Below are 144,179 nucleotides of genomic sequence, written 5' to 3'. Positions count from 1 at the left end.
AGAAGGTAAAGATGGTCATTTCCAAGGTCGTGATTGCCATTTATAAGGTAAAGATCGTCATTTCCAAGGTCGTGATTGCCATTTAGAAGGTAAAGATCGTCATTTCCAAGGTCGTGATTTCCATTTAGAAGGTAAAGATCGTCATTTCCAAGGTCGTGATTGCCATTTAGAAGGAAAAGATCGCAATTTCCAGGGTCGTGATTGCCATTTAGAAGGTAAAGATGGTCATTTCCAAGGTCGTGATTGCCATTTATAAGGTAAAGATCGTCATTTCCAAGGTCGTGATTGCCGTTTAGAAGGTAAAGATCGTCATTTCCAAGGTCGTGATTGCCATTTAGAAGGTAAAGATCGCCCTTTCCAGGGTCGTGATTGCCATTTAGAAGGTAAAGATGGTCATTTCCAAGGTCGTGATTGCCATTTATAAGGTAAAGATCGTCATTTCCAAGGTCGTGATTGCCATTTTTAAGGTAAAGATCGTCATTTCCAAGGTCGTGATTGCCGTTTAGAAGGTAAAGATCGTCATTTCCAAGGTCGTGATTTCCATTTAGAAGGTAAAGATCGTCATTTCCAAGGTCGTGATTGCCATTTATAAGGTAAAGATCGCCCTTTCCAGGGTCGTGATTGCCATTTAGAAGGTAAAGATGGTCATTTCCAAGGTCGTGATTGCCATTTATAAGGTAAAGATCGTCATTTCCAAGGTCGTTATTGCCGTTTAGAAGGTAAAGATCGTTATTTCCAAGGTCGTGATTGCCATTTAGAAGGTAAAGATCGTAATTTCCAAGGTCGTGATTGCCGTTTAGAAGGTAAAGATCGTCATTTCCAAGGTCGTGATTGCCATTTAGAAGGTAAAGATGGTCATTTCCAAGGTCGTGATTGCCATTTAGAAGGTAAAGATCGTCATTTCCAAGGTCGTGATTGCCATTTAGAAGGTAAAGATCGTCATTTCCAAGGTCGTGATTGCCATTTAGAAGGTAAAGATCGTCATTTCCAAGGTCGTGATTGCCATTTAGAAGGTAAAGATCCACATTTCCAAGGTCGTGATTGCCATTTAGAAGGTAAAGATGGTCATTTCCAAGGTCGTGATTGCCATTTAGAAGGTAAAGATCGTCATTTCCAAGGTCGTGATTGCCATTTAGAAGGTAAAGATCGTCATTTCCAAGGTCGTGATTGCCATTTAGAAGGTAAAGATCGTCATTTCCAAGGTAAAGATCGTCATTTCCAAGGTCGTGATTGCCATTTAGAAGGTAAAGATGGTCATTTCCAAGGTCGTGATTGCCATTTAGAAGGTAAAGATCGTCATTTCCAAGGTCGTGATTGCCATTTAGAAGGTAAAGATGGTCATTTCCAAGGTCGTGATTGCCATTTAGAAGGTAAAGATCGTCATTTCCAAGGTCGTGATTGCCATTTAGAAGGTAAAGATCGTCATTTCCAAGGTCGTGATTGCCATTTAGAAGGTAAAGATCGTCATTTCCAAGGTCGTGATTGCCATTTAGAAGGTAAAGATCGTCATTTCCAAGGTCGTGATTGCCATTTAGAAGGTAAAGATGGTCATTTCCAAGGTCGTGATTGCCATTTAGAAGGTAAAGATCGTCATTTCCAAGGTCGTGATTGCCATTTAGAAGGTAAATATCGTCATTTCCAAGGTCGTGATTGCCATTTAGAAGGTAAAGATCGTCATTTCCAAGGTCGTGATTGCCATTTAGAAGGTAAAGATCGTCATTTCCAAGGTCGTGATTGCCATTTAGAAGGTAAAGATCGTCATTTCCAAGGTCGTGATTTCCATTTAGAAGGTAAAGATCGTCATTTCCAAGGTCGTGATTGCCATTTAGAAGGTAAAGATCGCCCTTTCCAGGGTCGTGATTGCCATTTAGAAGGTAAAGATGGTCATTTCCAAGGTCGTGATTGCCATTTAGAAGGTAAAGATCGTCATTTCCAAGGTCGTGATTGCCATTTAGAAGGTAAAGATCGTAATTTCCAAGGTCGTGATTGCCATTTAGAAGGTAAAGATCGTCATTTCCAAGGTCGTGATTGCCATTTAGAAGGTAAAGATCGTCATTTCCAAGGTCGTGATTGCCATTTAAAAGGTAAAGATCGCCCTTTCCAAGGTCGTGATTGCCATTTAGAAGGTAAAGATGGTCATTTCCAAGGTCGTGATTGCCATTTAAAAGGTAAAGATGGTCATTTCCAAGGTCGTGATTGCCATTTAGAAGGTAAAGATCGTCATTTCCAAGGTCGTGATTGCCATTTAGAAGTTAAAGATCGTCATTTCCAAGGTCGTGATTGCCGTTTAGAAGGTAAAGATCGCCCTTTCCAGGGTCGTGATTGCCATTTAGAAGGTAAAGATGGTCCTTTCCAAGGTCGTGATTGCCATTTATAAGGTAAATATCGTCATTTCCAAGGTCGTGATTGCCATTTATAAGGTAAATATCGTCATTTCCAAGGTCGTGATTGCCATTTAGAAGGTAAAGGTCGTCATTTCCAAGGTCGTGATTGCCATTTAGAAGGTAAAGATCGTCATTTCCAAGGTCGTGATTGCCATTTAAAAGGTAAAGATCGCCCTTTCCAAGGTCGTGATTGCCATTTAGAAGGTAAAGATCGTCATTTCCAAGGTCGTGATTGCCGTTTAGAAGGTTAAGATCGCCCTTTCCAAGGTCGTGATTGCCATTTAGAAGGTAAAGATGGTCATTTCCAAGGTCGTGATTGCCTTTTAAAAAGTAAAGATCGCCCTTTCCAAGGTCGTGATTGCCATTTAGAAAGTAAAGATGGTCATTTCCAAGGTCGTGATTGCCATTTAGAAGATAAAGATGGTCATTTCCAAGGTCGTGATTGCCATTTATAAGGTAAATATCGTCATTTCCAAGGTCGTGATTGCCATTTAGAAGATAAAGATGGTCATTTCCAAGGTCGTGATTGCCATTTATAAGGTAAAGATCATCATTTCCAAGGTCGTGATTGCCATTTAGAAGATAAAGATCGTCATTTCCAAGGTCGTGATTGCCATTTAGAAGGTAAAGATCGTCATTTCCAAGGTCGTGATTGCCAATTAGAAGGTAAAGATCGTCATTTCCAAGTTCGTGATTGCCATTTAGAAGGTAAAGATCGTCATTTCCAAGGTCGTGATTGCCATTTAGAAGGTAAAGATCGTCATTTCCAAGGTCGTGATTGCCATTTAGAAGGTAAAGATCGTCATTTCCAAGGTCGTGATTGCCATTTAAAAGGTAAAGATCGCCCTTTCCAAGGTCGTGATTGCCATTTAGAAGGTAAAGATGGTCATTTCCAAGGTCGTGATTGCCATTTAAAAGGTAAAGATGGTCATTTCCAAGGTCGTGATTGCCATTTAAAAGGTAAAGATCGTCATTTCCAAGGTCGTGATTGCCATTTAGAAGGTAAAGATGGTCATTTCCAAGGTCGTGATTGCCATTTAGAAGATAAAGATCGCCCTTTCCAAGGTCGTGATTGCCATTTAGAAGGTAAAGATGGTCATTTCCAAGGTCGTGATTGCCATTTAAAAGGTAAAGATGGTCATTTCCAAGGTCGTGATTGCCATTTAGAAGGTAAAGATCGTCATTTCCAAGGTCGTGATTGCCATTTAGAAGGTAAAGATCGTCATTTCCAAGGTCTTGATTGCCATTTAAAAGGTAAAGATCGTCATTTCCAAGGTCATGATTGCCATTTAGAAGGTAAAGATGGTCATTTCCAAGGTCGTGATTGCCATTTAGAAGTTAAAGATCGTCATTTCCAAGGTCGTGATTGCCGTTTAGAAGGTAAAGATCGCCCTTTCCAGGGTCGTGATTGCCATTTAGAAGGTAAAGATGGTCATTTCCAAGGTCGTGATTGCCATTTATAAGGTAAATATCGTCATTTCCAAGGTCGTGATTGCCATTTATAAGGTAAATATCGTCATTTCCAAGGTCGTGATTGCCATTTAGAAGGTAAAGGTCGTCATTTCCAAGGTCGTGATTGCCATTTAGAAGGTAAAGATCGTCATTTCCAAGGTCGTGATTGCCATTTAAAAGGTAAAGATCGCCCTTTCCAAGGTCGTGATTGCCATTTAGAAGGTTAAGATCGCCCTTTCCAAGGTCGTGATTGCCATTTAGAAGGTAAAGATGGTCATTTCCAAGGTCGTGATTGCCTTTTAAAAAGTAAAGATCGCCCTTTCCAAGGTCGTGATTGCCATTTAGAAAGTAAAGATGGTCATTTCCAAGGTCGTGATTGCCATTTAGAAGATAAAGATGGTCATTTCCAAGGTCGTGATTGCCATTTATAAGGTAAATATCGTCATTTCCAAGGTCGTGATTGCCATTTAGAAGATAAAGATGGTCATTTCCAAGGTCGTGATTGCCATTTATAAGGTAAAGATCATCATTTCCAAGGTCGTGATTGCCATTTAGAAGATAAAGATCGTCATTTCCAAGGTCGTGATTGCCATTTAGAAGGTAAAGATCGTCATTTCCAAGGTCGTGATTGCCATTTAGAAGGTAAAGATCGTCATTTCCAAGGTCGTGATTGCCATTTAGAAGGTAAAGATCGTCATTTCCAAGGTCGTGATTGCCATTTAGAAGGTAAAGATCGTCATTTCCAAGGTCGTGATTGCCATTTAGAAGGTAAAGATCGTCATTTCCAAGGTCGTGATTGCCATTTAAAAGGTAAAGATCGCCCTTTCCAAGGTCGTGATTGCCATTTAGAAGGTAAAGATGGTCATTTCCAAGGTCGTGATTGCCATTTAAAAGGTAAAGATGGTCATTTCCAAGGTCGTGATTGCCATTTAAAAGGTAAAGATCGTCATTTCCAAGGTCGTGATTGCCATTTAGAAGGTAAAGATGGTCATTTCCAAGGTCGTGATTGCCATTTAGAAGATAAAGATGGTCATTTCCAAGGTCGTGATTGCCATTTAGAAGGTAAAGATGGTCATTTCCAAGGTCGTGATTGCCATTAAGAAGGTAAAGATGGTCATTTCCAAGGTCGTGATTGCCATTTAGAAGGTAAAGATGGTCATTTCCAAGGTCGTGATTGCCATTTAAAAAGTAAAGATCGCCCTTTCCAAGGTCGTGATTGCCATTTAGAAAGTAAAGATGGTCATTTCCAAGGTCGTGATTTCCATTTAGAAGATAAAGATGGTCATTTCCAAGGTCGTGATTGCCATTTAGAAGATAAAGATGGTCATTTCCAAGGTCGTGATTGCCGTTTAGAAGGTTAAGATCGCCCTTTCCAAGGTCGTGATTGCCATTTAGAAGGTAAAGATCGCCCTTTCCAAGGTCGTGATTGCCATTTAGAAGGTAAAGATGGTCATTTCCAAGGTCGTGATTGCCATTTAGAAGATAAAGATGGTCATTTCCAAGGTCGTGATTGCCGTTTAGAAGGTAAAGATCGCCCTTTCCAGGGTCGTGATTGCCATTTAGAAGGTAAAGATGGTCATTTCCAAGGTCGTGATTGCCATTTATAAGGTAAATATCGTCATTTCCAAGGTCGTGATTGCCATTTAGAAGGTAAAGGTCGTCATTTCCAAGGTCGTGATTGCCATTTAGAAGGTAAAGATCGTCATTTCCAAGGTCGTGATTGCCATTTAAAAGGTAAAGATCGCCCTTTCCAAGGTCGTGATTGCCATTTAGAAGGTTAAGATCGCCCTTTCCAAGGTCGTGATTGCCATTTAGAAGGTAAAGATGGTCATTTCCAAGGTCGTGATTGCCTTTTAAAAAGTAAAGATCGCCCTTTCCAAGGTCGTGATTGCCATTTAGAAAGTAAAGATGGTCATTTCCAAGGTCGTGATTGCCATTTAGAAGATAAAGATGGTCATTTCCAAGGTCGTGATTGCCATTTATAAGGTAAATATCGTCATTTCCAAGGTCGTGATTGCCATTTAGAAGATAAAGATGGTCATTTCCAAGGTCGTGATTGCCATTTATAAGGTAAAGATCATCATTTCCAAGGTCGTGATTGCCATTTAGAAGATAAAGATCGTCATTTCCAAGGTCGTGATTGCCATTTAGAAGGTAAAGATCGTCATTTCCAAGGTCGTGATTGCCATTTAGAAGGTAAAGATCGTCATTTCCAAGGTCGTGATTGCCATTTAGAAGGTAAAGATCGTCATTTCCAAGGTCGTGATTGCCATTTAAAAGGTAAAGATCGCCCTTTCCAAGGTCGTGATTGCCATTTAGAAGGTAAAGATCGTCATTTCCAAGGTCGTGATTGCCATTTAGAAGGTAAAGATCGTCATTTCCAAGGTCGTGATTGCCATTTAAAAGGTAAAGATCGCCCTTTCCAAGGTCGTGATTGCCATTTAGAAGGTAAAGATGGTCATTTCCAAGGTCGTGATTGCCATTTAAAAGGTAAAGATGGTCATTTCCAAGGTCGTGATTGCCATTTAAAAGGTAAAGATCGTCATTTCCAAGGTCGTGATTGCCATTTAGAAGGTAAAGATGGTCATTTCCAAGGTCGTGATTGCCATTTAGAAGATAAAGATGGTCATTTCCAAGGTCGTGATTGCCATTTAGAAGGTAAAGATGGTCATTTCCAAGGTCGTGATTGCCATTAAGAAGGTAAAGATGGTCATTTCCAAGGTCGTGATTGCCATTTAGAAGGTAAAGATGGTCATTTCCAAGGTAGTGATTGCCATTTAAAAAGTAAAGATCGCCCTTTCCAAGGTCGTGATTGCCATTTAGAAAGTAAAGATGGTCATTTCCAAGGTCGTGATTTCCATTTAGAAGATAAAGATGGTCATTTCCAAGGTCGTGATTGCCATTTAGAAGGTAAAGATCGTCATTTCCAAGGTCGTGATTGCCATTTAGAAGGTAAAGATCGTCATTTCCAAGGTCGTGATTGCCATTTAGAAGGTAAAGATCGTCATTTCCAAGGTCGTGATTGCCATTTAGAAGGTAAAGATCGTCATTTCCAAGGTCGTGATTGCCATTTAGAAGGTAAAGATCGTCATTTCCAAGGTCGTGATTGCCATTTAGAAGGTAAAGATCGTCATTTCCAAGGTCGTGATTGCCATTTAGAAGGTAAAGATCGTCATTTCCAAGGTCGTGATTGCCATTTAGAAGGTAAAGATCGTCATTTCCAAGGTCGTGATTGCCATTTAGAAGGTAAAGATCGTCATTTCCAAGGTCGTGATTGCCATTTAGAAGGTAAAGATCGTCATTTCCAAGGTCGTGATTGCCATTTAGAAGGTAAAGATCGTCATTTCCAAGGTCGTGATTGCCATTTAAAAGGTAAAGATCGCCCTTTCCAAGGTCGTGATTGCCATTTAGAAGGTAAAGATGGTCATTTCCAAGGTCGTGATTGCCATTTAAAAGGTAAAGATGGTCATTTCCAAGGTCGTGATTGCCATTTAAAAGGTAAAGATCGTCATTTCCAAGGTCGTGATTGCCATTTAGAAGGTAAAGATGGTCATTTCCAAGGTCGTGATTGCCATTTAGAAGATAAAGATGGTCATTTCCAAGGTCGTGATTGCCATTTAGAAGGTAAAGATGGTCATTTCCAAGGTCGTGATTGCCATTAAGAAGGTAAAGATGGTCATTTCCAAGGTCGTGATTGCCATTTAGAAGGTAAAGATGGTCATTTCCAAGGTAGTGATTGCCATTTAAAAAGTAAAGATCGCCCTTTCCAAGGTCGTGATTGCCATTTAGAAAGTAAAGATGGTCATTTCCAAGGTCGTGATTTCCATTTAGAAGATAAAGATGGTCATTTCCAAGGTCGTGATTGCCATTTAGAAGATAAAGATGGTCATTTCCAAGGTCGTGATTGCCGTTTAGAAGGTTAAGATCGCCCTTTCCAAGGTCGTGATTGCCATTTAGAAGGTAAAGATCGCCCTTTCCAAGGTCGTGATTGCCATTTAGAAGGTAAAGATGGTCATTTCCAAGGTCGTGATTGCCATTTAGAAGATAAAGATGGTCATTTCCAAGGTCGTGATTGCCATTTAGAAGGTAAAGATGGTCATTTCCAAGGTCGTGATTGCCATTTAGAAGGTAAAGATGGTCATTTCCAAGGTCGTGATTGCCATTTAGAAGGTAAAGATGGTCATTTCCAAGGTCGTGATAGCCATTTAAAAAGTTAAGATCGCCCTTTCCAAGGTCGTGATTGCCATTTAGAAGATAAAGATGGTCATTTCCAAGGTCGTGATTGCCATTTAGAAGGTAAAGATGGTCATTTCCAAGGTCGTGATTGCCATTTAGAAGGTAAAGATGGTCATTTCCAAGGTCGTGATTGCCATTTAGAAGGTAAAGATGGTCATTTCCAAGGTCGTGATAGCCATTTAAAAAGTTAAGATCGCCCTTTCCAAGGTCGTGATTGCCATTTAGAAGATAAAGATGGTCATTTCCAAGGTCGTGATTGCCATTTAGAAGGTAAAGATGGTCATTTCCAAGGTCGTGATTGCCATTTAGAAGGTAAAGATGGTCATTTCCAAGGTCGTGATTGCCATTTAGAAGGTAAAGATGGTCATTTCCAAGGTCGTGATAGCCATTTAAAAAGTTAAGATCGCCCTTTCCAAGGTCGTGATTGCCATTTAGAAGATAAAGATGGTCATTTCCAAGGTCGTGATTGCCATTTAGAAGGTAAAGATGGTCATTTCCAAGGTCGTGATTGCCATTTAGAAGGTAAAGATGGTCATTTCCAAGGTCGTGATTGCCATTTAGAAGGTAAAGATGGTCATTTCCAAGGTCGTGATAGCCATTTAAAAAGTTAAGATCGCCCTTTCCAAGGTCGTGATTGCCATTTAGAAGATAAAGATGGTCATTTCCAAGGTCGTGATTGCCATTTAGAAGGTAAAGATGGTCATTTCCAAGGTCGTGATTGCCATTTAGAAGGTAAAGATGGTCATTTCCAAGGTCGTGATTGCCATTTAGAAGGTAAAGATGGTCATTTCCAAGGTCGTGATAGCCATTTAAAAAGTTAAGATCGCCCTTTCCAAGGTCGTGATTGCCATTTAGAAGATAAAGATGGTCATTTCCAAGGTCGTGATTTCCATTTAGAAGATAAAGATGGTCATTTCCAAGGTCGTGATTGCCATTTAGAAGATAAAGATGGTCATTTCCAAGGTCGTGATTGCCATTTATAAGGTAAATATCGTCATTTCCAAGGTCGTGATTGCCATTTAGAAGGTAAAGATGGTCATTCCCAAGGTGGAGACTGTCATTTATTAAAAGATGAGCCATGTGGACACCCCTGTACTAAACAGTACAATTTGCCAAAAGGCCGTAAAATAATTTGAAAAATAACTTTGATAAACAGTTTAAGTTCAGTAAAGCGAGAAAAAGTGGTACTTTGGGGCTGTTCACAAATTACGTAACGTGGTAGGGGGGGGAGGGGGTTTGTGCAAGCGTTACGAATTGTTACGTGGGGGGGGGGAGGGTTCACTAAAATGTTACGTAACACATCTTATTTTTCATATCGTAGAATAAAATTTTCATCACTTTCTGAAAAAGTCGCAATAGACCCATAACAAAAGAGGGGCCGCAGACGAGGCTTAAATGAGACCTCTGGACGGAACATCCTGTTTGTGACGTTTTAAACCACGTGACCGCCATTGAAATATACAGGCGGAAGTAAGGAAACGGATGGTCCGTCCAAATGCTGGGTGGCCAGGTAAACATTTTAATTTTCGGCCCTCCCAAATTTCATCATGGGTCTATTATTAAAAACATAAGCATTTTCATTGGTTTACCCACGTTTAAAAGAATTTCAAATGACCTTGATCTACAGTTTCGCCTTTTTTCAAACGCTCGGGATGGACAAAGGTGCGAGAACGAATAGTAAAATTTAGTACCTGGTCTTATTGTACTTTATTACCAGCATATTAGTTGTTTCGTACTATAATAATATAAGGGGGGGGGTTGATATTTGTTATGTAATTTAAGAAGAGGGGTCTTTCCATTTGTTACGAAGGGGAGGGGGGGGGGAGTCCAAAAAGTGGTTTTTCTGCGTTACGTAATTTGTGAACAGCCCCTTTCGACATATCGCGTCAAAAGTCTGATACAAAATGATCCGTTAAAATCTTATTATCTGAACATAAGACTCATTGTAGGTCTGCGGTATAATTTCTTTAAAAACAACCCATTTTACTGATTGAGAAAAGTAATAATAATAATAATAATCAGCTAGGAACCACGCGTTGACCGACTCAAAAACCTACAACGAACGCCAGGCGAGGGAAAACTATTCGATTCTTATCAAAAGAAGTTGTACAATGGAATTTTTCGCATGGTCGCAATATTAAATTTTTAAAATATTTTAAAAGATTTGAAACTTTATGGATAAAAGAAATTATAGAACAATGAATAATGCTTACCCTGTCAGGAAAAGTAATTCATTTAATTTCTAGTTTAATATATTTGGATCTGTTGATCACGGATCGTCGTTTCCAAACCAGGGTTGGACATAAGGATATTTGTTTTTGTAGTCAGCCTGACTTGTGAGCCTCCTATCTTAATTTATATTAGTAGACAATGACTAGTGGGCGTAAAAATTGGGGTATTAAATCAAGAAGGACAGCTAACATTTTGCTTTACCCGTCAGAGTTAAATGACTAGTTAAAAATATATGATAATATCATCAAATGACGCTTAATTGGAGATCGAGATTCTTAATCAGAACTTGTCTGAGGTGCAGTGGACTCTAAGGGCTCTTGATTTTCTACAAGCTCTTCAAGCACGTTGAGATTATGTTTTAAATAAAATGAAATTGATGAAAGATGAATTTATGATACGCCATGTTCACCATTATTTACGAATATTTCGACAAATATTTCACTAGTCAATTTGCAAATGTATCTCCCTCGTTGGGAAGCATGCACGGGTAACTTAGGCAACGATAGAAGAGTATATTGGTAAGATACCAACCATTTTCCCCGTGACTTTGTAGCACCAAGCTCTTTTTCATTCGGCAATTAATATTTGAATAGCCTGAACAAACTTATCGGGATCGCTTGAACTTGATATAAAATATTGTATTTATATATTCATATTATTTTTTGTCTGATTTGATTCTGCGTAACGTTTTTCTCGGTTTGGCGGGGTGTTTTTACGTCCATCGCCTTATCATACATATATAGGGCGTTGAAAACCTTCGTTTGAATTGTAAATGACCCTTTGACCCCCTTATTCGCCGATCGAAGCGCCTGTTGTATTAAGTAGCTCCGCCCAGGGCTGGGAAGTATGGCAAACCGGCGTCGTTTCGTCCCGCCTTTGACTGCGCTGAGAATAAACCAAAGTTTCTCTCTAGACAAAGACACTTTTCGGAAAGTGCAGCCATTCAAAATTCCATGAATTTATATGGACGATCAAATAGGCACGCGCAGTTCCGTATCCTCCGAAATGTCACGCAAAAAAAGATTTCGGGTTTATTTTCTATCGGTCTGCCTTTAATTTGCTTTTCATTGCGTCCTATTTCTGAATGGGAGTTAAACGCGGCCATAGACAATGCATTGAAAAACAGTTTATAAATCCACGAAGTACATACTTACAAGATAGCGCCAACAGTCTGAAACTTAGACATTTTGAGTTAGATAAAACCACAATAATATAAATTGTCAGGTTTCTTTATTTTCCAAATTTTTCATGAGTTTATCTTTGGTTAACAGTCTTTTCGTAAAACTATAAATAATTTACTTATATTAAAGGGGAATTGTCACAAAAACCAAAATTTACGAGGTTTTTTAACAGAATGTCCCCGAAATTTTATAGTTCTTGGGAAAGTATTTAAAAAGTTACGCTACTTTTCCCGCAACCTACATCAAACGGTTCCAAAATTTCAGAAATCGCGGTTGAACCTACGTGCAGCGTCAAAAGAATGAAGCGGCAAAAATTTTAGAAAGGACGGCGTGTAAGGCATTTTAAAACCACGCTAACCATGGACAGTAAATTAAGAGGACAGTTTTCGATACCCTTCCACAGTGCATTTTATTTCTCCCCGCGTATCAATCAGCTCGAGTGACTCCGAGGGAGTCTTGCAAGGTCGTTTGTACCACGTGATCTTAAAATTGCACAATGGCAATCTAATGCGGTTGATATTGTTACGTAATTTTTTGCGCTTTATATTTTAGTAATTTTTAATTTGGGTTTTTTAATTGAATAAAAACTATCAACTTATATTTAGTATATCATATTTAATCTATAAAAACGGGAAAAATACCTTTTGGTGTAAAAATGTACTTCGTGTTTACCTTTTTCTTTTTTCGAACAGTATCGTCCACTCTTAGCGAGACTTGTTTTTTTTAAATAACCTTGGCCGACTCCCTTAGTGTGATTGGTTTACGGGGGCTAAAAACCAGGCTTTTTACCGATCCTCTAAAATCTACTATCCATGCGCTAACCTACAATCTACGAGTATAACTCGGTTGAAAAGCCAAGGAGAATGTTGTAGCAGACGACAGTTCCGACCGAAAAACGATAAAACCGGGGAAAATATATTTTGTTGACGAGATGGCGCTGCAGGTAGGTTCAACCAAGCGATACTGAGATTCTCGAGTCGGGGGATAAAACACGTAATTTGGTTGCTAATAATAAATCAAATACTGGAAATATTAATATGAAATTTTGTGTATAACCCTCTATCCATTTAAATGGCTTTTAAGCAATTTTTGGGTGGTGGAAATTCCCTTTAAGGGAAAACGACATCATTCTCTCTAATAGCGTTTTCCATTGGGAACCTCCGAGTGTGATCCGGATTTGTTGAATGACGTCACTGCTCTCTGTTGGAGGCGCTCGGAACATTCGCCCTGGTAGCTCCCAATGAAATACGAAACTTTTTCGGAGCACTCTTTTGTTTCCCTCCAACTCTTGAGTTGGGGCAGCCGGGAGCACTCCGGGAGCACTCCGGGAGGGAGTACCTTGGTCAATGGAGTTGCCCCTTTTTTCCCAATGGAATACGATTTTGATTTTGGAGCACTCCGGGAGTGCTCGGAGGTTCCCAATGGAAAACGCTATTAGTGTAAATCAATACATTCTTTGTAAAACAGCAATCAATATTTTGAAGTCGATTTTTGGTAAAAATGTTTAAATTAGCGCCATCTTGTAACTGAACAAAAATGTATGAATATCGAACCTCTAAGTACGTTGCTCCTAATGTTTGTTTCCCTGTAAGCAATTTGAGAATCGGTTTCTAGGTACTTCCACACCGTCCGAATGCAAGTATTAGAAACTTGAGCAAAGCCTTTGATAATGCTAATTCTGCGAATCAGTTAAGTAATCACTTTAGGACAGTCAAAGTTTGTACACCGATTTCGGCTCAGTGATCAGCCACACGGTGTCTGCGTAATCTTGGTCACACTGTCACTAGACCATAAAGCCCAGTTTAAGTTCGTTTGAAGGCGGGTTTTGGCCCTTTAAATTGGTATTATAATAATAATAATAATAATAATAATTTATTGATGACATTTTTTTTAAAAATAGAGCTAATACCCAAGGCACCACCTTCGACCACATAACTTACATAAGTAATGTTGCTTGTTCGTGATCAAGTAACAGGTGGCCGGGTTACAACGAGTAGGAGGGTGGTGGCAAGCCCTTCATGCCACGCGAGCCAATCGTCAGCTCCCTACACCTACTATTACCGTTAACTTCAGCAAGTTTTTAGGGTAAGGGGAAACCGAAGATCTCGGGGGGAAACCCCTTTAACCAGTGGGGAGATAACTTACAAACTCTACGCAGAAGGAGTGGTTCTGGATTTTCACCCAGTGCCACTAGTTTGGAGAAAACCCGGCTCCTATTGCTGCGAGGCGAAAGTGCTAATTACTCCGCCACCCCACTCAACTCAAATACTCGATGAAAACAATTGATACTCGATAACCGACTCGATTGCCTAAAAGCACTAATCGCGATGACATTATTTGTTACATTTTGTTTTAACCTATATATCTTCATCTCCACCCGATTCCACATAAACTATAGCTCGTGCGTGGAGAGGGACTACAATTCATTAGCAAGCTTTAACCATTTGAGACAACATAGTAAATGAGACGGTCATATTAATTTTATAAACCAACCTAACAAAGCAAAATAAAAAATTAAAATAAGACAGCGCAAAGAAACTTAAAGCATTTTCTATTTTATTTTGATTGTTTAAGTATTTTAAGACTTCCTAAAAATCTAAAAATATATATAAATAATGGTACCCATACTTTTTAAGCCATTTCGATATCCTATTTTTAAATAAATTTAAATTTTTACGGTCCTTACTTTCATTATCAAGGATGTTATAAAGTTTGGGACCGTAATACGCTGGGTTTTTGAATCATAATGAATGTTAAACATATAATCCATCTCTGGTTTAAAATTTTGCGTCAATTCGTCTTTTCAGTTAACATTATCACTGGAGGATATTCTTCTGCTAAGCAGTCGATTCGTTGTTAAGAAACACACAGCGAATATTAAACATCGCTACGTGGATCATGTAAAATGAAAAAGTTTGAGCAAGTGCAGCCACAATTCTTTGTCCATGTATTCACTGCTTTTATTTGGGACCCTTACCAGTTTGAAGTCGCTTTTTAGCATGTTTCCGTAACGAATAAAGAGAGGTAAATGTATCTTGGACGTAGTCCAAAGCCTATTAAGACAATGTGGGTTCATGCTGGTAAGCCGAGTGGTAAGCATATTAAATTATTTTGCTATGACCATTAATACGGAAGAACTGAAATGATTGAACGGAATCGTTGAAGTTCCTGATGGCTGGCCGATCTTGTTTCGTGAACTTGGTTTTTTGCCCTTTGGGATTAGGTCTAATACCGATACCTTGATAAATAATTGGGAGGCTGATTAAAGAGACGAACCTAAGTGTATAAAGTATTTACCCAACTACTATACTTTACAAACTCCTACCTAAGCTTTATTAACACGAGGACAGTCTAATTAAGAAACTCGCATCTAGTCATTACGTGTTTATATAGACTCTTAATTATGCCCTTTTTCAGCCAAGGCAGAGCCATCTAACTGATGACACTAAGCCCTTACTTCGTGTACCTAGGTCATTTTTGTCAATAACTTAGCTAACAATTGTCGACTATTAACTAACTATTAATAATTAGTTGATTGGCTAAAGACATGATCTACCTTGCCTACCAAGGCGTCCCAACATTTTTAAAAATAGCAAAAACATTTGGAGGTTAACTTAAAATTCTACCAAATGTTATTACAGATAGCGTAGAAATTTAACTTTTTTATGGAGAATTACAATAAGTAGTAAGCTTTAGGAATTAAACTGACTAAATATATCATTTATTTCCGGGTAATGAATCGTTTCATAACGTAAACTCTTAAGATCTAGTCCTTATTTAGGTCCAAATTTAATTTCGACTAGTTTGCAAAAACGTTACAATTCTTCAAAAATTACTCGTATAGTCTCTACTACTACAAAATGTATTGCGTTGATTATTATTTGAATTTAGTTTTGAAGTGTATGACAATTATTTCATTGATAAAACAGCCATAATTCAAAACTGGACCAAGAAAAGCGTTTGTGTCGAAGGCTAAATTTGAAATAATCATCTGTAGTCTGAAATATTCGAGGTTAAAATCATTATGTCAATTGATTAAGTGGAATATATTTGATTGACGTACTTAATATTAAATATTAGTGGCGTCAAGTGAAACCTACGTTTCTTAAATGATGCGACTGATATTGAAGAGTCGAGTCGTAGAGCAAACATTATATACCACCCGGCCAAGTACCTGGCGCTAGTTCCGGGCTCGTAGGCCCTCTTAACATATTGGTTAATCTGTCAGTGCAGTTAGGACTGGAGACTAGAGACCAGCAACAAACACAGCACCCTACACAAGGAGAACGTAACACGTCAAAAGTCGTGCATTTTCTTGCGTACAGTTTCGATTGGTTAAACGCTTTAGCGCCTGCTGCCGTCGGAAAGGGGAAATTTGGAAATTTTCTCCCCCCTTTCCGTAAAACCTTCAGCGTAAAGGCTTGTCTAATGAAATTTGTACACAACACTGCGTTAGCGTGTTTAAAGGCTAGCTGCGTACTTCTTGTGTTTGTTGCTCCTATAGGTGGCACTGACGAGGAGACGACCCGTGGTGGTTCTCACCGATTTTGTTCAAAGTTGGGGGATTGTTAGACCTAGATGTAACATGAAACCCGTTGAAGGGAAAAGTTACGCTGGGCTTCCGTTTTGCCATGGCAACCAAAAATGTTTTTGACAACATAAAATGAGAAAAAGTCTATGTAAAATAACATGCGAAAATTACAAATTCTAAGGGTCCCCCCTGTGCAAAACTCCAATAATTCAAAAAAAACTATTTTTATAAAAATTGTAAATTTTACATTTTTTGATTACTTTGGACAAATAGGGGGGAATAAAAACCATTTTGGAGGAACTCGAGCTAATTTGAAAAAAAAAAGGTCGAAATTTTAGGTATAATACCAAATATTTGTAAAACTTATGCCGTGATAACTGCCGTATATTTTTGCCGATAAATCTTAAAATTTCTACATTACATTATCTGAACGATGTAAACAGATTTTTAGATTTCGATAGAAAAACGACGCCATTTTATAAAATGGCGGATATACAAATATAAATCATGGTGCAATAAGTTAGGTAATTTGTATCCGATTAACCTGAGATTTTCTACGTTACATTATCTGCCCGAATGAATTCGTACTATAGATTTTTTTAGAAATCCGACACCATTTTGGAAAATGGCGGATATCAATAATACTCATCGTGCGATAAGTTCCGTAAATATTCGTCGATTAATCAGAAATTTTCTACGTTTCATTATCTGCCCGAGTTAATTAGACCTATGGGTTTTTCAATAATAATCCGACGCCATTTTGAAATATGGTGGATATAAATATAACTTATGATGCGATAACTGCCGAAATTATTTGTCGATTTACGTGAAATTTTCTACATTACATTATCTGACCGAATAAATAAGCCCCTTTACACTGTGATAGAAATCTGGTGCCATTTTACAAAATGGCAGATATCATAATGCGATAACTGCCGAAATTATTTGTCCAATTACTTGAAATTTTCTACTTTACATTACCTATTAAAGATAATTAATCCTATTAATTGTATTAAAATTCGAGGCCATTTTGTAAAATGGTGTATGTCAAAATGTCTCACGGTTATATAGGTTCCGTAATTATTTGACGATAAATGTGAATTTTTCTGTTTCATTAAATGATCGAATAAATAAGTCCTTTCTATTTTGAAAGAATTCCGAAGCCGTTTTACAAAATGGCGCATGTCTGAGAAGTTTCGTAATTATTCGCCAACTATTCAGAAATTTTCTATTTCTGACCGAGTAAATTAGTCCTATTTCTTTTGAGAAATATACGCCGTTTTTCAAAATATCGATGTATCTTTTGGTGCGATAAATTCCGTATTGTTATTGTTATAAACAAAAATATAGGAAACTTCATATATAATGTGTAAATTTTAATACATTTCCACAAAATCAAATAATATTGGGTAAGTTCTTATATCATTGGTTTAATCAAAAATAATATATATGAGATTTCCTATAATTGGACAAATAATTTCGGCAGTTATCGCATTATGATATCTGCCATTTTGTAAAATGGCGCCAGATTTCTATCACAGTGTAAAGGGGCTTATTTATTCGGTCAGATAATGTATTGTAGAAAATTTCACGTAAATCGACAAATAATTTCGGCAGTTATCGCATTATGATATCTGCCATTTTGTAAAATGGCGCCGGATTTCTATCACAGTGTAAAGGGGCTTATTTATTCGGTCAGATAGTGTAATGTAGAAAATTTCACGTAAATCGGCAAATAATTTCGGCAGTTATCGCATCATAAGTTATATTTATATCCACCATATTTCAAAATGGCGTCGGATTATTATTGGAAAACCCATAGGTCTAATTAACTCGGGCAGATAATGAAACGTAGAAAATTTCTGGTTAATCGACGAATATTTACGGAACTTATCGCACGATGAGTATTATTGATATCCGCCATTTTCCAAAATGGTGTCGGATTTCTAAAAAAATCTATAGTACGAATTCATTCGGGCAGATAATGTAACGTAGAAAATCTCAGGTTAATCGGATACAAATTACCTAACTTATTGCACCATGATTTATATTTGTATATCCGCCATTTTATAAAATGGCGTCGTTTTTCTATCGAAATCTAAAAATCTGTTGACATCGTTCAGATAATGTAATGTAGAAATTTTAAGATTTATCTGCAAAAATATATGGCAGTTATCACGGCATAAGTTTTACAAATATTTGGTATTATACCTAAAATTTCGACCTTTTTTCAAATTAGCTCGAGTTCATCCAAAATGGTTTTTATTCCCCCCTATTTGTCCAATGTAATCAAAAAATGTAAAATTTACAATTTTTTTTTAAATAATTTTTTTTTGAATTATTGGAGTTTTGTAATTTTCGCATGTTATTTTACATAGACTTTTTCTCATTTTATGTTGTCAAAAACATTTTTGGTTGCCATGACAAAACGGAAGCCCAGCGTAACTTTTCCCTTCAACGGGTTTCAAGTTACATCTAGGTCTAACAATCCCCCAACTTTGAACAAAATCGGTGAGAACCACCTCGGGTCGTCTCCTCGTGAGTGAAAACTCGGAACAATTATTTCCGTGTTGAGTTTGCAAGTTCTCTTTCCCCACTGGTTAAAGGTGTTTTCCCTCGAGTTCTTAGGTTTCCCCTTCCATAAAACCGTGATGGGGTTAACTTTTATAGTAAGTGCAACGAACGGTGCCCTCGCGTGGCATGAAGAGCTCGGCACCACCCTCCTACGCATTGTAACCCCGCCACCTGTTTAAAAATGCATGATGACTTGAGCCTAAGTTGGTGCCATGCGTATTAGGTTAGCTGATTATTTTTATTATTTTAGACTGGAGACTCGAGACAAAATCTTGTACACGTATGATGGTCATGATTTATAAAAATCCGTATGATTAAATAATGTGAGAGGCTCACTTGAATTCTCTTAAGAAAATGCTTCATCCGAAATTCAGATATTATTCCTTTAGGGTTACGAAAAATGAAAAATACGCGAAAGAAACGTTGAAATATTCAGCGTATCTTACAACAACCGCGATACCAAATCTGCTTGTTTTAAAACGAAAACCCGAAGCTTTAAAATTCTCAATTGAAACTTAAATATTTAAATATCTAAATTCCAACGCGACGGAGAAGAATCAGGTATAGTTTTCCGGAAAAGGTGGTCTCGAATCCAATAATAAACAAAAGGACTTTCATTTCTGAGGCGAATTCCACTTTCTTCCCGAGGGATAATTTATTCTACCACAACGCGTCCTGCCTTCGAACGCCAAATGATCGATAGTCATATATTATCTCGAGAGAGACTCTTCTTACTTCGAAACTGCGTTAGGATTCCTCCGCGTATAAGTATCGACTTTGACCAAAAGTTCGTTAGGTTAGTAAGCTCCCATAATCATAACTAGATGATCAAATTTATTAATCACGATGAAATAATTTTAATCAGGATTTAATAGCTAAATCAGGATTCAATAATTTAAAAAAATTACAATTAAATTAAGATTAATTAATTTAAATACATATTAAACGATATAAATTTAGATTAAATAATTTACTTTAAGATTAAATGATAACAGTGAGTGCAGGGAGCTCTTGTATTGCGTGGCTTGAAGGCATGCCACCACCCTGCTACCCAGTTTAGCCCGGCCTGTGTGGTTCCTTGGGTATTAGTCTAGCTGATTAATACTATTATAATTTACTTTAGGAGGAAATAATTTACTTTAGGAGGAAATAATTTACTTTAGGAGGAAATAATTTACTTTAGGAGGAAATAATTTACTTTAGGAGGAAATCATTTACTTTAGGAGGAAATCATTTACTTTAGGAGGAAATCATTTACTTTAGGAGGAAATCATTTACTTTAGGAGGAAATAATTTATTTTAGGAGGAAAAAATTTACTTTAGGAGGAAATAATTTACTTTAGGAGGAAATAATTTACTTTAGGAGGAAATAATTTACTTTAGGAGGAAATAATTTACTTTAGGAGGAAATAATTTACTTTAGGAGGAAATAATTTACTTTAGGAGGAAATAATTTACTTTAGGAGGAAATAATTTACTTTAGGAGGAAATAATTTACTTTAGGAGGAAATAATTTACTTTAGGAGGAAATACTTTACTTTAGGAGGAAATACTTTACTTTAGGAGGAAATACTTTACTTTAGGAGGAAATACTTTACTTTAGGAGGAAATACTTTACTTTAGGAGGAAATACTTTAATTTAGGAGGAAATACTTTACTTTAGGCAGACTGAGGCGAGACCGCTTTGATACCATCTAATTCGACTTCTTATTTTTAGGTTGGTACCTTTGAATTTTTCCATTTTCTAATTTCTACCTTTGTTGTGTACGCCAAGGTCTGCCTGCAGCGCCTCTTAGAGATTAGCTATCATGACCTTGAGGTCAACTAGATCAAATTACTCACTAATGACTGACAATCCGATAGTAAACAATGAACCCCCCTCTCAAACCCGAGCCATTTTGGATGAAATAAGAATAAGTAGGGAGTCCTTAAAATCCCAAATAGATTTGGTGACCAAGAAAATAGATAGCTTCACCATAACTTCTAAAGAGAACGGGGAAAAGATTACGATTCTAGATAGTAGGCAAACTAATCTAGAAACCACAATTAATAAAATGGAGAACATTTTGCAAGAAATTCCGGGAATCAAATTTCAACTCGGAGAGATCGACGACAAAATATATAAAACTAGAATAGAAACTGAGAAAAAGATCGACCAAAATCGAATGCTAATAGACAATGTAGATGTAACTTTAAGACGTAATAATATAGTTTTTAAAGTTATTCCAGATTCAGACACCGAAAATAGAGAACTACTAGTTCATAAGGTCCGTGATATTTTGTATAAAAATTTAAATTTAGAAAAGGGGATCTCTTAAAATCAGGTCTACCGTAAAGGTCCCTTCAAAGCAAATAATAAAAGTCGTTATACTTAAAGTCATAAGCCTATAACCTCTAAGTTTGAAACGAGCATAGCGCCATTTATACCACCACTGGACGGGCGAAAAAGAAGATATCAGACGATAGTATCGGCACCTAGCTGGTAGAGATAAATTGAAGCGGCTTCCTTCCCCCTTTCTCTCTCTTACCAAAGCAGCTGGCATCATGCATTGCGGGACGCGTTACGTTTCTCTTTTCCGCCACCGGGTGGATTTAGCGCTGTACTTTCGCCAGTCGTTTGCTTGAACCAACACTGCCTTTCGATTCAAACTTAGGGTTGATAGGCTTAAATGTTAAAGTGGAATCATATGATACAAAAATGTCAATTCTTAAAAAATTTAACAATTTAAAGGGTACCTCTATTTATATTGAACACGACTATACCTCTATTCAATCTTTAGCTCGCTGTCACCTAAGAACCTTCGCTAAGAGCAAATATCCATTAAAAATGAAATGGCTATCGACCAACTCAATTAAAATAGAAAACGATACCTACAAATATGATTATCTATCAGCTAAAATTATTCAAATCGGATTTGTTTTTGTACAACTATAGTAAATTTTTTCTCATCTTAATGGTAAGAATTGTATATTGCAATATTAGAAGTGCCTCAGCAAATCTGTTTAATTTACGACGTTAGTTGGCAATTCTCTTTCTGAGGAGGTAGATGTGTATGCCTTATGTGAAATGGGGTTTAATCATGACTATGGTGACTTTTTAGAAAATTATAACTTTTCTGGTAAAGGTCGGCCAAAGGGTTTGGGTGGTGGTGTCGGGCAGAATCTAAATTTTGAAGTGTTAGAAAAATCTATAATAAATAATGAAGTAATTGAATCCTATGCCATAAAAATTGGAAATACTTGCTTATGTATAATATATAGACCAGATATTAGGTTTTTTTTTTTATTCAAGGAAGAAAGGGCCGATTTAAGTCTGAGAAGACCGCGAGCCCGGCGAAACACCATCTGATTAATCAGGGCGAGATATGTGTAACGGCCACGCCAACGGGGGGATACGTGGGGACAGGGGTGGGGACACCCGTGGCGGAAGTATTCCGACCACCCGTTGGGGAATGGTAGTCGTCCTCACACGACCATCCACAAACTCTGCCTCCCGGACGCCTGGGATTACAGGAGTGAGCCACTACTCCCGGCAGATATTAGTTTTAAACGTTTTCTTAAAGAATATGAAAATATTCTAAAAAAACATGGGCCACCTAAACGATAAAAAAATTATCTTTGGTGACTTTAATATAAACCTGCTAGAAAAAACCTCCGAAACAGAGCTCCTATCTGACCTGCATATTAGTCTAGGGTTAAAACAATTTGTCAATCTCCCAACACGTGTTACACAGACAACGAGTACACTAATTGATCACTGTTACGCGAATATAAACATTGACGTAAAGGTTCATACAGACTGGTCGATTACTGATCACTACGCACTCTCAATTACCTGTAAGGATTCCCCAGTAAATAAAACGGCGAGAATGTGCAGAGACTTCAGCCAAAGAAACATCAACAACTTTCTAACAGCGCCGAGCAAAACGGATTGGAAGGACATCTATGATTTTAGGGACTTAGACGGGGCCTTTGACTTTTTTCTAAACCACTTCTTAAGCCTACACAATAAATACTACCCGTTTAGGAAAATAAAAACTTACAAACAAGCAAGCCTTTGGTTAACTCCGGAAATTCTAAAACAAATTAAGGACAAGAACAAGCAAAAAAAAAATATATTCTAAGAACCCAACGGAGAATAATCTTAAAAAATTTAAAAATGCCAGAAACCATTGTAATCACATTACAAGAAACGCCAGAAATCACTATTTTCGCACCAAATTGAACGGCGATAAGGGAAATATCAAAGATGTTTGGAAAACGGTAAATAACTTATTAAATCGTAAAAAAAACATAAAAAAATATAGATATAGATCCTACCGTTCTTAATGACTTCTTTAACTATCGAACCCCTGCTGAGTCAAATATAGATAATAACGACAACTCTTTCAAAAATATAAAAAACGTACCAAATTCCCTGTTTCTCCTAAATGTTTCTGATAAAGAAGTTGAACAGCTAATTCACAACCTGCGTACAAATTTGACGATATCTCCCCTAAAATCCTAAAACTTGCGGCTGAACATATTAAAATTCCGTTGGCATACTTAATTAATCTATCCTTTAAACTCGGGCTTTATCCGAGCACCCTAAAGCAGACTATAATAGTACCTATATACAAACACGGAGATAAAACTCTACCTAATAGTTACCGACCAATCGCTTTGCTTTCTGCTCTGGCAAAATTTTTGAAAATGCTTTCTACTCGCGTCTTAATAGCTTCTGTACAAAATATAAAATTATAAATGACAAACAATTTGGCTTTAGAGCAAATAGTAATGTTGAGGTAGCAATTAACTGTGTCTATAAAAAAATAATTAACAATCTTGATCAAGGTAACTACGCTATAGGTGCTTTCCAGTAGCGGCGACAGCAATAGGTCGGCGTAGGCCTGGGCCTACTTGAAATTTTGGTAAGGGCCTCCAAAAGTCGTCTTAAGGGGCCTCCCAAATTTAATATATGGGCTTCCAAATTATTTAATATAAAAAATTAATTTCATTGATTCAATCGCGATTTAATTGATTCAATCGCGATTTAATTGATTCAATCGCGATTTAATTGATTCAATCACGATTTAATTGATTCAATCACGATTTAATTGATTCAATCACGATTTAATTATCTCAATCATGCTTTATTTAATCTAAATTTACGAATTCATCATTTTCAAATTGTGATTTCACATGAACTTAAAGTTCTTCTCATATCTTTTGGTTGAAACAAAAAATTGTAAAGGTGAAACATTGACTTTCAAATGCCTCAAATATAAACAAGTAAATCTTGCTGAATTTCGTATACGTATTGTTCGATACTGTCTGTTTAACAAAAAGGTTTCTTTTGAATCGTATCAATGCAATTACAGTCTCTTTTAGGAATGCCTATATCTAATCGCTATTTTAGGCTGCGCAATTTGAAGAAAAATCAATTTTGAGAAAGGGCACGTTGCACGTAAATGCTTTTCGTATCTCTATCGGGAGCTTTTGCTAACAAGCTTATTATATTAGGTAATTTCCCAAATATAAATAATTCATGAACTGTTCTTGTTAGACTTTGATCAATTTGGTTTTTTTTTAAAGATCAAATCATTCGATATTCGATATTGCCTTCAATCCTCGTCAATAAGTTTCAAAGTAGAAGTGGTGTATGAAATAAAACCAAACTTACCGATATTTGGGGATAATACCGCGATTATTTTGTATCGCGTATTTATTTTTTATGGGTTAATAATATTCAAACTACGAAAATCATAAAATATAATTGCAGGCCCTTTATTTAGGTTTATAATATTAATATAATTGTAAATATTTTACTCGGTGGTAACCTATTTTCATTCATTGTGTCACAAAAGTCAGCGGTGTTTTTTTTGGTACACAAATGGGAGACTTAAATGAAACTCATCTAGTTTTAAATAAAAACAATACAGTGCTATGATTCAAAATCTATTTTCCTCAAATTTCAAATTTTGACGTCACATAGACATGGTCATTGGCTAAAAAGAAAATCTTGTTTGTTTCTCTAAACTAATCAGTACTAATCCCAAATATTATTTTCTATTTAAATTTTGACGTCTCAAAGCTTGGACAGGGGTCATTTGATTAATATATTTTATGACATAGAACTCTGTCTTCAAAGGCAAATTATATTGTGACCCGTTGAATACAATTCGGTTTCAATTTGAAAAGCGTTCCCGTCTAGATTTTCAGTTCAATTTCCATTGATTTGACAACTCCGAACATATTTACAAATCGTTGGGTAATTTAGTGTGTAAAAGCTTTTTAAAAGTTGAAATGATTAAGAAACCTGAACTCGTTTGGTGTCCTTCTTCCCGGCTGCTGCCAACGCTGCGTCGTCGCAAATAATATCCATTAGGCCTTGGCTATTCTACTTTACAATTAACAAAAATCAATTGATTTATCTGAGTTAGTCAAATGACTAGTCGAAGCCTAAAGAATAAATAATGTAAATAAAGGTTTTATCTAAAATGTTTGAAACCATATTTACAATTAAGGTAACAAAAAGTGAACTGACGATTGGTATTAATTTAAGTTTAATTGGTATCTAAGATATCAAATGAAGTCTCTTTTGGCCATTTGATTAATACCGTATTAAAATTTGTAATTAAAATCTCGAAGTGTTCTGTGCGAAATTTTTTCAGAAATTTCCATTAATAATTAGCTATGTTAATACTCATGGCACTACAATTCACTCACCACAGCGATGGCCTCAGGCAAATGGGATAATTGAACGACAGATACCGCTCAGTAGCCACGCTCAAAAGAAACCTTCACCATCTGACATATACCAAAACTAATATGATACAACTAGTAGGCCTAGCCAAAATCTCCCACAAAGACCACGAATCCAACCAATTCCAGGAGAAAATTCAGGAGCTGGAAGCCATCAAAGAAACAGTACACCTGAAATACAACAAAACACTAACAGAAGAATTAAGTTACGTCTCAATATTAAGCCACCAGTTGGTTTTATGAAATATTAAATTGCACTAATTGGTCCCCATTTCACGATTTATTCTAATTTTCCTTTTTACCTCTTGCAAAGGGAGGATTGTAATGGTCTATCTGTTTATTTATATATATTTGTATACCACAAAATTAAAATATTTAAAAAGCACTCGTTATATTTAAGATTTGAAAGATGGCAGTCAATTATAAATTTCGTTCAACAAAACTAATAAATCGAGTATTTCATTTTAACGAAAGAGAATAAACCACCTTTGACCCAAGTCATATAGGGGCTTTAAATGCCATTAATTTAGGTGTCCGGGTTACAAGGGTGGTGGCAAGCCCTTCATGCCACCTAGGAGCAACAAACACAAGGAGAACGCAGCTAGCCTTTAAACACGCTAACGCAGTGTTGTGTACAAATTTCATTCGACGAGCCTTTACGCTGAAAGCTTTACTGAAAGGCGGAAGTTAAATTCCGAATTTTCCCCTTCCGACGGCAGCAGGCGCTAAAGCGTCTAACCAATGAAAAATGTACGCAAGAAAATGCACGACTTTTGACGGGTTGCGTTCTCCTTGTGTAGGGTGCTGTATTTGTTGCTCCTAGGTGCCAACAGCTCCCTACACTCACTATTACCATTTACCTCTACAAACTCGAGGGAAAACTCATTTTACCAGTGGGGAGATTACTTGCAAATTCAAAGCAGATGGTGCCCTGGTTCTCTTACTGCGAGGCGAAAGTTGCAACAACTCCAATTAGAACCACGACTGAAAACAAAACGATCATGGTGATAAAAACTCAATGACCTTAAATAACACAAGTCAAGGTTATCCGAAATAGTGTGTCTTCCCTAAGAAATGTGAATATCATTCAGCCAAGTAGTTTTCGAAAATTCCTAATATATTTTTAATTTAATTTACTGAATTTTAAAGTGCTATACTATATAATTTTCATCTACGAATAGAAACCATTAAAACTTTAAACTAAATTTACTTAAACCATAATGCTTTAAAACTTGTATTAATAATTATAAGGTAACTATCGCCTTAACCAATATATAAATATGCCTAAATCTTACATTAGGTCAAGAATGAATGTAATTCTGCTGTCGAGAGAATTACTACGTTGAGACATCGGGTCTAATTTTCCCCCGCGTGTGCCGGAAGACGTCAGTTTAAGGGAACCAATTAGATACCGGGCTGATTTGATTGCGTTTAATGGGTGGAGCATACTAGCAGACTGTGACCTCGATTGGCCAAAAGCCTCTGATAATCGTCTCAAGATAATAATTTCCCTAAGTATAAATAAACATATTCTTAGTTAGGCATTTAAATAAATTTTACAAACACGTTTTTTTTTCTTAGCAAGTTTTTTATTTTTTTGTAACAATGAGCAAAAAATCCTTCAGTGGACCTGTATTTCTTTTACTCGTTTATATATTATATCTTTTTATTCATTTAATTCTTTTTTGAACGCAAATTTAAATTTATATATATATATTTTCTTTTTTTGGTCGTATTATTTTGACGTTATATATGATTTATAGACACCTTTGTTGAACTGTTTCGTAGTTTCATTTTTGGTTAAAATAGTTCTTCACATAGTTTAGTTTATTGTTTGTTTTTGGTTTCAATTCATATCTTTTCCACCTGAGGTTTTTAAAAAATCAGATATTGATCACGGCGCGATCAACCGACTCTAGATTAATAATGAACGATCATCAAAAAAATCTGTTCAAAGCGGAAACATTCTCGTATATAAACATCGGCAAAAATAGAAATATCAATTCAATTGAAAATTCCTTTCGAAGATCTCCTATTGAAAATTCCATATTATTTTTTTAACAATTCGTTCTTACATAACTGCATTGAAATTCATTACAACGTTAAATAAAAATAAAACAACTTTAATGGAAAAAAGTTAAATATTTGTAGTTTGTACTACGATAAAACATTTATAGAATTTTAGATACATTTCAGACAAGGAAACTTGGTTTATAATAGAATTTTTGATGCGCTAAGCTTTAAAAAAATAACTCAAGGTATAAATAATACTCATTTTTAGGTTATGGGACGCGCGTTTTCAAACTATATTAAAACTATAAAATTTAACTTTTTTTCGCAGTTAGATATAATTATTTTGTAAAAGATAACTTTTTACTAGTTTCGTAACAACGGAGGTATTTTATTTAAAACCATAAAAATTGTTCCTTTTTTTAGGTTAATAGTTCCAGTAAAATCCGCTTTGGTAATCGAGGCGCTGCGTAACTAACAGCCAAACATTAAAAAATAAATTCGACCTAGTTGCGAATAAAATTCATTTTTCTACATAACTTGGGAAAAAGGAAAACCAAATTTAAAATATCTTCTGTTTTTCATTTTGTGGTTTTGTAATCATTTTTTATCGTAAGTTCATTTCGTGAAGGATAATATAGTAGAAAAGTATTTGTTTTTTAGCCACACATTTTTCATCTCTTCGTTAGCTTTTAATTGTCATTGTAGAGTCTATATTTCGTTTTACATGTACAATAATATTTCTTCGTTCGCTTTTTCACCGTTAGATGTCTCTATATACAAAAATCTAAAAACAAATGGTGTACAAAGTCAAAAAAAATCATGCTTCAACCTAATTAATTTTTTATGATTAAACGAAGTGGGCTTATATTTAGCAATAAGTAATTACTCCAAATAAAGTCGATAAAGTAAAAAACTTTGGCAAAAAAAGGGGTCGTTCGTAAAGATATCGTGAAATTTAAGTGTCCTGTTTACAGAATTTGTTACGGCCAGAAGTGGATTATATATCTCTTTCAAAATAAGTATCCATCTATAAGCCCAAAAAGCGAAAAATTATCCTTCGTAGGTTCGACTAAAATACCCAAAACTATATATACCATGTGTTATCAAGAATATATGCATTTATACTTACAAGGAGAGTACCCGAGGTGTTTATTGCCGATTATAAGATATGAAATTTCCCAAAAGGACAAGTTGCACTACCCATTCGATTTGCCATGGCAACCGAAATTTTTTTTGACCACTTAAAACAAAAAATCTCCATTTCAAAAAAAGCTTGCAATTTTTTCGGTTTCACTAGGTACCTCCTACGATTTTTTTTTTAAATTTTAAAATCACGATTTGGGTAATTGGGAAGGTAAATTGGAACATTTTGGGGGTAAAATTGTAACACCTTTTGGGTAAAATATGGAGAAAAAAAACTTATTTTTGTTCAGTTGGAACCCGCGATAGTGCATGTTTCAATCGAGAATAAATTGATGGATACTTATCTGTACATTTAATATACTTCTGATTCTGCTAAATAGCTCACTGTACCAAATTTGAAGGAAGCCACTTTAATGACTACAATATTTTTTTCTGATTGATAAATTTATCATTCCCATCAAAACAACTTTGTTCCAATAACTATAAACAGAAATATATAATATTTATTTCAGAGCTAAGTTACGAAATAAATATGCAATTGGCTAGAAATATAGATGACTGTTTTAAGAAATATTATTGATAGCCAATATTTAGAGGGACTATCAGTAACAGCGAATTGACAATAATTTGGAAGAGCAGTGGAAGGAAATCTTGTTACATGACAAAGATTGAGTTGGCTCTCCTTATCATTACTCCAAAGTATCTCTTCCCAGAGAAATATTTACAAAGTCACTCAAGAGATATCAAGAACGTATTTAAGCTATTGAGAACGTCTGGTCCACCCGTCAAATTTAAATTAACACAGTAACGCCATATGCCGGGAAACGTTTTTCCAAACGCGACATTTGGTAGTCTAAATACAATTTACCTATTTATGATGAATTAAAAAATTTAATTGTTAAATTCAGCATTAAAGGGAATATAAACTTCTTTATGGAAGACCCCTAACAATTTGAGCAAGAATTAACTAACTAGCACCAGAAATATCTTGGGTCCAAACCCAATAACTGCGGTTCTATAACCATTAATACTAAACTAATAGTTCAATTTCAATTTTCCTTGGCCTTCTATGAACGTTGACAAAAAATAAAGAACACGTTACGACTGGCTACTAGATGGCGCTGTGCAATTGCGAAAACGTATCGTTTTCCTTAGTAGATCCTGCAAACGAGTGTAGAAGGCAAATTCGTAAGTTCTCAGTAGCCTAAATAGGTTCTGGCATAGTATATTTTTGTTCTGAAGTATTTTGCTTAGCTCACTTTTGTTACTAAAAATTTATTTCATAAAATATAGATTAAAATAAATTCGAGTGAACCCTTGGCTACGAATGAAGAGCGACGGGGGAATTACTTCGCGAACGACCCCTGATTATATTATAAAGCCATTTTGAAACAAAAGTTTAAAAAGTTCGTGCGAAGAATCTAAAAATGATCAGGACGAAAAGAAGATAAAAGCGGGACTTGAAAAAGATAAAACCAAATTATCTTTTCATTTAGGATAACGCAATTTATAAAACGAGCATTTTTAAGAGAAAGCCAAAAAGATACTTACAAGGCATTTTTATCTTCCAATTTCCGTCAATCCTCTCTCTCTACCATAAACTCTTCTTTCATTTTGGTGAAGCCGGACACACGACGATGTCCAAAAATGTCCGCTAGTCCTTCGAGGCCCCTCCCTCCCTTTTATTATATACACAGTCGCCAAATTGAACGGCCAAGTTATTTATTGTATTTTTTGTCGAGTTTTTTTTTCTGTTACTTTTTCTTAACTTTTTTTCAACACAATTTCGTGTATCTCCCACATTTCACCGTAGATGGCGCCTCTCGCGTTTTTGGTCATTTACTCCTCAATGTCCACGAGGAAGATTTTTTTATTTTGTTCTTTTTGCAGGTTGACCACTCTTTTTTTTTCCAAATTATTTTTTTTAACGTTTCGGTTCTGTAAATTGGATTTGGTCCTGGTAAGAACGTTTTTTAAACACGGTGTATAGTATAGTTTTATATGTATTTTTTATATTTTCCAACGTTGGTGTCGCCATCTACGCGGTATAAATGGAAAAATGTTAAAAGGTTTTTTTGTTTAACGGGGGTATATTTTTGCGCATGCGCGTGTCGTCAAAACGTTTATTGTATTTTATATTTTTCTCGATTTTTCTTATTTTTTACAGTTATTCAGGATAGTTGTTTTTCTTGGTTTTTTTTTAAGTTCTTCTTTTTACCGGAAGATGGAGCTGTCTGGCTTTCGACGTCAGGAAAACGATTGAACAGTCGCCGCTTTCCATAGCTGTATCAGAATGATTTGCGAGCACCATAAAAACGCCGTTGAGAAGGATTTCGTCTTGGCGGCCCCGGATGGGCTCACATCGTGTTGCATGGCTGCCGGTTTCTCCCCTTTTTAAAATGAAGCGAAAAGAGTTGGAAATAAGGGAAATAAACGACGGATCTTACACTTTGAAAAGTTGGAAAAAAATCATCATCACTAGACCTGCAGCTGGGTTGAAATATTTAGATGGGGTTTTTTTTGACCAATGTGGGACATTTTTAGGACCACAATAATAAAAAAAGAGTTTCTGCCTAGTTTAAATTTCGGTGACGCTAGCGACATACAGCGGCGATAAAACGCTACAAAAGGGCCAATTTTTCTTCCACTCGTTCTAGTCATTTTCATGGCCTTAATAAATGAACCACGCTAAAAAGCGAACGATTCCGAAAGTCAGTGGATGAAAAATTTCCTTCTCTCTATCTTGCCCCTTACGTCGTCTGTCCTTAAACAAGGGATAAAAGGGGAACAGACGACGGAACGGACGACAGTATGGCGTAGCGGAAGTGAGTCTTCACGAGACAGGGAGAACGATATTTTCACATACTTATTTTCGCCAACGAATAAAATTGGAGTGCAAAATGAAATTGACAATAGGCTTCTAGTTAGATTTTACTAACGTAGATGGCATTATCTGCGTGTACCATTATTATTACCTATGATTATCTTCGTATTTTTTGGTAGGTTAAATTTTGTCTTACTAAAGGTCGTTTGCTTTGGTAAATTGTACGTTTAGCGCTTTGATATACTTTTAGGCAGATTTTCGTCTGGATGTGGCTGACGGTTTTTTTTGACGTCACTATGTTAACTTATCAAACAAATACGTGAGAGGGGAGCGCGCGCAGAGGGGATTTTTTTCTCTCGTACGCGGGGCCAAGCCGTCAGAGTGATCTTACTATAAGCGATACGGCAGGATAAACATTCCAAGTAGAAGTATGGATTACTGCTTTTAGTCATTTACTTATGAACTCTCGAACTTTCGATTCGCAGTTTTCATAAATGGTAGCCCAATTTCGCGTAGGAATAAGGATACAGTACCACAAAGGAAATTATTAATTATCATAATAATTTCAAGAGGAATTAACCTATTCGACGCGTTTAAACGAACGGGGTTTAATTGAACGGTTAAGCTTGCTCTAGAAACCGAACAGTTCGTACTCTTTTTACAAAGTCCAGAAATGGAAAACCTCTGTTTCCAACATAGCTGCTTGGTTTCTCCACTTTAAATAATATCGAAAAAGGGTTGGAAATAAGAAAGATAAATGCGAAATCGCAAAAGGAAAGTTATTGTTACTGTCGCCGCTCGGAAATGGCGAAAAATGTCCCCCCGTTTCGAAATTTACAGCCAGGCGTAAAAATGACTCACCATCGCGATATTTTTTCATTCGTCCGTTTATTTGCATCTCTTTTCTCGCGTTCCCGACGGAACAAACTGAAAGATTCGGTATTTTCTGTTTTCGTCAGTCTCGCCGCACCGTTTTCCTACATTTTCCAGACTCATTTGCATTAGCCGCGACGCCGAGCGAAAATTAAATTACTTTCTCCTTCTTCCCGCCGAAATAAAAACGTCGAAGTGTATTGTCTTTTAATCCATATACTTTTTTAAATTTTAGGGATCTCGTGTTTTTAATTACTCAAAATCATCTCATTTGAATACTCAGTTTTTTTAATACTTTCCTTTACTTTACTTAATTATAATCGAATTTCAGCGTTATCTGCAACGAGTTATGTGTTCTTCTGATCCTGCCAAACATTTGAAGAATTCCATCCAGCAATCAATACGTTTCTCTTAGGCTTGCTGGTCACGCGATAGTTATAAATACAATGACTAACTTGTTACTTATTTCAGTCATCGTGTGTTCAAAACGAGATGAGAAGGTACTTGTTGTACCTGATCCTCGTTTGGGAAGCAACACGAAGAAGGATCGACGGTTCTATTTGTGAAGTAAATCAGAGTACACGAATACGAAAAAACAGTACGAAAGTAATTGGACGATACTACAGCTTTTATAGGGCTGCAGTACATACTTACAGATTCATTGTCGTGTATCTTGCTTTATTAAAAAATACAACCATTGATATTAACTGTTTTATAAGTCATTAGTGAACGGCTTTGCATTAACTAGCATTGAAAACCATTTCAATGTTAGTTAATACAGTGTAGTAGCCTCATAAAAGCTTATTATTATAATAAAGTAGAATACATGACAACAAAATGGTAAGCGTGGACTGTAGTGCAATGGTCTTTTTACCATCGTCCTATAATTTTGGCGTATTTCGTGTACTCTGGTTTATAGCAGAAATATTGGGAATATGCTTAAACGTCATATTTACACGCCGAACCCTCTTCGCGTTGTTTCACAAAAACAGCCAGCTTTCTACCGTTACACTGTGATTTAAAATGTGAAATAAATTCGACACTTCTACTAGTGTGGGCCAGCCAACTTCTTAGCAGGGTTATTCAACTTCCAAGAGGTCCGATAGTTTGCCAATAATAGATTCGCTCCGACGCTCGTCTTAAATAATTATAATTTTCTTTTGCCCACCGTGGGGGGAGGAAGGTATTTTCTTGTTAACAGCCCTCTATTGTAGATAAACACATCAGAAAAAATTGTGGAGTCGATTAATTATTAAAAAAAATTATTTATTTACTATACTAGAAATAATAGTGTTGTAAGTCGGAAAATTTTCTGATAAATGACCGAGGCCTTTTTTCCAGACAATTTTCCGTATTTTTCCGAATAAAAATAAAAAAGGTTTCATTCCATGAGTAGTCTAATATATTGTATGCAAATTTAAATAAAGCGGCATTTTCGCCTCATATTTTCGAATCTAATCTAAACCTCTAGACTAGTTTAAACTGATTAACAATGTAACACTATTAATGTTTTGTAGTATGTTTACTGATATTAGACAAATTATATCGATAAAAAGTTAAAAACCCTTAAAAAGTAATTTATGTTTCAATATTTTATTTTTCCGCGTTTTATTTTTCCGGAAAATTAACAACTCTAAGAAATAATACATATTTTCAGTAAATATTTATTTAACATTCTGGCTATCTTTACTTTGTAATTAACAAAGTTAAGAAAAACGTTATCTAGATAGCGCCATACGAAAGCCTCCGAAATGTAGCCTCCTAAAGTTGAATAACTCTGATCAGAGGCATCATTAACTACGGCTTTGGGAAAATTAAAACTCTTTTCGAAGTAGAAAATAAAGCTTTCTTCGACAAAATGTTAATGAATTTTTGAATAGGAATATTAAATTGACTTTGCAAAATCTGCGATTCCTTTTTGAAGGGAATTATTTTCGTATTTGAGCTGGAAATCGTCCATTAATTCGTATTAATTACCTTCAAGTTAACCTGGCAGTCGAAACCGTCACTACCGATTTTTCTATTTCCGTATTTCATTAAATTTTCCGGTTATTTCTGTCGCCCACAGTCCACTAGATAGCGTGCTGAGCTAACAAAAACAAGCATTAAACCCACGTTCACATGTTGTGCAATACACAAAGGATCCAGCGTCTAGTTCTGAGATATATAACATTTTCTTGCTATTTTGCGGTATACCTGGGTACATTAAGAAATGAAAAGTGATTGAACGATACTAAAACAGTGTATAAAGCTCACTGTATTGTTACTTTAACCTAGGAGCAACAAACACAGCACCCCACACAAGGAGAACGCAACCGGTGAAAAGTCGTGGATTTACTTGTGTACAATTTTTATTGGTTAGACGCTTTAGCGCCTGTTGCCGTCGGAAGGGGGAAATTCATAAATTGTCTTCCCCCGCCTGTAAAACGTTTAGCGTAAAGGCTCGTCCAATGAAATTTGTACACAACACTGCTTTAGCGTGTTTAAAGGCTAGCAGCGTCCTCTTTGTGTTTGTTGCTCCTAGCTTTAACTATGTATGGTTAACTTAACTATAGTATTTAATCTAGTAGTAAGAGACGATAATTAACAATGTTACTTGCTTTTATGATAGCCGCTTGGCAAGTGCGAGATCATCCTTTTTTAGTGTATACATAACCCGAGAAAACATATAAACAAGATGCTGGGAGAGTGGCGTCACCTAGTGACAACGACTTGTACTAACAATACACTCGTAGGACCGTGAATTCCGCTCTAGTTATTTAAAGCTCTTGTGAACTACTCTAACAAACTAGCATTGAAACAGTTTTTAATAGCTATTGGGCTTGGTAAAGAGCTGCGTTTAAAATAAGCAATTGAAAATAGTTTCAAAGCCAATTCGACTAGTATTCGTCCAAGGTTAGTAGAGGTATTCGTCAAGGTGACCTACTATAATATTTTGCTACAGTGGGGTACACGACCAAGCACGTATATAAGGGGGGGTAGGGGGTTTAACCCCCCCCCCCTTAGGACTTGATTCCTTTCTTACGAAAGGAGCGCAACATTAAATGTATTAAAAAACTTCGTTTGATACACGTGCGGAAATGTCATTGTCACTCGTCCCGAGTCTAGCCAGTACTTGAAATATGCGTTATTGCTAACGAAAAATTTCGCGCTCGATGCGCTCGCGATTTCATCTGGTTGTGTTATAACCCGCCCCCCCCCCCCCCTTAGACTTTCTATATCTACGTGCTTGTACACGACGATGATATTGTAAGCATGGACTGCGGTTCTATAAGCTAAGCCTTGTATTAGTTTCATCCAATCACATTTCTAACCCTGCAAAAATAGCGAGAAAATACTTCCATCGAAAGCACCTGCTAAACCTTTTTCAAGTTGTTTCCTAACCAGCACAGCCGAACCTGGTGTACAAGTATCTTCGCAACTCGTTTTGATCACATAATAGACGGGTTAAGCCTAAAACGCGTAGGGGGAACTTTTAGCATTGTAGACGTACCTTTGTGTGTACAGCCTGCACCTTCTACAAGTTCCCTCTACACGTTTTCTGGTGCTGACTTAGCCTCTCTAATGACTCAAACCGATAAATAACTAGTTTTGACAGTGGCTTGAGTAAATCTGATAAATCTGAGTGAAAGTCGAGTGACTTCCGTATCTCGTGATTGTAGATACGGCTAACCTTATATTGGAATTTTCAAGCCCAATTTTCGGAATCCCTGTGATACTAGTTAAATTTCAAACGCTGGTGTAAAATCCGTATTACAATGATCAAGTACTATAACTGGCAGACTTGTGCTAGAAAAAAGGCTATTCAGAATTCTTATTCACGACAGTTGTGTTGTGGACAATACTACTGCAGAAATATTCATAACCTGACCTAATCCGAAACTCCCTTACAATTTTAGTGTTCTAAACTAGTTTTTTTCCCGCGCTAGTATACCCTACAAACTCGCTTTGAAGAATCCATAAAAACCTGCCAAAAGGTTGAGTCTTTAAATATGTTTATCCTTTTTATTATAATTTTCATTATGCCCTTTTGAGAATATCGCGACTAACATAACACAAAAATCTATTAACGGAGAAGCGGCCAAAATCGTGGCACTTCATTGCAAACATTCCGTTTATTCCCTAGACCCACTTTTCATTTTTTCCGCTCCGTCGTTGTACCGCCGCGCCGGTATACCGTATATCCTCGATTCGGCGAAAACACGGAGAAAATTACTTCCACAGCTTTGATTTTAACGAGAGTATTCTCTCCTAGTAAAAACAATAATATAAAAAAGGGACCGAGGCTTATTCAAATTGAAGCGCTCATCGCGAATCGTGGAAAATGGCGCTATCTTTTCAACGCAGTACTTTTAATCTTTCAAACCCACATGGGGAAACCCGCGGGCTCGTAAACTAAAAATAAAGGTAGCCCCATTTTGGGTTTTCAGGCTCTCCCGTTTTAGCAATAATTATTCGCCCTCCCCCGTTCTTTCACTCCCCGAAAAATTTCCGATGAAGCTAAAAAGCGTAAAAAAATCCTGAAAGCTTATCCCGGTTCGTTTGAAGCGTTAGCGATTATGTAGGTAATGCTAAACCAACGACGGAGTATAAAAAGAATTTGGACGAAATTAAATATCGCCGGCTTTCAGCGAGAGAAAAGCGGCGGTACTTCTGGGGAAGCGTTTTTAATTTTTAAAAGACTTTGAGGGAAGTGGCTGCCAGAATTTCGCCAGAATGGAGGGAAAGCAGCCTCTTATAAAACCATAAATTTCCGCTCCATTCCGCCGCATCAAATGCTCTTTAACGCGCCACACGAGCCCAGTGTCACCAGACGGAAACTTTGTTTAAACAATGGACAGGCCGCCCGCCTGAAATCGCCTTTTACCTATTGTATTTCATGCAAATTTTAGTCGAGGAATGGCTTTTGTTCAACGGTCGTAGCGTGCTTTTGCGTAGTATAACAAAATGTTGGAATGGAACAGGCTGGCCGAGCAGATAATGCTATATCTCTGACATCGAAACCTCATCTATGTAACGTGGGACATAAGAAGTCGATTAAAATTTGCAGTTTATATAGAGCCACGTAGCGACGATAAGGTCACAAAATCCTAACTTTTCGTCTGCTAAGCTGAAGATATCCTATTATAAAACACTAAGCGTCTGCTTAGCGTATGAAAATCCTGGTACTAACTGAAAAGATTAATTTCAGTTCAGTTCAGTTCAGTTCAAATATTTAATTCCGTGAAGTTTAATTATTTATTATATTATAATATAATGAGTTTGATTGGTTATATTGAAACTCAATCAAGCAAAAAAAAAGAATTATATTATATTTTATCAACTACAGCTACGACATGCACCGATTTAGTATCTTCCCACTCAGCATCGTCGTAAGCGGAACCTAGCTAAAAATGTTATATACCATAGTTACGCAAATCAAGCTAGAATCCAGTATAAATTAAAGAGGGCGGTACAGTCTAAGCGCCTATCTCTTTTGGAAAAGGTCATTAAATGGCTGATAACCCAAACCAGGGGTGTAAGTAGAGAAAGTGGTGTTTCAGTGGTATCAAAAGCATATAATAATTGTGATAGCCTATACCATGGGTATTTCAGTCGTATACAAAATGTATTCGGAAGAGCCGAGACTATGTGTGCAGTTCTCTATTCGTCTCCTGATTTGTATATTGTAAGGATTACAACGGGTAGTTCACGGAAAAAGCACAAAAAGCAATTTTATACCAAAAATAATAGTTAAATACAACAGCTCCAAATGTGTATTTTGACTATTCTAACATGTAAATAAATGTTAAATAAGGACTTATTTATTGCAAAGTCGTAAAAGCCCCTAAATGCGTAGCCACCACTGTATCATAAGTGTATAATATTGTTACATAAGTGTGACACTTCCTATTCTTCACGGGCTTCGTCGCCGTTTTGCGTCCGCTTTCTAACGCGTCACACGTAGCCTTTGACAGCGCCTCGCTAGGGGGAGATTTTCTTCTTGTAATGACGTAACTCCGTTATTAGCGCTCAGTAAAATATTCCCCAAAGTGACAAACATCAGCTAGGCTTATTCCAAAGTCCCAAGGCAGTAGGCACCACCATAGGCCTAGGTCATCAAGTGGCTTTTAAAGCCATTAATTCAGGTGACCGGGTTACAATGCGTAGGAAGGTGGTGGAAAACCCTTCACGCCACGCGAGCCAACAGCCCCCTACGCTAACTATTACCGTTAACCTTAACAAGTTTTTATGGAACGGAAACAGAAGAACTCGGGGGAAACCCCTTAAACCAGTGGGGAGAGAACTTTCAAACAATGGGACAATAGTATAGACTTATGGTAATATGTAATATCATAAGTAACATAATAAGAATAAGTATGACAATTACCGAGATTTACAACCAAACGGATTTTCATAGTTATTGCGTAATCAAGATGTTTTCTCAGCACAGAGCCTTCTAGAGTCTAAAATACGCGAGACTTCCACTAAGCCGAATATCTGGTTTCCTATAGATAGGCGGAATATTAGGCTAAAATGATAAAAATTAAAAAAGTTTTTCTCGGCGCCACGAGTTCATGTTTTGTATCACTCGTGATTCTCACTCGGGCTTCAAAACAAAGCCAAAGCCCCTCGCGACTCCAGAACGTGCTCTCCGATATTAGGCTTAAATTTTTATCAAAAAGTAGTCATCCAAAACTGTAAGTCGCGAGTCCAAGTCGCAGCTTGAAGCGAGTATCAGTGCCGAAAAAAGGTTCGGTTACAAAATTAGCATTAAAGCAATATTAAGTGTTATACTTATTGTTATTATGTTACTTATGGTAATATTTATTATGAATTGTGAGAGTGAATATTGTTACCATTTAAGACGTGCACGCTGATCCTGGTGGCGTCGGCGTTGGAAGGTCCGCACGTGTAGTTTCCGGAATCGGCCGGTTGAACGCGCGGAATGAAGAGGCGAGACAGGGTGGTGTCGTCGCCCGCTTTTTGAATGGTGATGTCTCCTCGCGACGAGTCGTAGTTGATCATTCGCTCGTCGTGGTACCAGAAGATGAAGACCGGCGGCTCGGGGCTGTCTCGGATGACGCAGGTTAAATTTATGGCGCTGCCCGTCTTGACGTACAGGTCCGGACTCCCTTGGATATTAGCTTTAGGAACTGCGGACACACAGACACGTTGCATCGTCAAATGGAGGATATTTATTCTCGAATACGGGATGCGGAATGTTAGCCGTTACTAAGCTCAACTCAAAAATATTTATGAATGTTCGTATATTCACTTACGAGGAACCACCTATGGACCGCAGCATTGCAAAGGATGATAAAATTATCGAATAAGTAGATTAGTCCATTATGAAAAGGGATAAAAAAAGCTAAACCCTGAACAAATTTGAAGAAATTTAAAAACTTAGAAATAGCTCGTACCGATAGGTCTTCGAGCAAACAAAAAGACTAAATAGGTCTTCGAGTGAAAAACTAAATTAAATTAAATAAAATAGCCAGAAATTCAACGGTAGACCGGTTTCGTCCGATTTGGGACTCGTCAGTAACGTGCGGGAAATCTGGCTCGCGACTATAACACCGAAAAGAGAAACTAAGCCTAAACATTCGGCTTTCCGTTGCTACGCAACGCGTTTTGAAATTTTTAATGTTTAGGCTTAGTTTTTCTTTTCGTTGTTATAGTCGCGAGCCAGATTTCCCGCACGTTACTGACGAGTCCCAAATAGGACGAAACCGGTCTACCGTTGGAATTTATGGCTATTTTATTTTATTTAATTTAATTTAGTTTTTCACTCGAAGACCTATTTGGTCTTTTTGTTTGCTCGAAGACCTATCGGTACGAGCTATTAGTAAGTTTTTAATTTTCTTCAAATTTGTTCAGGGATTAGCTTTTTTTATCCCTTTTCATAATGGACTAATCTACTTATTAGCAAATTTTATCATCTATTCGCTAACGAAACGAGTCTAGGTGGCGCTGCGGGAGTCATACTCTTCCGCGGTAGCACCCATGATTCAGAGAGTAAACTGTCTAAATCCAGGAGTGGTAATTGGTCTCAGTATATTTCATCCATCATAATAAAGAAATTGCGTACCATATAAAGTTTTTACGTTACTGGCTGCCAAACGCTAATAGCGTCTGCTTTTACGCCATCTATCTAGTTTTCGACGGCAACCGAAAGAGGGCGTCAAAAGTATTCAGTGGAAATGTACTAAAATATAATTTTATAACAATATGGGCATTTTCTATCTATGGTATACGTGATCGACTTAGGGCTGCCAATTGGAGGGTAAAGCAAAACACGTAATTTCAACGGCCAAAGTACGAAATATTCCCCCAAAATATGGAAAGAAGACATTAGGGCTGTACGAGTACTCGAACTCGACCTCGAATAAGTAATTGGAAAATACTCGTTAATTAGGGAGTACCAAAATAGCGCATATTCTGGTACCCGATAACTCAAATAAGCTGCTCTATGTAATCGTCGAGTATTTGTTTTTTTTTCTATCCTCGTTACTTCAAAGCCAAAGAGGGTTTTTTACAACTTTTTGGGGGGCAATAAACGGTACCTACAAAGTTGTAGAAACTGTAGTTCATTTAAATTAAAGGAATATTTTTCAGCATTGAAAGTTACTTTAAACTATTTTTAAATATAATTTCCTAATTTCTTGATTAAAACCAGCTCCTAATAACCCTACTCGTTAAAAATATTACTCGGCTTTTTTTTAGTTACTCGACTCGAATAAGAGAAAGTTTCCCGTTAATCAAGTACTCAATTACTCGACTCAAATACTTTATGAAAAAAAAATGATACTCGATAACCGACTCTATTGCCTAAAACCACTAATCGCACAGCCCTAGAAGACATTGAAAATAGAGAAAGTGCACGGTCATCTTGAAAACGCACTATTTTCGGCGGCGTTGGCTTAAATCCAAAAGCATTTAAGAATAGCAAAATTCCATTTCATTTTCTCCCATATTTTGTAATTGGTTCTTTTATTTAAATGACTTAAGCCTTATAGAAATTGTCGACTGCTTAACCAATTGCGTAACCTAATTAGTTGGAAAAAAAACCCTTCTATTAAAAATTGATTGTAAAATAATGTCTTTGATGTTATAGGTTTGTAGACCATTGGACCGAAATCCCATTCGTCCGAATGTACCATTCAACCGAATTCCAATCGACTGAAAACCTGAACTAACCTAACCTAACCTAACCCAACCTGAACTAACCTACCCGAAGTGAAAACGAACCAGATTTAAATTTCCCATTCAACTGAATCCCGCCATGTTGGGCTATAAACGAAAATACTTTTCGGTTCAATGGGATTCGGTCGAACGGGATTCAGTTCAATGGTATACAACCATGTTATAGTAGTCTTTCTATAAGAGCTTGTTAGAAGAACTCTGTTCTGAAATGTAGAAGTGGTTGGGTAATGACAATTGACGTCATTGACTTCTAGCTATTGGCCTACTCATCCTCTCGGAGACTATAGTCTGTCCGCCGTTTGATTTAAACTTGGCTCTGAATAGCGTGGGAAGCATCTTCAGCTAACCACGCCATTAAGAATTCCCTCCTTTACTCTGGACATGATTCATCGCAGAAGAAGCTTGGAAATCTTAGACTCTCTATAGTCTTTGGCTCGAATCTATCGCGAGGAGCTGGCATTGCTAAGTAAATTATGGTAATGCATTCGCCTAATTATTTATTCTCGGCCTTATCTATGGAAGATTAACGACGGTTCGTCTCGAGGGACGATCCATTCCGAGGTTATGGCGCTGAGAGAGATGCCACGCTCTTAGCGGCGACTTACTCTTCTACAGACGCCCGGTTTGTACAGGGTTCTGCAATGTCTCCCTTTAAACTAGTCCAAGGACTAGACCGTTAATCCTACGGACATTTTTACTTCCAAATTGAATTTGTTTCGAAAGTTATAGTTTGTGGGGGTTGAACGGCTGGGCAAAAATTCCCTTTGTCATATCTTACGAAGACTTACTTCCTCTACGTCATAACGTCGTCTGTTCCGTCGTCTTCTCTTTAGCTTGGGAGAGTGGGTGAGATGATGTGACGTAGGGGAAGTCAATCATCGCCAGATAAGCTAATTAAACGTATAGATGGTGTGGATGGCCGTTAATTGGTTTTTAATGTGATGGCTTTTTCAAATAACTTTAATCAGATCATTAAAACACCCGTCGTAAATGTGTTAGGGAAAATTGAAGGAGTTTAGACGTAGTTTTATCGTGTACAATCTAATCTCCCTACAAGTTATCCCTACAATTTTTCAAGAGGGTGTCTTCACCTGTTCATTACGAGTGTTAAACGAAGATTCCAGGTGAAACCCTATGCAAATGTAGTTTGTAGTTAACATTTCTCCGTTTTGAGCATTTCGATAAAGATATGAGCGTTTAGTTTTTTGGGACAGATTTCTGATTAACCATTTACTTATCTGTGAAAACATTTTAAAAACAATTATTTAAAATAGGTGTTATATTTCTACAACCCGTTACACTTTTGAAATTGATTTTATTATATGAATTAAATAAAAGTCAAAGTTTTTGCTACCCAATTGTCCTTATTTCGCTTGCATTGGATAGTATTTATATCAACCCAACTATTCAATAGAGTGTTAAGCTGAGGGATGTCTTACCCCATCTAGTGGCAGGTGGCAGTACTAAATCCACAGGGTTTTGCCTTAATTAGAAAAACAAATTCTTTGTAAAATTAACCTTATCTACCCTTTTTTGATGACCTTTCAATTAAATTTCATTTAAAAAACCAACTGAAGAGTACTCACATTTCTAATGGTCCAAAAGTTTGTTTTAAAACTACGTTAAAGCGAAAGTATATAATATCACTCTTACGAGATAAGTTCCCATCTTAGATATATAAATGTACCTTCGCAGGTTAACATTTATTAATTTATTTATTTATTTATTTATTGCACCAGAAATGACAAGCAAGAGCTTAGAGACAACGAAAATCTATACATGTATTATATGGGGAAAGCCCCGTGAAAATATATTCAGCGGTTGATTTGTAATTAATGTTTAAAGTTTGTAGTTCACTTCACACCGCGACCGCAACGCCCTCTTCCGAAACTTTGACGAACAATAAACCGCGTCTGTAACCATGAGGACTTGGTAACCAAGTGATATAGTTCATGAAAACCGCGCGCGAGGCACAGTATTAAACAGGTCAAATTCAAACGCCGGTGTTCACCCTTTAAGCTACGCAAATTTGTTTTTGCTTCTTCCGCTGAGTGGCGCTGCGGGTAGGGGTCCAAAGTTATTCCAATTAAAATAAAATTTCAAGAGTTTTTTAACGATTTGCATTGAAATGGAAATAACTATTTTTGAACAATAGGGACTGGGCAGCATTACGTCACGCCGTAACTTTGACTATGGCCGTCATGCTGGTATGTTTTTCATTTCAAATCGGAAAAAGAGTTAGTGACGTATTATCTACGTAATGTTGCCAAATTCCTATCAAACGTACTTGGTAGTTTAACGTAAGTGTTTTTTAATCTTAATTAGGCTTCAGTCAACTTTAAAAAATAAAATAAGCTTAGTGCTTCCCCACAACGGCAGCACGGTTATGGCGCATTAACAGTGTAGAGAATTGGATACTTTTCTCGTCAGAGATATTATATACTTGTGGTGATACATGAAAATTTTCTTTCGAACAATTGAGCCAATTGACGTTTTTCCGGGTTGCGACTTCGCAAGCTCCCTGTACCTATCCTATCATATCTACTAGTCTGTCTGTTAGGCCTTGGATGAGTGAATAATAAGCCTTGGTTATAGGGCGACGCGTCTTGATGGTAATGGGCTAGTAAACGAGCGGGATCTTACCTAGCACCGTCAGATTAACAAAGAGGCTGATGAGTGGGTGGCTGTTGACTTGGCACTCGTAGGAGCCGGCATCTCCCAAATTGGTCAGCCGTATCTGAAGCATCCAGTCTTGGGTCACCTCGTTGTGCACCGCTTGGAATCGCTCGTCCGTCGTGTACGTTGCCAAACCGACCGTTAAGACGTGGAAGTCCTTACGCCGGATCCAAGACACCTGCGACCAGAAAGACGCGAAAAACAACCGTTTACCATTATTTTCGAGACGCTTTAGTGGCTTATTTCGGGGAAGGTGATTTGGACTCTTTTACAGCGTTCCTCCCTGCGCCTAAAGGGGTGTGGGATTTAGTGCTAGCGCCACAAAGAACCTATTTAGATTACTGAGAACGGACGAGACTACAACTAAATTTGCAGTGCAACCAGCCAACCTTTCCAGAAATGGACTAATTTACATAGTCAGACGCACCACGAAACACTTAATGACTTTATTGATAGGTACTGCTCTCATAAGATATGTTAATTTACCTTATTGAGATCAAGAACGTACTCAGTGTGCTGAGAACGTACGACTTGAAACGCTTAATACTGCGGTAGGCCTGGTTTAAGTACTGAACAATATAATGGTCCTACAAGACCCGCAATTGCTCCCTGGATAATAAAGACGATCGAGAACGTGATAATAACAGCTAAACGTAACCTAACGAGGACAATATTTACCTCGACTATAGCCCCTCCCCCCCCCTAATGTTGAGTAGCGCCATCTTCAGCACAGTCGAGGTAAATATTGTCGTCATTAAACTTGAATTTTAGGGGCGTGTTTTTAAATATTTTCCTTGGCACGATAATTGAGAATCTATCAACTAGCTGTTTTGATATTTATAAAGAATGAAAATATTTTCTAAACTGAAATAATCAACGTCTGCTTATAAGACTGTCGCGAAACTAGTGGAAAATGTCTTACATCCCCGATAAAGTGGCTAAATTAATTCTAAAAAATAATTTTTCTTAACTAATTTAATTATTACAACCGATGGAATTTGGGAAAATGGGGAGTTTCTGTTTGAGATAAATTCTAGTACTTAGACAAGTACGGTCTTAGTAACTTAAATACGTTCTTGTTGATATATTTAGGTATTGAGCTCAACTCCACATGGGCGTTACAACTCCACTTAAGCTTCTGGGAACAGCTGAGGATTTTACTCGCTTCGTTGACTGAGTTACTGACAGATTAGGTAGGTACCGATTATTACTGGGGAAAAAACCCGTTTTGTCTCAAAATCGAAGATATAAATGTTCGCAAACGTAAAATATTCTGGAAAATTTTCGAATAAGTACAGAGAGGGATTCTTTTCAATTAATATAAATTTTATTTACTTCTGGTAATATTAAGTTTTATTTAAATATAATAATTATTATTATTCAATAATTCGAAATATTACTTTGACAAAGCTCGGCTGAAAAGTAAACCAGCGGGTGGAGGAAATGTTTCAGTTATCATTACCTGGCGGAATAAAAAAATGTTCTTATACAGAACATTCTATATATGAAAATCGTCTCCTACGATTGGTTTTGAAGGTAATTAGCGCCAGTCACCTTAGTTCTGGTAAACCTGGTGGTGGAAATGTCAAATTAGATGTTCCACCAGAAATATTATATTTCCACTTCTATTGGTTGGTCTGTAGTTTCAGTAATATCTAACGCATGCGCAGTTAGGCGAAAAAGCAGACCAGGATGGTACTTGAACTTCATACCTAAGCGTGACCTTGGTGACCCATGACGTTCCTTTATTGTGAAAAGTAAATAATGGTTTTTAAAACCGATAGATGGCGGTGATTGAAGCTAGCTTTTGTATTTAGCGACATGTTAGCCGGCCCAACTTGTTCGGCCTTGGTTTGATGTATGAGTTTCGGTAAATCCGGGGTCTTTGAATCCAGAGAGGGCCGGGGTTGCGGGGCCGGACGCATTCTTAACTCGGGGTCTAAGCCACCTCAACAAAAGGTCAGGATGACGGGTCACTTGATCGTACATTTGATGATCTCACGGCGCGCCGTGTTGCGAGTCTCGGTTTGTCGCGGACGTTTCCACGCGTCAAACTGCATTTCGCGCAAACGGGCGATCTCGAGATGGGAGTTTAAATCGATTTTGTTTTGTGGCTCTTTACGAAACGATGCGATCTTTAATAGATTTGGTCGGCTATACTTTCGATTGCTTCGTTTTTACCCCAAAAAGCGAATTTCACTTTGTACGGTACCCATTGTAATTTATTTTTAAAATTTAGGCTGTTAGTCGATACTAATTTAGTTTTTAAACTTTAAACTGTTTGTCGATCCAAATTTCCTTTTTAAACTTTAGTTTGTTAGTCGATCCTAATTTAGTTTTTAAACTTTAGACTGTTAGTCGATACTAATATAGTTTTTAAACTTTAGTCTGTTAGTCGATACTAATTTAGTTTTTTAAGCTTAGTCTGTTAGTCGATACTGATTTAGTTTTTTAAGCTTAGTCTGTTTGTCGATACTGATTTAGATTATAAACTATAGTCTGTAAGTCAATATAATTTAGTTTTTAAACGTTAGTCTGTTAGTCGATACTAATTTAGTTTTTTTAAGCTTAGTCTGTTAGTCGATACTGATTTAGTTTTTTAAGCTTAGTCTGTTAGTCGATACTAATTTAGTTTATAAACTTTAGTCTGTTAGTCAATATAATTTAGTTTTTAAACGTTAGTCTGTTAGTCGATACTAATTTAGGCTTCAAACTTCAGTCTGTTAGTCGATACTAATTTAGTTTTTAAACTTTAGTCTGTTAGTCGATACTAATTTAGTTTTTTTAAGCTTAGTCTGTTAGTCGATACTGATTTAGTTTTTTAAGCTTAGTCTGTTAGTCGATACTGATTTAGTTTTTAAACTTTAGTCTGTTAGTCGATACTAATTTAATTTTTAAGCTTAGTCTGTTAGTCGATACTAATAAAGTTTCCTAAATTTAGTCTGTTAGTTGATACTAATTTACTTATTTAGTTTTCTAAATTTAGTCTGTTAGTTGATACTAATTTACTTATTTAGTTTTCTAAATTTAGTCTGTTAGTTGACACTAATTTAGTTTTCAAAATTTAGTCTGTTAGTTGACACTAATTTAGATCTCTAAACTTAGTCTGTTAGTTGACACTAATTTAGATCTCTAAACTTAGTCTGTTAGTTGACACTAATTTAGTTTTCAAAATTTAGTCTGTTAGTTGACACTTATTTTAGTTTTCTAAATTTAGTCTGTTAGTTGACACTAATTTAGTGTTCTAAATTTAGTCTGTTAGTTGACACTAATTTAGATCTCTAAACTTAGTCTGTTAGTTGACACTAATTTAGTTTTCTAAATTTAGTCTGTTAGTTGACACTAATTTAGATCTCTAAACTTAGTCTGTTAGTTGACACTAATTTAGTTTTCTATATTTAGTCTGTTAGTTGACACTAATTTAGTTTTCTAAATTTAGTCTGTTAGTTGGCACTAATTTAGATCTCTAAACTTAGTCTGTTAGTTGACACTAATTTAGTTTTCTAAATTTAGTATGTTAGTTGACACTAATTTAGATCTCTAAACTTAGTCTGTTAGTTGACACTAATTTAGTTTTCAAAATTTAGTCTGTTAGTTGACACTCATTTAGTTTTCAAAATTTAGTCTGTTAGTTGACACTAATTTAGTTTTCTAAATTTAGTCCGTTAGTTGACACTAATTTAGTTTTCTAAATTTAGTCTGTTGGTTGATACAATTTTAGTTTTGAGGTCAATTGTATTAGCTGTATACACCCATTTCAGTCTACATAAGACCTCTAATTGTTTCTATTTCGATCTGATCCATTCATTAATCTGTTTGATTCGCAATAAGCTAAATTATTGAAGTCCAAGAGTACACGAAACGAATAAGTCAGAAATAAATCCGAAACGATTGATCGATTCAACACAGGCAATGTTTAGACAATTAAGTAACTATAGTCAGTTGCAGGCTAAGAAAGACAAAATATATAGTACATTCGGCGTAAGGATACCTCAGACCAGTTCCGGCCAGTCGACCGCGCGTAATTTAAATTTGACCACTTTACGGTCAATTTCAAATTTCGTGAGTTTCATCATTTTTTCGCGCCATCTAGGAACCGAAATTGGAATCTATTTTTTAATTTCATGTTGTCATGAGTTTAATTACTGAATGCAGCTAAAGAAAATTCGATAATTGAAGCTCCAAATATTTTAAATAGCCCAAGAGGTTACTATAAAAAGCATGATAAAGGTTTATTGTTAACAAGTAAAGAGAAAAATATAATTTTTTAACGTCTATAGCTCATTAAGGCAACGTTACCCCCAAGAAAGCGTGGTAACTATTTTAAAAGAAACTGCCGATTTAACTGGTAAGACGTAGAAATAAATTTACAAAATTAAATAATTATACCTACTATTTTAAATTTAAGAATGATAGGAATGCCCTATCTTTTAAATTTGCTCGCCACCACAATTATGAAATTAAAAAATAAAGATTCCAATTTCGGTCTCTAGATGGCGCCAAAAGACGACAAAAAGAGCAAAATTCGAATTTGACCGTAAAATGGCCAAATTCAAATTTCGCGCCGTGGAATGACCGGAAACGGTCTGAGGCATCCTTGCGCCGATTGTACTATATATTTTGTCTTTCTTAGCCTGCAACTCACTATAGTATGACTAAATTGTTTAGCTTAGTTCGAATCGATTATAATAATAATAGGTTTTAAAATATCTAGTTCTAAATGATTATTAGATTGAACGTTAATTAATCTAAATTACTTGGTTACTTAGTAAATTTAATAATAAGTCTAAAATACTTAACGATGACAAAAAACCTTATTAAATAAAAAAATTAAATTTCAGTAAACGTTAATAAGACAAAATTACTTAGTTTAGTCAAACAATGTTTATTAGACCCACTATGTAACTTTTAATCAATTTCATTCCTCATAAAACCATGGACTATTTAGTCTTATTAACGTTTTCTGAATAAGCTAATTTATTTATTTTTATGAATGTTTTTTTTTCTTGGCTAAGCTATGCAATTAGTATTATGAATGTTGTTTGGCTAAGCTATGTAATTTAGTCTTATGAATGTTTTTTGACTAAACTGTAATTTAGGATTATTGATGTTTTTGTCTAAGCTATATGATTTATCTGATTGATGTTTTTTGAGTAAACTATATAATATAATATTATTGATGTGTTTGACTAAGCTACATAAATTAGTCTTATTGATGTTTTTCGACTAAACTATGTAATTTAGTCTTATTAATGTTTTTGACTACGCAATGTAATTTAATTGGTCATTAGGTGGTTCTATGTTAACTGAAAAGGATAATTAAGTCAAACAATCGTGTAAACGTTTTTCTCGTGCGATTTTTGGGTAGATTGAAATAATGATGCAAATCTCAATCCATAAATCGATTAGGATTTTTTTCGTGACTGATTCGATTCCTTCTTCAATTCAAAGTGACCAGAAAAGAAAACATCGTCGAGCAGATGTTTCAGTTTCTGCGAAGTCGATTCTAATCATTTCGAGCGAAGCCACTAATGGTGGGTTATAGGCGTTGCATTATCACGACATCACGCGATATTTCAACCTCATGAGAGCGAAAAAACATAGTATTTAAATATATAATAGAATGGGTAGTAATCTTTTATTAATAGTCGACAATTAATTAATTTTCTTCGCGAATAAAGCAACCGAGAAAAAAATCTCATTACTTTGTGATGTTCTTAAATTGACAAGCAAAATGTTTTTTTCTTTTAGGAAAAACGAAGTTAACATAACGTGGTATACGCCTTCTATTACGGAAAAATGGAAGTTCAGAATCCTATTATTGTAAGTAATAGGTCAAGTAACGTCGGAAATTTTAGTCTCAAGTATGGCTTAAACGAAATTTAATGGAAAACTAAATGAGCATTCGTTCCAGGGTAGATATAAAAAGAATAGCGACACTGGGTCAGTGTAAAGTTAGCTTAAGTTAACTTATTGCTCAAATGTAGTGGTGAAGGGTAGTTAAAGGTAGTGTGTTAGTAGGATAACGATATCATGGATGCCCTTATTTGGGGTATCTGAAGGTCCCTTAATGGTGGTATAAAGCTATTGCACTGATAGAAGTTAGCTAAAGTAGCCGTATTGGTGAAAATAGTTAATAGTGAAGATTAGCTAGAGGACCTGTAAAGGTGAAAGTTAGCTAAAGAAGCAATATTGGTGAAGATTAGCAGGCTAAAGAAGCATTATTGGTTAAGATTAGCTAAAGAAGCAATATTGGTGAAGATTAGCTAAAGAAGCAATATTGGTGAAGATTAGCTAAAGAAGCAATATTGGTGAAGATTAGCTAAAGCAGACATATTTTTGAAGATTAGCTAAAGAAGTAATATTGGTGAAGATTAGCTAAAGGATCCGTTTAGGTGAGGGTTAGCTAAAGAAGTAATATTGGTGAAGATTAGCTAAAGAAGCAATAATGGTGAAGATTAGCTACAGAAACAATAATGGTGAAGATTAGCAAAAGAAGCAATAATGGTGAAGATTAGCTAAAGAACCAATATTGGTGAAGATTAGCAAAAGAAGCAATATTGGTGAAGATTAGCTAAAGGATCCGTTTAGGTGATGGTTAGCTAAAGAAGTAATATTGGTGAAGATTAGCTAAAGAAGTAATATTGGTGAAGATTAGCTAAAGAAGCAATATTGGCGAAAATTAGCTAGAGGACCCGTATAGGTGAGCGTTAGCTACAGAGGCCGTATTAATTGGTGAACGTTGGCTAAAGTGGCTGTATCGGTGAAGGCTAGAACAAAAAAAGTGTAATTCGTCACGCCTGACGCATCTTCGATAACTTTTCCTGGTGACAGCAGGCTAATATTTATATATTTTTGCTATTTCCATTTTGTAATTTCATTCAATTTAATTTTTTTGGAGCTTATAAGGTCTATAACGGTTTTCTTCCGAACCAATAACTCTCATTTTGTTGACGAATAAATGTGTTTTTTTTTTCACATTTAAAAGGTAGATTCTGAGCTCAGGCACGCAAGCTTTAATAATAAATCTAACCCGCTTCTCAAATATTTAAATGTAATAAAAACCATTTCGTTCAACCCAAATAAATTTAGTCTAGTCGTTATACTACTGCACCTCAAAAAATGAATTATATATATAGAAAAATATTTTACGGTCTCAGCTCACGCAGGCTGGCGCCAATCCATAACCATCGTATAAAATGATGGATATTTTTGTGACCTTAGATGTAATACAAAGACATATTTTTTTTTACTTATTGTTTTATTAGAATACGCCTATTACTTTTTTTTAAATCTTTGTAATTTAAAAATAAAATATATATTTTTATTTTTAACGAGGACCTAAAAAGTAAAAGCGCTACAACGATTAACCAGGAAGTATTAAAACACAGCTCCTGGACATACAAGGTACTCTTTATATGGTCCTTACCGCTGGTGTTTAAAACGGTACCTGAAATAAGTGCTATTTTCAACAGGGCAAAAACTGTCCAGTGTGACAGTCAGGGTGAAAAAAAAAAGGGTTAAGCCTAATTGAGATTTATTTGCTGCAGCTCTCGTAGTCGCTTTGATGTTGCCCTAGCCCAGTGGCGGATACAGAAAAAACTCAAGGGCGCTAATAACAAATCATCAAGTCACATGGCGGGGTCGCGCCCTCCTCTTGCTTGGTGCTGGGCCGCCCACGTCAAGGGGGGGGAGGCGCCCCCCGCATGTATCCGCCACTGCCCTAGCCTCAACGAAAAAATTGCCTCTATCAAAAAATGATTGTCGAACCTAGTTAATTTGCTTTCAGCGATTTCCCTTTGGCTAAAGCCATAGAAATAGAAATGAGACTAAAACCACTGCGCTATCCGGTAACCTCAAGGAAACGGACAAGTTAGAAGGCTGCCATGAGAGTGGAATCGCTACTAATCCACGCAGAATTGCGTCCTCTATTAAAAAGAATTTAAACTTCAAATATTTTAAAATAGATTGCGTGCTCCCACAAGGAATACGGGCGATTCCACTCTCATGGAAGCCTTCTAACCCGTACATCTCACCACAATCTAACCGTGCTTCTAGTCTCATTTCTATTTATATGGCTAAAGCGCGAATTTATTTATTTAACCTTCTATCGGTTAGCTCCTTGCCCTAAGAAAATCAGCTAAGTATTTCATTGGATCCCTAAAGCTTACGTATTGCGACGCTATTGAAGCACACGCCGGTGACGTACTTTCTTCTCACCCTCTCATCCCGTTTAAAAACTAGGCCATCATGCCCACGGATCGTTTCAACATAGTCATTCTCCATAAGTATAAATTAATTCATTCTCGTTTTTCGTTCATACGTAGGGCAACACATTTTAATTTTAAATCCATGCTTTGAAAATTAAGAGCAGACTGGAGGCCTATGTATGATATTAAGACAAAACAGCGCTGCCAGATCGTGAAAATTGAATTCTAATACCAGTGTCAGCGTTGCCAGACGTACGATAATTATCGCACAGTGCGATAATTTAATCAAAATTATTAGGGCGTACTATAATTTTCATGGCGTACGATATCGTACCATTATTTCGATAATTCTGCCTCAACGTACTATAATGTACGATAATCATTAGATTTTTTTAAAAACCTACGAACGATTTATATTTTATTATTAATTTATATAACTTTTCTACTTAAAAATGAATGATATACATTTTCTGTACGCGTAGTCCAGAGTGTAAGTTTATTACTCCTAACTATTACCGCATTTTTTAAAACATTTTTAAACATATTAAGTTCAGTTAATAATGATAATAGACATTTTGTTTATTTCCCTGAAATAAAACTCCTGTAGTGCTTTAAAAATCATCTAAATTCAACGCATTTATGTATGAATTAAAATTTATTGCCAAAAAGAAATGTACGATAATTTTCTAGGAAAATCGATAATTTTTTAGCCTAGATACGATAATTTCAGATTTTCGATCTGGCAACGCCTGTGTCCAGATGAGTGGCAGCGCCAGCAACTTACAGTCAGGACTGCCTACAGAAGTTGCCTACAACCATTTAAAGTAAGGGGGCTACCAAAGGTTCCAATAAAGGGCTTCCAAATTCAAAATGATACCAAACTACGAAATTAATAGATTTTGAATAACTTGTTTAACTCTCTTCCTGCTCTCTGCTTATAGCGGAGCTGTAAGCCGCACTTTAGTTGTTTTGTTTCATTGTTGAGTACAGCAGGGTTCACGAAGGCGCAATACGCTGTTTGGACAAAAATAAAGCTACACTCCATTTTGGGCATACTATTTTGGTTTTGTAATTGCAATGATAAAATTATAACACCGACGAGCTAATGAACGCATTTCGTCATCTTGTAAATTGGGGTCTACGACCCATACACGTATCTCCAAAAATTATCGGGCCTGTAATTTTAATAATATTTGTGAGAGATGAAACATTTTACTAACGTTTAAAATATGTTCGGAGTTTTAACAGAATTTTCCGCTAAACTTTTATATCGAATATAGCGTACTTATCTATATAACACGCCATTTAAATTATCGTATTGCTAAAAATTTGGCTATAACGATAATTATAACGAACGTCTAGCAACTGACGAAAAAATAAACAGCATTTTCATTTGCAGCCGTCTCCTATTTTATGTTACTAGCCAGCTTTACATAACGAACGGACACCTAATATGTGGTTTAACTAGCAACGAGTAGTTCTATATGCGGTACTAAATAGAAAGCCTTATAACATTAATCCAAATTCATCCAATAAATAAAACAGCAATTACTTAAGAACTTTGATTGGGAAACTAAGGTAGGCAAATAGGCGTGCAATTTAGTATTATAATAAGAAACAAGGCTTGGGTTTAATTAAACAAGAACACATACATTATGTCAATATAACTGGAGAGGGGTGGGAGCTGTGGGAAATATTAATGTTTTTCTTCGGGGAGGTGTAGCTGTTGATACGAGACGCGTAAATGTAAATGAAACTAGCAAAAGACTATACTATAGCGTTAAAGGAGTCGTGTCACGCGAGCTACTTCATTGCTCACCAAACATGCACGTAAAAATCACAACTTCTACAACACGTTGACACTTTTTTCGAGACCCGTCGAGGATACAGCTGCACTCGCGATTTTTTTTTATACAAGAATCTGCGTGTACAACCTTTCATCCATTTTGTATTAAATAGGCTTTAGTTATTGATTTAACGTCGAGCGCGCCAGACCGATACGATACGTGTGTTTATTACGCGGGTCGTTTTTAATGTTGAAGGGCGGGTTTTCGCGCGCTTTTAGTATTTCACTTAGTAAGCCTTGCTTTGGGGGCGTTGTTGATAACAGGCCTCGAAATATTTTTAAAAGTGAATATATTTATTTTCAATCTGCTAGTTTGTGGTGAGTACGAAGACTTGTTTGGGGGCGTTGTTCATAACCGGCCTCGAAATATTTTTAAAAGCGAATATATTTATTTTTAATCTGCTAGTTTATGGTGAGTACGAAGACTTGCTCTCGTTAAAAAGCTCAAAGTCAATAGAACATTATAGGAATAGGATGAAAATAAAGTAGAACAAAAATAGCACCTATGGTAGATTTTAGTAGACACACCGGGGAGTAGGAGTGTGCTACAGCCGGACTGAAGACGAGGTTTGTTTTTTAATAATTCCTTTAGATTTCCATTTTGCTCTCTTGTGAAAAGTCTGTTTTTGCTTCTGCTAATATTTGAAATTTATTTAACAATGACTGTTTAAATTGAAGAGATATTCCGTTTTAATTTACAATTATAGATTCCTTGCTCTAGTTTGAAGAATGTAAATTGCGCCGCTTGAAGCTAAAGAGGGATGCGAGGTCAATAGGTTAGCTCTTTACACATTTTAAATATACTCTGCTCGAACGTTTTACTGACAAGTCGAGTGGGTATTTTCAAAGGGATTTGTTTTTATTATTGTGGGTGGGTATTGGTAGCTTTTTGGTATGGAGTTCCCACCTCTTTTTCCAATTAATTTAAATATCGTCTCGTTTTATTAAGGTCAGGACTTACGAAGTTATTAAATTAGCAGATGGTTACGCACGGATGGTGTCGAAACCCGGACCTAAACTTTCCTAAAATGGAAATAGAGCTCGCACATGTCTCCGAAAACCTACAGTAATAAATTCATAACCTTAAAACTTTTCAGACTTTTTTTGCAAGGGCGTGGTTTCTATTTCTAGGTGGCGTTGATTAAGTGGAACACACATACGGAACTGACCGTTTTGTCTCCGAGGCTCCTGACGATGCAGTGCAGGTAAACGGTCTGTCCCTGTTGTCCCGTGACGTTTCTGGGCGTGGCCGGGTCAAAGGTCGGCTGCTCGTAGTGCAGGTTCAAAAGACTGCTGAAGGCCGCCGAGGATGACCCCGCGAAGTTGGAGGATGAGGACAGGAAGGCCGAGGACGACCCCGAGTGACCGCTGCCGGAGCTGAAGGGCGCGGGGGCCCTGAACCTCGAGGACAGTTCTCCTCGATGGGAAGACCCGGAGTACGGAAGAAAACTACAACGTGGCCACGGACAAACAAGGAAGGAAGAAAAATTACATTTTGAGACTGTTGTTACGGGCCCTCGATACGCGATGGCGCCACCCAACACTAACTAGGAGACATCCCGAGGTGTTTATCCTCGATTTTTTTCATGTACCTCCATGTACCTTGAAAACTCCTAAAGGGAAAAGTTTCAACGGACATTCGTTTTGCCATGCCAACCAAAAATTTTTTTCACTACTCAAGTTTAAACTTTCTCTACGTAAAATAGCAATGTGGAAAAATCACGAATTGTAAACCCATATGATTTGACCGAAATTTTATTGATATTACCCATTTTTATCGATTTAACCCAATTTTATCAATTTTATCAATTTTACCCAATTTTATCAATTTTACCCAATTGTTTTGGCAAAATTTAAATTTTTTAATTTTTTGAAAATGTTAAAAAGCCGTGATTTCCCCATGCTATTTTACTTAGAGAAAGTTTGATCTTGACTTGTGAAAAATATTTTTGGCTGGCATGGCAAAACTAATGGCCATTGAAACTTTTCAAGCCGCTTTCAAGGTACATGAAGGTCTACTTAACCCTCGAGTTTGAAAAATCGGGGATAAATACCCAGGATGTCGCCTTGTAAGGGAACCTCTGCCTTTGTTTCAGGTGGCACCTAGGAGCAACAAACACAGCACCCTACACAAGGAGAACGCAACCCGTCAAAAGTCGTGGATTTTCTGGTGTACAGTTTTCATTGGTTAGACGCTTTAGCCCCTGCTGCCGTCGGAAGGGGAAAATTCGGGAAATTGTCTTTCCCCTTTCCGTAAAACATTCAGTGTAAAAGGAAATTTGTACACAACACTGCGTTTTTTTTTTGAGATACACACACATCGGTGTCGACCCGAGGCCTTAGACACCAGCACACACACAATAACTGATTAATCAGGGCGAGATATGTGTAACGGCCACGCCAACGGGGGATACGTGGGGACAGGGGTGGGGACACCCTTGGCGGAAGTATTCCGACCACCCGTTAGGGGATTGGTGGTCGTCCTCACACGGCCAACCACAAACTCTGCCTCCCGGACGCCTGGGATTACAGGAGTGAGCCACTACTCCTGGCTCACAACACTGCGTTAGCGTGTTTAAAGGCTAGCTGCGTTCTCCTTGTGTAGGGTGCTGTGTTTGTTGCTCCTAGATGGAACCACCGCGCATCGAGAGAGCGTAATAGTAACCTTCACAGAACCTAATTTCGAATTTGATAACTTTTCTGAACTTGCTTATTTAGCTTCTATTTTTAACCATAGAAAGTGTATAATTTCAGGAAACTTTAATAGGCTAGTGACCAGTGAAGAAAGCTTAGACTACGGGTAGCGGTGTGAAAAAAACTATTACAAAACCCAGGTGCCGTTGGTGGAAACTTTTAGCTTTTACGCACTTCTTTACTCATTAAATTTTCACGGTAAAACATAAGCCATCTCGAGAAGGGACATTTTCATTACAACTATAATAAGTGCTCTTTATTATCACTCCGTAGCTTTGGCCATTACCGCCATTTTGGTAGGGCATAGGAATTAGCATTGGGGGCGTGGTCTGAAATGATCTTGTTACTACCCTAGTGTTATTATACTAGTGGTGTTTAGCACTCAATTGCCTTTTCTCGGGGCTCACGGCCAATATGTGGCAAATATAAGTCACATATTTAAAAATTATAGGATATTTATAGGAGTAACGAACCAATTTGTTAGGAGATTTATAGGAGTAAAATACCAATTTATAGGATATTTTATAGGGATGAAATACCATTTTAAAGAAGATTTTTTAGGGTTAAAAAACCAGTTAATTCTATATTTATTGGAGTCAAATAATAATTTACAGGAGATTTATAGGAATCGCAGGGTTAAAATAGACGATGTGATATGTATTATAGGATAAAAAGTGTAATGATAGGTGTTATAGGATAACAAGTTAAACAATAGGATTTTATAAGACCATCTCTAAATTATATAAATAAGTTGTAAATATAGGATAAAAAGAGTAATTATGGGATTTAAATAGGAACATCTCAAAATTATAGGAAGTATAGGATAAAAATCGAAATATAGGTTTTTATTGGATTTTCTAAAGTTATGGAAATATTTAGGAAGTATGGGGTAAAAGTGGAATTATAGGATTTTATAGGAAATTATAGAAAGTAGGAAAATATTGGAAGTATAAAATAAAAGTGGAATTATAGGATTTTATAGGACCTAAAATTATGGGAAAATTTGGAAGTATGGGGTAACAGTGAAATTATAGGATTTTGTAGAAAAATATAGGAAATAATGGATAAAAGTGGAATTACATGATATTGTAGGAAAATATAGGAAGTATTGGATGAAAGAGAAATTATAGGATTTTGTAGGGTAATATGGGAAGTAGAGGATTTAATAGGACACGATCTAAAAATTAGAGGAAAATATACGAAGTATAGGAAGCCCTGTATTATCTAACTTTGTGACCCATAACGCCGTAGTGATAAATCCTAAAGGCTCGCAATAATTCATCGTAGCTTAGGTTCGCTATCTCCTTTGGTAAATGTCGCGAAGTAAGTTATTCGAAATTGGGATTTGGGGGTGGGGGGTGTAAGTGTTACTTGGATTGGCCGCTGTGGCTGCTCCATTGATTCGACTGACGCTGGTTCTGCTGTAACCTCTGATTGGAATAGACGGAATTGGTGGATTGATCCCGGCGATGGCTGGATGTGGCCACGGCCGCCTGAGGGCGCTGAGAGCGGTTGCCGGACACGCTTTTCACGTAATCGAGCGACGTGGCCGTTCTGCCGGAACCTGCGGGAGACGGAATTAGGGTTTAAGGGCTCTTCCGTACCTGCCCCCCCCCCCCCCGCCGTGTCCATTAATGGTACAGATTAATTCCTATATTCGCTCAAAATTCGCCTAATGAGTTGAACCGCCAAATGACTGCCAATGCCGCTACTACGCTCTGTTTGGCGAATCTGCCTTTACGAGGTAGCGTTGCTCTAATCGCGCTCTAAACGCTCGGAATGCTGTAAACGATTTTTCACCTTTCGCCTCGGGTTATCGATTTTAAACAAAATTGGGGACTTTTCCCCCGATTTATTTTTAGAACCGGTTTAAAAATGGGTCTCTACGTTTGATTTATTGGCGGTTTGCTAATGCAATCACCCCAATTTTAATTATCGAGTTTTTGTGGGTTAAAATATTAACTATAATTAGCTGTTAGTTAAATACGATTATGTTGAAGTGACGTTATTTATCACTAGCAAGAATGCGTGAATTTATACTTGGGGAGAGTGACAACGCGTCATGGTCCCGGGAAGCCAGCACGCGCCGGAAGATGTCGCTTTTAGGGCACCATGAGATACCGAGTTTATTTGATTTGACGATTAAGGTAATACTCAACTAAAGACTTTAAAAATTGTCGTTATAGTACTTTGCCATGAAATTGCCCTTATAGTACTTTATCATGAAATTGCCCTTACAGTACTTTGCCATGAAATTGTCCTTGTAGTACTTTATCATGAAATTGCCCTTACAGTACTTTGCCATGAAATTATCCTTGTAGTACTTTATCATGAAATTGCCCTTACAGTACTTTGTCATTAAATTGTCCTTAAATGAAATTGCCATTATAGTACTTTGTCATGAAATTGTCCTTAATTGAATTGCCCTTACAGTACTTTGTCATGAAATTGTCCTTAAATGAAATTTCCCTTACAGTACTTTGTCATTAAATTGTACCTAAATGAAATTGCCTTTATAGTACTTTGTCATGAAATTGCCTTTATAGTACTTTTCATGAAATTGATAGTAGTTTGTCGGAAATAACATTTAGAGTACTTTGTCTCAAATAACCTTTACAGTAATTTTCGTCAGAAATTACATTTAGAGTATCTAACGTCACACATAACTTTTAGTGTAAGATAAAACACTTAACGTCACAAATAACCTTTACAGTAATTTTCGTCAGAAATTACATTTAGAGTATCTAACGTCACACATAACTTTTAGTGTAAGATAAAATACTTAACGTCACAAATAACCCTTAGGTAATTTTATATTAGAAATAACCTTTAAAGTACTTTACGTATCAAATAACCCTTAGATTCTTTTACGTAGAAAATAACCTTTAGAGTACTTCACGTAACAAATACTTTTTAGAATATTTTATGTCAGAAATTACCTTTAGAGTACCTAACGTCATAAGTAACCCTTACAGTGCGTTACGTCATAAGTAACCCTTGTATAATTTTACGTTAAAAATAACCTTTAAGAGTACTTTACGTAACAAAAAATCCTTCGAGCACTTTACATCAGAAATAACATTAAGAATATTTTATGTCACCAATAACCTTTATAATAATAATAATAGTGGTTTATTTCGTGTAAATAAACAGTACACAAAGGAATGACCGACAAGTATTTACACGCGTAAGAGAAAAGAACTTAGTACTATCATACTTCTTTTAGGGTTTAAAATTAAAAGGGGAAACTATGTACAAAAATTAAAATACTGAAAAAATTACTATAATAAATTTAGAGCATTCAAACAGATCTTTTTGTTCTCGAACTAACCCAGATATTCACCAAATTTACTAAAATTATCTATGATACGACTCATTTGCTATAACATAATTATGTTTGGTTTAAATGGTATACATTTTTAATCCTAGTTTTTATTGGGAACGATTTGTTTAAACAAATAAATACAATCAATGTTGTTATTGATTAATTTTTTCAAAAAATTTATGTCACTAACGAGGAGACTACCCGAGGTGATAATCGCCGATTTTGTTGAAACTAGGTGGATACGTAGACCTTATGGTAACAAAAAATTTCACCAAGGGAAAAGTTGCAATGGGCATTAGTTTTGCCATGGCAACCGAAAATGTTTTTGACAACACAGTATGTATATTTTCCCATTGAAAATGACATGGGAATCTGAGCACTTCTAAATAATAAAAATAATAATTATAATTAAAATTATTAATTTTGATCAAATTCAAACAACTAAATTATATTTTATTAATTTTGATAAAATTCATTTATTACCGTCGATTTGGCGATTAGTTGGTAAATACAACATTTTATTTTTATATTTCGCTTTTCTCCATTTTTACCGATTCTGATTTAATTTGATCAAATTGACCAAAATTCATCAAAATATCATAAAATTAATTTCATTTGTCAATTTTGATCTATTTTTTTTTGTTTTGAAAATTTTCACATGGGGGACCCTTAGAAGCGCTCAGATTCCCATGTTATTTTCAATGAGAAAATATACGTACTGTGTTATCAAAAACATTTTCGGTTGCCATGGCGAAACTAATGTCCATTGCAACTTTTCCCTGGGTGAAATTTCATGTTGCCATAAGGTCTACATACCCACCTAGTTTCAACAAAATCGGTGATTATCACTTCGGGTTGTCTCCTAGTAAGACTAAATGATATTAAAAAATGGCACTTGTAGTAAACCGTGATCCAAATCGTACAAGACATTGGCGCGTCACAGTCAATCACGGCTCCCCTCCTCGCCTCCGATTTCCATCTCAATGGGTCGGCAACAAAATTAATGGCTTTCTGGATAATCCGCTTTAGGTTCATCCTTTCCGGGAGATAGTGGCGCTTTGTTTTTTCAGAGCTCCCTAAAAATCCATTTCTCTCTCTCAACAAACGTAAAATCGTCAAGAATCAGATTTGGGTCGAGCGTCGGAAAAAGATGCCTTTTAAACTCCTATAAATCTGAAGTTCCCCGGGAAATTCAATTTGGAGCGCAGCTTCGAAGCCTTAACGAGGAAACGAATGTATCAAGCCAGAGAAGGGACCGAAAAAACGCGAAAACCTTCCTTCCGATTCTCTGGTCCCTCCTAATTTCCTCTCTTTCTAGATACGTTAAAACGCTTATAATTGAAACTTAATGGCAAAACAAGAAATCGATATTAACCGGCTAACGGATGGGGAAGTGCCGGGGTCAGTGGCGTACGCGGAAATTCATCAACGGGGGGGGGGGGGGGGACTAATCGCTCTCCGTAGCTTGTATCTTTGACTGTATTTAGATGATTACTTAACTAATTACAGTTTGAACAATATCAAACACCGTAGCTCAGTTTTATATGTCTGAAATCGATGTACCGATTTTTTTGGCCGAGTAGGTGGTCCCACTATTTAAATATTCAGAAACAGGTAGCCAACTAAAATAAAAGGTATTACAAATTTGGAAATCCAAAAAAACTGTCAAACCCCCGAAAAGTCCGAAAGCGCCCATGTTCCAAAACATACATTCGATATCGGTTTAACCGACCCAACCTTCAAAAACTTTCCGTGAGGTTCTTGGTGATGTTTCGCACTACATTTCGTAATGTAACGCGTTGTCACGGGAATGTTCCGTGCTATTTACGTGATTTTTCGCATTATCTTAATATATCTCACTATTTCCGTAATGGTTCGCGTTATCTTGGTAATATATCCCACTGTTTTCGTGGTTTTTCGCGTTATCTTGGTAATATATCCCACTTTTTTCCTGATCTTTCGAGTTATTATGGTAAAGTTTCGCGCTATTTTTGTGATGTTTTGCTTTGTCTTGGTGAAGTTTCGCGCTATTTTTGTGATGTTTTGCTTTGTCTTGGTGAAGTTTCGCGCTATTTTTGTGATGTTTTGCTTTGTCTTGGTGAAGTTTCGCGCTCTTTTTGTGATGTTTTGCTCTGTCTTGGGAAAGTTTCGCGCTATTTTTGTGATGTTTTGCTTTGTCTTGGTGAAGTTTCGCGCTATTTTTGTGATGTTTTGCTTTGTCTTGGTGAAGTTTCGCGCTATTTTTGTGATGTTTTGCTTTGTCTTGGTGAAGTTTCGCGCTATTTTTGTGATGTTTTGCTTTGTCTTGGTGAAGTTTCGCGCTATTTTTGTGATGTTTTGCTCTGTCTTGGGGAAGTTTCGCGCTATTTTTGTGATGTTTTGCTTTGTCTTGGGGAAGTTTCGCGCTATTTTTGTGATGTTTTGCTTTGTCTTGGTGAAGTTTCGCGCTATTTTTGTGATGTTTTGCTTTGTCTTGGTGAAGTTTCGCGCTATTTTTGTGATGTTTTGCTTTGTCTTGGTGAAGTTTCGCGCTATTTTTGTGATGTTTTGCTTTGTCTTGGTGAAGTTTCGCGCTATTTTTGTGATGTTTTGCTTTGTCTTGGTGAAGTTTCGCGCTATTTTTGTGATGTTTTGCTTTGTCTTGGTGAAGTTTCGCGCTATTTTTGTGATGTTTTGCTTTGTCTTGGTGAAGTTTCGAGCTCTTTTTGTGATGTTTTGCTCTGTCTTGGGGAAGTTTCGCGCTATTTTTGTGATGTTTTGCTTTGTCTTGGTGAAGTTTCGCGCTATTTTTGTGATGTTTTGCTTTGTCTTGGTGAAGTTTCGCGCTATTTTTGTGATGTTTTGCTTTGTCTTGGTGAAGTTTCGCGCTATTTTTGTGATGTTTTGCTTTGTCTTGGTGAAGTTTCGCGCTATTTTTGTGATGTTTTGCTTTGTCTTGGTGAAGTTTCGCGCTATTTTTGTGATGTTTTGCTTTGTCTTGGTGAAGTTTCGCGCTATTTTTGTGATGTTTTGCTTTGTCTTGGTGAAGTTTCGCGCTATTTTTGTGATGTTTTGCTTTGTCTTGGTGAAGTTTCGCGCTCTTTTTGTGATGTTTTGCTCTGTCTTGGGGAAGTTTCGCGCTATTTTCGTGATGTTTCGCATCGTCTTGGTAATGTTCCACGCTATTTTCGTGATGTTTCGCATCGTCTTGGTAATGTTCCACGTTATTTTCGTGATGTTTTGCTTTGTTATGGTAAAGTTTCTTGCTACCTTGATACTTACATTATTCACGTCACGACCCATATTTTTAATTTTTATCACCGATAGATGCCGTTTTCTATTATTGTCAGCTTCCGCATTTTTTGACGGGTCTAAACCAGAGTAAAGTATCTTGACGAATTATGTGTCATTTATCAGGCACGATTGTATGCATTTGTCATAAAGTAACGTTTTGCTGGGCGAAGTTAAAACCAGCCCTAAGGAGATGCGTCGATACAGAGAATATCGAACCAAATGGATTGCAGATGGCTTCCTAGTCTAATTCCGTGCTGCCAGATCGTGAACATGAAATTTCTCTTTCATGGCGTTAAAATTTCCCATTTTGGGACCAAACATTTTCTAGTTTAATAAAACCCGACAAATATTAATGTTTACATAAATAATTACGCAAGTAACCCCGATCAAAGTGGTTTTTATTGTTCTCAAAATAAATATCCCTGTTTAGAAGATAAAACGCCATCTGCATTATAAATATCGTGAAAACTCGTAACAACTCCTTCCGCGTTGACTTTGCAAGTTTTCTCCCCACTGGTTTAAGGGGTTTTCTCCCGAGCTCTTTGATTTCCCCTTTCCATAAAAACTTGTGGAGGTTAACGGTAATAGATAGTGTAGGGAGCTGTTGGCTCGCGTGGCATGAAGGGCTGGCCACCAACCTCCTACGCATTGTTTAATGGCTTTAAAAGTCGCTCGATGACTTAGGGTATTAGCCAGCTGATATACTCATAATTTATCTTTAATATTGTTTGATTTTTCAGTTTAGTTACATAAAAAGTTGCTAAACTTGGTGTATTTATTTATTCAAATTTAAACAATTTTTTTAGAACTTGATTTTCGAGTTTTAAATCTTTCTAGAAATGGGAAACTTTTCCTGGATTTGGCATCACTGTGACTCTAATTTGGTAACCGACCAACCGAATTTTTTCCCTCCAGTGACGGTGAATGACCTCGACTTGGCTTCGAGGGGGAACCAAAAGAGAGAGAGAGAGAGATGTGGTTTTTTTTTACTCCGAGCCCCTGACGTCATCTTCGAAACTACCTCTACTCTTTTTCGGCATTGCCCTAAATTTCCCAGCTAAGCGAACAATATCCACTCAGTGTCTGTCCAGCACCTAGCGACTATAATATAATTTTATTATAAAAAGTTGAGAATATTTCCCGAAATTGTTGAAAATTGAAAATTAAATTTTCCCCTTTTCGCTTTTAATATAACTTGGAAATAGCTTTTGTAGTTTCAAAAAATAATGGAGCCGATCGAGGCAAATTCTTGTAAATATTTTTGTATATTAAGATTAAGTTTCGTTCAGATTGTCTGGAAATTCCACGGCTTAGCGTCACTGATACCGCGTGTTATAAGTACTTTTACGCAACTCGCGTTAAAAAGAAGCTTTAATTTTAGCGCTCCAAAATGGGATCCTTTCATCGAGGTACAAAATGTTAATCTCGCCACGGTACTTGCGCGGGAATTCTCATTATAAGACTCCCAAACTTTCGCGTAATTTTTAAATTATATCTTCTCGTAGTTCGAGTCATATTACTTTGGTATGCCCCTAAAAGTTTACTCGTTGAGGCGAGAAATTTTATCCTTTTTTTTTCTGGTACCGTAGTACAGACGACGAAAATTATTTCACAATAAAGACGCTAGATGGTGCTAAAGTATTTTTTAAAGGGGACGTCCTCTGTTGTTCTTTTTTCGCGTTTGCAATTTTTTCCGCTCCGTTTTCATTATTTTCGTGGCCAAAGTCGTTAAAAATTCTTCGCCGATGTCGTCGTACTAAGGTACTGGCTCACTCGGTAGAGTTGATCGAATGTAGAGGGCGCCCTAATACGACGGTCGCATTATTTAATCTCGGTGTCAGGTGAGGCGCGGACCCGGAACGTATTTAATCTAGTAGGATTTAGGCGCCATCTTTTATATCCTTAATAATATTCGGGCAGTTTTTAGAAATTCCCCGAAGAATGGGAATTATAATAATTCTAGAGTGGAGGAGCGGGATTTTATGTTAATACAGGCCAGTGTTGAATGGAATCGCGCGCTTTGCCGGTTTTCTCTATCTCACTTCATTTTAAAATCGACCCTTTTCAATAAATAAATCTTTAGTCTGCGCCTCTCTTTTTGTTACCTGAGGAAAGGTGTTCATATTATGATGAACGTTGTAGACGAAATAACCTCGATTAGTGTTTCATAAGACGCAGTAACGTTTAGTAGTCCATTTTTTAGAAATATTACTGTTAATTTTAGTGTTGTTAATTTTCCGGGAAAAAAAATGCGGAAAATTTTCCGGAAATGGGAAAAATAAAAAATTGGAACAAAAATTACTTTTTAAGGGTTTTTTATGTTTTTAACTTTTATCGATATAAAATGTCTAATATCATTAAACATACTACAAAACATTAATAGTGTTACATTGTTAATCAGTTTAAAAGTGTCTAGAGGTTTAGTTTTACTTTTAGATTCGAAAATATTAGGCGAAAATGCCGCTTTATTTAAATTTGCAAACAATATATAAGACAAATCATGGAATTAAAACTTTCCGGAAAAAAGGCCGCGGTCATTTTCCGGACAATTTTCCGACTTACAACACTAATTAGTTTAAAGGGTGACAGAATCATTGGAAAAATATGACTCGAATTTCACGTGAGAATTCCACTTGATAGCAGATTCGACCTATAATATTTTGGAGAATATCACGTGGAACATTTAAATTCAAACGATATAGTGTCCCTTTAAGTATTTATAAATAGTTCTTGTCTTCCTGAATATTTGTTACGAAATAATTCAGTGTTTAAATTCAAAAAAATAAAGTAATTCAAGTTACATGGCTGTTCAAGACAGATTACGCTTATCACTTTTGTAATCAATAATGTCTAATCAATTTTTATTACTTTTTCATTGGGTAGAAAATGTGCTAAATTTCAAATATATTTTTTTAAAGATAGCCTTTAGGGCATCAAAAGTATATAAATACCTCTTAAAAAGAGAAGTATTCATTTTCCTATTCTGAAAACATTTAGCTTATGGTTTTTCAAAATAAATTTAAACCAAATAATTTAGCTAACTGACCAAATAGGTTTGAAATTCACTCCTAATCCATTCAAAAATTGGCCGATGTTGTGACACGAAAAAAAAATAACTTCCGCTCAACAGGTTAAAGGCAATAAAACCGCAGGTATTTGGTGTGGAACACCAGCGTCGCCGTTAAAACAAAACCACGTAACTCGAGATACGGGGTTTTGTAAAAATTGACATATTTAGATTCTACACCCCAATTTACATATATAACATTAAAAACATTAATAGGTTTAAATTTAATTTCTTTTTTAAATCGAGAAAACATTTAAACGTATCTTTGATATTCACAACGCATTTCGCGCAAAAGCACGTATCTTGCTTATTGTCAGCTCCTATCTCACTACATGCCCTGAGACCATGTATCTCTAAAAATTCCCCTTTAGCAAAATATTTTTAAATTAAAATCCTCATAAATTCAATATTGAAACGAACTTATTTAACTATAAAATTAACTCGCGTTTAAAAACCTAACACGCGATGTCACAAGTCCCTGCAAAATTAAAAATAATTTTTTCTCAAAAAGGCCACCGAAAAGATACGTGGTTTTGTTTTAACGGTGACGACCAACAGTTCCAATATTATCTGCTCCATTGTATGGTTTTAGATATTTGTGGCGCTAATTAGTGAATTCTTGCTCAAATTGTGACGGGGTCTTCCATTAAGAATTCGTTGAGGTTATATTCCCTTTAAGAGAAATATTACACAGCAATTACAAATTTAAGTCTCAATAGTTTACAAAAGCATTAGAGTTTCTACGCAGAAAAAAAATCTTTAAAGCCGCAGTTCGTTACTGCGTTTAAAACCAGTTATTCTAAATAGTTTTAATGTTAGTTTATTCAAAATAGTTTAACTGCAAACATACGTTAATTTCTTTTAGAATATAGTAAACAAAGCGCAATATATTCGATTTTAGGATCATGGTATACCCATAAATTCATCAGCGGTGTCTCCCGAAGCCAAGTAAGTGTTTCAACTGCATTAATAAATATTAATGAACAAATTATTTAGAGTAGTTATAGCTAAAACCCTAAAGGAAGTAGAAGATAAATCGAAAAATCCTTTTCTAATACGCGTTAATTAGGACTCATTTTTAACGTAAATAGCGGCAATTACCCCTAACGTCTGTTAATTTATTTATCACGTGTAAAGTAAGTAAGAATCTAAACATAATAATTTCCAAAGTTTTTTCTCCCTTTAAGGCTGTTTTCGACTGATAAAATTACTTAGACTTTTTACCTCTCGTGTCTGTGTGTGTGTGTGCGTGTGTCTGTCTGTGTGTGTGTCTATATTCTGCGAACGCGTTACCGGAGCAAAGTCGAAAAACCGTTTTTGCAGAATTTAAAAGTTGGCAAAACCACCGTCTGACGGTAAGCGTTAACGGTTGCTACGGTCTGGTTAACGCTCACCGGCGTGACGGTTTCAACTTAGTTTCATTGGAAATATTATTATTGTAATGTTTATGTGTAGTGTGGGAATGTTGAATTATGGCGGTTGCGGGTGATGTTTTTGTTGTGTATGCGTTTTGTATGTATGGGTGTTTGCCCTCCAACTTCTTCATACTGACTTTTGGGACGGACCGAAAGCTGAGTGTTACGATAAACGTCTCAACGTCCAAATGGCAGGGTTTCCACCAATTGTTTACGGTATTCGTCTTAGTACCAATTTTGCGATCTCATCGAGCGGGATTCGAACCCGAGCCCTCCTGCATGACAGTCGAGTGTTCTACCACAGAACCACCGATACATGTTACGGTCCAAAGAAAATTATAAGCTCAGCTTAAGCGGAATCTTATTACAAATTAACAGAGCATTAAATTTCAGTTTTTAAAATAGAACGAAATTTCGGGTTCCATTTAAATTATTGCATCGATTGTAACGTCTTCTCTGTTGATTGAAAAGAATGCGCCGCCCAGGATTCGAACCCGAGCCCTTCTATATGACAGGCGAATGTTCTACCACAGAACCACCGATGCATATAACGTTTCTTGGAAAATTATAAACTCAGCTTAGCAGAAGAGTATATTAATGGTTTTTAAAGTCTACATTTTTTACGTATGAAATTTTAAAGGTCAAATCTTGTTTGTTGTGTTTTTTAACTGATAGAGATTACGTTCTTTTTTGTCTAATCTTTGGTATTGTTGGTTTTTTCTGTCTTATATTTGTATCTACTATTTTTTAAGTTTATTTCCTTTTTCCCGCAAAATCGTCCAGTCTTAGAGGAACCTTTAAGAGCGTAAGTCATGTCCAAAAGCTTATCCGGTTTCATTATAATAACATGAAAAATCGTATTTGTGAATGGTAAGGTGTTGCGCTTCTTGATATTATATTTTCCATTGCTTGATTTCTAAGTATTTGAACTAATTTATTGCTTGACTGCGTTATAATATTTTTCTATGAATTATTTTGATTCTGAAGTCTGATTGCTTGACTGCGTTGTAATATTTTTCTATGAGTTTTGTTTCTGAAGTCTGATTGATTGGGTTGTTATTGTGTATTTTTCTATTCGTTATTTTTATTTTTTGATACTCTTAATATTTTAAACTGGATATAGTATAACGTTACTTATGCGTATTTCGAATGTGCGTGACGTGGAGGGTATTTTCACGTTTTATTAGGATCAGTTTTTTTAATTTTAAATATCTTTCGTTTTATTTGTATTTTATTTCGTTTTTTCAGTCGTATATTTTTATCGAGTTGTATACATCGTGCGCTTACACTTATGTGGGTCTGGTTTTTAACTGGGTCGTCATTACTTCGTAATTTATTTTAAACGTTTTCTCGATCGAGTAAGCTGTTTAATTTGAAATAAAATGAGCGTTAAGATGCGGCAAGTATTTCGTAAGCGAGAAAAATACAAATACCCTCTGTAGATATTTCTTTCATTAAAATTGGCTTCGTATTATATTTAACTGATAAACTTGTACCGTAAATAGGGTTAAATTCAATTGCGCATTGTTTTAGTACGTCTAACTCGCTGTTGTAACTACTTAATTTATAATATTCTGAATAAATTATACTCGGTTGTTTCGTCTCAATTATTTTAATTATAATTAAAATTTTATACCGGGCGGGATTGAACCGGGATTACGTTTTTAGTAAATAACTCGGAATTGCGGAGATATATCTTAAAGAGTTATCTCGAAAAATTAATACCGCTAGGGACAATTCTTCCGAGGAGAGGTATATTTTGGCTTGCCAACTTGTTATATTAGGACACGTTTTTAACGTAGGCCTAGTGAATCAGCCCCTAATATGCTTTGACCACGACCAACCTCGATCACGAATTTCCGGGAACATTTTAAAAAGGTAGCTAAGACCAAAACAATTTATGTTGTCGCCTATAGGTAGGTTACACTAAGGGGGTCTTTTTTTTCGTTGCCTTCCCCCAGTTGTTGAAGTGAGGTATAATTTTAAAAATCGTCTGTTTACTGCCGCGGAAGAGTATTTTTTGTTTGGCCGAGGCCTAGGAACGTTGGGCCAGAGATCAATACTATAACCATAGACATAATAAAAAAATAGACACGAGATTCTATGGGCGGTTAATACGGAAGCGACGGCGAGTAGACACCTGGCAGTTGTTCCGTATTCCCGGGGTACTACGTTTAAGCGACGCCTGTCGAGTAGGTGAGCAAATAAAAAATCATCTGGGTTCGTGTTTGTAGCCAATATTTCGGCTGTGAGAGTTTAGCATCACCGGTTTTTTCAATTTCAAGTGGATGTAATTTCTTTACATTAAATCAAAAAATTATTTAGACTATTTTTACTTGTTTTAATGACATGGGAAAAAACCGGAGTTGGAATGGCTTTTTGCGTGAGCCACCTTTGACCATTTACAATTTGTATATAGCAATTTTCCATAGAGAAAGTATTGTAGGTTTAGTTAAGGGAAAGATATAAAGATTTTAAATAAGAATGAATATTTATCTAAATAATATTATAATTTAATCCTACTTATGGAATGAAACAATTTCCCGGTATTGTTTTACTTGTCGAAAGTTATTGAAATGTGTAAAAGCACAAATTTTATCCATTTTTACCAAATAAAAACCGATTTTCAGTAGAAAACACTTTTACTACTTCTTTTTAAATAAAAAAATCACAAAAACTTGGGTATTTAATTATAAAACTTGTTATCTAAGTCATAAACGTCAGACCCGTTTTTCAAACTCATTGCTAAAGTTTTGGCGTCTGATTTTAAACCCGATAAATATTCTTAAGCGTTAGGTGGCGCTTTACACGGAGAACCACAGGAATATGGAACAACTATCGGTTGTCTGCTAGTTATCGCTCCCGTATATTTTTGGCAAATCAAACTCCGCGTAAGGTGTCTATTTCTTTATTGTGCTTATGACTATAACCTAAACTTAGGCCTTGGTTATAGGCCGAAGTTCTCAAGATATCTACGTTTAATTCATAAAATAAAATAAAATTATTTTCTTTAAATATCTGTCTTTTTCTATTTTCGAAAACATTTACTTTTGGAGATTTGAGGTGGCATCACATAATAATTACGCTTAACCGCGGTAGAGTAATGGCAATGGCGTAGCCAGGATTTTGTTTCGGGGGGGGGGCACACCATTGAAAAATAAGTACAAAAATAAAACTATTTGTACGTACGACCATACGTTTCGGGGGGGCATGTGCCCCCTGTGTCCCCCTGGCTACGCCACTGAGTAATGGCTGACGTAAACAGACGATTTTTCGACTACCAGATTTTTTTTTAAATTATACCTCACTTCAACTACTGGGGAAGGCAACGAAAAAAGACCCCCTCGTGTAACCTACATATTGCCCTATTTGTGAAACGGTCATTTGTACCCCCGGGGCCAGCTTGTTTACGTTTACATCTTCTTTCTTCGCCGTCGTTACCTTTGAACGGTGCTGGCCGTCCTTGACGTTCTCCAAACCTTTCGATGTAATTTTTCAATATTGCGATGCAAATCCCGACGGCCTTTAATCCCCAACCAAGCAAGCAACTCCATCTCTCGGCCCGAGAATAGAGAAATATTCCGGATTATTCCCCCGGTCTGCTAGAGGGACATTTTTTACTCACTCTCCGCGAGTCCGGCCTCACCCAACCCTTTTCGCTATTATTTTTTCCCCGCCTTCAACGCGTCCGTAGATAGCTCCGTCTTTAGGGCGTACCACCCAGCCTGTGCAAACAGCGAATTTTTTGGGCTACCTCATATTTCGTCTTTTTTTGCCTCCAGAGACCGCCACCAGCGCGCCATTCATTTTTTTCCTTCGAAGCTCCTACCTTTAACGCCCGCGGGAATTGGTCGCGAAGAAACTACTTCAGATGGCGCCACCTACGTAGACGGTATTTTGTTGGTTGGGAAAACGAGGTTCGCAAACAAATTTGTCTTCCCAGATCCGCTCCTTCTCTCTCCTCGCCGTTCTGAAACCTCAATCTTTAATTAAAATCCGACCCCAAATTCTTCTCAATGAGTGAAAATTATTCACGGTGAAGTGACTCCATTTTCTTTACTTCAAAACTTTCTGGAAATTTGGGAAATTTGAATATTTTATTTGAGAACCTTTCGCGAACTTTGGTGCAGTTTAGTTTTTCGGCGAAAGCTAATATGTACTCTTTCAAAATGGAAGTTCCTGGTTGCGTTAATAATTAGCGGTGTTGTTTGAAAATTAAATTAGATACTTTTAAAAAAGCTATGTTTGTCGTTATTTAGACTCGAAAGAAAAACGGTAAATATGTCTGGGTTTGTGATGTAGCTGGGAACCTGTCATACAGCCGTAAACGTGTCTGACCGTCAGAACCTGTCACATAGCTGTAAAAGTGTCTGACACTTTGATCCTGTCACATAGCTGTAAACGTGTCTGACCCTGTGAGCTTCTCATACAGCTGTAAACGTGTCTGACCGTCGGAACCTGTCAAATAGCTGTAAACGTGTCTGACACTTTGATCCTGTCACATAACTGTAAACGTGTCTGACCTTGTGAGCCTGTCACAAAGCTGTAAACGTGTCTGACCCTGTGAGCCTCTCATGCAGCTGTAAACGGGTCTGACCCTGTGAGCCGGGCATACAGCCGTAAACGTGTCTGACCGTCAGAGCCTGTCACATAGCTGTAAAAGTGTCTGACACTTTGATTCTGTCACATAGCTGTAAACGTATCTGACCCTGTGAGCTTCTCATACAGCTGCAAACGTGTCTGACCGTCGGAACCTGTCAAATAGCTGTAAACGTGTCTGACCCTGTGAGCCTCTCATACAGCCGTAAACGTGTCTGACCGTCGGAACCTGTCACATAGCTGTAAAAGTGTCTGACCCTGTGAGCCTCTCATACAGCTGTAAACGGGTCTGACCCTGTGAGCCGGTCATACAGCCGTAAACGTGTCTGACCGTCGGAACCTGTCAAATAGCTGTAAACGTGTCTGACACTTTGATCCTGTCACATAGCTGTAAACGTATCTGACCCTGTGAGCTTCTCATACAGCTGCAAACGTGTCTGACCGTCGGAACCTGTCAAATAGCTGTAAACGTGTCTGACCCTGGGAACCTGTCAAATAGCTGTAAACGTGTCTGACCCTGGGAACCTGTCACATAGCTGTAAAAGTGTCTGACACTTTGATCCTGTCACATAGCTGTAAACGTGTGTGACCCTGGGATCCTGTCACATAGCTGTAAACGTGTCTGAACTTGTGAGCCTGTCATAAAGCTGTAAACGTGTCTGAACTTGTGAGCCTGTCATAAAGCTGTAAAAATGTCTGACATAGTTGTAAACGTTTATACTTCGGAACCGTTTATAAATTGAAGACGACACCATATTTCCGTGACACGTAGTATAATATCTGTAGCGTTTAAATAAAAATACTGAATATTTCAATTTTCCTGCTCAACAAATCGATAATTGATATTGTGGGAGGTTATTCCTTTTTTACCAGTAAGCATTTTACCAATCGGAAATACTGGTTTAAACTGAAATGTTCCTAAGCCTAAGGCGAAATTGGAGACACATTTACGGTAAATTAGGGTACACGAAAGTTGTGTTTAGACATTGCGTTTTATTATAGGTTATACAAGTTTTTATTTTCGTCATGTACCCGGGCTTAGCACATATTTCTAAAATGTGCTAAAATGCTATTGTACCTGTACTGTTTATTAGAAGTCGATTTTAAAGAATTTCATTACTCCCCACGCTGTCGTTCAAACTTCAAGATGGTCGTGCTTAACCTATTTCATAATTGATATAGTTTGAAAGCCAACGAAGGTTAAAGCTAGACGTTCTCAAAACAATTTCTTTAAAATCGCGTAAGTGCGCATTCAGATCGATGGCTCAGCTGGGAGGCACCTCAAATAAATAAATTTAATGCAATTCCGTATTTCATGTATGCCCCGTTGTAAACGTAATGAATTCGTTTAAATTCTAGATAAAGCGCATTATCAATTCGACTCACATTCGTCCCCAATAAATATCAAACAAAACAGTCATTGCTCTGAAAATTATCGCGCTTTGCCTTTTAGCTTGTTGAAAATGGTCCATAATTTTCATCCGGCGTTTATTTATTTAGTTGGTGAGAAATAGATGTATTTCACAAAATAGAAAATTGACGGTGGGCACGCGTTTAACAATTCCGCACATTGAGAACCTCGCCTTAAAAGTGCCTCTAGTTGAAAATAAATTATTATTAAAGCCATTATTCTAGTATTTGGGCCAAAGCTAATACCATTGTGTACTGAGTGTTTTAAGGCTCGCAAATTGGATACAATTTTGGGTATGCGTGTTCGGTGTGATTAGTTTGCGTATGATCCTTAGGGCGGTATTCAAGGTTAAGTCGAGACACCGTTTGTAGGATCTAATGACGAAAATCATTTATCTCAAATCATAACATATTTTATCTGATACACAAATCCCATTTTAAGAGCTGCGGTCTAAGCATCCTACTATATAATTCTATTTTAAGAAGGTACGACCTTAAACCCTACTTTATGAGGCTACTTTACGAAGGTACGACCTTAAACCCTACTTTTTCAGGCTACTTTACGAAGGTGCCACCAAAAATCCTACTTTGTAGAGCTACACACAGAAAAATATTATTGTAAATTGGACAGTAAGCTGCGGTCAGCATAGATGCCAGCAGAATGCTGTTAATTTCACAACCAACTCGGACTGTTTTTTTTATTGTCATGCTTCCTGTTAAATTTACTGGACACTCTGCTGTTTAAAAATACAGCACGATAAAGTTATATTTACAGAGTATTGCTGTTTATTTAACCTTTATTCCAGACGTATTTAATACGGTAAATGCTGCATGCAGTTTTTACAGTAAAATCCACTGTTTGTAAAATTCCAGCGTTTGCCGTAGTTTTAGTTATCAAATGTATATACTACAGAACCTATTCACAACCTTAATATTTCACGGATCAAACCGTTATCACGTTGGTTTAAGTAAACAATTTCAAATATTTTATTAATCGATTCATGATAGAAATAAATAAGACTTTTTATCAATTATTAAAATATTTTCATAATCTAATAGAAAAACTTGTCAAAAATATCAAAAATGAAAAACATTGAAGTTAATCATGTAGTGCTCGAGCCTTTGTAGTTTAGAGTTATAGGGAAAACCGAAGGAAATTAAACTATTTACTTGGTTTGAAATTATTAAGCACACGATTAACAAGTGCTGTAATTAATATAGCATTTTGCGTGGAATGCTACTTATACAAAAGAGTATATAAAAATATTTTTCTCGGATATTATTATATTTAAAACTAAAATGAAACTTGCGCGATTTAAAAAATGTTTTGACAACTAAATAATAATTAGTTGTTTTATATACTAGCGCTTGCCGTTTCTAACAGAAAAAACAGCAACGTGTGGTAAATTTTACGCATTTTTGAAGTAAAACGTCAACCACGGTTTCATATTGTTAATTTTAATATAACTGTCATTTCAAAAACAGTACGAATATGAAAGGTGCGACGTAATACCCTACTTTATAAGGCTACTTTACGGAGGTGCGACGTAATACACACTTTAGAAAGCTACTTTACGGAGGTGCGACGTAATACCCTACTTTATAAGGCTACTTTCCGGAGGTGCGAAGTAATACCCTACTTTATAAGGCTACTTTACGGAGGTGCGACGTAATACCCTACTTTATAAGGCTACTTTACGGAGGTGCGACGTAATACCCTACTTTATAAGGCTACTTTACGGAGGTGCGACGTAATACACACTTTATAAGGCTGCTTTACGGAGGTGCGACGTAATACACACTTTATAAGGCTACTTTACGGAGGTGCGACGTAATACACACTTTAGAAGGCTACTTTACGGAGGTGCGACGTAATACACACTTTAGAAGGCTACTTTACGGGGGTGCGACGTAATACCCTACTTTATAAGGCTACTTTACGGAGGTGCGACGTAATACACACTTTATAAGGCTACTTTACGGAGGTGCGACGTAATACACACTTTATAAGGCTACTTTACGGAGGTGCGACGTAATACACACTTTAGAAGGCTACTTTACGGAGGTGCGACGTAATACACACTTTAGAAGGCTACTTTACGGAGGTGCGACGTAATACACACTTTATAAGGCTACTTTACGGAGGTGCGACGTAATACACACTTTAGAAGGCTACTTTACGGGGGTGCGACGTAGTACCCTACTTTATAAGGCTACTTTACGGAGGTGCGACGTAATACCCTACTTTATAAGGCTACTTTACGGAGGTGCGACGTAATACCCTACTTTATAAGGCTACTTTACGGAGGTGCGACGTAATACCCTACTTTATAAGGCTACTTTACGGAGATTCGACGTAATACCCTACTTTATAAGGCTACTTTACGGAGGTGCGACGTAATACACACTTTATAAGGCTACTTTACGGAGGTGCGACGTAATACACACTTTATAAGGCTGCTTTACGGAGGTGCGACGTAATACACACTTTATAAGGCTACTTTACGGAGGTGCGACGTAATACACACTTTAGAAGGCTACTTTACGGAGGTGCGACGTAATACACACTTTAGAAGGCTACTTTACGGGGGTGCGACGTAATACCCTACTTTATAAGGCTACTTTACGGAGGTGCGACGTAATACACACTTTATAAGGCTACTTTACGGAGGTGCGACGTAATACACACTTTATAAGGCTACTTTACGGAGGTGCGACGTAATACACACTTTAGAAGGCTACTTTACGGAGGTGCGACGTAATACACACTTTAGAAGGCTACTTTACGGAGGTGCGACGTAATACACACTTTATAAGGCTACTTTACGGAGGTGCGACGTAATACACACTTTAGAAGGCTACTTTACGGGGGTGCGACGTAATACCCTACTTTATAAGGCTACTTTACGGAGGTGCGACGTAATACCCTACTTTATAAGGCTACTTTACGGAGGTGCGACGTAATACCCTACTTTATAAGGCTACTTTACGGAGGTGCGACGTAATACCCTACTTTATAAGGCTACTTTACGGAGGTGCGACGTAATACCCTACTTTATAAGGCTACTTTACGGAGGTGCGACGTAATACACACTTTAGAAGGCTACTTTACGGAGGTGCGACGTAATACACACTTTAGAAGGCTACTTTACGGGGGTGCGACGTAATACCCTACTTTATAAGGCTACTTTACGGAGGTGCGACGTAATACCCTACTTTATAAGGCTACTTTACGGAGGTGCGACGTAATACCCTACTTTATAAGGCTACTTTACGGAGGTGCGACGTAATACCCTACTTTATAAGGCTACTTTACGGAGGTGCGACGTAATACCCTACTTTATAAGGCTACTTTACGGAGATTCGACGTAATACCCTACTTTATAAGGCTACTTTATGGAGGTGCGACGTAATACACACTTTATAAGGCTACTTTACGGAGGTGCGACGTAATACACACTTTAGAAGGCTACTTTACGGGGGTGCGACGTAATACCCTACTTTATAAGGCTACTTTACGGAGGTGCGACGTAATACCCTACTTTATAAGGCTACTTTACGGAGGTGCGACGTAATACCCTACTTTATAAGGCAACTTTACGGAGGTGCGACGTAATACCCTACTTTATAAGGCTACTTTACGGAGATTCGACGTAATACCCTACTTTATAAGGCTACTTTACGGAGGTGCGACGTAATACACACTTTATAAGGCTACTTTACGGAGGTGCGACGTAATACACACTTTAGAAGGCTACTTTACGGGGGTGCGACGTAATACCCTACTTTATAAGGCTACTTTACGGAGGTGCGACGTAATACCCTACTTTATAAGGCTACTTTACGGAGGTGCGACGTAATACCCTACTTTATAAGAATACTTTACGGAGGTGCGACGTAATACCCTACTTTATAAGGCTACTTTACGGAGGTGCGACGTAATACCCTACTTTATAAGGCTACTTTACGGAGGTGCGGCTTAAACCCCTACTTATAAGGGTACTTTACCGAGGTTCCTCCTCAAACCATACTTTATAAGGGTACTTTACGAAGGTGCCACCCTAAACCCATATTTTTTAATTCTATTTTACAGAGGTACCACCTAAACCCTACTTTATAAGTCTATTTCGCGGAGGTGCAACCTAAAACATTATTTATAATTCTATTTAAAAGAGGTGCGACCTAAAATCCTTCTCTATAAGTCTATTTTACGGAGGTGCAACCTAAAACATTTATAATTCTATTTAAAAGAGGTGCGACTAAAACCCTACTTTATAAGTCTATTTTACGGAGGTGTAAACTAAAACCCTATTTTATACGTCTTCTTTACGGATGTGCGACCTAAAATTCTACTTTACGTAGGTGCGACCTGAACCCATATTTTATAATTATATTTTTCAAATGTGCCACCTAAAAGTCATATCTTATCAGGCTATTTTACGTCGGTTCCACATAAACACTTTCTCTATAAGTGTATTTTACGGAAGTGCGTCTTTTACGTTTTTAGTTTGTGTTGGGCCGGCTCATGGCGTGGTCGAATCTATAAATGATGAAATGATTCTTGAGGCGCCATATGAACCGTTGTTGACTATGACATTATTCCTCGAATGGCTTTATAGAAAAATCATTAAGATAACGCGCTTTTGGAATATTGTTTTATTTATTTATACTTTTGCTTGATAAAAAAAACGTAAAATGAAATAAAAGATATGGAAAACAAACCTCGCGTACTCATAAAACGTTTATCAATAAAGGCGACTATTTGGACGAGGAGCAAATAACGTCTAAATCGTAAAGTGAACGAACGCGAATCCTAAATTGATCCTCATTTGATCCTCCCCTTCCGGCCCCTCCGTCTCGTTCGCTGTTTATTGGATACTCTTTAAGAGGGACTTCGTCGTATAAAAACAGAGAAATCGCTATCACGTAAAAATAAGACCCGAAAAAGAGTGCTATTTTTTATTATTTTATTTCACGACGCTGGCAAACTGCAAAAAATGGCTGATATTTTTCTGCAGGATTTAGAAACAAGGTGGCCGCGTACATAATATTTATTTTTGATTGAATAATTTCGCACCAGCTTAAAACTATGAAGTATCGCGCAAGTTTTTTAATAGTAGTTTTGCGCCAGTTTAGGAGTAATTTCAAACCAGCTTAAAACTATGTAGTATCGCATAAGTTTAAAAGTAGTTTCGCGCCAGTTTAGGAGTAATTTCACACCAGCTTTAAACTATGTAGTCTCGAACCAGCTTTGTATTATCGCACCAGCTTTAAGCCCCATTTTCATGCTCGCTGGTAGCGGATAAAAATCGTCAAAATTCGCTTACGAAACTCGCAAGCGTGAAAATTAATCTAAAATATCTGTTTGAAACAGATCGACGCGGAAAGTGAAAAGGTGAAAGCGGATTTTGTCAATTTTTACCCGCTACCAGCGAGCATGAAAATGGGGCTTTAGACTATGTAGTCTCGAAGCAGCTATGTATTATCGCACTAGCTTTAGACTATGTAGTCTCGAACCAGCTTTGTATTATCGCACCAGCTTTAGACTATGTAGTCTCGAAGCAGCTATGTATTATCGCACCAGCTTTAGACTATGTAGTCTCGAAGCAGCTATGTATTATCGCACTAGCTTTAGACTATGTAGTCTCGAAGCAGCTATGTATTATCGCACTAGCTTTAGACTATGTGGTCTCGGACCAGCTATGTATTATCGCAGTAGCTTTAGACTATGTAGTCTCGGACCAGCTATGTATTATCGCAGTAGCTTTAGACTATGTAGTCTCGGACCAGCTATGTATTATCGCAGTAGCTTTAAACTATGTAGTCTCGGACGGTCGGACCAGCTATGTTTCATCGCACTAGCTTAGCGCAGTATTCTAGGATTCATTCTTTCAGCCAATTGGCACGAATATAGTAGTTTCACTTATTTAATGAAGAATTGAAAGGTTGAAAAAGGAAAAACCTCTTTTGGGCATCCATTTCTTTTTCTTACTTTTTGGAACACAACGCGGAAAAAAGGGTTTTTTGAAGTCGATCGTTGTTACTGCCTGGAGGGGGGGGGCGTAGAAAGGGGGTGCACTCGAGTACGAATAACCCTCGCTAGATGGTGGCGGGAGAGTGACTCCCTTCAACGTCGGGAGCTCATTTCACCATTTCTTTCAGCGCCAATTCCCCCAGACCTGACCGTTAAGTGCGCCTTCGTAGGCGCTGTCAAATGACGTCGTCAACCCATTTCTGGCGCGCTCGGACGTATCTCCGAAGAAAGTGTATTAGGATGCACGCCGGCTCTCGCACCACCATGTGCTCGATCATTCGAAGCATTCGCTCGCTCCCTCTGACGGACGGGGGACGCAACTATTGTAAGGGATCACGCCTAAAGATTTTTATTCAAATTAAATTATAATAATGTAATCATAAGTTACATAGTTTCAATAAGTATGACAATTAATGAAAATTGTAACCGAACAGATTTCGAAAGTAATTGGGCAATCAAGGGTTAATTCATCACAGAGCTCCCTAATGTCTATATAAGTTACCAAGGACGATAATATACTACTCACAATGTCAGTTCGGTTGCGAGTCCCAGTTGGAGGTGAGAACAGTGTCAGTTTCGAAAAAAGATTCGGTCAGAAAATTAACATTATAGAGATAGGAAGTGTCGTACTTATTGCTTATGTTACTTATGATGTAAAATCTCGCTTTTTAAATTTAGTTCTTTCAAGCCGCGGAAGCATAAACCGCATCACGCCCAAAACGTGTTTATTACACCGCCTATTCATGTAAAATGTAAATATTACAGTGCGTAGGGATATTTACTTATTTGTAAGCCATTTTTCCCCGACGCAAAAGTTTTAGTCTGTCACTATTTGATGTATTTCTCAACGCACTATTTTAAATAGGTGTTTCTATAAAATAAAAAAATTAATATAGGTATAAAATGTTTTTATCCGCGTCACGGGTTTAAGCTTTTTAGTACTTTATTGGCACGCGCGTTTCGCACGTGGACTTCAAATTCCAAAGTCATTCTCGAATCCATACCTCTAATTGGAATGCTTATCCTGGCGTATCGCGTATGGTAAGAATTGGGGAATTGGCCCCGCCTACGACTCTCTGGAGGCCTGGTGCTGGTATTTTACCGGGGCCCCGTCGCTTGGTTTTGGGATAGTGATTATATTAGAGAAGTTAAGCAGAGCGCTCTAGAAGTTTGATCGACAACGTCGAGAGGCATGTGATTGTTCTGTACTGTTTTCTTTTGAAGTAGGAACTTGTGAGCCTGTCATAAAGCTGTAAACATGTCTGACATAGTTGTAATCGTTTATACTTCGGAACCGTTTATAAATTGAAGACGACACCATATTTCCCTGACATATAGTATAATATCTATAGCGTTTAAGTAAAAATACTCGGAAAATGACCCAGGCTTTTTTTTCCGGAAAGTTTTCCGCATTTTCCGAACAAAATAAAAAAGTTTTCATTCCATGATTAGTCTAATATATTGTTTGAAAATTTTAATAAAGTGGCATTTTCGCCTCATTTTTCCGAATCTAAAAGTAAAACTGAACCTCTAGACTAGTTTAAACTGATTAACAATGTAACGCTGTTAATGTTTTGTAGTATGTTTACTGTTATTAGACATTTTATATCGATACACGTTAAAAACATTAAAAACCCTTAAAATGTAATTTATGTTTAAATTTTTTATTTTTCCAATTTGCGGAAAATTTTCCGCATTTTATTTTTCGGAAAATTAACCGCACTAAAAAATACTAAATATTACAATCTGCTGGCTAAATAAATGAAAAAAAAAAATTATAGCAGGATGTTCCTTTTCTAGAACGTGTGTTTTAGCAATTGTAAATACTGGTTTCAATTGAAATGTTCCTAAGAGTTCTATATTATAGGCGAAATCGGACTACGGACACGCATTTAAAGAAAAGTAGGGTACACTAAAGCAAATGTTGGTCTTTAGACAATGCTCAGAGCTATACATAAAGCACGCATTAGTAATGGTTAAACACTTTTTTATTTTCGTCATGTACCCGGACTTAGCAAATATTTCTTAAATGTGTTAAAATTTTATCGTAACATGTTTTCTTTAGCAGTCAAAGTGAAAGCGTGCTTTACTGATTTTATATAATTTAATTTCATGAACGTGAATCTACTCCCGACGTTGTCGTTCAAACGTCTAGAGGGTCTTGCTTAACCTCTCTAATCAGACGATCCGTGGGCACCTTGGTCGGAGACGTTCGTTTTAGGCAACCAATGAGATACTGGGTTGATAAGACGTTTTAGGGGGAAGGAGCTTGCAACGCTAAAATTCGTCTCATTTATTACATTAGACCCTTCTGTAAGGTCTTTGGATTTTTCTGGATGTCAGAAAGCTCGATAAGAGAAAAAACATCTCACTTATCTGGAAATCCTGCAAACCTAGATGCTTGGTTAAATATATAAGTTTTACTGAGATATTTTTAAACAAAACATTGTATGCCGCTTAATAATGCTTATCGCATTGTTTGTTTAAATATGTCATTAATAATGTTGCTATATTTTGAAATATAGTCGCCTCACGTAGCGTACCTTAGCTATATAAGAGAGGTTATGCAAAGCGCTCTAGATGTTTTAGCAACAGCGTCGGGACTCGGGAGTACCTCGACGTTCGTAGAGAAACATAATTTAAAATCGGTAAGGCACGCCTTCAGTTCGCCGGCTAAACGTTGAAAATGCTCACATGACTCCCGAATTTGTTGTTCAAACTCAGAGTGCAAAATGTCGGGGTGATTCTGTTCAATTTCTTATTTATCTAGCTACGTCCCGCGCTATTATTCAACAGCTATTTTCCATGGTTCTTTGCGTACATTGTAATTAGGTTTTAAAATTCTATTCCTATATTCTATTTTAAAATTGTTTAAACAGTGTAGTAAATGATTTTATTATGATTATGTTTTTGTTTGATTCCCATCATAACTCAATTAGGGTTATTTAAGTTAATCCCGAACTCGAAAGCGTGTAAAAGTGCCGACTGTACTTGCAAAGTCTATTTACCTACACTTTCTCTGGAGACATCGTTTACCCGAAACAAACTAAAAAGATGTTGGCTTTTCCTGGAACACGGTTGTATTGCCCGGTTCGCGCCGACCAAGAAGAGACAATCGAACATATCCTGATGGTGTGCCCACGTTTCTCCAACATACGCGATGAAATATCTGCAACGGTGTCTCTATCTAGCCGGTTAGCTACACAAAATCCATTCTGAAGACATGGTGGTCAGAAAAGGGACTCAAACTCAAACTCAAACTCAAACTTAAACTAAGGTTTTTGAACCAATCTTTTGTAAATATTTGTACATATCTCTTTTATTCTTTTATTTTATTCCATTTTGATTTATATTTGTTATAAAATGTAAATGATCCTGTGAGCTCAGCTCCTCCCTGATGTAAAAGGGACCCCAAGTTGGGGTGGGAAAATAAAGATTCATTTATTCATTGCAAAGGGAAGTAAAAATAGACAAAAATTATCAGTCGTAATGTTGACTTTTCTCTGAATTAACACGGTTATATTATATTTGATGGTGCGTACGCAATAATAATAATTTTTATAGGGCTCTGGTGACGTGAAGCGGCCGTAGGGCAAACCCTGGGAATCCCCTTTCGAGAAGATTCTTTCAACGTCCTCATGAAAGCCCCCCTCCCCTCATATCGTCTGTGCGGACTCCCCGAGCTAACTCTTTTTTTGGTAACATAAATATTATACACAGTACCTAAATAACATCATATACACATTAACTAAGCAACATTATTCCGTTACAATAGTTTGAAAATAAAATATTCAATCATTCGTTGCACACTTCTACAGGAGCAAATAGGTTAAAAATAGACAACATTTCCTATTCTAATGTTAAGGCGATCGTCTACCCCCAAATGAACGTGGAAGAATGTTTGTTTTACTCTGAACACGGCTGTATGGCAAATGGAACATTTCTACAGGCGCAGTAGGGTAAAAATATATGAAATTTCTAAATCGGGGTGTCGACTTCTCCCTGAACACGATTGTATTGCAAGGGGAACACTTCTACAGGCGCTAGTAGACCAAAATAGACCAAATTTATCAATCGGAATGTACTTTTAAATTTTAATAGGGTACAAGCTGTTAAGGTTTATTCCTGTTTTTATGGAGAGAGAATGTCCATTTCATTCGCAATTTCTTTTAAATGTCGTTTACGACTCTTTTTATGCCGTTTTTGTCGAATGGAACTTTAAGTATTTCCCCTCCGGTCGCGTCCAACGTCTGTAATTGTTTCCCCCGAAACGGTTTTGACAGATTTTTGGAACGGGTTTCTTTTATTAATTTAGGAATATACCTTTTCTGTTCGTCGATTTTCTTTTGGCTCCGTACACTTTGCTATTACTCTGATTGAAAACGATAACGGGATTGGAAATTGTTCCGAGCACCCAGCCCCTATCTCCCCATTATATATATAGATCTATACTTATCTATATTTAGAGATCCTTTTCAAAGTGCGCTTTTCGCGAAAAGTTAGAAAAAAATCGTAGTTTTCTTTCCGAGTAGAAAAAGGAACGTTTAAAGATTTTTTTAGGCCTTAGTCGACGCCAAGATTTCGGTTTTCGTTTTAAATTTTCCTTCCATCTAGAATACCTACGAACTTTTGTTTTGGCGAAAATGTCTTCGCGTTTTTGTTTTTCGAGGGGTATGATTTATCGATATTAAAGGAACGCTTTGGTTCTGATGTTCGCTCGATTTGGGGATTTCGGCGTAGAGTACGTGTTACATTAGGTGTTTTTAAGAGAGACCCTTCGATTACACGCGATTGGCTCCTTATAGCGTATTAATACGGTGCGTGATCCTTTTAAACGGAGCTTTTGCGGGTTGGGTTATAGGCTTTCGAGCATTGCTGTACTAGGATTGTTTTCAGAAAGGTTATTTACCGGGTGTCAATAGATGAGTAAATGAAAGCTCCTACGCGTTTCAGTTTTGATAATTATTTGGTGGGCTGTCTATATTGATCTTATTTTGTGATCGATTTCGAGTAAGTTCTTTTTGCGTGCGTTTATTTTCAATTGATCTTATTTTGAGAACATTTATTTTCGAAAGGTCTTATCTGGGGAACGTTTATTTTGAAAGATCCAATCTGGCGAACGTTGATTTTCGAAAGGTCTTATCTTGCGAACGTTTATTTTCGAAATGTCATATCTTGCGAACGTTTATTTTCAATTGATCTTATTTTGTGTACGTTTATTTTCAATTGACCTTATTTTGTGTACGTTTATTTTCAATTGACCTTATTTTGTGTACGTTTATTTTCAATTGACCTTATTTTGCGAACGTTTATTTGCGAATTATCTACTTTTGCAAAGTTTATTTTCAAAAGTTCTTATTAGTATTTTTTAAAGGTTTTTATTGGGTATATCTCTAAATTCGATAATTTCTATAGAAAGGTGGTGACACTATCCGTGACGACTCGCGCGGTAAACGTACGCGATAAGTTTCGAAAGAGATCTAAAAAGTATATCTGATCGCATTTCGCGTAGACGAAGTTAATGGAACTGGCCATCTTAAGCCTTTGCGCTTCGGGATGCTCCGTATTCGGACACCTATTTAATTAGTTCCGCGGGCTTCTCGGCGCCTATTGGAGACCTCTTTAGGCCTATAAACTCTCGCCGACCAAATTTCAACGGTAAATTACAATTTAAATTGGAGAAAGCAGCCAAATGCGGAGCAAAGAAAGCCAGCGGAAAGGAAATAGAGTTTGGATTAATTTCGGGAGGAGCGAGAAGACGGCTCTTCCGATGACTTTGTTAGAAACTATCGTTGGCAAACTCGGGCCGGCCTGAACGCGCCCGGGCTCGTTCGAGGTTGATGTCTCCGTAGCGTTGCGACTATAAAGTATAAAGTACTCTCGGCTGGGGTCTCGGCGAGTAATAAAATTAGCCCGTCCATCTTTCACCCTTAAAAGCGTCTCCTCTCTTTATACACGTTAAAAGAGCGAGCGCAATTTCGCGAAAACCTAATGGCGAAAAATCTTTATCCCAATTTAGGACTAAAATGGTCGGATCGTAAAGAGCCCGACTTCCCACACTGTACGCGCGATGGAGAACGGTTGGAAAGATGGCTATTGGATCCGGAGATTGTACCGGGTGTGTCGCTTGAAGTGTTTCGGACCAAACGGTTCTTCACTCGTTAGTAAATAAGTCGATCCCTCCTTGGATAAATTTCGCTCATTACACTACCGTCATTTCTAGATTCGAACCACTATTTATCGGACGACAGTTTCCAGAATCCAGAGATATTTAATAATTATTAGTTCAGCAATTAATCTAGAGATGGCGCCACGTTGGTGGCTCCCGCCTGCTCGTCGTCATGATTGGGTGCTATTTGCTTATTTCAGTTCTAGGAAAAAGCAATAACAGAATTACTAATGTCTTTATCCTTTTTATATGTTTTTTTACCATCAGAAGTATATAATTCCAAAAGTGTTAAGTATAACGGTTAATTTTATTTGATTGAAATATGCCTCTTCACAGGTTCTTGCTGATTTTTTAAAATAAGTTATAGATGGAAAAATTATGCGGGGCGAAATACATTTTTTCAAAACAATTATGTAGAGAAAATTTATAAATAGGTGAATATTTTTACGCAGTTTATTTTATCTGCATTTAATGGTTATGTGGTGTTATATATACGATGTACCTTCTAACATCTAATTAATTGTGTAGGTGCAAGCTTGAAGCAAGTGGCGGCTCCAAATTAAACCAATTAAAAATAATTTAACCTCAACACATTCTTTATGGAAGAACCTTAACAATTTGAGCTAGAATTCACTAACTAGCGCAACAAATATTTAAGGTCATACAATGGAGCGGCCAATTTTGGAAGCCTTGGTGTACCACACCAAACACCAGCGGTTCTATCCCCTTTAAATTCTTTTCCGTATAGCAACAAAAGGACGCCATAAGGTAACGCCCTCTATCGTAGCCACTGCGTGAAATATTATATTATCGGTCGGGCTCTCGGCTAGTTGCTTTGGTTGTTATTGGACGCAAAAATTACTTCTTTAAACATATTGCTTACAACACTCAAATACGTAAAAAAACCAAACCCGCAAGTTCAGATATCAAATGTAACAATAACAATTAACTTTTATCGTTGAACCTCTGAAAATTAAAGAATGGGTCAGGTCCACAACCGAAACCTGAGCCCAGGGCTACTCCGCGAATGGAGGGGGATAGAGGGGGAAACCAACCCTGGGACCTTCAGTTCCCGCGAGTGGAAAGCGCCTAAGCGTGGGAATCATGAAAACCAACAGTAGGAGGCCCGCGGACCACGAATGTGGCCAATTTGGCCGTTCTAGGGCAAAAAGCACGAATGCCTATAGCGAGATAGACAGGCAAATTTTAGAAATATATTTGACAGACAGACAGACCGACAGACCGACAGACAGACAGACAGAATGACGTGGCCCGCGGACCACAGGTTAGGAGAGCACACAAAAATAGTGCAATTTGCTTACTTTCCTCATTATAAACAAAGGTGGCCAATTTGGGCGTTCTAGGGCAAAGGGCACGGACGCCTATAGCCACGCGGACAGACAAACTTTTAGAAATATATATTAGATGGTACGGGGGGGGGGGGGCACACAGCGAGACAGTGCCAACAAAGCTAGGCAGTATATGAAGTTGAGCCGGTAATTGCGGCGCTCAGCAGGGTAGAACTTCGATCCCGTGGATAACATTTTCTTTAATAGCCTTAGGCGGACCGCAGACCAAAAGCATATACGCCTCACGAGAACAAAGATCGAGTGTGGGATTTTATTCGCAAGGTGCGCAATGTGAAAAAAGCGCTAAGATTGGGTGTGCGAGGTTGACTGGGGATAACACCCACGCGCAAATCGTGGGATTAGCTTCCTTTAATTAATAAGAACAACGGTGCGAAGTGTTGGTGAGCTAGGTGTAACGGTGCGAACGACTATAGCCAGACAGACATACACACCGACCGGCATTCAGAAATACATAGTAGATGGTATAACCATTCAGTTGGGAATATTAATCTAGAGATCCAATCAAATCAGCTTCCCGCGAAACAAGTTTTTGAAAATTACGAATGTGCCGTCTCCTCTAAAATGACGAGAAAACGATATCATATGACCCGTGGCGCCATCCATTATTTTTGAAAAAAAAAATTGCCGGAAAACGCGTCTTATTTGAACGAACCATTGAGAGATAGACGTTTTGATTGGATCTCTAGATTAATATTCCCAACTCAATGGGTATAACCGACGAAGAAAATTACCTTTATCTTTTTAAAAAATACTTAATTTACTGAAATCTCTGTTGATAAACATAATGAAGGTACTGAAATCTCTGTTGATAAACATAATGAAGGTACTGAAATCTCTGTTGATAAACATAATGAAGGTACTGAAATCTCTGTTGATAAAAATAATGAAGGTACTGAAATCTCTGTTGATAAACAATATTTGTTAAACATAATGAAGGTATGTACCTATTCATATTTTCACTTAAAGTTATTTCAATCGAAAAGATGTTTATTATAATTTACGAAATAAAATTGACGCTAAGCCTCGGTCATAAGACGGTGAACGCGTTAGATTCGAGAGACTAGACCTTGAATATCGAAGCAGTTATTTAGTCCCCGTTAGTAAGCTTTGGAAACCTCAACCAATCCACCCTAATACACTGGGTTGAATGAGCGGCAGAAAACGACTTCTATCGTAACCATCCGGGTATTACACTATTCGCGACCGAAAACTAAAAAAAAAAAAGCCACGCCCCCTTTATTTCGTCTTTGAAACCTAAATAGGTAGAGCCTAAGGCAGACGCTATAAGTTTTTCCTCGTCGTTATTAGTAAATTTTTTTTTATAAATAATGATGCATGGTTTTCTTATATTTTGATAAGTTTATTTAAGAAAACACGTTCTTATGACTTTTTAATTTGTCTGTAGCAGACGCTAGATCTTAGGCGCAACCTCGGAGCAGCTAGCGCCGTTACGCCACCTAGACTCGTTTTGGTCGCGAATTGCTTCGATTTGCTTTAATTGTTGTGGCGTAGATATCAAAAGAGATGCATAGTCAATTCTGATAATATATATCTTACTAAGGAAACATAATAAATTCTAAACGGCGAAAGGGTACAAAGAATCAAGGTTCAAAAATTCCCGCTCTAAGTACCCCGCCTAGAGATGTAAAATGTAAACATTCCATTGCTACGAATATTTACTTATTTGTCCACTTTATTTTTATCCGATGTATTTTTAGTTTTAGAAATTCGATTTATCGAATACGTCATACTTTTTTGTAGCCGATCAAATTAGGCAATTTTGAAATAGATACTGAAAATCGAGAAAAATGATTTGGTCAATATTTGAAACATGGAGATTTGCGTGTAATAAAATGATTGGTGGCCTTTAATAAATATCTACTCCGTAGGGCTGTGCGATTAGTGCTTTTAGGCAATCGAGTCGGTTATCGAGTATCAATTGTTTTCATCGAGTATTTGAGCCGAGTGGGGTGGCGGAGTAATTAGCACTTTCGCCTCGCAGCAGGAGCAGCTGGGTAGCCTGGGTTAAAACTCGGAACAACTCCATCTGCGTTGAGTTTGCAAGTGTTCTCCCCACTGGTTAATGGGGTTTTCCCCGAGCTCTTCGGTTTTCCCTTCCATAAAACTTGTCGAGGTTAACGGTAATAGTTAGTGAAGGGAGCTATTGGCTTGCGTGGCGTAAAGGGCTGGCCAACACCCTCCTACGCATTGTAACCCGGCCACCTGAGTTAATGGCTTTAAAAGTCACTTGATGACTTAGGCCCTTATAGAAGGTGGTACCTAGCTGATTATTATAGTAATATTGAAGTCAAGTTGGGTAATCGAGTAATTAATTAAGGGGAAACTTTATCTTATTCGAGTCGTGTAACTAAAAAAAAACCTCGAGTAATATTTTTGATTAGGAGCTGGTTTTATTATTTAAGTAATTATGAAATACAATTTAATATGAGTAGAAAGTAACTTTCAATGCTGAAAAATATTCCTTTAATTTAAAGTACCACAGTTTTCTGTAGGTACCGTTTATTGCCCCCCAAAAGTTGTAAAAACACCTCTTTGAACTTTGAAGCAACGAGGATAAAAAACAAACAAATACTCGACGAGTTTAGAGATCAGCTTTTTCGAGTAATCGGGTACCCGAATATGCAATTTTTTTGGTACTCGGTAATCGTCGAGTATTCTCTAATTACTTATTCAAGTACTCGCACAGCCCGACTACTCCGTCATATCTAGAACGAATATATTAATGTACTTTTGTTATTAGAAATCTTTATTTTGATTTTAACTAGTTGTAAGGAAAAGCGCAATCAGTTGTTAACGAATATTCGTATCTAGGAAGCGAGGTATGTTGAAGTCAACAGAGACCGTTTGTTCAGGTTGTAGCGCTTGAAGGGTTTGCCGATTTGTACCCTAGCTGTAGCGAACAAGCAAATAACGAGGCAACCCAGCAAATTAAAATGGTCCTCGTAAGACGCCACATCGTTTCGGCTTTCTCTTTCAATTTCGCCGATTCGATCTGGGCCAATTTGTTTAGTCTTGGCTGGAAACTTGGAAACCCAATTCGACCCGACAACATCCGTTCCGAAAGGAGATGGTAACAAAGGACACTCGAGATTTGTCGGAGTAGCCTTATTCTTCATTCCATTCGTGTTATCTCCGATTCCCGAGAATCTTCCGAGAAGGGATAAATAAGCGGATTACGAGGGCTTAGAGCCAATAAAAGGTAAAATGTTTCGAGAGAAACGTTATTGCCAAATATTCTCTTTTTTTTAGAACTCGATGGAGTCTGTTTCTAGCAATAATTTAAATTATTCAAAAGCTCTCACCATTTGGTAGTCTATAGTTGTATAACAATGTAACAGACATGTTAAATCACCCCTCGAAAACGTGGAGGTAGAACTTGAATGATTGTAGATTGTACCGAGTAAATTTACGTATACCCTTCTGCAAGTTTCTTCTACGAGTTTTCGAAAAGTAGCTTAACCTACCTATTTTAGAAGTTATAGTGGTAGTATAAATTCCTCAATCTTAGAGAAGGGGTGAGGTATTTCTATAGGGTAGTAAGAAATTATTTTTACGTTTTAACAAACCAATTTTTAACCATTTTATAATACCGTTTACTAAAAACTGTGTTTAAGGGAGCGTGATAGCTTGTCCTAATAACCTTGAAAATGACATAGTTAACGTTAGCTGCATGGTCGACTGCAATGTCAGATATCTAGTAGCCATATTGACAAATAAATCCGGTATCAGTATCAGTATCAGTATCGGAAACTTTTAAATTAAGATATTTACAAACAGTAATTTTATCAGTCTCAATAAAATACTTTTTATGAGGCATACAATCTCAAGCCTTGTTGGAAAGTGTTTAAAAAATAATATTACATCGAAAAAGCCAAATATGAAATACGAAAATTCTACTTTTTTTGGGCAAGCTCTCAATAACGTTCAGCGTGGTACGCTTAATGAAATTGCGAAATAAAAGATTAATTTTCCCTTAAGTAAACTGTATTAAAAATATTTCCGATGGGTAAGATATTGTTTTTAGAATCAACGTATGAGCCATTTTATTAAATGAAATAAGGCTACTTCATAAAATCAAAACATTTCTCCATTTTAAAAAATAGCAATTCTTACAAAGTGAAAAGAAGAATTGAACGAGTAGAAATATTAGATCTGTCTAATAAAACTGATTTACGGAATGCGCCGAAACTCGCGAAGAAAGGAAAATGTTGAGAAACAAAGAGAAAAATTAGTACATTCATCTTATCCCGGACGGACCCCCAAATAGAAGGCGAAAACTGAGAGAAAGAATCGAACTTTTCTTGCACCCGCTTCGCAGACTTATCTTTGAGAATTCCAGTTTATTAAATACAGTTCACAGAAAGAAATTTCACGGTTAAAATGATGTTAACATTTCTCTTCCTTTAATACGGTACCAACTTTACCTAGCAGCATATTCCCGCACGTTGTATCCGGTTCACTCTTCATAAACTACTTCTGTACGAAGGCTACAGTGATAAAACGTGTACGAACTGATATTATTAATCTTTGGCCATCGTTTATCTTAAATTTTTTATGTTTCTTTCCTCTGGAAATACTCCACCCTTCTTTAGGACCTGAGTAAAACCCACAAAAATCCTAGCTAGCTTAAGGCGTAAATGCGCTATATACATAAAACAGGTTTTAATAAATCGTGTTCCACAAACGTTGTATGTCCCATTTTGAAGATTGTATTAGTTCAAAAATGTTCCATATTTTTCAAAAACATTGGTGCACTAATTGTATACATAACACTAAAAATATTTCTACACTAAATTGTTATTCTGAGGTGTATTTAGTTTTCATTTAATCCCAAATTATTTTAACATAAATTTGAAACGCAAACTTCGTTACTTTTAAGATAAATTATACTAAAAGAAAAGATTTAGCTATAGTTTCACTTAAATTAACTTTACTCGTTGGTTAATTGCATCTACACTAAAAAATATGGAAGACAATGTCTTGTTCAGCAGATATAAATATGCGAAAAAGACCAAAATTTGACTTAGCATGGCAAAATGAATATCCTAAGCGTATCCGATAGTTTCTAAAAAGGAATCAAAGTTGGACTTCGTACGATAGACTGAATACCCCTGGTGCATGGAATAATGTCTCAAATTATATTAAATTGGACTTGACATGGTACTCTGAACTAGCTGATTGTAGATTTATGGTACACTGAATAACATTAGTTTCTCAAATAAGAGTTAAAATTGAACATCCAATGGTGGAATAGTTTATTATATTAAGTAAGATTGAACTGGATAAGCTTCTTGTAGTCTATGTTATATCTGAAATTGTAAAATTTTGACTTGCTGCCGCAGACTGAAAAATTTAATATAGCTAAGATTGTTCAAAATAAACGAAAATTAGACTTGACACTGAATATCTCGCGTGCAGCTAGCAATCATTTCTCAAATAGGTTCAAATTGGACTTGTCTCGTTTTGGGTTTGAAGACTGTTAAAAAACTAGTATCGCTAAAAGAGCTCGAGCCCGGCAGAGAATACAACTCGTTTCCTTTCGTTGATAAAAGAGGGCAGCAACTGCGTAAATTTTCAGTTAGCTGTAACTAAAAACTCTTCGTCTCGTAAGTAATTATTATTAAGGATTTTCGTCGGACAAGCTCGTTTATAACCAAAAGCGGAGGCGGAAAATGTTGTTTTATCCGTTTAACGGACAAAGCGTCTGCTACGCGGCAACGATGTTCGTTCTGTTCTCTCTCGAAGGGAGGTTGGAGGGTGGCGGAAAAGGAAACTTCGAGTACCGTAGCGCCCTCTGTCGCTCCCTTTTCTCGGCGAGGCGTTCGGACTATTTATTTACGCGGAGGCTTTTCAAATTATTTACGATTGCTTCATTGGATATAATCTCGGAGAAGGCGTAGGTATCACCGAAAGCGACGACTATTTTTCATTTTTAGATTAAAATAACGCCATCCAAATTTGAATGCTTTAAAATGGAACACTCGATGGGTAATTTCCTACTACTAGACTCGCGATTGTTTTTACCTCTTTTGCGTGTTTTGTTCAGACGCGATAACTAACGCTAGAAAAGGTTCAAATTTGGGCAATGTGCCAATTGAATTACCATTCTTTGCAGTCTAGTTCGACGTGTAATTTTTAAGTTTATCTAAAAATAGATGACTTCGTATATAACTATTTTATTTTAAATTGTTTAATAAGCTTTCTTGCTAAGATCAAAGTGTAGTATTTTTTTGTATCAGTTGTTAAATGTTTATCACGCTATACATCCACCATTATTTCACTAAATTCTAGGTTATATTGGGAGTAGACGTAAATTATTTACAATATTCCATATTTCAAGTTTATTTTAATAATGGAGAAAATATATGTGGTTTAAGGTAATTTTTTTCTGTATAGACCCTATTCACTTCCGTCTGGCATTGACATAATTTTTAAAAAATTTCAAGAATTAACAGATATAACTAGCGTCATCTTGTTATTGATAAAACTTTATTTGTAATGCTACAAGCCACCTTTCAGAAATTGCTATTCAACAATTGATAAATTTTATTTGCAAATTCTCATTTATTTGGCAACGTTCTAGATTGTCCGTTTTGTCAAGAGAAGTGTTGAATTTTCCACAGTGTCAAGAAATGAGGAAAAACTGTCCAGATTGACACGGAAAGGACATTATTTTTCTAGAATCTTAAGAACGGGAGCCTGTGATTTCTGCTTCGTTCTGAAAGTTAAGAAAAAGAGCAGGGTTGCATAGATTGTTAAGAAACGACAGTATGGTCCAGAGATTTTAAAGGAGGCAAGGTTTTTATTTCGTGAATTTTTCAAAAACATAAATTTTTTTTAGCTATGAAGTTAAACTAGTTCTGTGTCACGCTTATTAGTTTATTTGATCTAATCTCTAAATTTATGTCAATACACGATCTCAAATAAAATCAAACCAACCCAAATTAATAATTAATTTTTAATTAATAATCAATAATATTAATCTAATGTATTTATTTATACTTAGACGATTATTAGGGTTGCAGCTCTAAATACATCAAATCAACCCAGTATCTCATATTCAGGGTGTTTCAAAAGGTTATGCAAAAAGTTTAAGTAGTTGTAGGGGTGAGAATTAGGCCTGTTTTTTCCCATTTTCCAACGATGAGTTAAAAGAGCGCCAGAGAGCTTCAAAGTGTGGCCTACTAGTCCCGGGAAGTACGCTGCAACAAGCGAAAAACCAAGCAGCAGGGAAATGCGAACATTACGGTTTGGGTTCGTGTGATAGGTAAAAAAGGACTTTGTAAACAAATCGAGGTTACCCGCGTAAAAAAGTAAACTTAAACAGTATTTAAAGTCCCTGCTGCTTGGTTTTGCGCTTGTTGCAGCCGATTTCCAGGGGCTAGTGGACCACACTCTTTCAACTTATCGTAGGAAAATGGGGAAAAACAGGCATACTTCTCAACTCACCCCCTACAACTCCTTCAAATTTTTGCATAACCTTTTAAAACACCCTGTATTCCATAAAACTGAGGTCTTCCGATGCTTTTGAAGCACACGCCAGCGAAGGTTTTCCTTCCCCCTTTTGGGCAAGGGGGGGGGCTGGAACTAGACCATGATGGGTTGATGGCCGCTGATCGTTCGAATATAGTAATTCTACCATTCTTGTTTTATAGACGTGATATTTCACAACGAGCTCCTAATCTAGTCTAGTGTTTTTAGTTGTCTACGCTGTGGGCGCAACCATTTCGAACATAGTCATTATTCCTAAGAATTAATCATTAAGTTCTTGGTAAAACTGTGTGTTTTCTGTGGTGTACGACCGGCCATACAATAACCACAAAGTTCTTTTAGAAAATATAAATGAAACCTAAATCCAAACAGACGAAGAACAAACAATAAAACTTGACCTTTAATACGAGCCCAAAAACCCGGAAGCCATTAGTGAGTGGATTTAATCAAGGGACGTTGGTTTGGAAGTGTACTTTTAGTCTGGCTGGGCGTCAAAACGAGCGGGGGTTTTCCATCGAGAAATTAGGTCTCGGGGAATTCTTACAGAACCGACAAAAGCCTTGAAGAAAGGATGAACGAAAGCCAGCGAAAAAAGTCGGCCAAATCCATACTCATTACTAGGTTTATACGTCTCGAAATCCCGCTGAGAAAGGCTTCTGGCCAGCTTTTGTTTCTCGTACCACTCTGGCTGCTTTATTACGAACTCTTCGTCAGTACCCAATAATCCAGCCAAATCTTCAATCGCTTTGCCAAATAACGCGTAAGTTGGGCTAGATCCAAATAGGCAGTTCGGCTTTTACTCGAAAAAGGCCATCCCAGGTAACCTACAATGGGGCTACGAACGTCGACTGCGCATTTTGAATTATCTACTAAATAATATATTTCTCAAACACTCCGCGAACGAATATGGCGCTGTTTGTTATTCGCAGTTAGACCGAGGCTAACGGAAAAATATCAACGCTTTTAACAGTGGCGCTAACGGTTACTTGGGAAAATTATAACAATGAATTATTGAATCCGAATGTAAAGTTGATTATTAACGTATTAACCTCTTAATATTCACAATTTAATTCAACATTTTACTCGTGCCTTTGACTAGTCGTAGGTTTAGTTCTGGCAGCCTGTACCGTATCTGATAGACTACTATAGTGAGTTGCAGGCTAAGAAAGACAAAATATATAGTACAATCGGCGCAAGGATGCCTCAGATCGTTTCCGGTCATTCCACCGCGCGAAATTTGAATTTGGCCATTTTAAGGTCAAATTCGAATTTTGCTCTTTTTGTCGTCTTTTAGCGCCATCTAGAGACCGAAATTGGAATCTTTATTTTTTAATTTCATAATTGTGGTGGCGAGCAAATTTAAAAGATAAGGCATTCCTATCATTCTTAAATATAAAATAGTAGGTATAATTATTTATTTTTGTAAATTTATTTCTACGTCTTACCAGTTAAATCGGCAGTTTCTTTTAAAATAGTTACCACGCTTTCTTGGGGGTAACGTTGTCTTAATGAGCTATAGACGTTTAAAATTATATTTTTATCTTTACCTGTTAACAATAAACCTTTCTCATGCTTTTTATAGAAACCTCTTGGGCTATTTAAAATATTTGGAGCTTCAATTATCGAACCTTCTTTAGCTGCATTCAGTAATGAAACTCATGACAACATGAAATTGAAAAATAGATTCCTATTTCGGTTCCTAGATGGCGCGAAAAAACGATGAAACTCACGAAATTTGAAATTGACCGTAAAGTGGTCAAATTTAAATTACGCGCGGTCGACTGGCCGGAAATGGTCTGAGGTATCCTTACGCCGACTGTACTATATATTTTGTCTTTCTTAGCCAGCAACTGACTATAGTCGTAGGTTTAGTTCTGGCAGCCTGTACCGTATCTGATAGACTACTAGATCGAAATCAATACTGGATCCCTAACATTTCAAACTTTGAACTTTTGTACATTTCAAATGCATTCGAATTAAATATAAAAACAAAATCATTAATTCAAAGAAATCCAATAATTTAGTCGATCACTAGAGATAGTATAGGGATCCTAGTTGGGCGAGGAAACGAGCTCGTAACATTAGTTAGGTACTCTAAGGTGGATTAACTAGCACCTGAGCCCCTAGGCTCGAGCCTTACTAGTGGGCCATATATTCCGGGCCCCTAAAGCTTAAGCCTAGTCAGCCTATTGGATAAACCGCCTGAGGAAGCTCAGAAAATTCAAAGGTCTTGTTTGCAGTGATGGAAATTTCGCACCACTCACGTTCGCTAGTTTGATATCACTCATTTAAGGGGGGAATCTCTGCTTCTCACTCTTTTCGCCTTAAATTGAGAGGCGTAATCGTCGGTTTTTTCTTTTGGAGCTCATTTGCAGGGCCGGATTAAGACTTTATGGGGCCCTAGGCCCAAGTTAATTTTGGCGCCCCCTTTCAATAGCGAGCTAGGCGCTTCCTCAATTTATAATTGAGAAATGGAAGGAAAATTCATTTTGCTGCAAGATTTAGTATGTCGTCAGGGGCTAGACGGCAGTCCGTCCGAGAATGTGACAATCAAACGTTTTTGGTTCATAGGGGTGGACGCATTTACTAAAATTACTCCGGAAAATATTTTGTGAAAAGCAAATGATTAAAGTTTTGTACTTTTATTTTTTCCGAACCCTCTTTGTGCCCCTTGTAGGCTTGGTGCCCTAGGCGGCTAGGCCCAGGCCTATTCGGCCTATTGGTTAATCCGGCCCTGCTCATTTGAGAGGCGGAATCGGCACTTCTCAATTATGAAGCCAAATAGAAGCTTCTCTCTTCTACGTTCTCTTTGAGAGGTAAAAAGGTACCCCTCTGCTCGCTCTCATTTGAGAGGTGGGAAGACGCCCCTCTCTGCTCGCTTTCTTTGAGAGATGAAAAAGGCGCCCGCCTCTTCTCGCTCTTATTTGAGAGACGAAAAGGCACCTCTCACTTCTCGCACTCATTTTAAAGGTGTCCTATAGGGTTGCTCTCTTTTAATAGGCGAAAAAGAATCCCCTCTTTTTGAGACACGAAAAAATCTCCTTACTCTGCTCGCTCTCACTTGAGAGGTGAAAAAGGCGCCCCTCTCTGCTCGCTCTCACTTGAGAGGTGAAAAAGGCGCCCCTCTCTGCTCACTCTCACTTGAGAGGTGAAAAAGGCACTCCTCTCTGCTCACTCTCACTTGAGAGGTGAAAAAGGCACCCCTCTCTGCTCACTCTCACTTGAGAGGTGAAAAAGGCACCCCTCTCTGCTCACTCTCACTTGAGAGGTGAAAAAGGCACCCCTCTCTGCTCACTCTCACTTGAGAGGTGAAAAAGGCGCCCCTCTCTGCTCGCTCTCACTTGAGAGGTGAAAAAGGCGCCCCTCTCTGCTCACTCCCACTTGAGAGGTGAAAAAGGCGCCCCTCTCTGCTCACTCTCACTTGAGAGGTGAAAAAGGCACCCCTCTCTGCTCACTCTCACTTGAGAGGTGACAAAGGCGCCCCTCTCTGCTCACTCTCACTTGAGAGGTGAAAAAGGCACCCCTCTCTGCTCACTCTCACTTGAGAGGTGAAAAGGCACCCCTCTCTGCTCACTCTCACTTGAGAGGTGAAAAAGGCACCCCTCTCTGCTCGCTCTCATTTGGGAGATGAAAAAGGCGCCCCACTTCTCTCGCTCTGAGTTGAGAGGTCAAAAAGGTGCAGCTCTCTTTTTGCTCATAAATTTTGAGCTGAAATCAGCTTTTCCAAACCTACTAACACGCTCTACAATTGGTTCTTAACGTAAATAGCGCCAATCTACCCTAACCTCTCTAAACCTGGTGGCAGAAATGAGAAATTCGTTCATCCAACATAAATATGGAAGATCAAATTCCCTTTAAACTTTCTATTAACGTTCATACGTGATTACTTACTAGGAATACGCAGGGGAAGTAGGGCAATTTATTTATAAGTGGCGACTATAAATTATTACAAATGACAGTGAGACTGTGGAAATCGGCTCACTTGAGGCACAGATATTCTTTCATCTATACTCTATCGATTCAAAGCTAAACGTTGGACTTCTTTTCGTTTTCATTTAAGTGTTATTTTCATTCAAATAGATTGATATTTTCTTTTTTAGTCCATGGACGAGTATGAAAATGATTGATTCGAATATTGCAGATAGGCCTCGGTCTTAAGAAGGGACATATATAATACAAAAACCAGTTCTTTAAATTGAAAACTGCATTTCGTCTTTATATAATGAAAAGGAAATCAAAGGTGGGGAAGATATTTAACAAAAATGTGTGTTTTTGGCTGTACCTAAGTTAGTTCATGTTAGTTTAAAATTTAAAATTACCAGCTATAATGTAAATTGAAAAGCAAGTTAATGTTATCTTTGTGACGTATTTACTAAGGTTAATATACAGATCAATAAATTTTAATTAATATGCAATCCTTTACCATATAAACTTAATTGGTATCTATGCCAGTGCTGCCCAACGAGTAAATGTTTTATGTAGAAAATAAAATCTTATTATAAAAAATAAATCAAAATAATATATTATAATTGGATTTTAAAATAATATTACGCTTTTTCGAGTTGCGTGTTTTACTGAAAACCAGTTACGTAACCCGAGTGAAAGCATAAGTCCGGATGAAAGCTAAAGTTTTTATCCGACCTGATAAGTACAAAGGCCTAGCTGAACAATTTAGGCCTCTCGTCTTTTAGCGAGGTAAATGACTGGCCATTTGTCAATAACCTTTCCTCCGAAGCTTTTATTTATTTTTATCATGATTTCCTAGCCAAGGCCTAGGAGCATCTTGGCCGTCGGCGATATTGGCCTATTTTTGCGAGCATCGCTGCCAACTAGGTCAAACTTAGAGAGGCAAACCACTCTTGTTTACCTACTAAGTGGCCCCGACTCGTTGGTGTATGGTCATTAGTTAGTATTTGTTGCGCTCAAGGGTGTGTGCCCGTTGAAAGTGTATTCGCCTTTCGATCAACAATCAGACCAAAGGAAAAAAAAGTTTATCTGATAAATATCCTTGTATATTATTTATAATCGTTCGATCCTTCCATAAACCAAACGAACAATGGCAATCGGCGACATCTTTTGAATAAAATTGAAAGCTTTTATCGTGTAGATAAAAGCGAAAGCAAATATCAAATAACCGGTTGCGTTGAACAAAGAGTTGATTACATAGAACAATTAACCGGTCACTAAAACAAAATAGTCGGTTTTATACAACAAATCATCAGTTTATTATACCAATTAACTGGTCAATTATAACAATTAATTGGTCAATTACAACAATTAATTGGTCAATTATACCAATTAATTGGTCAATTATACCAATTAATTGGTCAATTATAACAACAAATTGGTCAATTATAACAACTAATTGGTCAATTATAACAATTAATTGGTCAATTTTAACAATTAATTGGTCAATTATAACAATTAATTAATCGGTCATTAAAACAAAATAGTGGGTTTTATACAAAAAATCATCGGTCTATTATACCAATTAATTGATCAATTATAACAACTTATTGATCAATTATAACAACTAATTGGTCAATTATAACAAATAATTGGTCCATTATAACAATTAATTAACCGGTCATTAAAACAAAATAGTGGGTTTTATACAACAAATCATCGGTCTATTATACCAATTAATTGCTCAATTATAAAAATTAATTGTTCAATTAAAGCAATTTATTGGTCCATTATAGTTAGTAACTGTTAAACTATAATATATAATCGAGCGATCGCTAAATAACATTTTAGCACGCATGTTTGGTTTCAGTAGTCTTACTAACCTTTTTAAGCTAACGAGTGGTATTTTAACGCCTTTATTGATTTCTGAAACCATTTCATTGGTCTTTTGTAACAAATATTTGCTTATTTTAAATAACCCGTGAACTATTTCGAAGCAATAATCGGAGAAATATTTCGAATAACAAGTTAAATATTTGAAGTACCCGGTTAACTACTTCCAAAGAGCTGTTAATTACAATCAATATTCGGTGAACTATTTCTAACAACCGGTTGACTATTTCAAATACTGCGTAAATTATTTTAAATAACCGGTTATATCTAGCCAATGATCAATACTATACATTAGAACGCTACCTTAGAGCAAGAGTCAAGCAAGTCTGGAAACCCCTATTTGAGGAAAACGAGTTTTAAGTTTGAAATCTAGCATAATAACAATGTTAATCTAACAATGAAAATTGATAAAAAATAGAGTGAAAATATATATTGAAAATTTTGTACTGAGTCACCTCAATTGAAAAACACTCAAGGATTCTTATTTTGAATTTCTTTTAATAGTCACGTATCTCGACTTACTTGACTTTTGCTCTCAGGTAGCGAGAACAAATGTATATTTTGAGAAAAAATGACGGGCTTCAAATAGTAACATTTCATTTCATTTTCATCAAAGGACATCAGTTGAGATATTAATATATTAATGTGGTAATTTTTAGGCTAAGGAAGCTTTGCTTAAAAAACAAATGACAAAACATTTAAACAAATGTAAAACTGGTGAATCAACCTTTAAACTGAAATATTCCAAAAGTGTATAGGGGGCGCGACTGTAGCTGGTACTTCCAATAATTTGTAACTCGACAGTGACTATGAGAGAAAAGGTCACGCGGCTGCGCCTCGATCTGTGACGTCATTAGGTTCATTAGCAATTACACTCAGCCTGTCCGATACGGTCCGTGACTGGCCTTTCCTCGAAGCCCTCAATATAGCCCAGCATATTGCTTTTTCAATTTGTTTGGCCGAGCGTGGGTGGGCGGGTGGGCCGGTGGTCGTTGTCCTTCTGCTCTAAGTAAGCTGTCCACTCCGGGTTGTCGCTTATTTGCATGGAGATCATTAGCGAAACAAATGAAAGGGGTCTCTGATGGCCATCATTTCACGGTCGGCCAAATGAATTAGCGGATTTTAATAGTGCCCTAACACGCGTAACGCGCGGAGTCATTCCACACTCTCTACAGTGGCTCCCCTTAGCGGTTTACCCCTCTCTACATTTGGCGGCACACGCCTCTCGCTGGTGCTGCTGGCCACAACGTCTTCATTGCAAAATTGTTCTGGGATTTCGTCCTTGTTCAGCCGCTTTCGTTTTATAAATATATCTTCCACGTCTTATCACGTTTTTCATATTTTAAGGGCGTGAAAACCACTTTAATCATATTTAAATTAATTCAGAAATATACTAGGAAAACAAGCCCCAATTATCGCAGCGCCATCTTTTAAATTTTAATTAAAAATATTTCATATGAATTATAATATCACGCGCAAAATTAATAGCAAGATTTCATTTTGAAAGCAAGGGCTTGTTAGAAAAATATATTACGGTGAAGACCTATTGCTAAAGGGCATGAACGTGTTTCGAGGTTTGAGTCAACAATTAGACCATTGCCCAAAAGATTGTCTTATAAAAATCCTTATATATTATTTATAATCCTTTGATCGTTCTATAAACAAAATAGTAGAAGGGGAATAAGAGACATCTTTCGGACGAAATTGATCACTTTTTTCGGAGTGACCTTATATAAAACCAATAACCGGTTGTATAGAACAGATAACCAATTTTATAAAACAAATATTTAGTCAATTGTATTAAGTAATTGGTCAACTATGCCTAAAATTGACCAGAATATGTTATTTTAAGAATAAGGGATTGCTAGTCAATGGGCTAAAATTGTCTGCGAAAAATGTATCATATTAGAACCATGATCTTTTTATGAAGAGGTCGATGCAAACCCCGTTTTTTTAACTCTTTCGTCAGTGTCGGGCCGAAAAAAAGTCACCCTCACAGATGGTACCAGTAAAATTATTTGGTCTTCTTAATTATTTGTAATAATATCTTAATATTTAAAGATAAGTTATATTGTTTTATAAAAATTTAAGATTCAATTGATATCGTACAACCTTTATGAAATCTATCATAATTTAAAAACTAAATGACCCAGGCCATAATATTAGTGTCATCCCCATCTCATTTCCCAGGGGAACAATTTTTAAATGTACAAGTTCAACGGTCGTGGTGGAGTTGGTAAGAGATCTTTCTATAATTGATAGAAATTCAAAATCGATAATTTATTTTTGTTTGAAATTGCCATGTTTTCAATATAAATGTACAATGACACATCTCAAATGAAAAGCAATTACTGCACATATGTTTCGGAGCCTAATTATCGTTTTAGGGACTAAAATCCCCTTTCGGTTTTTAAAAACGGTACGGCACTGACATGGTTAGAGAGAGGGAACTAATACCTATAGAATTACACCCTAATTAAATCTCTAGCCGTTGAAGATAATGTAATGTTTAGCGGGTGGCATTCGGTGCTAGCGCGGCTCTGAATGAACTTACACCACCACCGCCAACAACAGCGTCGAAAATAACAGCCTCTTTCCCATCTTTAACTAAAGGGGATGAGGCTAAAAATTAAGTTTCCACCAGCGGTAGTTAGATGGCACGACGAGACACCGATATATTTAACCCTTATGTACTTCCTTTCCTCCACTAGTAGTAGACTTTGACAAACAGGTTAGGTCGTGATGGGAAAGTGCACTGACCTCTATATAAAAAACGTCCTGTTACAACAGTTAACTTCATTCCGATGGCAAATGAGATTAAAAATTCTTACAACTCTATCAGAAGCAATGACTCAATTCGATTTCAATTTCGATTTGAAAAGCGTCAAGTTGGCGAGAATGAAAAGACTCTTGTTATTTTTTCAAGACTACTTATCGACTAAACGAAGCCAGCGTGCATTGGCCACGCTCAACATCATCATTTTTTGACGGTACGTTAAAACCGCAGCAGTTTTCACTTAATAAATATCTCATTATTGTCTCAGTTGACGATTTGAGGATCTGTTTAGAGATATTGATAAAAAAAGCCTCTCTCGTTCTAAGCCTCGGCGCCCTTTTAGAGAAAAATCGAAGACATTATATTCACTGCGGCATTGCCGCGCGTGCCTCGCAAATCGAAGCAATTTTAGAGGAAATTATGCTTTCTCTCGTTACTCAGTATCCGATCCGCTCAGTTGACGATAACCCTTGGTGCGTATTGCTATTAGGGGGGGGGGGGGACCTCTTTCTACGCTTCGAAAACTTTTCGAGTGGGTCGTGGAGTTTGCTTGAAAAAAAAAACATATATGTATGGAAAGATAGGTTGAGGGAATTTGGAAAAAGAGATAGGGAAGATGGTTTTGTGCCGGGCAAAAAAATATTTTAAGGACAAAAGGTATATATTTTCGTTCGAAAAACCCATACGTACGGGTCGAAGAAGACGAGTCTAATGGGCTGGAAAAATAACTCCCTGGATTCAGAAATTGACGTCGGAAACGTTGGCTTTTTTCGCCCTACTCAATATGTTCCACTCGCGTATGGTTGCGAAGCAATTCGGTTGAGCAACCTAGTTGTACAACAGAATGCTCGAAAAATAAATCTAATAAAACAGATTTTGAAAACATGAAATCCTTCGAAGAAAGGAAAACAGCGATTAACTTTTAAACTAAACTATTTTCATTTAATCCCGGACGGACCCCCAAAATAGGGGCCTAAATGAATCTGAATTGATCAGCACGTACCACGACGCAAATAACCGATAAACGTTCATTTAATAGATTAATAGATTTATTGGTTTACTTTTCAGGTATTGTATTGTTTAGCTTAAACTGATAATGAAAATTTGAGTTATCTTTGGTTTTGAAAAGAAATAAGGGTATAGTTGTCAAAGTTGAAGTTGAAAGCTACTGATCGAAATTTTAAACGGGTATTTCTAGTAAAAATTGTAAAATGTTTATAAAATATACAGAAATTGGCTTCATTGTTCATTGAACACGCACAATGACCAACGTGGAGTCACAATATTGAATAAAATTAATTACGCTAAAGATTTTCCATCATCGCGAAAATAACATTTAAACCCCGTTTGTAAAGGCAAATTCTGGCGTCATTAAAATTAGCAATTAGTAGACGATCAAGACCAACTGAATTCCTAGCGCTCGCCCGAATAATTTATTTTTAGGTTTGCACAACAAACTTGTCGTAAATTGTCCACCGCTACGTAAGCGTCTCTATAAATTTTCCCATATACAAGAATCTCGGAAATAGCCACGCGTGCGGACGACGATAATATAAGAAATAAAAACACTAAGGCCTAAGAAATCGAAAAGAGGCAATTCAGGAATCGTAGTATCGTTTTCGGGAGAACTGTTTTCGAATTCATTCGTCTCATAGTTTCGGAAATGAGGCGGCCGGTACCTCTCTCACCGGTAGATTCGCGAAATTACCCCCAGTTAACTCGGGCCTTGGGCCTTGGCTCGCGTGCCTGACGGTGGGCCGGGCAATAGCGCGGCATTGCTCTCGATTATAGGGGCGGGTAGTGAGACGCGATAGAGAGGTCAACCGAGCCTAGGCCTTGGCCGTCGTACGGACGAAACGAGCCTCGACGTTCTAAAGCGTTATGGCCTCGTCTTTAGGCTTAAACGAAATTGGAACGCGTCGCCGAAGCTTTTCCGTTTCGGGGGTCCGACAACGTTCGTGCGTTTTCAGCCAACAGAATGTCTTATCAAATGGGTAAACCAAATTAGATACAGCGCAGGGGGATATCGAGCTTAGTTACGCGAGAGACTAGCTAATGCCGGACCTGTATCAACATTATTAGACTAGCGCGGATCGCTGGAATGCGCGGGAAATTGGAGAGGCAAGCCAATCTATGCGCGTGACCTTCCAGCGCTTTAGAAATGCTTTTTAAGGGCCCGATAATTTGTGAAATTTTATGTCCATTTAAAGTCATACTTTGTACTAAAATAGGGAAGATTTCTATGAATATTTAATAAATGATTATCTAGGAAATTTCAAGTTTTGAAGCGAACAAAACCTTGGGTGCCCTTCCGGTAAATATTTTGGGAGGACAAATGCCCTCTGCCCAGCCCAGTTCCCTGCCTGATCTATCTGAGACGTGATCTGGGATGCTAAAAATGACTAGAATATGTTTTATCAAAATGTATTTATGGTTTCATTTTAGCGAATGATTATGTTTAGACGCAACTGAAGCGTATGACGGTGACGTTTTTCCTCCCCCCCTCGTGCCGTGTCGTCTCAACATAGCCATTTTCCCAAGTACAAATTCTTAGTTTTAGTCTAATAATAAATCTTTTTGCTAAAATTCTTAGAATAATGTCAGTTTTTAAAGGGAAGTGAAAGTGGCGTTTTTGGGGAAAAGGAAACACCTTGGCTGAATCTAGTTACGAAGGAGTCCGCTTAAGGCGCTGGCGAGCTACGACCTTTTACGTCAAGATGCAGTGCTCTCTACGTCACTTTTGTTTCTCCTTTAATTAACTTTTGAAGATATCGAAAGAAAATTTTTCTATTTATCTAAGTTAAGATATCGACTTTGAAAGACTACGCTTTTGGACGTTAATGATCAAGAAACTATCTAATCGAAGATTTGACATTTACAAAGAGTTCACAGAATATACAGAAATGACCATTTCACTGATACCGTTAAAGTACTTTTCGTGTCCTAAGTGTCGAACAATTGATATTTAATATTTATTTAAAAATATAATAAGAAATATTTCAGGTTACTAAAAACAGAAGACTACATGATCTACTACCTAAGTTTTTGCCTTAAGCTGGTTTCACACTCGACGGAAAATTAGCAGCGTAAAGTTGAACGTTAGCGGTATATCGAATGGGAATCCATTTTCATCTCGGCGTTTATTATCGTCTTTCCGGCATATTTTCCGTCGAGTGTGAAACCAGCTTTTAAAGAAAACCGAAATTCTGTAGTGTAATTTATCTAGTATCGTTCTCGAGAACTTCAACTTTTATATTTCAAGAAAGCGTCTGTTAAAGAAAAGTAATATTTGAAACTTAATTTAGTGTATAAAATGTCGAATTGAATGATTTAATTAATATTATGAATTATAAATATCAAAATAGTTGGTGGATTGTGCTAAGGAAAATATTTAAAAACAAGTTCCCAACAGATGGCGATGCAGTTTCAATTCTCTGCAACCTAAATACGTTCTTGATAAGAAGCATTGTTTGGGAAATTCAAACACTCATCATCATCATCATCATCATCATCAGCTAAGCTAATACCCAAGGCACCACCTTAGGCCTAAGTCATCATGCGACTTTTGAAGCCATTAGTTCAGGTGGCCGGGTTACAATGCGTAGGAGGGTGGTGGCAAGCCCTGCATGCCACGCGTTCGAGCCAACAGCTCCCTACACTAACTATTACCGTTAACCTCAACAAGTTTTTATGGAAGGGGAAACCGAAGATCTCGGGGGAAAACCCCTTAAACCAGTGGGGAGATAACTTGCAAACTCTACGCAGAAGGAGTTGTTCCGAGTATGGCATTACTTCATCGCATACCGAGAGTTGCTAAGAATTTCATAATAAGAACTAAAGAATATTTTCTTGATATTAACCGACATTCTTGAACAAAAATAGTAATTTTATTTAAGAATCTGGTTGTACTTTGTCCAAATTGTTCGAAGAACAGGTTAGCAATCAAATAATAATCTTGTGTAATTCATTACAAATTTTTCTACAGACTTCCTAAACAATTTCTATAGAAAACACCTTAATCAAATTTCTGAGTTTTCAATGGCTGTGAAAAAATTACACAATATTTTAAAGGCACTATCGCATTTTTTTATAGAGAACTATTACACTTCTACATAATTTCTATAGAAATGTTTTTAGGCGTACTTATACTTTCTTGTCAACTTTACGCACCCCATTTTCCGATTTAATCTTCGGTTAATATTCTTCACTTCTATAGACATTTTGGGTCATTTTCTATAGGATTTCGATTACAATTCTAAAGAACATAAGAGAGATTTTCTGGACAGATTCAAGCACCGCATTTTACAATCTTCTGGTAGTATTCACCTATTATTTCTCTAACTTAAGTTATCCGCGAAGATGAACCTCAATGTTTTAATAAAGATTCCTTAGCATTTTTTTGTAATTTTTCTATAGGATTCTGATCGAATTTATATGGAATATATTTTTAAATTAGACTTTCTTGTCACCTTTACGCAAAACCATTTTCATATTACATTATTTTCTGTTCTTAATTCTCATTTCTTGTAATATAGTCAGGCATTATGATCAATATGGATCCCATAGATAATTGTGTAAGGGAGAATTTCTCGTCAACTTCCCAGGTAGTATTCATCTCTTAGTAACTATAATCAGGCATCACGATGAACCTTAGCTCTTCAATAATCATTTTGTCTACATTTTAAATAGGATTCCAATTACAAATCGTTAGAATTTCTATAGAAAGCGTTATATTCGTCCCATTTCTAGTAACTAGTCAAGCATCATGATGAACCTCAGTATTTGAATGCCTTTCCCGTTTCGCGGTTATAAATACGTATTGGCCCGGTGAGTTTCGGGAGCGGTATCTACTACAGCGCGTATTTGAACTACAGCGAATGGGTTCTGAAATGGGTAAACTAATTTTGGAACAGCAACGTTGGCTTAAATCATAAATCCGTCATCGCTGAGCTTGCCGCGTACGCGTAAACGACGAGGATCATATTTAGGCAGGACGGCTGAATTAGGGTGGTACTCGTACGCCGCGGCGCATTTCTAAAAGTCAAGTATAGGTTCGCCTTGATTTTGGAGAGTTTCGCTAAGCTCGTTGCCGTATTAATGACGATCCAATTACGGTTCCGGGTGCCGGTGAGGGCCCGCGCGAGGCCGGTACTTAATAGATACGGAATTAATACAAGCGCGGGGTTCAAATCCGGGCCATAGTATTCATTTATCACCCCATCAAACTTGATTAAGTTTTACCCCGGTAACTTCTCGGAGCCAGTCTTAGGAACGGGTGTATGTTATTACGGCGACAATAATCACGCTTAGTCCGCTGTATTGTAAATTATGAACCAGTGCCGACGGGCTTCTTAGTTACAACGAGTCTTAAGGCGAATTCCTCCCAAGTACAAAATCTCGTGAAATGTAAGTCGCGCCTCCTAATTCCTTCTTTTTCACGAGGTCGTTGTAAGTCGCGCCTTGATTGAATTAGTTCCTTCTTTTTCACTAGTCTGCCATGTTATAAATTTTAACCTCGAATATCTCAGACCGCAAATGGAGATTTTGAATTTGGACCCCCCTACGTCAAAGTACCCCTAGTTACGTTCAAAATTCCATTTCAATCGGATAACTTTAATTATGAATATTCGATTCAAATAAACATTGTTTCACCTAGGAGCAAATAACGCAGCACCCCACACAAGGAGAACGTAACACGTCAAAAGTCGTGCATTTTCTTGCGTACAGTTTTCATTGGCTAGACGCTTTAGCTCCTGCTGCCGTCGGAAGGAGGAAATTCTGAAATTGTCTTCCCCCCCCCCCGTAAAACGTTCAGCTTAAAGGTTCGTTCAATGAAATTTGTACACAACACTGCGTTAGCGTGTTTATAGACTATAGCTGCGTTCTCCTGGCGTGTGTTGCTCCTAGGTTTCACGATCCAACATTTTTGGACCTCACAGATTTAAATATAAATAACTATGTTGTATGAAGACAAGCATTTGCGTATGCCTTCCTATTTTCAGCAAGCATGTATTGATTTGTACTTGGAGAGAATGACTATGAGCGTGGCTCCGAATCCCCATCATGCTTAAGGAGTAAGCTACTTCCGACGCCATTGAAGCGGACGCCGGTGATGTGTTCCCCCCCCCCCCTCTGGTGCCGGGGGAAAGTTCACCATAGTCATTCGCCCTAAGTATAAATCAATACATTTTTGGTATTAGCAGATACATTATCTGGAAATTTAGTAGTTTTAAGTGGTTCTTCTTTTCGTTGTTTTGCCAAATATCGAAAACATTTCCCCAAACTTGATTTGTTAATATTTAGATAAATGTTTGTTATTTATGTTATTTGCGCCATTATTAAAACCAAATAACATATAATTAATTTTACTAAAATTCAGATATTTAACTACTAAAATTTAAAATATTGAACTTCCAAAGATCAATTATTCAACTTCGAAAGTTTAAATATTTGACTTCTAATATTTAATATATTGAACTTCCAAATTTCAAATATTGGACTCCCAAAATTAAAATATTGGACTTTTTAAATTAAGATACAGATATTGAACTTCTAATCAGATATTGAACTTCCAATCAGATATTGGACTTTCCAAAGTTCAGTTATTGGACTTTCCAAAGTTCAAATATTGAACTTCCAAAGTTCAAATATTGATCTTCCAAAGTTCAAATATTGATCTTCCAAAGTTCAAATTTTGATCTTCCAAAGTTCAAATTTTGAACTTCCAAAGTTCAAATTTTGTACTTCCAAAGTTCAAATATTGATCTTCCAAAGTTCAAAATATTGAGCTTCCGAAGTTCAAATATAAGAATTTCCAAAATTCAGATATTGGACTTAGTAAGTGAAGGCAGTAAAGGGCAGTTCGCGGTCGCTCGTCCCGCGTAATGGCTTAATGGGATCCGCTACAGTCGCGACTAATTATTAGCTACAGCGCGCATTTTGCAAACAAAAGATGAATAATTACCTTGAGTCCGGTCGTAGGGTGGCTCCAGCAGCGAGTACGGCTCCAGGCCGTAACTTGAGCGTTGAGGCTCGCCCTCTTGGCGACCCGCGTCGGCCATCTCGAAGGTGGCGATCCAGGCCAACAAGAAGGCCGCCAAGGCCGCCGTCAGCGGGCCGTGGTACGCGTGTCCGCCACACTGCGAATGCTGACTGGGGACGCTCTCGCTTTTGGGCCCCCGACACAACCCCATACTCGCTTTATTCAAGATGTTCATTTTCAGTTGGCCGATCAAATTTCAATCCTTGTTGAGAAGTTTTACTCGACTTTATAAATATCCTGGGATTATTTTCGCTTAGTTTTATCCGCTTTATCGGGCGTAATGGCTCCTGGTTGGTCTAATCTGAATGAGTTCACCGCTTAAGCGCGCGAGTTTCGACACGTTCGTTGCGAAATTCCACGTTTGTACGAGTCGGTTTAGCAGCGTGACTTCGGATGACAAATTCTATACACCTTATTTGCGTTGGCAAATAGTCGAGTTTGTCGTGTATAAATGGTAAACTAGAGACGTAACCGGCGCGAACGCGAGTCGAGTAATCCATATTCAGAAATCGGAAATGGGCGAGCAGCGCCGCCGAGTGGCTGATCCGAGAACTTTCCGCTTCATTTCTCGGAGAGCGATTAAGTTTTATTTTTTTTTTATTCGGCGAGTTTTTCTGATATTTCTTTTCTAGCGGCGGCGCGAAAGTTTTGTCGAATAATTAGGGCGAGCTTGCGGATAGCGGACAGATCATTACGGCCGGAACCGAAGACGGCCGAGAAAGAAAAGAAGCGACCGAGGCTTAGAATCGATTCCGTTAAGGACCTTCGATATATTCTTAAGAGTCTTTAAACGCGTCTTGTTTCCTTTTGGTTTTCTAATATTTCTTTCTTCTTATTCCGCCGATTTAAAATCCAGAGGGCGCTAAGAGACGAGTATTGATAAATGGCGAAGTTATTTAACGGGCGACGTGTTTTAACCCGTCCGGGATCATCAATTTAGCAGCTTCGCCGTTCCAATACGGCGCTCGTTGCGAATCGCTATCTTTTGATAGATTTAAGTATTAATGAAATTTCGCAACTCGTCGGTCCAATTTTACAGTTCCCTCCGCGTTGTCCGATTTGGGGGTGTGAAAGGCCCCGCAATCGATAGACACGCGGGGCGGGGGAGCCCCATTCGGCGTCGAAGGTGCTCGCGATAGGCGTTCTGTCGTCGAATGATAATGTCCGTCTCTATTGTTGTTGCAGCCTGTATTGCCTTTATGGAACTGAGAGCTTTCCTTAATTAACGCGAACGCCGCGGTGTTTTACTCCCGAAACAAAGGCGCGACTAATCTCAGCCAATTTCGAACATGCTTTCTATCGGAGCCGCGTGGTCCGCTGTCGATAACAATCCTTTAGTCACTGTATCCGCTATCTTCTCAGTTCCAATGAGTCGCTCCTTTCCCCGCAAGTTGTCAGCTTCGTATTCTGGCCGCTGGTGTCGACAAAGATTCCAAAGAGCGAACGAGGTGTGGTGGCTGACGACTTCGATCGGTTACTATCCTCTTTATTCAATTCGAGAATTTCGAAATGAGTCCGCGAGTAGCCAGCGTAATGACGGGAAGCTCGTGTCCTATTCAATTGTCATTCGATACGCTGCCTGTTATTGGCATCTTTTGTCGCGGATTTTCAAAGGATTTCACACCGAATTTCCTTTTTCAAAATTCATTCTCCCTAGGCGAGAAAGTGAGATAAAAATAATTGTTCCGTTATTAATTTGTACCAAATTGAAATCGTTTAGAAAATAAACGCGCTACTTGATGCGTTTGATACGATTTCGGAAATGTGACAACCGTATCTTCAAAATTTAGTTTTTTTTTATTCGTTTCGGTCGATTTATAAGGTGGTTGTTATTTTAACCTGAATAATTACTTTATTTTGGAACTGAGAAAGCTAACTTAATTTGTTAGGTTACATTTAATGACCATTTCTATACGAAAATAAATTATAACGAATTTAAGATTAAACCAAGGCCTAAGTTTAAATATAAACTATTCGCGTTCGTGAATAGGTATTCTGGGAATATATTGTCAAATGTCTCTAATGTCATTCCCATAATTCTATAGTTTGGAAAGAAAATAAAAATTACAATAGATAGATAGATATAGCTTTCCCAAGGCTTACTGAAAGCTACACTCGCTACTTTCATTTTTAACCATAAATGAAAAACATTTTTTGAACTGCAAATAAAGTTAACTTAACTTATTAGGCTTCCGTTAACGCCGCCTTCTCTTTACATACAGAAATTATAACGAATTTAGGTTATAAGCTCTAAGCCATGGCTATAATTACCGTGGAATTTCGGAAATAAAAACTATCCGCGTTAAAACTATAAACTTTTAACGACACACGCGGATCCGGCGCTCCAATATGTTCCCTAATTACATAGTGTCGATTTCTGGTGAAAATTATAAAAAGAAATTCGCTCGACAGATGTCGTTCTAAATATGGGCTATCTAGTAATTTTTGTAAAGGTAGCCAAACTTTTTCTTATAAGTAAATTAGCACGCTGATTTTTTTTAAACACAAATTGAAAGAAAATTATTAATTTTATAAAATTGTGAAAAATTTTAAAACAATATTTTAGATCCGCTCAGGATTGATGCGCGTAACCTAGGTTGCATTCTTCCCTCGTAAGATATGTTATGCACTTCTGATATTATTTTATTTCGTGCTGACCTACAGTTTCGTTCTTTAAAAGAAATGGGATACGTTTTAGGAACTTATTAGCAGAGGCTAAGGTTAACAACCCTTGACGGCGACTTTCAAAGGCAGAATGCTACCTTTATTACTAAAATGCTCGTAGGAGGGTTCCGCGCGTTTATCTGGAAACTTTAGCTCGGAAATTTTCTCTCTTAAAATTTACCTTTGAGTGTCCGTTTCATGTGGGCGTTCAAATATTTTAATAAATTAATATTAAGAAGCGGGGTTAAAGGACTAAATCGAACTGAATAACAAAACAGCGCAAATGAAATATTTCAATTACAAATGTGAACAAATTGTAAATTAATTACCACATTGTATATTTGTCAATCATGGTCATAAGGAAACTTAAAAAAAAATAACGAATCTGATGTTACTTTGTTTGTCAGAATGAAATAGCATTTAGAGTGAGTTATCGATGAGCGTAATCGTAAGTTAAACGTTTTAATTTAAAGAAAATTCGCCGTTTTGGTTGAAAACAGACAAAGGAATAATATATGCTTAAAAAGTGGCGTTGAGATCTAGTTTTAGTTATATTATTTGTTGTTACAACGGAAGTGAATTAAAAAAGTTAATTTGTGAGTAATTCAGCCAATAATTTTGACGGGGAAGATAATCCAATATTACTTTAACCCCGGGCAGCGATGCAGCTAAGGTTACATTAAAAATAATGGAAGGTAGCGGATCATTGAAACAACTATCAAAAATTCCCTTTACAATATAAAAATATTTAAGTTCAATTCGTCAGTAACGGGATTAAATTTTTAAAATATCCTATCTAATAATAGTCTACTAAGGCCCAACACCGACGTATGGTTGGGGCAATTCTCGGACCAAACCAAATGGCAACAACGACCGCTATTTAAACGGCGTTTAGGATTTAATTGATAGGTGAAATAAGCTTTAATTGATAGGTGAAATAAGCTTTAATTGATAGGTGAAATGAGCCTGAATTGATGAGGTTTAATTGAGACACTAAATGTGTTTGACTCTAATCCAGGGTCATAAAAGGGGTCTTTGTACAGAGCAATAATATCTTGGGCGAAGTCTCGGAATGAATAAACGGGCGGCATTTGTTTGAAAGGAAAGCGGTGGCGGCGATGAGTTGAAGTGACACTTACCTTTAGTGCAGTTGAGACCGTCAATAACCCGCAGCAGGCTTTGACCCAAGGAGGGGGAAGACGCTCTTAATGGAGACAAGAGTTTCGCGATATCCGTGTCCACCGTACCGCGACGACGTAGTCTTGACAACCAAATCTTGCACTACACTCCAAGATAGATTCGTCACAGCGGCTCACTCCTCAAAAACTCGTCTTACAATCCAACATAATCTTTTCGATAATCATAGTATATTTTAAATTTTATAAATTACAATCCAGGGGAATCGTTACTAACGTTTCGATACTTTTTAACGTACAATCCACTAGAATCGTTTCTTACGTCTCGATATTTTTTTAAATTCCAATCCAGGAGAATATGTACTGACTTTACGATACTTTTTAACGTACAATCCAAGATAATCGTTTCTTACGTCTCGGTACTTTTAAACGTACAATCCAGGAGAATCGTTTCTTACGTCTTGATACTTTTTTACGTACAATCCAAGAGAATCGTTACTAACGTTTACGTTTTCTTTTCTTTTACAAACGGCGATATATATTTTTTGCCAGTATAATCCAGAACAACTGTTTCTAAAATCGCCAAATCTCCATAGAGTCCAGAAGAGCCGTTACCGAAGCTATCAAATATTCTAACAATCCAAGAGAACCGTAACGGAATTTTATTCGTCCGACTCAATAAAATCTATTTCGTCATTCTAATACACCGATAATAAATGGTAGATTAGACGTTTATTCTTCCTAGTCAAAAATTCGCGTTATCATAAGTATATAAACTATCGGCGAGCGTTATACGCGAACGTACGGGACAATGAAAATATAAAGACGTAAACGTAGTAGCGCTCGAGGGGTCCTTGATTCAAGCTCGGGCGAGTTGGCCCCGAACAAAGCGCGCGGAGGAGCGAAGATTCAGGGGCCCGACCGTACCGTAATCCCGATCCGCACTGCACCAACGAGCGGACCTCGCCGCTCTCTCGGCCGCCGTTCCTTCCCCCGTTTCCTACCCCCTCCGCTTTGGCCGATTTCATCCCCTCGTCTCGTTCGATCGCTATAGAGTGGAAGCCCGCTACCAGGGCGCGCTGCTATCGTCGCTGGGAGGCGGGCTGCCCTGCGGAATCCGAAAAAGATGGGAGGGGAAAAAATATACGGTAAAGGGTTTTCTGGTAAAGCGAGTTTTTACAAACCCCGGGCCCCGGCGACTATTTTAACGGGTCCCTTCGCTTTTAGCCCTCGATTCCAACTCTCATCTCTTATAACGCGCTCGAAGTCGCGGCTTTTTCAATAAAATATAGTGTTTTAAAGTTTAAGTTCCTTATAAATCTATAGTCATTTTTCCCTATCCTTTCAATCGAAGGAACAGTCGGTTTGGGAATAAGCGTTATCAAAAATATCGACAGAACTTCTTTGCGGATATTTTTCTTCGCTCTGCAAAAAAAAATCGTTGTAAATAACGGTTCTTACCGGGTGGTCTTTTTCAGATTCACGAGATTTAGTACGGTTTTCCCTAAATTCCGGTTACTCCGGATCCGGTTATGGATATAAACTCGTTCATCTGTAGTTTTAAAACCAGTTGTGCCGTTTTGGGGTTTTAAGGGGGAAGACTACAGTGGCCATTGTCTACTCTCGCGCTATTTCAAGCTGAAATCTTTTAATTTTGTATTTTAATTTAAAACAATTAATATTTAAGTGTAGAACAGCCTCTTGTTTAGTGCTTAAAATAATTTTGACAATTTTAAATTTAAAAGTAATTAAGTTATTACGTTTTGATTCAGACCCCCGGAGCTAAACAAGTTGGGCAAGCACCCAAACTATTCTTTAGTTAGGACCTTATATCTCGTTAACTATTAATATTAGAATTATCAAAATTATTTTAAGCACTAGAGGAAGGTTCAGCCAAATAAGAAAAATATAATTCAATTATGTAATTGTTAAAACAGAAACGTTCAGCTTGAACGAAAAAGAGGCTTTTACTGTATTCTTTCCCCTTAAATAAATACTTTATTATTTGTTGTTATTACACTAGAAAAATGAGTGTTGCAAAATACGGAAAATTAGGCTTGGTTCAAAATGGTTAGATTAAAGAATGCCATGATTTACTGGTTTTTTATGTTTGTCTTCGAGGATACAAACCAACGGAGTGTCCTTGGGACTATTTAGTGTTGTTAACTTTCCGGAAAATAAAATGCGGAAAAGTTTCCAGAAAATTTGAAAAGTTTCCAGAAAAGTTTCCGAATTGTGAAAAAATTTTGCCAAATCAGAAAAATAAAAAATTGAAACATAAATTACTTTTTAAGGGTTTTTAGTGTTTTAATCTTTTTACCGATATAAAATGTCTAATATCAGTAAACATACTACAAAAATTATTAGTGTTACATTGTTAATCAGTTTAAACTAGTCTAGATGTTTAGTTTTACTTTTAGATTCGAAAAAAAAGGCGAAAATGCCGCTTTATTTAAATTTGCAAACAATATATTAGATTAATCATGGAATGAAAAGTTTTTTATTTTTTCGGAAAAATACGGAAATTTTCCGAAAAAAAAGACTCCGGAAACTTTTCCGAGCGGGAAATCTTCCGATTTACAGCACTAGGGCTATATAAGCCAAGGTCACACGACCAGGGTTGGACACAAGGATATTTTTTTTAGTCAGCCTGACTAGTGAACCTCCTATCTTAATTATCTTAGTAGCCACTGACTAGTGGGGGTAAAAAGGGGGGTATAAAACAAGAAGTAAGCCAACATTTTTCTTTACCCATCCGAATTAAAATAGGAGTTTATTAATTATTATCACTTGAGTTACGTGACTTTTTTCACGATTTAGAATCTTTGACTAGTTTGAAATATTTTCATTGATAATATCATCAAATGACGCTTAATTGGAGATAGAGATTCTGAATCAGAACTTCTATGAGGTACAGTAGAGTCTCTGGACTCTTGATTTTCAACAAGCACTACAAACTTGATGTGATTTTTTTTTTAAAATGGGATTTATGAATGATGAATTTATGATACGCCATATTCACCATTATTTATGAATATTTAGGTAAATGTTTCACTAGGCAAATTGACTAGTGAGCCCCCAGATTTCGATTAATTTTAGTAGTCAAAGCATTTATTTTAGTAGTCAAATGGCGCGACTAGTGCCTTATGTCCAACCCTGCACACGACTGTTAAAACCCAATAAGTAGCTATTTACGTATTTCAGCAATAGTGTGATCAAACTGAGGGAAGCAAACAGGCCCGGACTAGCTTCTTTGGGGGCCCTCGGGTATAGAATAAAACTCTAAATGGTTATTTATAGGACAACAAATAACGTTTAAAGTGTTCTAGATTCTACGTGCACATTAATTTGAAAAGTCAAACGCGTCTAAAGGACCTTTAGGAAAAATTGATTATATGAAATTTGGGGCCCCCTTTATCCGGGGGCCCTCGGCGATCGCCAACCATCGGACCTGATAATAGAAGAGCGATTGGACTACTACTGTGGTCCATTCCTACCATTTCTTCTTCGTATATCCTACTTTATTTCAAAAATACAATGATGTCATCCTGATTGATACTTGTCGTAAGTTTTGTAAGTCGGAAAATTGTGCGTGGAAAATTTCCGAAAAAAATAAAAAAAGGTTTCATTCCATGATTAGTCTATTGTTTGCAAATTTAAATAAAGCGGCATTTTCGCCTCATTTTTTCGAATCTAAAAGTAAAACTAAACCTCTAGACTAGCTATAAACTGATTAACAATGTAACACTACTAATGTTTCGTAGTATGTTTACTGTTATTAGATAATTTATATCGATATCGATAATAAGTTAAAAAAAATTAAAAACTCTTAAAATGTAATTTATGTTACAATTTTTATTTTTCTGATTTGAGGAATATTTTCCGCAATTCGGAAAATTTTCCGGAAACTTTTCCGAATTTTATTTTTCCGGGAAATTAACATCACTAGTTTTTAATAACTGGTTTTAGACGTAGCATTGAACCTGCATTAGTTAGGCGATCCTGTGAACGGGGCTAGAAAATAAGCCTATGTTAAAGGTTCACGGAATCCATTGAAAAATTCGAGCCGAATTTCAGACTTACTTTACCAAACACGTGATACATTCGATTCTGCGCCACTTTAAGCTTCCTCTAGAATGATAGTTTCTCTGAATGACATGATTCGTTGTCAGTTGTAATTTATAATACCCTCTATTATAATTAGTTGTAGTATTTTAAAATTTGAAACTTAATTAGTAATCACTCCTTCGTAATCACCCTGCAATCATTAGTAATTACTCGGTAATAACCCTAGCTGTGATCATTTTGTAATGAGCCCTCTGTAATCAGCAGGTAATGATTGTGAAATGGTTATGTAATAACCCTGTAATGATCTTAGCTGTGATCATTTTGTAATGAGCCCTCTATATACAGCAGGTAATGATTGTGAAATCGTTATGTAATAACCCTGTAATGATCTTAGCTGTGATCATTTTGTAATGAGCCCTCTGTAATCACCAGGTAATGATTGTGAAATGGTTATGTAATAACCCTGTAATGATCTTAGCTGTGATCATTTTGTAATGAGCCCTCTGTAATCACCAGGTAATGATTGTGAAATGGTTATGTAATAACCCTGTAATGATCTTAGCTGTGATCATTTTGTAATGAGCCCTCTGTAATCAGCAGGTAATGATTGTGAAATGGTTATGTAATAACCCTGTAATGATCTTAGCTGTGATCATTTTGTAATGAGCCCTCTATATACAGCAGGTAATGATTGTGAAATCGTTATGTAATAACCCTGTAATGATCTTAGCTGTGATCATTTTGTAATGAGCCCTCTGTAATCACCAGGTAATGATTGTGAAATGGTTATGTAATAACCCTGTAATGATCTTAGCTGTGATCATTTTGTAATGAGCCCTCTGTAATCAGCAGGTAATGATTGTGAAATCGTTATGTAATAACCCTGTAATGATCTTAGCTGTGATCATTTTGTAATGAGCCCTCTATATACAGCAGGTAATGATTGTGAAATCGTTATGTAATAACCCTGTAATGATCTTAGCTGTGATCATTTTGTAATGAGCCCTCTGTAATCAGCAGGTAATGATTGTGAAATGGTTATGTAATAACCCTGTAATGATCTTAGCTGTGATCATTTTGTAATGAGCCCTCTATATACAGCAGGTAATGATTGTGAAATCGTTATGTAATAACCCTGTAATGATCTTAGCTGTGATCATTTTGTAATGAGCCCTCTGTAATCACCAGGTAATGATTGTGAAATGGTTATGTAATAACCCTGTAATGATCTTAGCTGTGATCATTTTGTAATGAGCCCTCTGTAATCAGCAGGTAATGATTGTGAAATCGTTATGTAATAACCCTGTAATGATCTTAGCTGTGATCATTTTGTAATGAGCCCTCTATAATCAGCAGGTAATGATTGTGAAATCGTTATGTAATAACCCTGTAATGATCTTAGCTGTGATCATTTTGTAATGAGCCCTCTGTAATCACCAGGTAATGATTGTGAAATGGTTATGTAATAACCCTGTAATGATCTTAGCTGTGATCATTTTGTAATGAGCCCTCTATAATCAGCAGGTAATGATTGTGAAATGGTTATGTAATAACCCTGTAATGATCTTAGCTGTTATCATTTTGTAATGAGCCCTCTGTAAACACCAGGTAATGATTATGAAATGGTTATGTAATAACCCTGTAATGATCTTAGCTGTGATCATTTTGTAATGAGCCCTCTATAATCAGCAGGTAATGATTGTGAAATGGTTATGTAATAACCCTGTAATGATCTTAGCTGTTATCATTTTGTAATGAGCCCTCTGTAAACACCAGGTAATGATTATGAAATCGTTATGTAATAACCCTGTAATGATCTTAGCTGTTATCATTTTGTAATGAGCCCTCTGTAATCACCAGGTAATGATTGTGAAATGGTTATGTAATAACCCTGTAATGATCTTAGCTGTTATCATTTTGTAATGAGCCCTCTGTAAACACCAGGTAATGATTATGAAATGGTTATGTAATAACCCTGTAATCACTTTGTAATCTCTCCGTGATCATCAAGTAATCAGCCTGTAATAATTCGGTAATCTCTCCGTAATCACTCTGTCACCATTTTGTAATATCTCCGTTATTACCCTGTAAACCTTTTGTCATCGCTCTGTAATCATTTTATAAGCGCTGTAATATTTTCCTAATCCTATCGTAACCACTCCATAAAATTTTTAATCGCTGTAATCATATTTAATAACTTTTTAATCACATAGCAATAATTTTGTAATCGCAATGATCGATCCATTATCGCTGTAATCATATTTAATAGATTTTAATCACACTATAATCATTTTGTAATCCCAGTGATCGATCAGTAATCTCTGTAATCAATTATTACGTAATCAGCGCACACAATAATGTGAAATCTTACTAAAATATTTTTTTCATTTCAGATTAATTTTCTATTAAAAAGTATAATTTAGACACTTCATAAAACAGTCCATATTGTTATTTTCTTTATCGAAAACCTTTTCACGGGATATGATGTAAATTACGTCACTTCCCATTATGTGGTGTAATTTATGCCATCTAGGAGTGCTGTGTTTGTTGCTCCTAGATGTCATCAAGTTTATAGATGAGAAATAGAAGTAAGTGAATTTTGAACAAGCGCCGAATTCCTCCCTCGTTTCTGACTGACATTCTATAGTTTAGCTCGGGCCTCGCGATCACGAGATTTTGTTTCCATGGTAACCTTTCCATTAGTACCAAGATAATAGGAGTTTTCCATTTACAGTTCACTAATTGTAAGTTCCATATAAAACAAGGTCTCATTAAATTCTTATAAGCTTTATTCGATTACATAACATAACATAACATAACAAACCATAATATAATATAACATAACATTACATAACATTGCATACCATAACATACCATGATATACCATAACAAAACATTACATAGCCTAACATAACATTACATACCATTACATTACATAGCATTGCATTGCACAATATTTCACAATGTTACATTAAATTGCATTACATACCATTACATTACACAATATTCCACAACGTTACATTACATTACATACCATGGCAAACCATTACTTACGATTACATATCATTATATTATACAATATTACAATACATTACATTACACAACATTACAATACATTACATTACACAACATTACAATACATTACATTCCACAACACCACAATACATTACATTACACAACATTACAATACATTACATTACACAACATTACAATACATAACAATACATTACATTACACAACATTACACAACATTACAATACATTACATTCCACAACACCACAATACATTACATTACACAACATTACAATACATTACATTACACAACATTACAATACATTACATTACACAACAATACAATACATTACATTACACAACATTACAATACATTACATTACACAACATTACATTACATTACATTACACAGCATTACAATGCATTACTTTACACAACATTACAATACATTACATTACACAACATTACAATACATTACATTACACAACATTACAATACATTACAATACATTACATTACACAACATTAATATACATTACATTACACAACATTACAATACATTACATTACACAACATTACAAATTATTACACCACATTACACAACATTACATTAAATTACATTAGAATAGAATAGATTACATTAGATTGTATTAAATTACGTTACAATAGATTCCATTACATTGCATTACATAACACAACATTACCTTATAGATCATTACATTACACAATATTACATATTATAACACAACATAACATAACATTACATTGCATTACATTACACAACATTTCCTTATAGATCATTACATTACACAATATTACATATTATAACACAACATAACATAACATTACATTGCATTACATTACACAACATTTTCTTTTAGATCATTACATTACACAATATTACATATTATAACACAACATAACATAACATTAAATTGCATTACATTACAGTAAATTGCATTATATTACAATACATAGGATTAAATTGCATTATATTACAATACATAGGATTAAATTGCATTACATTACATTATAAGGTCTCAGGTACGGGAAAATGTCTCAGGTACGGGAAAATGTCTCAGGTACGGATAAAAATTTGATTGAGCAAACAACTTTCCTGCTTCAAACTCTGTCTGTAGGCGTCGCCACTTCTGACCTAACTTTAAACTACGTAGCATATGCGTTATAGGAACGACTATAACTCAAACGCTGGTCTGTCTATTTAAATGAACTTGCGTGTGAATGTGCTGTATAACAAAAAAAAAAGAATTTCCAATGCCCTATATTTCAACTCGACAATCATCAATATTGAAATAATTTCAATAGGACAATTTTTGCAAAAGTTTCTTGTCCGGGGAAAAAAAAAGTTGTATGCGTAGCCTAGTAATAAATAGGGGTTATTTGAGTCCAAATTCTAAGGACGTCACAAAAAAAGTATTACGTATATGGTCCGTTTTTCCTCAATTTCAAGGGTCGTCCCGGCAGCACCCGTATAGTTTCGAATTTCTCATTTTTCGACTTTCGACTATGACCATCGCGAGTCCATCTCTATCCGTTTTTCTCTCGTAGTAGAGAATAGATGGAAAGAGATTGCCTTACACGTGTATTGAAAACGAGCGAGCATTATCTTTGATTCATTTCGAGAATGTTTCTCGGCGGAGGGCGCTTCTGTCGGTGGGCGGGTCTAGAATCGAAATGACTCTATTCCCCCTTTAAAATTGCGGACCTGCCTTTCATTTCAATGGAAAAACGCCATATCTCCGAAACTCCTTTTTTGAAATATTTTATGCTAGGTCTGAAATAGAATATTTTAAGCTTGCTCTAAAATTGAATATTGTTACTTAATTCTAAATTGAATATTGTTACTTAATTCTAAAATTGAATATTGTTACTTAATTCTAAAATTGAATATTGTTACTTAATTTTAAAATTGAATATTGTTACTTAATTCTAAAATTGAATATTGTTACTTAATTCTAAAATTGAATATTGTTACTTAATTCTAAAATTGAATATTGTTACTTAATTCTAAAATTGAATATTGTTACTTAATTCTAAAATTGAATATTGTTACTTAATTCTAAAATTGAATATTGTTACTTAATTCTAAAATTGAATATTGTTACTTAATTCTAAAATTGAATATTGTTACTTAATTCTAAAATTGAATATTGTTACTTAATTCTAAAATTGAATATTGTTACTTAATTCTAAAATTGAATATTATTACTTAATTCTAAAATTGGATATTGTTACTTAATTCTAAAATGGAATATTTTAAGGTAAGTCTAAAATGAAAAAAATAAACCACGTCTAAAATGGAAAAGCTTAATCGACATCTAAAACCGAAAAATGTAAGCTATGTCTTAAATTGAATATTTAAGATAAAGGTTCTTTGAGCCTAATAACATAATTTCACAGCTCTTCAGTTCTTATTAAGATATTTTTGGATAGCCTATTATATTATGAGAGCCTAATTTATATAATATTAGGCTATTATAGCGTATTTCTTTGTAGGATATGATAACTTCATTTATATCATATTTGACAATATTGGCTTTAAGACTATTTTTATTCGGATATTTTACCCTTTAGATTACTTTTATCAGGCTATTAATGTTCTTATTAGACTATTTTATCTTTTCGAATATTCTTATTAGATAATTTTAGCTTTTCGAATATTCTTATTAGATAATTTTAGCTTTTCGAATATTCTTATTAGATAATTTTAGCTTTTCGAATATTCTTATTAGATAATTTTAGCTTTTAGATAAATTCTTATTAGACAACTTTAGCTGTTAGATAAATTCTTATTAGACAACTTTAGCTGTTAGATTATTTTTTATTAGGCAACTTTAGCTGTTAGATTATTTCTTAATAGATAACTTTAGCATTTTGATAATTTCTTAATAGATAACTTTAGCATTTTGATAATTTCTTAATAGATAACTTTAGCATTTTGATAATTTCTTAATAGATAACTTTAGCATTTTGATAACTTCTTATTAGAGTTCTTATAAACAATTTTAGCTTTTAGATAATTTCTTAATAGGCTATTTTTACTCTTAAAATATTTCTTATTATTAATTTTTAGCTTATTTCTATTAGCTATTTTTATTGGTTAGCAATCCATTACTTATTTAATAAATACAAATAAATATTATATTTTTATTAATTATTTATTAAAATATTTAATAATATAATAATAGATATTAAATAAATACAATTTTAGCTGTTAGTGTATAACGTGTTATAACTATAATAAGCTTTATTTACGGACACAAAAATCGCCCTTCGTAGAATACAAATGATTGTTAACAAATATAGTTCTTTTTTATTCGAGTTACGGCGCGCCAAATTACGTGTTTATAGCTTTTGATGCGGCGTTAATTTGTCCTAAAAAATGAAAACGAGCCGCTAAAAAGGCCTTCACAGATAGCCGCTTTTTGCATTAAAGTATGTCCGATTCTCGGCAAAGGCTTAGGTAAAAACTAAGTTTCGAGCAATATACGAAAGCTAGAGAGAGTAGCCTACGTCATCAGCGCAGGCGGGAAAGGCGGAAGAACCGCAGAAATATTTTGATGTTCTTCCCGGCGAACCGGGTTTCTGGTCACGACTGCGTATAAAACGTTATCCCTTTATTTTTATTTTTGCGCTTTCTTTGAACCATTTCCGTTCTAAGCCTCGGCTTATAATTGGTAACGTTGCTAAAGCGGGGGTAATCGGCCGGTCTACGTCGCCCCGGGGCGTCGGACTCGGATGGGTGCGGGGAACTTAAAGTATCGAGTTGTATATTTTTCGGCTATAAAAGCCGAGTTAGCTCCGAAGCGACGCTTTTTAGCGATTAAAGCGCCTACGTGTTGGCTTCACCCTCGAGCGTGAGGTTCGCTCCTTTATTTTGGAAATATGGCTCTAAAAGACCCTTCCCGCGAAACCTAATCTCACATTTTTTACCGGAATTTATCTATTCCGAGATAAATTATAAAGTTAAGTTTCAAGCCTAGCTTTTTCGAGCTCTACGGGGGTACTACCTTCTTTGGGGTTCTTGCCTAGCCAAAATTTAATTATTTTGAACTAGAGTTCTTAATTTTCCGGAAAAATAAAATGCGGAAAAATTTCTAGGAAAGTTTCCGGAAAATTTACCGAACTGCGGAAAATTTTCCGCAAATCGGAAAAATAAAAAAATTAAACATAAATTACTTTTTAAGGGTTTTTAGTGTTTTTAACTTTTATCTATATAAAATGTCTAATAACAGTAAACATACTTCAAAACATTAATATTGTTACATTTTTAATCAGTTTAAACTAGAGGTTTAGTTTTACTTTTAGATTCGAAACAATTAGGCAAAAATGCCGCTTTATTTAAATTTGCAAATAATATATTAGACTAATCATGGAATGAAATTTTTTCCGGAAAAATACGGAAAATTTTCCGGAGAAAAGGCCTCGGTCATTTTCAGGAATATTTTCAGAGCAGAAAATTTTCCGACTTACAACACTCTTTTGAACCATTTTTCCTTCTGATATCGATATCATCAAACATTTTCGATTATTGTTATAACTGAATGTAAAATTTATTTATTGAATTAATTAATTAATATCTATTATTATGAATTATAGTTTTATACATTTAATGTTTTATTGTTTTAGAAATTTTTGGGGTTTTTAAATTTTAGAAATTTAAATTTGTTAAAAATTGTTGAGTCTGTTAATTTAACAAATTTTCGAGTATTATAAATTTTTGTCTTATAATTTAAAAATTTATCTTATAATTTAAAAACATTTCTCATAATTTTATCCTCTGTGATAAACAAAATTCTCCTCGCTGATAATAAAAAAAATTTACCCTAATACTTTTCCAAATTCTTCAGTCTGATAATTAACAGTTTTTACTCAGATATTTATCGAAATTCTTTGGTCTGATAATTAAAGAAATTTTCAGTACAAACACGCAATCCATAAGCTCGTTAAGGAGAATTACGGACCTAAAAAATCCCAGACTTAAGACTAAAAGCAAATTCTAGCCCTAGCGAGATATAAAACGCATTAAAATGTACAACGCAAAGCTTGGCTTGAAAGTTTCCCAACAACAATTTTTGGAAAAGGGGGGGGGGGACGCTTAGGGGGGGGGGTTGCTACTTTAATCCTGTTAAAAAGTTTCAGCATCTATTAAAAGGTACTTATATCGGCGACGATCTCAAATTAATGCGCCCCCATAAATATGCTAAACAAAGATGTGTTTAATGAAACCGCTAAAACTCTATATTATTTTCGCTACATTATTATCCCTGAGACGGCCCTGGCTAGCAGCCTTGGGCGTTGGAGGGCGCTAGTGTCCCACCCTTTTGCCAGAAGATCCCGGTTTTATTACTCGCTCATTTCTGATGGCGCGTCGTAAGCCTCGGCTACTGATATTCTTTCCAAGGCCCGACGCGAAGAGACTGCAGCGACGCAATTTGTAGCATAGACACGTTTTAATATAATTTCCGGGCGTAATTGCGACTACGCCACGTGTCGGCCAGCGCCATCCAACGGCTAGCGTAAGAAATACAGGTATTTCGCGGACGTACGAGCGTTCCGGGGTTACGCTACATGGCTGACAGGATGGTTAAGAGCGTACGTTGGAGACTGGGAGCCTCGGAACGCGTTGCTCCGTGGAATTCCGAGTTGGCTTAAATGGTAAAGTTCGGCACTGTGCGAGGTTCAAAGCGTCGTGTTCGGATTGAAATTATTCCTTGAAAGTTTTTTTGAAACTTTGATTTATTTGTGTTCTAAACGTTAAGAAATATTCTTGTTCTGAACGAATAAAACTATTGGTGTTGTGAACGTTGAGAATAACTCTTGTTTAGGGGCGTCCCCAAAGGGGTATAGAGCGGAGGCTCCCCCTAAAGCTTGGAAGAGGTGACAAATCTAGGCCTTGTTGGAAAAATGAAAGTGGTATAGTTTACACTGAGAGTCATCGCCAGCATCCCCCTCCCCCTTGAGTTCCGAACTCAAGACTCGGGAAAATCTGGGAGTATAGTTAAGAAAACAACGGTACAGCCCCCAATCCGATCCCCTTCATTGCGCCCTTGTTCTTGTTCTTTTGAAACTTTGACTCATTCGTGGAATTTTGAAACTCTGACTCATTCGTGGAATTTTGAAACTCTGACTCATTCGTGGAATTTTGAAACTCTGACTTATTCGTGGAATTTTGAAATTAACTTATTCGTGGAATTTTTAAACTCTGACTTATTCGTGGAATTTTGAAACTCTGACTTATTCGTGGAATTTTGAAACTGACTTACTCGTGGAATTTTTAAACTGACTTACTCGTGGAATTTTGAAACTGACTTATTCGTGGAGAATCGAAACTCGGACTTATTCGGGGAATTTTGAAACTGACTTACTCGTGGATTTTTTAAACTGACTTACTCGTGGAATTTTGAAACTGACTTATTCGTGGAATATCGAAACTCGGACTTATTCGTGGAATTATGAAACTCTGACTTATTCGTGGAATTTTTAAACTTGAACTTAATAGTGGAATTTTGAAACTCATACTTATTCGTAGAATTTTGCCACTTTGACTTATTCATGTACCGAGCGTTATGTATTTATGAAACTTTCATTTATTCGTGTACGTTTTAACGTTATAGCTTACTCATGTTCTTTTAAAACATTGGAACTCATTTTGCGTATATAAACTTTATAACTAATTAGGGTACATTTATAGCTTGATAATCAAATTTTTCAAACTTTTTCTTGTATATATTATTTATTACTTATTAGGGTACATTGGAAATTATAAAGCTATATGAATTATTCGTTGAACTTGCGACCTTAATAACTTATTCGTGTAACTTTAAAACTTTATTAGTTATTCGTGTACATTGGAAACCTAATGATTTATTAGGGTATCTTTGAAGCTTAATAACTTATAAGTAGATGTTGAACGTAAGCCAATACGTTTCGTTCTCCCATAAAATTTCGGTATTAATATACAACTTCGAAATTTCCGCCGTTGTTTGAGTTTTAAGTATTTCATGTACATTTATGACTTTTCTTAATTGCCAATGTACACCGAATGAAATTGAGCAGAAAAGTGATATTTTCCATTAAACCATTTACGTTTCGAGGTCTGTTATAGAAAAAAGTAATTTATTTTTACAAATAATAATTTTATTTAATTTAATTAATCTTTTAGCAATATTTTTGCTTTGCATTAATTCTTTTTTTTTAACTAGAAGCAACACGTAGCGTCTTCGAATAGATTAGGCTGGTCGGAAAGATTAGTGTTTCGGCCATTTGGCTTAACGTGCCAAACCCTCGAATTACCTAATAAACAAGCCGAAGTATATATGCACGGAGCCGAAAAGGGGGTTATACTTCCGTAGAGTGCAGTGCGGCTTAAATATAAACATGAATTCGTAGGCGCTGACTGTACTTGCCCTTAAGCATTCGAGTCGGCTTTTGGTACTTCCATACATTATACAGAACACACACAGACAGCATCCTCAGTGAAACACTGGAATCCCCAGGCGCGGCGTAGTAACTACTCGCGCCAAGCAGACGTCCACGTCCTGTCCAGGCTTGTCGGGGCGAGCCCGGGAGGGCGGGGGTAGGGATCAAGGGGGAAGACACCGAGGGGGAAGAGGGATAATACAAACGGCGGTTCTTCGACTCTCTAAGAATGAAATCGGCCGCTTTTTTATTCGCGGCTCTCTACTCCAGTGTTCGTCGGGGGTAGCGGAATAGGTCGTTTCCTTCCCCCGCGCGCGCTCTCTCCGTCCGAGCTAGTTTCGGCAGCGCCCTCTACCGTCGCGAAAAGAAAAAGCGTCGATGGATCCTGAGAGGAAAAGGGAAGGAAATGAAAGCAGGCAGCTACGCCGAGGTCAGCCGATTAGAACTCGAAAGGGCATCGGCACAAAAATGCCGGGCAGAAGCGCCGCCACGCGGAGAGGGGAGAAAGTGCTCGGACTACAAAAAGCGCATCCTAGCGGCGTGAAAAGAAAATACAAAACAGCGGCGCTATTGGCGAAGGTGGTATTTTTCGTATGGGCGACAGGCCGCCTATCGATGAGATGGGAAACCCAAATCTTATTATTCCAAAAGCTTCCTCGACTAAAGGCACGCGGCGCACCAACGTTCGCTAAAAAGAGAAACTAGTTGTCTAAGGCTTAGTGGAACGGTGTTTAAGAGTCGGGAAAATTATTTTTACGCCCAAGTTTTGTTTTTACGAAAACGCCGACGATTGCCGCTTTTATTCTAAAAGTGTTGTATTTGGGTTTACTGTCGTTGTGCGCTACTTTAATTAGCGTATTACGTATTTGAATTTCAATAGCTAAGGCATTTCAAGGTAGATTTATGAATAGTTTTATCTGAAGTGTTTGGTGAACAGTAAATATGATTCTACTAGGTAAATGTTTTTTTGAAATGAGTTAGCGTTGGATTTAGAATGATTCCCTTGGTCCAAGCTTAAAATGGAAATTATTTTATTCGATGAAAGTTTAATTTTAAAGGAGTTAGCATTGGATTTGGAATGATTCTTTTGGTTTAATCTTAAGTTTCAAATGATTTTAATCGATGAACGTTTAATTTGAAATTATTTTATTCAGTGAACGTTTAATTTGAAATTATAAATTCAGTGGTGAACGTTTAATTGGAAATTATAAATTCAGTGAACGTTTAATTTGAAATTTGAAATTCAGTGGTGAACGTTTAATTGGAAATTATAAATTCAGTGAACGTTTAATTTGAAATTTGAAATTCAGTGGAGAACGTTTAATTGGGAATTATAAATTCAGTGAACGTTTAATTTGAAATTTGAAATTCAGTGGTGAACGTTTAATTGGAAATTATAAATTCAGTGAACGTTTAATTTGAAATTTGAAATTCAGTGGTGAACGTTTAATTGGAAATTATAAATTCAGTGAACGTTTAATTTGAAATTTGAAATTCAGTGGAGAACGTTTAATTGGGAATTATAAATTCAGTGAACGTTTAATTTGAAATTTGAAATTCAGTGGAGAACGTTTAATTGGGAATTATAAATTCAGTGAACGTTTAATTTGAAATTTGAAATTCAGTGGTGAACGTTTAATTGGAAATTATAAATTCAGTGAACGTTTAATTTGAAATTTGAAATTCAGTGGTGAACGTTTAATTGGGAATTATAAATTCAGTGAACGTTTAATTTGAAATTTGAAATTCAGTGGTGAACGTTTAATTGGAAATTATAAATTCAGTGAACGTTTAATTTGAAATTTGAAATTCAGTGGTGAACGTTTAATTGGAAATTATAAATTCAGTGAACGTTTAATTTGAAATTTGAAATTCAGTGGTGAACGTTTAATTGGGAATTATAAATTCAGTTAACGTTTAATTTGAAATTTGAAATTCAGTGGTGAACGTTTAATTGGAAATTATTTTATTCAGTGAACGTTTAATTTGAAATTTGAAATTCAGTGGTGAACGTTTAATTGGAAATTATAAATTCAGTGAACGTTTAATTTGAAATTTGAAATTCAGTGGTGAACGTTTAATTGGAAATTATAAATTCAGTGAACGTTTAATTTGAAATTTGAAATTCAGTGGTGAACGTTTAATTGGAAATTATAAATTCAGTGAACGTTTAATTTGAAATTTGAAATTAAGTGGTGAACGTTTAATTGGGAATTATAAATTCAGTGAACGTTTAATTTGAAATTTGAAATTCAGTGGTGAACGTTTAATTGGAAATTATAAATTCAGTGAACGTTTAATTTGAAATTTGAAATTCAGTGGTGAACGTTTAATTTGGAATTATAAATTCAGTGAACTTTTAATTTGAAATTTGAAATTCAGTGGTGAAAGTTTAATTGCAAATTATAAATTCAGTGGTGAAAGTTTAATTGCAAATTATAAATTCAGTGGTGAAAGTTTAATTGCAAATTATAAATTCAGTGAACGTTTAATTAAAAAAATCTCTATCAGGTTAACGTTTGAATTTTAAATGTTAACATTTCTGTTAAAGTTGAATTTCGAAATATTCTATTCGGTGAACGTTAATTTGAATTATAAAATTTCGGAAAACGTTAAATTTGAAATGTTCAATTTCGGAAAACGTTAAATTTGAAATGTCGAATTTCGGAAAACGATAAATTTGAAATCTTCAATTTCGGAAAACGTTAAATTTGAAATGTTTGTAATGTTTGATATTTGGTTACGTTGAATTTGAAATAATTGTAATTGGTTACGTTGAATTTGAAATGTTTGTAATGTTTGATATTTGGTTACGTTGAATTTGAAATAATTGTAATTGGTTACGTTGAATTTGAAATGTTTGTAATGTTTGATATTTGGTTACGTTGAATTTGAAATAATTGTAATTGGTTACGTTGAATTTGAAATAATTGTAATTGGTTACGTTGAATTTGAAATAATTGTATTTGGTTACGTTGAATTTGAAATAATTGTAATTGGTTACGTTGAATTTGAAATAATTGTATTTGGTTACGTTGAATTTGAAATAATTGTATTTGGTTACGTTGAATTTGAAATAATTGTATTTGGTTACGTTGAATTTGAAATAATTGTATTTGGTTACGTTGAATTTGAAATAATTGTATTTGGTTACGTTGAATCTGAAATAATTGTATTTGGTTACGTTGAATTTGAAATAATTGTATTTGGTTACGTTGAATTTGAAATAATTGTATTTGGTTACGTTGAATTTGAAATAATTGTAATTGGTTACGTTGAATTTGAAATAATTGTATTTGGTTACGTTGAATTTGAAATAATTGTATTTGGTTACGTTGAATTTGAAATAATTGTATTTGGTTACGTTGAATTTGAAATAATTGTATTTGGTTACGTTAAATTTGAAATGTTTATTATTAAATATAAACGTTGAATTTGAAATGTTTGTTATTCGGTAAAGGTTGAATTTGGACTGTTTATTATTAAATATAAACGTTAAATTTGAAATGTTTATTATTAAATATAAACGTTGAATTTGAAATGTTTGTTATTCGGTAAACGTTGAATTTGGAATGTTTGCTTTTCGGTAAACGTTGAATTTGGAATGTTTGCTTTTCGGTAAACGTTGAATTTGGAATGTTTGTTATTCGGTAAACGTGGAATTTGGAATGTTTGGTATTGGGTAAATGTTGAATTTGAAATGTTTGATATTGGGTAAAAATGGGAAATGTTTATGTTCAACAGCCATTCTATCAAAATTTGAATGTTAAACTTCATCAGGAATGTATTTTTAATACTTGGAGCAATGTTGGGGAAAAAACAAAAAATCCGATGTATACTATAATTATCCGATTTTTTTGTAATTATCCGATTTTTTCCAATATAAGAAATCGGCGCCTTTTTAACCTTTTTTTGTATTGAAAAAATAGCTTTTGGCCCAAACAGTTGAAACGAAAAAAAAAACGCCAGGTGTTTGGGTTTGAATTTTAGCCGCCATCTTAGGGGCTGCCGCCAGCGCCCCTAACCCCGTATGAGCGATTTGCGAACTATCCTAACTTTTAAAATCGCGCAATTTTGGCTTAGGTCTCTTACAAGGTTCCTGTAAGTACAAACGCACTATAAGGTTGGCTTTTGTAAGAGGGGCGCGAAGGTAAATTTCTAAAGTCGCGCGTGCAAAACCAATTTTTCGCGTCTTCAGCAGCGCGGGCTTTTACGTTGTTTTTCTGTCTCAGCGACTTCTCACCAGGTGTCGCGGCGGACGGGCGCTTTTCGATTTCCCGAAATTTCTTTATTTTATTAAAAATTAACCACTCAATATATTTTGATGCGGTTTTCGCCATAAATTTTAGTTTTTAATGGGATATAGGGCTATCTAACTGGTTAAAGCTTGACCGTTCCCCTTTAAAGAGAATAAAAACGTTGTGACAATCGTCTGGCACCATTGTCTATTTTCCCCCGTAAGGAGTGGAGGGGGTGGGTAATACGTCAAAGAGGTGGGCTTCAGTCACGTCTGTTTTGATGTTTTAGGGGAATAGAGCTGACTGCTAGAACGTGAAAAGGGATTGAGAGCAACGATAAACATCGGCTCAGAAATTCATTCTTGTTCTGAATTTCTTTTAATCAATAACACGTTAGTTAAACTTTTCTGTTTAATAGTAAACATACCCGTGAAAGGATTTTTCGACGAATATTATTGATCTGGATATTTCCTTTTTATCAACAATTCGTTCGTTATAAATTAATTGAATCTAGTTCTAGCTAACATAATATAATAATAATCAGCTAGGCTAATACCCAAGGCACCATCTTAGGCCCAAGTCATCTAGCGACTTATAATGCCGTTAAACAGGTGGCCGGGTTACAACGCGTAGGAGGGTGGTGGCAAGCCCTTCGTCCCACGTGAGCCAAAAGCTCCCTACACTTACTATTACCATAAGTAACATAATAACAATAAGTATGACACTTCCTATTGCTTTAATGCTAATTATCTAACCGAACCTTTTTTCGGCACTGATACTCGCTTCAAGCTGCGACTTGACTCGCGACTTACCGTTTAATTGGATGACTACTTTTTGATAAAAATTTAAGTCTAATATCGGAGAGCACGTTCTGGAGTCGCGAGGGGCTTTGGCTTTGTTTTGAACCCCGCGTGCGAATCACGGGTGATAAAAAAAACATGAGCTCGTCGCGCCGAGAAAAACTTTTTTAATTTTTATCATTTTAGCCTAATATTCCACCTATCTATCGGAAACCAGATATTTGAGCTTAGCGGGAGTCTCGCGTATTTTAGACACTAGAGGGCTCTGTACTGAGAACACATCTGATTACGTAATAGCTATGAAAATAAGTTTGGTTGTAAATCTCGTTAATGGTCTTACTTATTGTTATTATGTTGCTTACGCTATTACCGATAACCTGTACAGGTTTTTATGGGAAGGGGAAACCGAAGAAGTCGAATTCCCAGAAGCGGGTTGAAGGGATGTTGTGGGCGCGGGACGCTCTTGTTTGTATTGAGCTCGCATTCTGGACGCGATCCGCTTTTCGGCGAATATAGAGAGTAATTCCTATTGGAAAACAATTCCGAAATGACTTTGATGTCATCGCCTTTTCGTTCGGCGGCGCGCGCTCCTGCAGTAATCTAATTGCCTCCTTGTTTAGCGATCCCTAATTTTCTTTCCTTTTTCCGAGCCTCGTCTTCCTCCGACTTTTTGGAGTGCTTAGAAAGCCATCGCAACTTCTCTCAGGTCCCCATCGGGATTGCCGAACGATGAACCCCCTCTCCTTACAAAAAAGAACTCTTTAATTGTTATTCTGAATTCCTTATCACGCCGCTGTACGACGAACTTTTAGCCCTTTTTCTACCCTTTCCAGCCGAGGATATTTTTATCGCGTCCCGAATTCTCCGGCGGATTATGGTGGAGTTATCTAACGGTACTTTCCGAGCGTCTCTTCCATTTCCTTTCCAAAAATTAGAGCGTACAGTTCAAAGGTGTTCCTAGGAAAATCGAAAATTATTTTATCACTTTAAATTATCAAGTTAAAAAATTAAAATTTTAAGCCGAGAATGTATTAAGTTTTAATTATACCGTAGATAGAGGTCGGCGTTCGATTAACTTTTATCCATGGATAAAATAAGCTCGGCGTTATTTAAATAACCAATATTTGAATAATAATTTTAAAATGTTTAAATAATCGAATGTGGATAAGCCTATTATTTAAACAAAACAAACAATTATTTAAATAAATACCATTTTCATTCAAATAAATGCTTGGTTGCGTAAAAAACATAATTAAATAAGTTAAAATGATATTCTTTTTACCAACTTTTGTTGAATAAATCGGAAATTTTGTGGATAATGAATAAACAATTCCGAGCACTTACCGTAGAGATGATGGTCTATTTTTTCCACCGTCGTTCGCATCAACCGTGTCGAAAAAAGTCAGATTTAGGAAATCAATCAGATGTCGGGCTTATTTGTCTTTTAAACTTCCACTTCGAGCACGAGTGGAATGGGAGCCACGTTAAAAATGATCTCCAGAAGTAGAAATAAATACCTTTTGTTTAAGATAAAATTTAAAAAATTTTAGTCTCAAGTTGAGAAAATAAAATTTTAGTATAAACTCTAAAAAATAACTTAAGTTTAAACTTTTAAAAATACTGTTTTGTATACCATTTTGTTCAAAAGTTTTAAAAATACCGATTTTATTTAAATTTAAAAAATACCGATTTCATTTAAATTTAGAAATACCGATTTCATTTAAAAGTTTTAAAAATACCGATTTCGTTTAAAAGATTTAAAAATACCGATTTCTTTTAAAGGTTTTAAAAATACCGTTTTGTTTAATAGTTTTAAAAATACAGTTTTATTTAAAAGTTTTAAAAATACCGTTTTGTTTAAAAGTTTTAAAAATACCGATTTCGTTTAAATGTTTTAAAAATACTGATTTCGTTTAAAAGATTTAAAAATACCGACTTCGTTTAAAAGTTTCAAAAATACCGTTTTGTTTAATAGTTTTAAAAATACCGATTTCGTTTAAATGTTTTAAAAATACCGATTTCGTTTAAATGTTTTAAAAATACCGTTTTGTTTAAAAGTTTTAAAAATACCGATTTCATTTAAAAGTTAAAACAATACCGTTTTGTTTAATAGTTTTAAAAATACAGTTTTGTTTAAAAGTTTTAAAAATACCGGTTTGTTTAAAAGTTTTAAAAATACCGATTTCTTTTAAAAGTTTTAAAAATACCGATTTCGTTTAAAAGATTTAAAAATACCGACTTCGTTTAAAAGTTTCAAAAATACCGTTTTGTTTAATAGTTTTAAAAATACCGATTTCGTTTAAATGTTTTAAAAATACCGATTTCGTTTAAATGTTTTAAAAATACCGATTTCGTTTAAATGTTTTAAAAATACCGATTTCGTTTAAATGTTTTAAAAATACCGATTTCATTTAAAAGTTAAAACAATACAATTCCAATAAATTTAGCAATTTTAACATTGTCTACTCCAGACGATCTGTTATAGGTAAAGACTGCTTCGTATTTAATTTCCTCTTCCACGTTTCTTGCACATCTTAAATACTATCATTATTTATCTAATGGGACGTACGATAATTTATACGGCGTACTATTTAGTTGAAATTATCTACCCAAAACGTTTCTTCACAATTATCGACGTGTACGATAATTATCGTACATCTGGCAACACTGTTTCAATATAAGGAAGTACTCGGAGAAACGCGAAGATATTTGGAACACGCCTGAACTTGTTGATGACTTTCTCTGAATGATATATTTCATGGATTTCCCCGAACGATTCTTTTGTTATTGGCGCTATCTCCACTTCGAGAGACTCGAAGTCAATTTTGCAGCCCCTATTTCCCTCCCCCACCGCAGCTATTTTCTAAGCTAAAGGAAGGAGGGGGCCGCGGGTTTCCTTTCCCCCGAAATTTTTTATCGGAAATTTAACTCGTCCTTTAGTCTTTTTTTTGGGCTCGTTTTTCTCACTTTCAATCCGCGTTATCATTCAGGATAGATATTGGACTTTTATAGAAACAGCCGAAGGATTGATTCAAATTCGCTCCGGCATTAGTAAATTGAATTGCACCAGAAAGGTTTCCCCGCTAGGGTGTTCCGAGGTCCCTTCCTGCGATATTCTGGGGCTAAAACAACCGAGTTACATTTCGGATTTGTTCCGCCTCCGATAGAAGCTTAAGGCGCTTTCTCCGACGACCAGGAGATATTATTATGGACCGATACAGTTTTGACAAGGAAGAAGGCCCCCCTCACGGGGGTTAACGCCATTGGAGGGTGAATTTTAAATACATTAAGTTTTCATAGATGGCGCCGACGGTTTGAAACACGGAAATTTTAAATAAAATTGCATACAAATTAGCTTAAATAATTTATCAGATATTTTTTAATAAATCAGTGAATATATTAAAAAATATATGCCCAAATAGTGGCCTTAAAAGTCACTCGAAGACTCGGGCCTTGGGTGGTGCCCAATTTTTACAACAATTATGAATAATAAATTGAAAACTTAATTGCCGTGGTTTGATTTAAAATAATAGTTTAATTATTAAAATACAGATACAATAAGGGATTGAAATATTCATATACTTTGTGATAAATTGTTTCGTAATCGACAAGAAGTTTAGCGCCATCTAGTATAACTAAAAGCATTAAAATGGAACCACTAATGGCTTCGCTCTAAATGTCTGTTTCTCTGTAAGTAATTTGTGATTCAGTCTATTGTAACAGTAGCGAGGACCTGGCTGGCTTCAGTTCCGAACGGTAGCTTACATAATCAGCTCGTCTTAGCTTGTACTCCAATATGGCTTTATTTGTATTGATATTGATAACCGAATTTACATGAGGTTATTTGTATTCGAATTTATGTTATTTGTTCTCAAATGTGGGGGCGTATTTTCCCCCTATTAATGTAGGCTATTTCTACATGAATTAAACAGGGTTAAAAATAATTTTGGTCCTGAAATTAGGGTCTAAAATGTAGGTTAAAGCTAACGAAACCCAAATATGTAGAGGTAGTCAGCTGATTCGTGGTAGAACCTAGTAAACGCCAAATTTGAAAATTTCCAGTTAATAGTAAATTGAAATATACACGATAATTTTACACCTACTTCCAAAACATTCGTCGATGAGATATATCACTAACAATGTACCACCTTAGACCAAGAAACACAGGGACGCCTCGCTCATAGCATACCCAGGGAGTACAGAACGGGAGTCGTTTTGCCAGATCTTTTAGGGTTATCAACCAAGAAGCCAGAGAATCGAGGTGGGGTGGGTTGAAAGGGGGTGGAAAGGTTGGCAAAATACGGGACAAGATACGGCTTTTTGCGTCATCTACCTAATTTTTGTGGCTTTGTTGTTTATGGAGGAAGTGGATGCTGCCGTCTTTCATTAGATAACGTAGATCCTAATTGTAAATATTTAAATTATCTTACGACTGGCAATATTCCATGTTTCTTGAGTAAAGAGTTTCATTTTTAGGATAGAATACAACTTAAATCAATGTAAATATAATTTTGTATCATATTTCAAATATTAAGCCTTTGCAATGATTGGCTAATATATTTCCCATGTTTGCCTTTAACATGGCCTTTTTAAACACATTCCCTAAAATAGAACAATAAATTTTATAAAATGATATAAAATAATTATAAGATCGGTTAAAATAATTACATTTTTTTTTCTTTTGACTTTTGAAAGTCGATTTATGTAACAAAGGGCCTTGCTTATTTTCACCACGTGTGAAATTTGAATTTCTCAACAAAAACCGCATAACCGCTGATAATAGATGGCGTTAAATAGTCGAGGTGTCCCGTATTTTGCAGAGGCGCCTGCTGAAGTGTAGCAGAACCAAGAAAACCCCCTCTTTTCATCTCCCGTTCTGTACTCCCTGGCATACCCAACGCTTTATTGGGGGGTTAGGTGATCCAGATAGTCAATAGGCGCCATCCATGAGAGATAAAAATAACGTTTTTTAAAGAACTTGAAAAAAAATAACCAGCTAAGAGTTACCTATTTTTAAATTATTTAATATTTTTTAATATTTTAGGGACACAAATATTAAAAAACATACAAGAAATTTCGTTTTTTTGGAGCCACGCTGTTGCAGGCCACGTGCTGACAGATTGTAGGGCTGTGCACGTGACTCAAATAGCCAATAAAAATTGACTCACCTTCGCTACTAGCGACACAGCGCGAGATAAATAGGAAATAGGTAGCCTCAACGAAGCTTCGGGCGCGAAATATCTACCGTGCGACGCCCCTGTGTTTCTTGGTCTAAGTTACCACTTACATAACAATAAGAAATCGTCGCCTGAAAGCCAAATCCACGTATCTTTTTAAAAAGTCTATATTAAGTTACTTGGATTTTGCTTTTAGGCGACGAAATGTTGTAAATCAAAATCAAAAAACTTAATTATCTCGAATTTAAAAAATGACGTTTGTCGAATTGATGCGGATAATGCTATACCTCTATTTGTCATCCAATTTCTATTTGAGCTAGACTTTAAACAGATCTATTAGTGTTCGAATTCATTCGTCTATTTCTATTCCAATGTACACGATAGTATTGGTCTTCAAATATACAAGTATCAATATTTCATTTGATGGTTATTGAAATACCAATTAAAGAGACACGACTATTTTAACATTAATTAGTGGAGTAGTTTTTATACGTAATTATCTTTTTTACATCCAAATGTCAATTTCATTCGTTATTCGAACGGCAAACCCTGAAAAAAACTCTTAATTGAACTGGTTAATTGATTTGACATTTAAAATAAATAAGTAGTAAAAACTATTGGAAAAAAACGACGATTGGTGCAAAGTGTACCAAATTTTTTCGACTTGGTTTCAAATGAAGGTATTTACCTTGATTGAAAGCCAATTCGAAAAAAATGGTAAAACCATTTAACGGCATTTTCCAAAACTATCTTTTGAACCTTTTGCTTATTTAACTAATTTAAAATATAAGCAGAAATACATGAACCGAAATTATCAGCGAGCAAATTTTTCTCGGACGGCAATTTCTCCGCGCGACAGGGGAGGGTCGAAAAGCGAGGCCTTGTTAATTTTCCGCCTCCCGCGACTACAGGGAAAATTTCGAATGCACCACGGGTAACTAGACCGCCATCTATAGTGAGGCTAAGATAAATTATTTCATCGAAGAAGATCGTGAGAAACGTGGTCTGCAAACCTAGGCTTAGCCGTGTTTTGTTATTGATAGAGGTCAGTGGAAGGCGGTAGCTGCCGCAGCTGTCCAAAATGGAAATAGTAGATGAATTAAACACCTTTTTAACTCATCTTACTAGACCATATATGTATGAAAGAACAGAGAAATACGTTAGTTTTATTAGAATCAGAAAATATTCAGAATTATTTAATGGAGCTACTTAAGATATATGAAACCCAGATAAAAATATTTAGGCTTGCAGTAGCAAAGAAACAGAAGGCCACAGAAGAAGAAACTAAAATCATGGACTAATGAACATTAATTAGTCCATGCTAAAATAAACCACGAGAAAAGAACTAGTAGAGATTTGAAAAAAAATGATTATTTCGTTTAAGAGTAAGGCTACCTTTACGTTGCTATTCAGTTTTATATTTCAAATAAAACAAGTACAATTATTTTAACAAAATAATACAAATATTCATTGTGTATAATTCTTAACGTAGTCAAGTTAGACTAGTTTTTGCCTTTCTTCCACTGACACTTGATGCACTGCAGCACTTGTCATTTTTCCCCAGCATCATATTTTATTTATTTGTTTTTCGAGAAAGTTTCGCTCGGCCGTCGCCAGGTAGCGTATTCAAACCTTCACCGCGGAGATGGGGAGGTTCTCTTTTCGAGGAGGGGAAGATGACACGTGGCCACTAAGGTGGGGCAAAACGGGGAACTTGCCTCCCGTGTTAGAGGAATAGGACGCTGATAATTTCGGTTCATGTATTTCTGATATAAGCAATGGTTTTTAAAAAATAAAAAATAGGTTGCATTTAAGAATAAATTTTCGTTAATTACGGTATATCTAACAGTATTTAGATCAAATTAAAATTTAAGTCTTAGCTATAATTAATACCGAAATTTATCGAAACAATATCTCGCAACACATTCCGACTCGCTGAATAGGCCCAATGTATCCAATAGTTTGCAATGTATATGACATTAGCGTGATTTCCTTTCATTAATAGAAATGCCTATATAAACAGCGAAGTCTGGTTTCCGATATCAGTATGAGCATTACTAAATTGAGTTTGCTAGAAAGGTTTGCATACGGAGATAGATTGCCGGGAAAGTGAGCTGGATTTGTTCCTTCCTTCGATACCAGGGGGCGCTTAGATTACAAAGAGGAGGGGCCAGGAAACTGCGGGATTGCCATGTTTGGGAGAGCGGCTTTAAATTCCGTATTGCCGCTTTAATAAGAGCCTTTAAAGGGGCCATAATCGCGCTGTTAATGGGGCTCTGTAAAGGAACGCTCCGAACGGATTATCGCGTTACTCCGTTAATAGTAGCGCCGTCTACCGGGAATATGTCACAACACAGATTTTATTACCGTTACCCGCAAACAATCCGTTAAGAAAGGGTTTCCCGACCACTATCGATTTTGAACGCCTCCTGACACTAAATTCCAAAACTACATTGTGTAAATAACTTTAATTGGAGTGAACCGTTATCCGATCCATTCTAAACTATTTAATTTGATTCGCGACTATGGAATTTCGTTGGTAAAACGCGTAACGTTGTGCTCAATATCCTTTGCCGATTTACCCATAGTAACACCCTAAGTTAAAAGATATTTTGTAAGTATGCAAATTGGGTTATTTGATTAATACATCGAATTATCCGTTTTTTTCGTGTTTGAAAAGTATCCATCTAGGCCCTAAAATGTGTAAACAGTGATGAAGCAAATAACACCAACCATTTGGTTTTGGAGAAAAGTTGTTTTTTAGATTCAAGGTACAATGATTCAAATTCAAATTCAAATTCAAATTCAAATTTATTCATTAATACGATATTACATTTGATTCTAGGATACATCCACTAGGTCAACCTATCATATACGTTGATTCAATTTTAATGGTGGACGGCTGATGTGGAAAGATGCATAACTTTGATCTTAGGCAAACCAAAAACGAGGGGCAGGTCACTTCCATTTTGGGTGCGTCTTAATCATAGTAAAATTATTAAATCAGGGTAATCAAGATTAAAAAATCTAATTACAATTTAATCAATCTATTCACGATTTAAACGAAATTTAATCATTCTAATCATAATTTAACCATTTTAATAAGATTTAATCATTTTAATAAGATTTAATCATTTTAATCATATTTAATCATTTTAATCAGATTTAATCAGTTTAATCAGATTTAATCAATCGAAATTTATCGAGTGCGGTAAATACGAAATAATAATTCTAATCACATATTAAATTATCCTTATCAGCTCGTTCTAGTCACGTACAATTATAATCATTCCAATCACCAATATTATCATTCTGATTCTCGTTCTAATTTCTGATCGCGATTTAATCATTCTAATCACGATTTAATCGCTTCAATCACGATTTAATCGTTTCAATCACGATTTAATCGTTTCAATCAGGATGTAATCATTTAATCATGATTAAATCAGATTTAAACATTCTAATTATGGATTAAACATGATTTAATCAACATAATTGTGATTATATTGAATTTAATCGAAATAATCACGATTAAATTCGATTTAATTTAATTTTTAATTAATCAAGAAAGTGACAATCAAGAAAGTGACCTGCCCCTCGACCAAAAAGAAACTTATTATGAAATTTCACAATAAATAAATTCTTACGAAGTCATTTCTTTAGTTCACGATAAACAATACTACACTTGGTCTTATCTAAATGACAAAGTAGATCATTATTTATTTTAATAAAATTGTATGAAGTACAAAATGAAATATTTTAGAAATACCTATTTACACAAAATGGGTTTAAATTTTTTAAAGAGCGGGATAATGAATTATAAAGCAATTGATGAATTACTAAAATGTCTACCTTTTTGGAAACCTCTAGCGTTGGCTATAGCGCTAAAAAGCCACGCATAACGATTTTAAGTTTACTTTGGTTTAGTAGAAACTTACTAAGATATTGTCATATACTACCGCTAATAAGCGTTGTAAATATTGGCTACATTTGAATACTTTTGGACTAACAAATAAAGTCAAGAACAACCGCAGACTTTCGTAAAGGTACGGATTGATCAATTTAAGTCTAGTTCCGTTAAAATATTGATATATTCTTGGTTTCATAATTTCACAGGCGACTACCAGGTGGCGCGAATTCCAAATCGAGCAACTCTTTCGCGGCATTAACTCTCCTCTATTGTACAAGCCTTCGGATTGGGATCGGCGAAGGGAGGGTGTAGAAGAAAGTGGTTGGAAACCCCCGTGACAGAACCTTGGATAGGATAAAGGAGAATCCATTGTTGAAAGTTCCCTTTGGTAAAACAGAGTCAGCTGGTTTCTCAAAGTGGAGAGTCGGTCGTCGTTTTCCCCGGAGGAGAGTGAACGGTCGATTCTCGCGGAACCCAACGATTCAAATCTCCGCTGCTACAGACGCGTCTTTAGTTTACGGCGTGCACTGCCGCCAAGCTTTTATTCTCAGGCTAAGCCACTACTTGACAAAGGCCAGCCAACATCGTCGTCAGCGGGAAAAGTCTAACTCTTAGCCGCTCGTTGCCGAAACTACAGGGTGCTTTACATTTTCTCAAACGACTAGAAACGGCAATAATTTGGAACCAAACATTATTTCGTCGCCGTTGAAACAAAACCACGCAACTTGAGATACGTGGTTTTGTAAAAATTGACATATTTAGATTCTACACCCCAATTTACGTATATAACGTTAAAAACATTAATAGGATACAATTTAAATTCTTTTTTTAAATCGAGAAAACATTTAAACGTATCTTTGATATTCACAACGCATTTCGCGCAAAAGCACGTATCTTGCTTATTTTCAGCTCCTATTTCACTTCATGGCGCCTAGCTGATTATTATTACTATTTAAAAAAAAACACGTATCTCTAAAAATTCCCCTTTAGCAAAATATTTTTAAATTAAAATCCTCATAAATTCAATATTGAAACGAAATTATTTAACTATAAAATTAACTGACATGTAAAAACCTAACACGCGATTTCACAAGTCGACCCTGCAAAATTAAAAATCCATTTTTCTCAAAAAGTCCACCGAA

General features: G+C 36.4%; 1 protein-coding gene across 1 annotated transcript; it reads right to left on the bottom strand.

The window, feature by feature from the left end:
* Positions 1–27,041: 27,041 nt before the first annotated feature.
* LOC149921865 (uncharacterized) lies at positions 27,042–114,599 on the bottom strand. Its single transcript, XM_090163624.1, has 8 exons — positions 114,394–114,599; positions 110,513–112,243; positions 58,171–58,363; positions 55,275–55,554; positions 44,017–44,227; positions 39,027–39,323; positions 30,042–30,880; positions 27,042–28,131 (listed from the first exon to the last, which is right to left on the bottom strand). The coding sequence occupies exons 2-7, from the start codon at positions 110,763–110,765 to the stop codon at positions 30,738–30,740; spliced, it is 1,377 nt and encodes a 458-aa protein (XP_090019750.1). The 5' UTR covers positions 110,766–112,243; positions 114,394–114,599; the 3' UTR covers positions 27,042–28,131; positions 30,042–30,737.
* Positions 114,600–144,179: the final 29,580 nt, after the last annotated feature.

This window comes from Leiobunum rupestre, chromosome 11 (assembly GCF_980474605.1).
Source record: "Leiobunum rupestre chromosome 11, qqLeiRupe1.1.hap1, whole genome shotgun sequence".
NCBI lineage: Eukaryota > Metazoa > Arthropoda > Arachnida > Opiliones > Sclerosomatidae > Leiobunum > Leiobunum rupestre.
The sequence above is the reverse complement of the archived record's forward strand: the minus strand, read 5'-3'. Positions and strand labels throughout refer to the sequence as shown.

Coding starts and splice junctions, on each gene's coding strand:
- LOC149921865 (XM_090163624.1), bottom strand. CDS start 110,765: ATGAACATCTTGAATAAAGCGAGTATGGGGTTGTGTCGGGGGCCCAAA. Junction 55,555..58,170: donor AGCCACAGCGGCCAATCCAA/GTAACACTTACA, acceptor GCCACGTTGTAG/TTTTCTTCCGTACTCCGGGT. Junction 44,228..55,274: donor GGAGCCTCGGAGACAAAACG/GTCAGTTCCGTA, acceptor TTCTGGTCGCAG/GTGTCTTGGATCCGGCGTAA.